Source organism: Hyperoodon ampullatus, assembly GCF_949752795.1.
Source record: "Hyperoodon ampullatus genome assembly, chromosome: 1".
NCBI classification, from domain to species: Eukaryota; Metazoa; Chordata; class Mammalia; order Artiodactyla; family Ziphiidae; genus Hyperoodon; species Hyperoodon ampullatus.
In genome coordinates this window covers 156,433,013-156,577,191 of record NC_136914.1, presented here as the reverse complement: position 1 = coordinate 156,577,191, position 144,179 = coordinate 156,433,013, and the positions used below count along the sequence as shown (strand labels likewise).

The following is a 144,179-nucleotide window of genomic DNA, read 5'->3' as shown; positions in this document are numbered from 1 at the left end:
CCCAACACAGCCAAAAATAAGTAAATAAATAAATTTTTTAAAAAAGAGCAATTTAGCTTTCGGAGTACACAAATGCAATAAACTGTGGTGGTATCATAGATGAAGCTCTACCCCCATTAATTATCAGAAATCTTCAGTTATAGCATGGGAACGAACATTCTTTTGTTACTGAAACTTGCATTAAGGAGGTAGTCAGCAACAAATTCATGAGCTTAAATACGAAGCTTTCTGCTGGCAATTTCGTTTCCCAAGTCTGAACTCCATTTTGGGAATCTGAAGAACGAAGCTCTATATCCCCAGTTATATGCATGAGCCTAAACATTTCATAGGGCTGCACCAGGTCCACTCATGAGCTCTGAACCCCAAATTGGGAGAATCTGCTTAGACATGGTTAAGGACTTAACAATACTTTGGAGAGCGATTCACCCCCCATGTTGCTTGCCAGCAGTAATTGTAATCTGCAGTTATCCAGTTGTAGATAACAAGAGTACCCATTTCTTAAATCTGCTATGGAATTTGTCTGGTGGACTGCAAGAAATTTTTAGACATGGAAAAAAATTTTTCCCTAAAAACACCTTTCAAAAAGAAAATATTTTGGAGAAGATAAAGTTTTAACATATATTTAAGATGAAAATCTTTGCTAAGTAAACTTATACACCCCTTTGTCAAGAACAAAATAAAACATCTATTATTCATTATACTTTTAATAGTACTTAAAGATATCAGGCATGCTGAAACCCCTGTGTTAGGATGAATATTATTTGATCAAGGGAAGAAGAAAACTTTCTAAATTATATTTGTCCCCTTCAGTCCATTAGCATTAAATAAATTTAGGATTCAGGTCTTTCCCACTAAGATTAGAGGTAACATTTAGGCACATCCTTACAATCTTACTTTCTGTGTCCATAGCTTGCAGGGCTGAAAGGGACCAGACAAAAAAGCAACATAGTATCCGGTATGTGTGCATGTGTGTGGCTTTTTTAGAACCACTTTCCCCCTTTGAATATTAAATGCATAGAAATGATTAGAAAGAATGGTGAATCCATAAAATATTAGGGAACTAGTAATAACTGGTGGAAGAAATTACATACAATGCAAACCCAGTGTATTTTATTCTAGATTTTTGGCTTCTAGAGTGACCTAGGCATGCGTGCTGCTTTATGTTTAAAGACAAAGCTCAGCAAGGTGACCTTAGGATGCCAGTGACATTTATTTATTTACTTATTTTTGGCTGCATTGGGTCTTTGTTGCTGCGTGCGGGCTTTCTCTAGTTGCGGTGAGCGGGGGCTACTCTTCATTGCAGTGCACGGGCTTCTCATTGTGGTAGCTTCTCTTATTGAGGAGCACGGGCTCTAGGCGCACAGGCTTCAGTAGTTGTGGCTCGCGGGCTCTAGAGGGTAGGCTCAGTAGTTGTGGCACACAGGCTTAGTTGCTCTGCGGCATGTGGGATCTTCCCAGACCAGGGCTCGAACCTGTGTCCCCTGCATTGGCAGGCGGGTTTTTAACCACTGCACCACCAGGGAAGCCCTGACATTTATTTATATTCACAGTGGTGTTTGAGGGTGAACCCCTTCAATTCTGAAGCTACTTGTATTATGGTATCAATTCTTTCAGATAAAAAGACAGGTATATGTAAAGGTGTAATAGATTTTCTGGCCTGAAATATGGCCCACCAAATGAGTCAACCCTCTGGTTGCCTGAAGAAAATTCCTTCTTTGACTATGAGGTCAGAATTAGTGACTCAGGACTGTTCAGGAATATATAAACTGAATTCATGAGAGAATTAATTATTACAGGGATGGCAAGTAACTTCCATGACAGCATATAATTCCAATTCACTTTTATATGTAAGAATCCTGTAATTGCTTTTTGTGTTAAAGCTCTTCTTCAGAACTCAATAGAAAAAATAATGTAGCCTGTATTTCAGCTACAAGGGATCTGTAGATTCTGTGCACAGCATAGTTGTCTTTGAATTCCCTGACTTGAAAAGAATTGAAGGAGCTCTGCTCCCAGTGACATGGGAAAGAACAGTGTCAAGATTAAGCATGAAATCAACCATCTAGTGCTGGGAGGAGTTTGCACCGAATAAATATCTGTCCTGCGTCTGACTGTACCTGTGCCTGAGTCACTTTCCTCCTGCCAAACAGGTTACTAGGCAACAGGGGTGATTCAGACACTCTAAACATCTCACCACAGCGAAATGTCCATCTGCAAGATTTCCAGGAAATGCCCTTCTTGTAAGTCACTGGAGAGCTAGATAAACATTCACACAGGCACCGAAGGCATCAGATGACCCAGAGCTAGTAGCTGTGTATTAAAATGTAGGGCCAGCTAATATCTGGAAGGAAGTCACCTCTCGGGGCAAACACAGACTGTTAATCTGCATGGTAACTGTGGGAAGGAAACATGGAGGAGAAAAAGGTGAAATCTCTCCCCAGAAGGACTCATGGGGAAGGAAATGCATTGCTCTTTTGGGGGGGGGTGTGCGGGGAGGGAAAGCACATTCCAGATTGTTAAAATAGACCAAGATTTCAGAAAACCTAGCAGAGTGGCTAAGATTGCCTGGGTTCAAATCCCACCTTTGACCACTTGCTGGATTTCTGGGTTTCACTTCCTCATGCCTCACATGGAGGTGATAATGGTACCTACCCTGTAAGGTGGTTGTACATATTAACATGTTGATGCTGGGGAAGCTCCAATGCCTGGTATCATAAGCTCTGGGGAAGTGTAATCACGTCCTGCATCCTCCAGGCATCTCCCTAAGTAAGGGGTGGGGGCAGAATTGTGTGGGAATGAAGGAAAACCCAAAAATAGGTGAGAACTTTTCAGGGATTTATCTATTCTTTTTATCATTTTGAGAACTGCAATTATAGAAATTATAGCATCTTTAAAGAAAAGTCTCCAAGGGTTTTCAGCATTACATACTTTGAAAATTATTTATATATTGATAAAGTACATTAGGATTATGAAGGGGGAGGAGGATATAATCATGAAGATTGCTTGGGGGCTTCCAGGGTATCAGTAATATTCTGAAACTATGTATGGGTTTTTGCTTTACTATTTTTTATACTTGATGTTTTATCCCCCTCTTTATATAAGATGTATTATAATTAAAAATGCAGTCACCTAAAGTAAAGCACTCTAAGTTGGGTGAAATTTTGGGGTCTTGTATCCCATATGGAAATTATAATTATGCAGATCCATTATTGACTCCTTTAGAAAAAGAAAGGTGCTGGGGGTATTTTGGAAAAGGGTGAGATAGAGCTGGAGTCTTTCAGTGTGTGAACTGACACGTTCATTCACAGCCATTCTAGTGCCTCTGAATGCCAGTCCCTTGGCTGGTGGCCACATTGACACAAATCAGACGTGGACTGTCCTTGCACCTTCTAACCCAGCAGAAGAGATACCCTGTGTAGGCTGCAAACTACAAACCGTAGGCTAGACTAAAGAAATGGGAGGAGCATAGGTAAGGGGAGAAAGGCATGGCATTGAATCCCAGTCTGATCTTTTAAGAGTTCTCACTTCCCTTGAATTTATTTTTTGAAGGGAAAGCAGAACGTTAGCAGATTGGATTGAGAATATGTTGCTGCACGTTGGGCTGGGCTAGTGGCACAGCAGTGCCGGGGTGACTTGAGAGAGTTGTGAGATTAGGAACTGTTTTTCTTCCTGAATTTGTAAAGTCTGGTTCTATCAGGTGGGGATGCATCCCAGGGAGGGATCCACTGTAAAGTCGAGTGAAAGAAGGGGATTAGAGGAGTGCCTCTCAGGGTTGTCTCAAGAGCTCAACATACGAGTCCATGGTGCAGCACTAGTACCTGACACCATTTTATTCAATAACCATACAGATTTCTTTATTACCGAATTAGTAGCCAAATGACTTAAGGTTAACTTTTAACTCTCTATAAAAGGTAAGAGACAAATCCATTTAACTCTAAAATTTCTTACTTTCCCTAAAGCCACAATGTATAGTGCTTCATTCGCTGAATATAGCATTGAAGGTAGCATTGTTTTATATTGAGTCTTACACCTTGAATAACTTTCTGAGTGTAGAATATTGATTTTGGGGAAATACTTTTTTTTTCTGGCCACTCTGCACAGCATGTGGGATCTTAGTTCCCCAACCAGGGATTGAATCCGTGCCCCTTGCATTGGAAGCATGGAGTCCTAACCAGTGGAGTGCCAGGGAATTCCCAGGGAATGCTTTTAAGTTTGACTTGTTTTATAAAGAACCTAGAGTTTTCCCATTAATTAATTAATTATTCAGTAATTAATTATTGAAGGATAATTGGTATACAGTAATATTACATAAGTTACAAGTGTGCAATATAGTGATTCACAATTTTTAAAGGTTATACAACATTTATAGTTGTTATAAAACATTGGCTATAGTCCCTTTGTAGTATAGTATATCCTTGTAGCTTATTTTATAGGTAATAGTTTGTACCTCCCATTAATTTAGATTCTCAATCTTTCATCAGGAATCTTTATGTTATTTGATGGAAAACTGTATTAACCATTATTCATAAAAGCTTACTGAACAAACATAACTTATTTTCAAAAACACAAGAAGCCATAAATAATGCCTCAAATGATTCAAATGAACTTTGATGGAGTTCACTTACTTTATTTGTTGCAAAAATGTTTGCAGTAGGAATTTGTTATTTTAATTAATGAAGTTCTAACACATGATCGGCTGCTTTTCTAAAGTTATTTGTTCTTCTGCGTGTGTGTGTATGTGTGTGTGTGAGAGAGAGATGTGTGATGTTAAAACTGGAATAGTCTGCTACCCAGAAAAAAAAAATCAATCTAGGATTGCTAATCCTAATTACCAGACAAATCTAGTCTTATTTGACTCTGTAAATTGTCTGCCTTTAAACATTAATGCTAGTGGAATAGGTAGTTTAACTCTTCAAATCAAGATATACAATTTCCAGTTACTTGGAATATTTTTACTTCTTAATTTTTAGTATTTCATAAAAGACCTTTTAAAATATAGTTTATACTAATTTGTATTATTTCCTAATTTTGAATCTGCATCCACATAGTGGTCAGTTGGTATAATAAAGAATAATACTTGATTCTTTTATATCCTTTGGTGTTGGTCCTGAGCTGACTCAATAACTTTCTATTTACCTTGCAACTAATTAACCACCTCTTATTCTATGGGATAGGACCTTTCACTTCAACCTTATGAAATTATTTTCTTCAGTTTTAATGTCTTATTTCTTCTCTATTTAATTAACATGAGGTCAGAAGCTCTTTGTTAAAATCTTATTTAATTGGCTTCAGTCATGGTAGGAAAGGGGTTCTGCATCAGGCCCCCCGCAAGTCTTCTTACTCCATACAGATGCCCAAATAGTGGATGGAACCTAATGAGTGATTCTTCCATGAATTTATTTCCCTTTTCATGCAGTCTGTTCTGACAGGATGACTTTTGACATTGAGAAATAAAGACATAAGCTAACCATTTTTAAATTGTAATATGCCAATGGCCAATCATTTAACATAGTCCCCTATTTGAGAATGTGAGACAGGTAAGGCAGAAGAAACTGAGGACCAAGGGGATTGCTTTAATTCTCATCAAGTAGTAGAGTCAGGGTTAGAACCCAGATCTTAGGATTCTAAGATGTTACCATACACGGTTGACCTGTATTTATTTTTTTTCTGGTATTAGCAAGGGCATGTTTTAGGGGCCATGGTTATTGAGTGAACTTTTGTTGTTCATTGTTTTAATAAACTCATATGGACCTGTTACCCATAAATTACCTGCATCAAGCTAATTAAAATGCCAAAAAATGTTAAACCTTCGAGAGAATCGATTTCTCACCCACAGGACCAATCTCATGGTGTTCTGAGCGCTAAGAGGAAATACCTAGACCCTCTGATGGTTAGTACACTCTTTATCAGGAAGGTACCTTACCCTACTTCTTTTCTTTCTGTGAGAAATGAGATTTTTGATTGCTTTCTTTAACTGTCTTTGGTGGAATCACCAAAAATACAGTAATCAATTGACTTCACAGTGTGAATTAGATTTGTTAAAGCCCCAGAGAAATCTTCTCGTGTGCCTAGTTATTATGCATGGCCTTATTTTTGTAGATAAGGAAAGCTACCAAAGTGGTCAGCCAACATTTCCAAGAAAACTTTCTGACAGTTGATCTTCAAATATAGGTTTCTGATTGCACTTTGGTGAAAGTCTATGCAGAGAAAGTCAGTTTATTTAGCCAGTTATCTGTTGAAGTACACTAATGTCCTTGATGAGTGCATTTTTGTTTTTAGAGTTGGTGCCACTTTTAGAATAAAATGAAGCAATTATGTGCTCCAGTAACAATAGGATTCTGAGCTTTTTTTAGAGTTAGGGTCTTCTGTGGCCACTAGCTCTTTTGTCCCTGTCACTACCACACCCAGATATTTGCCAAATATCTCATTCACATTTGAAAGCTTCATGATTATTAAATATAATGTTTAAGTAATTCTGTGGATTTTCTTACTACTGAAATCTTTGCACTGATGTCTGATTTGCCCCTCTAGAACACCATTTATAAGAGGTTTGTATAATAATTGTGCATGAATATATAGTCAAAGCGCAAAATAACGAATGGTGACCGTACCATGAAAATGTCAGACACAAAGCACCCCAGAGGGGAAGGTTGGTTTCTATCTAACAAGCTGGAAGTTATAAATTGGCATTTGTCTTTCAACAGGGACACTAGGTTTTGTACCCTCTCTGGGCAGTGAGTGCTGTGTTTGACAATTCATTTCTGAGTCCAGGAGTTGTAGCGAGAAAGGTTTTTTGGAGGAAGTGACATCTAAGCTGGAACCTGAAGCATGAGAGGCAGGTGAGCAAGCAAGAGGGTAGGGGCAAGAGGAGGTTTGGGCTGCTGAAAAATTGTATGGAAAGGCCTGGTAAGAGGAGATACTGCATGTGAAGGGAACAGAAGTTAAGCAGTTATGTCTGGAAACACAGGATTTAGGGAAAGGAAAAAAAAAAAAAACGACTCACAGACAGCCTGAAAAGGAGGGCAGAGGCCAGATTATGAAGGTCCTTGTAAGCAGTGTCACCCGTCAGAAGGACACACCAGCATCTGAGAAGCAGTCTGGGGAAAAAAGATAATTGGGGAAAGGTGATCTGACCAGATATTTGTCATTAAGGAAAGAAAGTTTATTTTGTTTACCTATAATGGCATTAGTGTTTTGTTGTTTTTGCTTTTGTTTTTGTTTCTTTAAAGAGAGCCTTAAAGAGGCATACTGAAATATGTACAAGTGAAATGATGTTTGGGATTGTTTCCAAAAAAACCCAGGGTAGAGGATAGATGAAATAGATTTCCCATGATGATCATTGTAGCTGATGAGGTTTGCTGTACTATTCTCTCTACTTTCAATACAACATTTGAAATTTTCTATTATAAGGTGTTTTGTTTTTGTTTGTTTTTTGTTTTTTTTAAGTCAAAATAAGCAATGGACTTTTGGCCAGAGGGAGCCATTTAAGGGCTTTAAGGAAGCCAGTAAAGCAGGAAATGGACTGGGAACAAAACCAGAGAGGGAGGGAGTGCTGCATTAAGTACTTGCTCAGTCCTTTTCCCACAGTGACTGTGGCGCTTCAGTTTCTCCTTGTGCAAGATTCATAACTTCAGGTCTTCTTAGTGACCTGTTCTCTATTATCCAGTTCTTCTTAATACTTTCACTTTGTATTCAGTAGTCCAAAATACTAGTAGTACCCGATACTCCTAGTACTACATCAGCTTTCTTTTTATTAAAAAAATTTTTTAGTGTATCTTTTTGGTGGATGGATTTAATCCATTAAAAATTTGTTGTAACTATTGATATGTTTGGACTAATTCACGCCCTCTGTAAGGAAGGGTGTTTGTGAGCTGAACTAAGCTAGAGAGAGCAGAGTTAGGTGGATAGATGGAAGATTAAAATGGACAGGACCTGGGCTGACTGGCAGGGCAGCAGAGGAGGGAGTTTGAAGCCCAGATGATAACTAAGGTTTTATTTACCCTACAAACACCCCCCCCAATGGAATTCCTTCATTTCCTTTAAAGATACCCCCCATCAACCCATCATCCTTTCTGACATTCTGAAGAAGTACCTCTAAAGTATATCAACATATTAACCAGAATGTCATTTTGGGGCTTGTTCAGTACAAGCCTTGGAAATGGGCTTGCAATCTTCTAATATCTTTATTGTTGTGGATTAAGCTACAGAAGAAAACAATGAAAACAAAAAACCAGAAAATGAAAAACTTCTAGGCTGCTACTTTGTTTCAATTTATTTTAAATATAGGTTTTTGATAACATTTAAAAAAATTTTCAAGTGAGTATTTATAGTCATACTTTTATTTATGTAGAGTCATCAATGAAAATTACATTTAATGGAAATAAGATTAAATATGGAATTACATCTTTTAACTTCCTGATACTAATTGAACATTGAGTTTATAGCATTTCCTGAGTACCTCTTGGCATGAGGTTCAGGTTTAGAGACAGTGCTTTTAATCATCCTGTGTTTTTCTGAACCTGCTTCACTCTGTAGAAAACAGTCTGACCATAGTTTACTCCCAAGGATAGACCAGTGCTAAACCTAATAGAATGATTTTCTATTCATTACTGATGAGTAGAACTTGGCATTTTAAAAAGCTGTTTAAAAAAAAAAAGACTATTCTAGTTTTTTAAATTTTTGTTTTCAGTTTTCATCTATATACCCTAGACTTTTAAAGTTTCTAAGACATATATATATGTTTCCCTCCCCACCCTCCCCATTTATGTTCATTATTTGAATTTTCTTTTTACTTTTACTTCTATCAGGTACATGGTTTTACTAAACTTCAAATGTTATTTCAGGCTCTTCTCTAATTTGTAAAAGTTGTTTTTGTTGCTCATTGGTCTTTTTAAGTGACTTCTGGGTGGAAGGGGAGAGTGGGAGTTACTTAATCAAAAACCTCCTGAGGATAGGAGCCAGCCTTCTCTTCTGCTACCTTCCTGAGCACTTAGAGCCAAATTCCACACAGAAGGGAAGGCCAGAAATAGTTCTCTCTTCTGGTTGGCTGGCCATTCATTTGCCTCACCTTTCAGGCTTTCAGCAGTGTTGCAACATTTGCTATATATTTAACCTTTGAGTATTGCTTATCTTGAGTTTGGTCGCTCTGTTTCATTAAACAGCTTTTTAAGTTTTCTATATCTGTAGTTTCTATCCTACCTATTTAAGATAAAATAAAATTTCTGCATTGAAAGTCAAATTGAGTTCTGAATCCTTATTAGATATTTGGTAGCTTCAGCTCTTCTGTCCCCACATAATATCTTTGTTTTTATTCTTCCTGTGTTTATATAATAATATTGCATCTTTAACCTTTTCTTAAATCCTCATGTGGGTTAAACATTTCTTAGAAGATGCACTGGGGTGATCAATTTTTTTAACAGTCCATTATGACTTCTAAAAAACAGAATAGAATTAGAATACTGTAAACATTCATACATTATTTCAATCTATTAGAAATGGAAAGGACTCAAAAGCAAAAATCCACAACTGAGTATGGGAGCATTTTTGGTGGAATTCCTTTTTAGTTTAAAAAAGTTATATTTGTGGGACTTCCCTGGTGGTCCAGTGGCTAGACTTCACGCTCCCAATGCAGGGGGCCTGGGTTTGATCCCTGGTCAGGGAACTAGATCCCACATGTCACAACTAAGAGTTCGCATGCTGCAACTAAAAGGTCCCGCATGCCGCAATTAAGACTGGGAGCAGCCAAATAAATGAATAAATATTTTTTAAAAAGTTATATTTGTGCAGGTTTCTAGAAGCTATTTATTGTAATTGGGTCTCAGCAGGTTGGAACATAGATGTTCTTGATGTTCTTTGACTTGATGGTGTACCGATTTTTTTTTCTGATAATGAGTATTCATTTAAAAATTTTAAATTGAGTGTTGCCTCATAAGCCTGGTGATCTAACTTTGAATAACCCTCCTGTTTTATTTTTCTTCATAGCACTATATATATATATTTTTTTAAATAAATTTATTTATTTTTTTTGCTGTCTTGGGTCTTCGTTGCTGTACGTGGGCTTTCTCTAGTGGGCGACTGGTGGGGGCTACTCTTCGTTGCGGTGCACGGGCTTCTCATTGTGGTAGCTTCTTTTGTTGTGGAGTACAGGCTCTAGGTGCTCCGGCTTCAGTAGTTGTGGCACGTGGGCTCCGTAGTTGTGGCTCGCGGGCTCTAGAGCGCAGGCTCAGTAGTTGTGGCTCACAGACCTAGTTGCTCCGTGACATGTGGGATCTTCCCAGCCCGGACCGGGGCTCAAACCCATGTCCCCTGCATTGGCAGGCGGATTCTTAACCACTGTGCCACCAGAGAAGCCCCAAAACGCAACAGTCTTAAGCATATACTTTTTATTGCCGTTAATTGAGGCTGAGTGAAGACATGAAATAAAGAGATTTCAGTAAATACATATTTCTGTGAAAACAGCAGCAACAACTATATGTGGTTTCCAATACTTTTAGCTATAAAATGACACATTGGTAATGAAAATGTTTTTAATGTGGCCTCTACACAAATGTAGGAAGGAAAAAAATCTCATACTCCTGCCATTTGGACAACCATTCTTAATATTTTAGTATACTTGTGCACTGACTGTTCTGTACGTGCATTTTTTACATATTTGAAATTGTATGAACCAAAATTAACTCTGTCAATACTTCTATAGTTAAAATAGTCATTAGCATTTTCCTGATTATAAGACTGATTAATGTGGAAAATTAGAAAATACAATCCAGAATAAAGAAAAAAATTAAAATCACCCATAAATTCATCAAGCAGTATTACTATTCGGTATATTTTCTTCAGACTTTTAAAAATATATATGTAACGTACGTCTGTACATTGCTGAAATCATACTGTAATATCCTCATCATTAAAATCTTAAACATAATTTTAATAAATTATTTGAGAATACAGTTGTATCTAGATATATGGGTGAATACTTTTATCATAGAAAATTTGGAGAAAATAGGAAAGTACCAAATAAAACAAAAATAATTGGTAAATCTCACGACCAGCATTAACACCTTACCTTTATTTTGGTGTATTTATTATTAACTTGTTTTTTAAAATGTCATACATTTACATTTTAAGAAAATAAGAATATGGTACCGTTTTTTTTCCCCCCCCGGTACGCGGGCCTCTCACTGTTGTGGCCTCTCCCGTTGCGGAGCACAGGCTCCGGACACGCAGGCTCAGTGGCCATGGCTCACGGGCCCAGCTGCTCCGTGGCATGTGGGATCTTCCCAGACCAGGGCACGAACCCGTGTCCCCTACATCGGCAGGTGGACTCTCAACCACTGTGCCACCAGGGAAGCCCAGTACTGTTTTTTAAACAGTAAGTTTAATGCAGTTCATGGATCCTTCAAAATGTCTACTGTAGACATTTAGACTGTTTTAATGTTTCACTGAATGTATTTTTGGATAATGTTTTTTCTGTATTTAAAACTTGTTCCAAATAAATTGTTAGTAATAGTTATTATAATATGTCAAGAAGTATAAGCATTTTTTTAAACTCATCATGTGTTTAAAAAGAGAGATTTTCAAAAAAATTGTACCGATTGATGATCCTACCAGTAACTCGTATTTTGTATGCTTCTTTCTGATTACAGCTTAAACCACATTTTAATGGGCTTTGTTTCAAGGTGACTTCCCAGTATTCTCATCCATGGGTTACAATCGGGTAGAAGCTTGTGTATTTAATCTGTCAGTGAGAAGTTCTGTAGGAAGTTTTTGTTTTTAGAAATTGGGAGACATTTAGTCACAGAAATTCTTTTCTTAGGATTTGTCAGAGGAGGTGTAGAAAGTAAGGCAATGAACTCTGGCAATTTTATCCTTTACTTCTGTTTCCTTTCCTGACCATTCTTCACTCACTGCATGGATAAACCAGCAAAAATCATTCTCTGTTCCTGTTGTCTCTTTCCATGTTCTCCCAGTGGCTTTTGAGGGTGGACTTCAGGGCTTGGGTTCATGAAATCACCTGCCCTTACTGCAAAGATTGTGAGAATGAAAAGCTGACTTAATCTGCAAATAGAGAGGCAAGGCCCACGTGAAAGCCTTGATTAAATAAATCATCATACTTCAAGGATTTTACATGTTATTTGTATAGAACCTATCTATATGTTATAGTTATATATTTATTTATTTACATATAATAACCATTTCTGCTAAATAGAATATCTGACTTTTTCATATGCTGAATTAATTTTACTGTGGTTGTATGTACTATTGCTTGGGTAGAAATGTTTCAGTAAAGGTGGTCCCCAGACTTTCAAAACTATGTTGCTGTGTAACAGTGCCAGCCCCCAATCCCTACCAGTTTTTTGGTTTTCTAGCCAAATCCTCTGGACTCTCCTGGTTTTGATGACAAGGATTAATGCTCACCTACAGTGCCCCTCTGGACTCCCCAAGCTGTAAGTGCCCTTTTATGGAACATGTCTTACTAGGAGCCACTTAAGTGCATCTCTAATGTCTATACTTTTCCATATTGTCTTTCTCTTTTAAGGCTTCCTTGTAAAAACTCTGACTCTTGTACTGTTATCCCTTTTCTTTCCAAACTCTCTTCCCTCTTTTTCTAATAATCTCCTGGAGGGACAGCTTGGGTGTATTGGAATTCCTCATATTATGGTATTATGGTATTCCTAAAAGAAATACAAAATAAGAACTGTGTATCCTGTTCTAGATTTTTGCTTAAGAGAAACAGGAAGTTGGCTAAGGGTCACTACGAAACCAGTGGTGTGCAAAAACTCACTCTATGGTCTTTATTATACCAACAGCCGCCTACGCTTTGTGGTGGAGTGCTCAAGCTTCATACAGGGGACATTTCATAGAGTAGGCAACAAAAGACACATTTGTTTATTAAACTTTGCAACTTTGTGAACCAGCGCAGTTGGTCACAAAAGGAAATAAAACTCTTGAGTGAGCTGTTCTCCGTGCTTTGAGAGAGAAATGCCTCAAAACATTTTGACACAGCTGAAGGTTCCTGGATCACTTGCTCTTGCTAAAGACATTGAGATTTAGTTCTGAACAGCCTCATTTTCCCTAGCAGACCATGTCTGTTGACAGTTATTCTGAAAATCCAGATATTCACTAATATTTCACAAAACAATATTTAAATACTATGGTGTATAAACCAAATTTATTTCCTTCAAGTGAAATTTTTTAAATATGCAAACTTTCTGGTGAAAATTATAGAAAGGGACACTTTGTGAGTTTCTTCTTTTCCTTAATTTATTAAGATAAGTTAAAATTTGATAGATAAATATTTTATAGATCTATTTCAAGTCCCAATATAACAGTCACTTGTATTCCTTAAAATTGTTGAAATGGCATTGTTAGACTCAGGATTTTAATCTTTTTAGTTACTCTTTTGCTGCCTCTTCCCCACGTGTGCCATTCTTTATGTTGCAGTTATATGCAGAAACCAAAGCCTAGGTTGGAAGCATTGGTCAAATAAGTGCTTTTGAGAAAGAAATAATTTATTTAAATACAACATAGTAGTTTAAGTTCTGGAAGCCAAATATAGTGACCTTAATGGGTTTGGAGAAGGTATGGCTTTTTATAGCCTCATACCATTTGAAAGCAATGGCTTATTCGGCCAGTCATTGCAAAAAAACCTTTTTGTGGTTGGCATAAGAGAATGAGAAATGAGGGCTTTATACAGACCTTTCTGGGTCTTCCATGCTTGCTTTCTTTTCCTACTTTGTCCTTTCCTTATATGAAACGGTGCTCTGCCTTGAGGATGCCAGATGGGCTGCAGCACAGGACTTTAAAACCCAAAGAGTTGTCTAGCCTTCCTGCTCCCCACTTGCCTTTGCCCTCTACCAAAGCCTGTAGAACACCACACCTAAATTGCAGCAAGCAGATGGGACTAACCTGCTGAAGGTGCAGATTCTAGAAGCTTCCTTTTCCTTAATTTTTCAGCGTTTAATTCTTGCTAACAGGAAGTGTTCCCCTTAATGTCTTAGGATATATTAAGCGATTTTTTGCACTTGTTTCATTGGTACAGAGTACTAAGCAGAAATATAATAACAAGTAACCCATTGTATTTTAAATACATATTGAACTGTCCTAATTCTAGACTTTAGACCTCTATAAGGAAATTGTGTTAAAGTGTACCTAGGTGCAGTTTCTGAAGCAGCACTGGGGATTGAGTAAGCTTCCTGTCCTTAGGCATCTGCCTCTGTTTACAACTACGAAATGTACTAAGTGTACTAACCGCAGGCTCCGGGTTAAATGTTTCTGCTGAAGTCTCGCCTTTGCCTCCACACTAGAGCAGGATTATTTAACTCCTTTCTATGGATTCTTGCTTAAAGGTGATTGCACTCAAATCTCAAAACAAAGTGTTAATATTGTCTTCTAATGTACTAGTGAACAGCAAGCAAAGTTTCAAGATGTCATTTTTTTTGAATACTCATTTAAATAGCCTGTTAATATTATTTTAGGCAAACTTTTGAAATTGTATAAAATATACACAAAGTTTGGTCACCATGTGGTAGAGGGAGAAATCAACAGGTGTATTTTATAATAATCTGAAAGGCATGTAGTAAAGGAGCTTTATTAGAGGAAAGAATTATGAAATTATTTTTAAGGAACTATCCTTTTTTTTTTCTTCTCATGGTTTTCCTATAATATTTAAGATACTATGCTTCCAACAAATCTAGAAAATTTGTTGTTGTTGTTGACAAAGAAATATACTGTTGACTTTGTGATCTATTTATTTATTTAGCATGAGATCTCTAATATAGTTTAGAAAATGTTGTGTGGTTTGGGAGTATAGTGTTAAACTCTCAGACCTAGCTTCCACATTTCTCTCTTTCTCAAACCAGCCACTGTTGTTGGGAGAATATGTAAGCTCCACTGTCATTTAAAAATATTAAATGGAGTAGTTTTTTAATGGTTTTCAGAAACCTCTCACTTCAGTAGGTAATCTGTGCAGACTCCTATTACAGAGTAATAAGTATTAAAACCTACGGGAATCAGTTTCTAGGTATATAAACCTTTGAGGTATATAAACCTTTGGGGTATATAAGGAAAGCTAGGAATGGAGAAACATAATCACCACTGTTGTTCAGTTAGGCTGTTAAATTTAACCTTTGTGATAAAGCCCCCAGAGTGTTTCTACTAAACCAGTGCCAGCAGCTTTTGTTTGACCATTAAACATGGAGCCGGTGGTGCCAGTTAGCGCAGAATGATTCTCTGACCAAACATCTCTCTGGCAGGGTTGCTCAGGAATTAACGGAATCACAGTTCAGGTTGTTAAAAGTACAAATGTCTTTGTTTAAATTATTGGTGACTTCTTTTGCTTACCTGCTAAAGTAGTTATAAGCATTTTACCACAAACACAAACCTTCAACCCACCTTACTTATTCTCCGGGGTCATGGGTTTATCATACTGGCTGTAAATTCATAAAGGGGTGGGAAGTAAAATATGCCTGCCTTGTTCTTTTTTCTCAACACTGAAAACACCCAGGCACAGGAGGAAGAAACCACCTGGAAAGCCCATCCACCCCCATCCTCCAGAAGTTCTCTAAGCTCCTAAATGTATCAGGAATGGAGGTGGGGAAAGGGGTTTGGGGCAAGCATAATCCAGTATTTGGGGAAAATGTGTGATGTTCCCCCACTCTACCCCTTAATTCTCAAAACCTCTGATTTAGGGTATTTCCCAAAGAAATACAAAGGATTATTTAAATATTCCCTAGTCTTTCACCTTGTTTTACAGCCCTCTTCTCTCTTCAGGGTCCTGTCTGTGTGTTTACTTATCTAATCTAATCTGTTCATCTAGCTGCTCATTCCTTTATTTATTCATTTGTTCGTTCATTCTCCTTACCATGTGTTCCACATTATACCAGGGATTGTTAAATTGTCTTTCTCTGGGTCTCCACCTCTCTTTAAGATTCCTCTCCTGGAATCAGATCTGATCTTCGGAATTCTCCAGCCACAAATAAAAAGATGAACAGGAAATAGAAGCCAAAATTTAAAACATCCTATGAAACATTTTGCATGTCAGATTTTAGTGAAGGTACTTTATTCTGTCAGAATTGGTGATGTCACAAACAGTTGCTCTAGGCTGAGTGCTGTACCACCCTCTCAGTCTGCCCTGTGGACTGCAGATTATCCCTTCCTGTGAAATACTCCCAGTCCCACAATTTGTTTTCAAATTTGCACAGCTAATATTTGCTCTGTGTAAATAAGTAGTATGCATTTCAACAAGTATTAAATGGTCTACCTTGCCAGTTAAAGTGATCAATTTTTTTTTTTTTTTTTTTTTTGGTGAGAAAGAAAACAGATCGTCTCTTTTTCCTTGGGATCCAACTCCTAGTAAATTTTGATGAATTTTGTTAGAAAATCCTTCTGTTTTTTATCACTTCATATTATTTAGTTACAAGTTTATTTTTGGAGCAGTTTACACAAATTTTGTGAAACAGTTTGCATTTTATTGGCTTATTCTTGATCCTGTCTGTAGAAAACTTTGAAAAGTGTATATTTCCAAGTCACTGCTAAAGAAGTGCTCAGCTGGTAAGTACAGCACTTTAAAGGGATAAGTGAGCCTGGAATATAATAACAGAACATGGGTTAGTCCCTGGTTTCTAATTCTTTAGAAACCATATATCTCCATGGGCTATAGCTTTATTTATTTATTTATTTTTGGCTGTGTTGGGTCTTTGTTTCTGTGCAAGGGCCCTCTCTAATTGCGGCAAGCGGGGGCCACTCCCCATCGTGGTGCGCGGGCCTCTCACTGTCGTGGCCTCTCCTGTTGCGGAGCACAGGCTCGGGGCGCGCAGGCTCAGCAGTTGTGGCTCACGGGCCCAATTGCTCCGCGGCATGTGGGATCCTCCCAGACAGGGCCCGAACCTGTGTCCCCTGCATTAGCAGGCAGACTCTCAACCACTGCGCCACCAGGGAAGCCCTGGGCTATAGCTTTAAAAAAAACTTAATTGAGTTATAACTTTCATCCTATAAAATTCATGTGTTTTAAGGATACAATTAAATGATTTTTAGTAAATTTACAGAATTGTACAACCATTGTCACGATCTAATTTTAGACCATTTCCATCATTCCCCCAAAGAAACTTCCAGCCTGTTTGCCGTCACTCTCCATTCCCACCAACAACCACTATTGATAGGCTGAGTCTTTCTTTTATAACAACTGGATACAGAACTATAGTTGCCCAGTCTACCTTAGCGTGAGATAGTAAATTAGTACCAAAAATCAAAGTGTCTATTCTCTACCCGAGCATATCTCTTCCAGAGTTCAGAATTACAGTCATGGGTAGCTGTTTTTTCAATTCTATCTTTTAAATTAAAAAAAAAAAAGTTTTCTTTCCCCCAGTCCATTCTCAGAATAGTGTCACAAGCCACCTTACCCACCTGTCCGTTTCCCTAATTTAAATCTATCATACTTGTACAGATGTGGGACCTGTAATGGTATGACAAGGACTCTTTTCCATGTTCCTTTTGTTGGGAAAGTATTTCACAAATATATGCAATAATTTTTGAATAAACAGTGGATCTTCTTTTCAGTTTTCAAGAACTTGTTAGTAAAAATATTTAACAAATTTTATGGGTGTTTCTGAAATTAGAATGCCATGACTCACAAGGCACCCTTGTTTATGTAAGCATATTAATGCCTATCCATTTTAGGCAGGAGGATTTTTACAGGTAAATTTAGCTCTAAGAATGTAAATAAGGAGAAGCTAAGATGTCTTGGTCTCTGCAAAAAGTTTTATAGGCATAAAACTTCTTAGCTAAAGTGAATGCTGTTAACATAGCAATATACCTATATTATAAATGTAATATAGTGGTTTGTTAGTTACAGTAATTATAATTAAATGGCAAGTATGGGTAACAGGGAAATACTTAACAGGCTCCTTCCCTCTCCCCGCCAAGAGAGGTGATTTATATATTAATTTTTTTCTAAGTTTATATTAATTTTTGCAAAATTATGAAGATTTTAAAATGCCTGTAATGTTATCTGGAGACTTTCCTATGTATTTTATGTATCTCTCTGTTTTAAAAAAGCTTGTCATTGATTGTCATTGATTGTCTCAATCTTTTTTTTTTTAATTAATTAATTTATTTATTTATGGCTGTGTTGGGTCTTCGATGTTCCGTGCAGGCTTTCTCTAGTTGCGGCGAGCGGGGGCTACTCTTCCTTGCGGTGCGCGGGCTTCTCATTGCGGTGGCTTCTCTTGTTGCGGAGCACGGGCTCTAGGCGCGCAGGCTTCAGTAGCTGTGGCATGCGGGCTCAGTAGTTGTGGCTCACGGGCTCTAGAGCACAGGCTCAGTAGTTGTGGCACATGGGCTTAGTTGTTTCCTCAGCATGTGGGATCTTCCCAGACCAGGGCTCGAACCCGTGTCCCCTGCGTTGGCAGGTGGATTCTTAACCACTGTGCCACCAGGGAAGTCCTAATCTTTTTCACTGACTATATTGTTGATTGTTGACCTATAATATGTAATGCACTAGAGGTAGTGATGTGGTATTAAGAACAGGGACTCCTGAGGTTGGATTCCTGATTCAAATTTGAGCTCTGCCACTTCCTACCTGTCTGACCTTGAGCATCTCACTTATCTCCATTTCTTTTCTTTAATATATTTCCTAGCATTGTTATGAGGAATAATTAGATATTACACAAAGCACAGTACCTGGCACATAGTAACATTTGCTGAGGACTATTATATTGTGGCCATTTTATTCTACAACTTGACTTTTTAATGGCTTTACACGGTGACCACTGGGTTTTCTGTTTTAAGGGCTGAGAAAGCTTAATGTCTGTTAAGAAACTCATCAGCTCTTTTGTTTCCATTGATCTTCAGCTCTGTTTCAGGACCTTGTTTTTCTTAAGCCTTTAAACAACTCCTAAATCTCTTTCATTCAGAATTGCAGTTTGTAAATGTTAGCACCACATTGTCTTTGGTCAATGTTTAACCTCTATCTTTAACAGATTACATCTTTTTAAACATTGAAACCCACATATAAACTTAGATAAGTTTCCTTAATTTTTAAACTACATTTACATGTTTAATACATCTTATCTTCTTAACCACTGCAAACGCACAAGGAGGCCAACATACAAATTTAACAAATTTGACAAGCAAAGCATTTCTAAGCCCGGCAGCTGGAGCTCATGTCTGCATTTAACCTCTCCTGTGGGATGCTGTTCGTGAGCTTCAGATCAGAACTGGGAGTGAGCCATGATTCTCACACTTGCACCTTTTCTTCGAGCCTTGAACCTCTGTCATGTGGCCCCTTTGCTATTTTTTTTTTGGTAAACCATAACCTCTGATATGAATTACTGAGGTCCTACACCTCCTATTCATATCTAAGTTTGTACTTAATTGGATACTGCATCCTTCTTATAGTATTAATATACTTGTCTCACAATTCTGTAGTTACTATATCAAAATACAGTATTAACATGGCTATAATTTATTTAATCCCCTGTTGTTGGATATTAGTCTGTTTCCAATTTGCTCTTATAAATAACTGTTGAAAGCATATTTGTAGAAACATTTTGTGTACATGCTTATTTCCTTGGGATAAATTCCCAAAATAGAATAACTGGGTACCATTACCTCAATATTGGTTGTATAATATAGTCTAATGTCTACTGGTACAAACCTTCTGCTGCCCCCATTTTCACTCCCTGATGAACCTTAGAATTATTTTTTGTCAAATTACAGGAAAAATACTCTTGGGATTATTAAGAGAAAATGACTAATGTTGTATACTAATATGGTAAGATCAAACCCTTTATGGTATAATAGAGGTGAAATAAAACATAGAAGCAAAATTATGTATTTTCTTGTAATTTGACAGAAAGATCCTGAAGTTCCCTTAGGGGTGAAAAGTGGAGGATTTTTTCCACTAGATATTAGAACACATATTACACAGCTAAAATAGTGGTATTGGCATTGAAAGAGCACAGCTATATACATACTTCTGTTCCTACTATTGAATACTTTCTCTCCCCCAAATCAAGTGGATACTGAATTTTATCAACTGCCTTTTTTAACTTCACTCAAGATGATCATATCTTTTCTGTTTACATTTCTTTTTTGTATTTAATAAAGTACAAATTAGTCATTTCCTAATTTGAAACCTTCCTTGTATTTCTGGAGTAGATCATACTTAGTTCTTAAAAACAAAAACAAAACGTAGTAAAACAGTATCACTGTACTAAAAGTTTCAGAGTTTCACAGTTGCCTTCAAAAGAAAGATTAATCTATAGAGATCTTGAACTTTTAAAATATTATCTAGACTAACTCCCAGTATATTGCAATGTAAGAGAACTTGGAAATCTTTTCATCTGCTTTGTGCTCTGACAGAGGACCCTGAACAAGTGACCTAATGGGATTGCCATTCCTCAAGAGGAACTGTTGCGGCTTTTGTCACTCTCCAGATCCTTTACTGGTAGGAAAGTCTCACCATAGGAATGAGTATGTTGTAATCATCATCTTGATGATAAACATTGCATCTCAAGATTGGCTGACACATGATGAATGTGCTTTGTATACTTAATCCTCTTGATGAAACCCCAAGGAAAATAACAATCTCGCCACTAATATTGATAAATGGGCCTTGTACTCACAGAGTGCTATTGCTCCCAGGAGCACAAAGCTCTTCAGGATTAATTATTTCAGTCATTCTCACAGTTGTCCTAGGAGGTGGATGGCTGAACGCTTCCTCTTTAAAAAAAAAGGTAACTGTTCTCTTCTGTTCTACATTCTGTGTTCTAGAACTAGGTAGCTATCTTTTCAAAGACCATCTGTATGTCCGCTGGTGGACTTGGGTTTCAAAATCAACAAGCTTCTTTCCCCTGTAGACACCAGGCTCGGAGCAGATGTGTAGTAGTAAAGTTGGACGGAATTTGGATAATAGTTTGGCAAAATGCTATGAGTGGTGTAGCCTGAATTCGTAACGAGAGACAGGCAGTGGCTGAGTTAGTGCTTTGGTACCTCCGTTAGAAGTAATTGTCCATGGTGTTGAAGGTTTGTTTTTGAAAATGCCTTACTCAGGCACCTCTTCATTATACTTGTCCTACAACACTGAGCTAGGGCAATATAGAGAATCTCTGTCAGTCTTCTTTTACAGAGAGGGGCCCTGGTCCTTTCTCACCCTGCTCTGATGCATTAGTATCTGGGGGCTTTTCACAGGGGCAGAACAGTAGAAAGGTGAGAGGTCCAAAATTTTTGGTACTACCCCTTAGCCAATCTCCGTCTCTTCTGTTTCCCTGCCAGGCTAACTTTCCTCTTGCTTTCACTTCCTCGGAAATGGACAGTGGCTTTCTGTGGACACTTCTTTAGGGATACAGCTAAGGCTACATTTTGATCTAGTGATCCACCTGAGCTTTCTTCGTCTTAACAATATGCCAGTTAGTCTTCTCCAAAGTTCTGCTATTTTAGTTCCATCTCTTCAGCTAGGCTTCAAGCTCTTTGGGTGAATGTTCAGGTCAGTGTTTTTCTTTTTTTTTTTCAAACTCCTTTTAATTGCACCCACATATTCCTCAGTGCTGGGACATTTAGGTGCACAATAAACATTTGTGGTTGATCATCTATTTGCCATTCACAACTGTCAAGAAATACTGCTTGTCCATACTGACTGTGCCATTTTAACTTTTTTTTTTCCTTTTTCTTTTGTTAAACAAAGGCCTAGCTGTCACCACTTTGAGTTTTTCCTCCTCCCTATTTTTCTCCCCTGAAGTTACCCTGAAGGGGAGGTCTTTAAAATGAAAAGGATTGTGCTTAAGTTGTGCAGTGTACCCTGGGTGGGGACTAATTACAAGGTTTGAAAACTTCTTCAGGCAGCTGGGTTCTGGATCGGGCCGAAAATACTGCTTTCCTAAATTGACAACAGCTGGGGCCGTGTTGCTGGCACATATAAAAGAGGTGGTGCTGGTGCTCTGTGTTGTGGAGAAATCTTCACTCTTTAGAGCCTGTGGAGCTTTAAGCAGAGGGCACCTTTCATCACTGGTGTCGTGGTGGGTAAGTGCCCCGAGCTGGTCCTCTGGGTCCGCATTTCTGTTGTTTGGTAGAAATTGTGGTGACTGTATCGAAATGTTGTCAGTTACTAATTTACCATGTTAGTTGTAGTGAATTATTTTATCCTTCCAGTAAGGAGTAGAATTTCTCCCTAAATGGGCATAGCTAATAAGGCTTTGTGTATCTTTTCACTGTGTTATTTTGAAGGCTGTCAGCTTTCCTTCTGTATGGTGTGCATCTCTGTATATAAAAGGATAAACAGAGGTAGTGCGATTTAAAGTATCTTGAATGTGTAGTTCTTGAATATGTTCTGAAAAAGAGTCACTTAAAAAGATTCCAGTTTTTAATATGAAAGTAGAAAGTTGACCATTTTGACAAATGCAGAGACTAACAATTATTCTATGCATGTAGGCAATTCATCACAGTTTTTTATCCTTTAAGGTTCATAGAAAAGACAGTCTTAGGAAGGAATGATGTAATCTCTGGGTGGGTCTAGCTTATTATGACCTCATGGTTTGCAACAAGTGATAGTGTCTGATGAAGTGTTTGCAATGCTGGGTCCTGACTTTTATTTATAGAAGTTTAAAAGGAATTGTTTATTAAAATTTTCCTATTTATACTGACATCAGCTCAAAAAGAGAAGAATTCCAAGGTGAAACAATTCAGTGTTTTATTTTTATTTATTTATTTTTAAATTTTATTTATTTTTGCCTGTGTTGGGTCTTTGTTGCTGTGTGTGGACTTTCTCTAGTTGCGGCGAGCGGGGGCTACTCTTCATTGTGGTGCGCGGGCTTCTCATTGTGGTGGCTTCTCTCGTTGCGGAGCACGAGCTGTAGGCACACAGGCTTCAGTAGTTGTGGCACATGGGCTCTGTAGTTGTGGCTCACGGGCTCTAGAGCAAAGGCTGAGTAGTTGTGGCACACGGACTTAGTTGCTCCGCGGCATGTGGGATCTTCCCAGACCAGGGCTCGAACCCGTGTCCCCTGCATTGGCAGGTGGATTCTTAACCACTGTACCACAAGGGAAGTCCCTCGATGTTTTATAAATAAACTCCATCTCAGCAGCTTTAACTATGTTCTGATGATACATTTATAAAGCAAATGGCTTTGGTATTTGTTTCCTTATTTTGATAATGTTTTTGTTTTGGATGCTTGACAACTGGACAAGCACAGTTTCTGAACATAGTTCTGTTTTGTTTTTACAGCTGGGATAGCAACATCTTTGGGGGAAAGAAAATTGGCTTCCTTTCCTGAGAGCGGTGAATGTACAGCAGATGGTTGTCCAGGAGGAACCGTAGTCCGATGGAGACCCTCTATGTTTTGTACTAGGAAACAGAATCAGTTGTAAGAGTCCATGTTGATCTTGGCAGTAGAAGGATTAAAAAAAGTTGAGTTTCCACAAAGAACAAGAACTTTACCATCTCCTTTTTGGTCTGAAGACCGGAGGACAATGGATATCATAGAGACAGCAAAACTTGAAGAACATATGGAAAACCAAACCAATGATCCTGCAAACACTTACACAAGACCTGCTGAACCTGTTGAAGAAGAGAACAAAAATGGCAATGGTAAACCTAAGAGTTTATCCAATGGGTTGCAAAAGGGCACCAAAGAATACCCGGACTATATCCAAATTGCTATCCCCGTGGAATCGAGGAACCAGTTTCCCCTAGAGTGGTGGAAAACGGGCATTGCCTTCGTGTACGCTCTTTTCAACCTCGTCCTGACAACCGTCATGATCACGGTTGTGCACGAGAGGGTCCCTCCCAAGGAGCTCAGCCCTCCACTCCCAGACAAGTTTTTTGATTACATAGATCGAGTGAAATGGGCATTTTCTGTATCAGAAATAAATGGAATTATATTAGTTGGATTATGGATCACCCAGTGGCTATTCCTGAGATACAGGTAAGTAAGGTCTAACATGTTTTGGGGATTGGCCATGAGTTTATATTTTAGTGAGCCGGTGTGTAATTGAAATGATCTTTCTCGGTTTTATCTGATAAATCCAGTCTTATCCAGGCACTTAATGAAAATAATCAATAGAAAGATCTACAGCCTTGAGTAAATCCAGTCATTATTCCATAAGCATTTATTGAGCAACTGTATGAAAGTGGCAGCTGTGTGTGAAGGTGCAGAAGTACTGTGGTGGATGATTCAGACTTTGTAAATTTAAGGTGCAGTTCTAATTTCAAGCAACTTGGCACTATGGTATTTGCATGATACGTTAAGAGCCTTGGAAAGGAAAAACATTCACTTCATCATGCTTGTGTTATTCCAGGCTCTTGACAGGTGGGGAAAGTTGTAGGCTGGGAAGCTTTTTTCTCTGTTACTCATAATGTGATGACTGTATTGGTCAATTGCAGGCTTTGAGGTTTGCCTGTCTTCAAGAGCTCGAATTTTACATGTCTTTTCCTTTTGCCTTTTGGCAATCCAGTCACGAGAGTTTGTTTAATAAACTGCATTTAGAAGTGGGTCCATGCGGTTTGGGTTTTAGATTTCTAAAGTAAACGTGCCTTCTGGTTTCCTCAAGCCATCACAAAGGAGCATTTAGTTCATTGGTTTAAGTCTTCCCATTTTAGAATAGCAGGAATCAGGAAGTGTAGTAAGCCAGGTACTTTTGCTTTGAAGATACTTAAAAATAGGACACAGCTCTGAGGTGGTTATTTCTGCTTCCCTGTTGAATTCTGACTGCTAGTCCATTAAGAAAAAAGGCCCCTCAATTTTCCTTTTGTCCTCAGCCATCATTCAGATGTTTTTTCTCTACTAAGATTCTAATAATTAAATCACAAATATAAGTTTAATTAAAACATTGCCCACAAACGGAGGCTTTTGAAAGTGTAATACATGCTAACATAGTCAATACACTTCAGAGTCAAATAGGGTTTCAGTAGTAACGTCACAAGATCATTTTTTGAAGAAGGAATTTATGCTATATTGTTCTTTCAATTGGTTGTTGCTTTGAGATTTGAAGAGTTCAGTCTCTTTGTTAAAGAGTTCCGCACATGCAGGTGTGCAGTTTTGAAAACTTGTTCCACAAACTGAAGTCATTCCTAAGCATTTTCTTTAAAATATTTATCTTAATAATGTATAAGTAAAAGACATAGCTGTCAATTGTCTTTTACTTAGTAGGGGAACTTTACCCTAAAGTTGTTAGTTATAACGTGCTTTATGCTAAAAGCAAACACAGTGTAGCTGTTGAACTTTAGCATTTTCCTTTTTAGTGTCTGGAATTGACACTGAATATAAGAGAGACTGCGCAGGCCAAAGATATTTGCTCTCTCCTTTGTTTCAGAGCAAAGTTTTATTTGTATATGTGTGTGAAAGAGAAATTTCCCAGGGCCGGGTAAGTAGCTAGCTTCCAGCCTGCAGTACAGTCTTGGTGTATTTGCATCTTCACGTAGAGGACAGTTGTTACCTGTCTCTCCAGTGCCAACTTCGGTTTCACCATGTCAAAACTTATTTCCACACAGGCCAGCTGCATGTTTTAATGATAGCCACTGTTTGGGTCACAATCCACTAGCAAAACCTTGGGGAAATCACACTAATTTTCCTTTTTCCTTTTCGTATAGAATTGGATCTTATATTTTAGTAACTGGTAGAGTAATTTTTATAACCCGTTTTGAACATTCCAGCTGAATAAGAAATTCTAGTTGTTCTCTCTCTTTCACTCTCACTCTCTCACTTAAAACACCTTTAAAGCTATGGGGGAAAAAATCACTGGCAGTAGTTCTTTAAATAAGGCTGCGGAGTGCCTGTTTCACCTCTTAAATTAATTTTCTGTTCTGAGTACAGCTGAACTCTGAATACTGGAATGAATATAATTGACCCATAATAATTCCTGCTTATTACTTCACCTTGTCTAACAGCATGGAGCACAGTTCAGCACTCTTTTTGAACCTGGGTTTGAATCAAAGGGAGAATAGTTTTTCACTTAACCAAATGGAAGCACTCAGCAATGTTCATTACCTGTTCCTTTTCAGTACTATAAAAGGCAGGGCTAGAATAGCAAGTCTTTGAAAGAAATGCCTTGCAAGAAATAGATACTTTCATCAACTAGTCAAGGTGTTTCTCTCTATATTTTGACCCCAGAAACCCTGGAATCTCCTTAAAATAGCTCTTGGAGACAGGCAGCTAAAATTATATTTGTACATGATTCTTTAGAAGTCCCAACAGTTACCTGAATTAGACCTTGATCCGTGGCACACCACAGTCTTGGAGAAAACATAAAATATTCCACATGCCTAAAATTCCCTGTTTTTCCAGAGGTTTTTGATCACTGGCTTTGGAAGTTTGAGAGCTCTGAAAATGGGGGACCTGGAGTAACATATTTTATGTACTAGGGAAGTTACAACTAGTAATTCTAGGGGCTTTGTGGATCCCAGCCATCTTTATAGAGCCCAGAGTTTATAGGTCCACCTCTAACTACACAACAGAGTCACCTTCAGAATTCTTGATGCCCATTCAGGTACCCAAGAGACAGTGGTGCAGATGGGCAAAACCCTTCCCTTTGGAGGACAGTGTGCTCAAAGCCAGCTTCTGGGAACCACTGCCTTAGACTGACGACTTAGGGGGCAAAGGACAGGGACTAATGTTAGTCAAGACAACTGTCTTCACCGAAACATATAAGGTGAAAAAGGACTTGTGGGATTCTTTTTTTTTTTTTTTTACGTCTTTTGATCAAGATTGCATAAAATCAGGATAAACTAATCAGTTTACAGCTTCACTCTTAAATGTCCTTAAATGCACGAGGACACTTTGAACATCTTCAAAATATAATTTTCTGAAAACCTCTGTAGTCACAGACAAAATAGTTCATGCCTAAGTTGTCAGAATATTTTTGGATAGTCCCCAAATAAACCTTGCTTATATAACTTAGGTTAAAAGAGTTGTCCCATTTCCCTATGTGCCCAATTATGTCGTATCACCTTAGCTCATTAGTTAATTCCTCTGTGACCATGGCTCGCTTATACCTCTGCTGTGTTCTCAAGAGAGGGTTTATTAATGCAGTGAGTTGACTGACAACGTAGAGAGGTCCACTGAATTCTCTGGCAAAGAGGGCCTTTTTTAGGGGTGGTAGTTGTGTAAAACCCTTAATCTACTTCAACACCCCCTCCCCCCAGAGACTCATTCCGTTGGGGCCCAACCCACCTAGATTAATTGCAGTATGTGAATCTTCAGTTCTGAAAACTGCAATTATTCTTTATTCTGTTAAACATTATTTTATGTTGCCTTAGGAGCAAAAAACCCCAGTAAACCTGTTTTTCCCCATCCCTATTTTTCCTTTAGGTCAATAGTGGGGCGCAGATTCTTTTTTCTCATTGGCACTTTGTACCTGTATCGCTGTATCACAATGTACGTTACTACTCTCCCTGTGCCTGGAATGCATTTCCAGTGTGCTCCAAAGGTAAGCGCCTCTGAATTACCATTTAGAGGACATTAAGCAAACAATGATTGAACACCTGCTCTCTGTTATACATTCTCCTAGACACGTTCATATATGTTAACTGAAATCTAGCATGTTTTGTTTTGCTTTAGATCTTGGGGGGAAACCTTAAAATGTGTTCATAAAACTGATATGTTTTCTGCATAAAAAATTCATTTTCTGCTAACTGGAAGTTACTATTGGGTCTTTGACTCTGCATTTTTGCCTTCTCATTTGCTCATTCATGAATTCATTTTGAAAGTATTAAGTTCCTGTTATATACCAGGCACTGTGTAACAGCAATGACCAAAACAAAGTTCTGCTCCTCCGAGAACGTATATTCTTATTGAAGGATGGTGACAGTTAAATGAAGTCATAACTTGTTACACGGTGGTAAGTCAGGTGGCTATCAGATGGAGAACAGTAAAGCTGAGTAAGGGTGAAAGGGACTGTGAGGGTAGGTACTAATTTATAGACTGGTCAGGAAAAGCTTCTTCAATAAGAAAGCTTTTGGGCAGCCAAGATGAGGGAGTGAGCCATGTGAATGGGGTGAGAACTCCAGGACAAGGAAATAACTTAATCATAGTGCATTCAGGGAAGAGCAGGGAGACACGTGTGGCTGCATAGAGTTATGAAGAGTTGAGATGATGCAGCCACAGATCTCACAGGGCCTCTGTGCCCATTGTAGGAACTTGAACCTTGGTGGTGGCAGTGGAAATGAGGAGAAGCCGTTTGACTCGGGATGTATTTTGAAGGTAGAGCCAACAGGATGTGCTAATAAGTTGGATATGGGTTTAAGAGAAAGAAGTCAAGGATGACCTCAAAGCTTTTAGCAGCTGGAAGGATCGAGTGGCCTTTCACTGAGATAGAGTGTGAGAATGGATACTGAAACTGTTGTAAGCAGGATTTATAGTTTCTCCAGGTAGAGTCATTTCTCAAGAGAGCTGTTAATCATCTTAGACCCCAGTGTGCCCTGGTTTAAAAAGGAAACTTACAAATCATGTGCTTTCTGGGCAAGAGAATGAAGACTATCATATTTAACTGAACACTAAGCAGATGTCCAAGGTGGAAGGAAAAATAGAGTTGTTCTGAAGAAGTCAACAGTCTCCATCACCAAATATAGGTGTGGTTTGGAGAAGCTATAATTTTCCAAAGCCATCAAAGCAGAAAGTGTCTGTAATTAAAAGTGTACATATTGAATTTAAACATTGACTGATTTTTAGTGAAACTAATTTAAGTCATGGGAGAAGTTCAGAAGCATAATAAACACTTCTAAGGGGTTATTGCAATGGGTTAAATGAAGAAATGGCCACAGGAAAGAAGGCAAGCCCATCCTAGTAACGGGTGAGGTTTGCAGGGATGAAGTGCTATGATTACAGAAAGCATGTAAAGATTATCTTCTGTGGAAAAGTTGCAATTTTCAGAAGCCACAAGAGCAAATGTACTGCTGGGTAATCAAGCTACGAATGTTCACAGTGGAAGCTCTGGGAACAGCCCCTGTGTTCAGATGTCAAGACCTAAGACCTTTTCCTGAAGCATCAGCAGGCTATTGGTGCCTGGATTGTGGTTCAGTAAAACAAACACAAATCAATTTGTTTCAGTAGAGGTGATGTGGTCTTATAGAGCAAGAGGCAGAATTGCATTCTATTTGTGGTTCAGCCGCTGGCTTTGAGTGCTCCTTAGATTTTTGTGGTTACAAAACTATTAGATAATCTACCTGTCTCCTTTGTTGCTGACTCTATAGAATGCCCTTAGTGACTGAGAGCAATGACAGAACTGTGTATACTGAAGCCACTTGCTATGGAAGGTTATCTGACTAGTCACTGATGCCTCACATCACTTGTTACTTAGTGGATGTGATCACAGAAGCCATCACAGTGATAGGCCCTTAGTGAAATCCTTGGCTCTCACAGTTTTCCAGTTGCCTTCCCCCTTCTCCATCCTATGGTTTACTTTAAGTCCTTGGCTTAATGATTTGCTTCTTCCCACACACCCAAGTCTTAGTTTGAAGTTGCAAAATTTGAGTTCTGAAAATTGTGTTTAAATAGATATTGACCTAGTTATTGGAACTCACATGAAATGATTTAGCTTCTCAAACCCCTTTTGCCACAGGAATGTTGGGCTGGCACAGCTACATTCCTTTCCCTGAGAAAGCTTCCCTCTCATCCTGGCCATAGAGGTCCAAAGGACTTCTCTTCTAAATTGAAGGGATGGTGTGTGGATGGTAAGGTTTCTGGTTTGGCAGCAGCCAAGTTGGGCTCTCTTGTACCTAATTTATTTTTGTGGGAAATGTTGTGTGGAGGTCATAGTTTGAGGAACCCTTGAGAACACTGAGCTCTGTCTGTTTTGGCTATTATGATCAATGCTTCTCTTCCTGGTTTTCCACATCTTCAGTTTCATATCCAGCAATGGCATAGAATGGGTCTGAAAACGGAGGAAATTACGAGGAACTAGAGTCTTTAGTGGTGTGTGATAGAGGGCCTCAATGAAATAGAACAGAACTAGAAAATAATCTGTTAATCCCAGCTCTCACTATTACCCTCCCCCTTCCCAGTTTTCTTTCAGCCCTCTTTTAAAATTTCCTTTCTTGAAGTTCTGTTTAACATTTATGCTGGGGCTTCCCTGGTGGTGTAGTGGTTGAGAGTCTGCCTGCCGATGCAGGGGACAAGGGTTCGTGCCCTGGTCTGGGACGATCCCACATGCCGCGGAGCGGCTGGGCCCATGAGCCATGGTTGCCGGGCCTGCGCATCCAGAGCCTGTGCTCCGCAAAGGGAGAGGCCACAACAGTGAGAGGCCCGCGTACCGCAAAAAACAAAAAAACAAAAAAACAAAAAAAACATTTATGCTGAGCATGGTCTGACATCTTAAGATAGCAGTGACAGGACTGAGGAATTAAGAACTTAGAAAGTACAGAAAAAGCAAGAAGAGAGTCCTTCCTCTGTTCTGTGAAGGCATTTGGAATCAGATGCTATCGGAAATCTCAATACACCAACACTGCTGAAAGAAAGGGGAGAGAAGAGAAAGTGTGGCAGTATTTTAGCTCCTGGTTTAATTATGCCTTTTGATCCATCTACATATCTTTCTAGTAAAGAAATTTAAGTGTTTCTGCCCTTAGAAAATTCGAGTATTGAGTTGGGGTGGGTCAGTGGATAAAAAAATATTATTATAGTTTTGAAATGAATAATGTGTTCTTTAAACTGGGAACACAATGGTCAGGCGGAGTGTACGTACCTTTCTATTTGATCTCATTGTTGACAGTTGTTTGTACCAACCGCACCACCAGAAATTCCTGAAGGTCTGTGGCTGATCTGATAAAGCGCATGCTAGATTCTATCCTCCACATCAAGGGCTTTCACGTCATTTTATGTGGTTTGCAGTACGCCTTTCCTGAGGGGCACCTGAAGTGAGTCCTGCAACTCTGTCAACAGTCCTTATCTTCTCCGGGTATGGATCCTTTACTGCCTTCTAGACCCTATCTTTTCAAGGCAGGGTCACCTGTTACTTGGCCTGTTTGGTTTAAGGACTGTCAATTCTTGATAAAATGCACATGTTCTCTTGGTTTTGCCAGCTGGGCTCGGCCTAAGCAAACTCTTGAAGAAAGTTGAGTTTCTTTGAAACCTCCAGTTTCGCACGCTGCACTCTAATCCTGTTTCATGTCATTTTCTGCTGCAGAGCCTTATTCTCAACTATCACCCGATCACGGTGTGTTTGCCTTTTTACAAGGGTCACCTGAATACCAGAAAGCTTTCCAGATCCATAAGATTTTTTTTTTTTTTTTGCGGTACGTGGGCCTCTCACTGTTGTGGCCTCTCCTGCTGTGGAGCACAGGCTCCGGACGCGCAGGCTCAGCGGCCATGGCTCACAGGCCCAGCCGCTCTGCGGCATGTGGGATCTTCCCGGACCGGGGCACGAACCCGTGTCCCCTGCATCGGGAGGCGGACTCTCAACCACTGTGCCACCAGGGAAGCCCCATAAGATATTCTTAATCAGGAAAGTTTTAGGCAAGGAATCCTGCCCTAATTCCCATTTTACCATATAGGATGGTTTCCCACCTGCTTTGGAGACTCAATTTCTCTACTCCTAGACTGTCTTCTCCTCCATCTGTACACATCTTACCCTCCTTCACCACTACACGTCTACTTGGACTAGACACTACCTGTCTACACCACCAAACAGTTTGCCACCATCATGACTGGCCTGGCCATGCTTCAGGGGCCAGTTGCCCAGAAGGATCATCACTGAGTATGAAAAGCACCTCATCTTACAACTGTGCCCCCGGTCCCAAGTGAAAATAGTCATTAATGGTCTTTCTATATTTCTCTTCTTGTGTATACTCTGACTCCATTTTATTTCTGAGTGTCATTCTTTGATTTTCTAAACCTATTCACTTGCTATTAGACTGATCGGAAACCCTCCATCCGGCCCTACAGTGTTTCAGTATTCCATTTTCCCGTGCATTCCATCTCAGTCCACTACTCCTTCCTGTATGCTTAAGGTTTGGGTTGGGGGGGGCGGTTTTTTTGGGGGGGGTTTAATACAATTTTTAAAGGTTACACTCCATTTACAGTTATTGCCAAATTATTGGCTCTATTCCCCGTGTTGTGCAATGCATCCTTGAGCCGATCTTAGACACAGTAGTTTGTATCTCCCACTCCCTCACCCCTATATTACCCCTCTCCCTTCCCTCCCCACTGGTAACCACTAGTTTGTTCCCTATATCTGTGAGTCTGCTTCCTTTTTTGTTATTTTACTAGTTTGTTGTAGTTTTCAGATTCCACATGTAAGTGATACCTGTATGCTTACGTTTTAACGGGATATGAACTTTTGACTGTTGCCTCAAACTCCTGCCCTAACCCATGATTGTTCCCCATGTCATCACGACAGCTTCTCGGGGCTTCTCCACCCTTGCCCAGGGAGCTCTCCCCTGACCTCCTGCCACAGCACACAGGTTATTGCTTTGGAGGATGTTTTTCCTGATCGAGCTACTCATTTTAAAGCTGCCAGTACATCCCTCATCCGTCATTTTCAAGCCTATTTAAATTAGTTAATGTATTGCAGTGCTTTTTAACTGTAAATGTTTTGATCAGATGTTAATACAGCTATATGCACACTTTAGGTTGCCCACCTAACACAAGGTATGAATACACTGTAGAGTATAAGTGATGTGGAGTGCAGCCCAATCAAGTATTAGCCATCTGAAACCCCAACCTCCCCCTGCAAAGAGGAAAGAAAGGAGCTTTGATCTTTTTAGTCCATAACTGTGGTGAAGTCATTGGTTATTAGTATTTTTAAAAGCTTTGCCTAAGGACACACCACCACTAAAATGTATTATTAGTAACATATTGAATAATTTAAAACGTATCACTAAAACTGGCCAGTACAATGAATAAAATTCAGTTTGAGTAGCTTCCCCCTTGGATTCTTTTTGACTGAAGTTAAAAAGAAAAAAAATCACAACCGGGTGGCCTTTCTAAATATCACATTAATTAGGCTAAAACATGATTTTATCAGCTTATAAATTTTTTTCCTGATCTTCTTGTGTCATTCAGCTCAACGGAGACTCTCAGGCAAAAGTACAGCGGATTCTACGGTTGATTTCTGGTGGCGGATTGTCCATAACTGGGTCGCATATCTTGTGTGGAGACTTCCTCTTCAGCGGTCACACAGTTGTGCTGACACTTACTTATTTGTTCATCAAAGAATGTAAGTAAAAACTCATTCCTGCTTTATTGATTGTTGTAGTGGGCGGGATCCCTAAGCCCTGAAACTGATGAGTCCTTATTCTATTGGAATTGATAGCTATGGAAAGAGGGATATGTGTGTGTGTGTGACGTGTGTGTGTGTGTGTGTGTGTGTTTAAATCATTTCAACCAGTCGTATGTGATTTGAACACTGAAGGAAGGCTTAAAGCTTGGCCCTGTTTTGTTTTGTTTTTTTGCTGTATGTGGGCCTCTCACTGCTGTGGCCTCTCCCGTTGCGGAGCACAGGCTCTGGACGCGCAGGCTCAACGGCCATGGCTCACAGGCCCAGCTGCTCCGCGGCATGTGGGATCCTCCCGGACCGGGGCACGAACCCGTGTCCCCTGCATCGGCAGGCGGACACTCAACCACTGCGCCACCAGGGAAGCCCGGCCCTGGCTTCTTGCTAACATTTAGCATGCCTCCAAAATGTCTCCCTCCTTGGTTAGTAGTTCTTAAGGTATGAAAAGCTATTTTAATGTTGAAACAAAGAAGAATTATTGTTAAGGTTACTGCAAAAAAGAATCAGTATGTTCCAGAGCCAAATGGAAAGGACTTTTGAATGAAATTTCCATTGTATGGAACATCCATTCCATCATCCCAAATACTTTGGTTAATATTTTCCCCCTTTTAAACCTTTTTTAACGTTTCCTTATCCCACTTTATTCTAGTTTCGTCACTTCCAGTAGCTTTCTGTGCTTTAATATGCATCTTCATGAAACAGTTTGCCAATACTAACCATTTTCTTCTTAGAAAGCAACATGGAGATGAGAATGTGAAATATCTCCCCATATTTATATACTTAATTCCCATTATACAAAATTCTTGTGTATTCCAGTGGCTTTTTTTTTGGCTGGAATAACGTCTTGTTCATTGTGAAGGAGGTTGTATTTGGTTTTAGCTGCCTAGCAGATTTCTGAGGCTTTGTATATTTGGACCCATTCTCTCAAAATCCTTTTGAAGTAGTGATGCTTCTCCCTCCATTTTTTACAAGCTGGTCGGTATTAACCTTCATCTTCAGTTCCAAGATACCCTATCCCCATGCCATTGTTCTTTTAGAGGCTTATCTCAATTGTCTTCACTTGCAGAGCATATCATGGAGGTCTTTGGGCAGAGACCAGGGGAAGGAGGCTCCTTGGTTAGTCCCCTTCTCTCCCTTCTTCTCTTAGTCTGTCATGAATCCAAACAGGTTTAGACCCATCAAAGTTTATCTTCCAGTGGTGCAGAAGTGAATTCTTGCCCCATAGACTGCCCAGGGTTATAGGTTTTAATTCTGCTTTGAGGGCAATATGACAAAGAGAGGAGAGTCTCTGTAGTAGATGAAGTCTTTTTTTTTTTTTTTTTTTTTTTTTGGTGACAATTGTATATCTTCTGAATTGTTTTCTTTCTGAATGCTACACACAAGCTTTGAGTTAGAAGAGCAGCATGTTAAGTGTTCGGCCTTTGTCATACTGTCTGACTGGAAGGCAGAGGGCCTTCTGCACCTTGTCCCATAGTTCTGTTCTTACACGGTTGGAGAGGGGTGGTGGAGGGGAGGAACCTAGCTCTGTCTGTGCGCCAATAACTCCCCCTTAAATTTCAATCTTCTGAAATTTCTAATTTCTAATACCTAGTTACAGGTTCTGGGTGGTGGGCAGAGCGATTTATGTTGTTTATAGGGCTCAGTCTTTTGCTGTGGAAAGTTCAGCAAAAACTGATCTGTGTAAGATCAGTCACTTTCCAGTCCAGAGGTTCATTTGGGTTTTAGGATCTTCTCTCTAATCTGCAGATCATAAAAGCTTATAGAAGAAGAGGAGGAGGATGGGCTTCCCTGGTGGCGCAGTGGTTGAGAGTCCGCCTGCCGATGCAGGGGACATGGGTTCGTGCCCCGGTCCGGGAAGATCCCACAAGCCGCGGAGTGGCTAGGCCTGTGAGCCATGGCCGCTGAGCCTGCGCGTCCGGAGCCTGTGCTCCTCAACGGGAGAGGCCACAACAGTGAGAGGCCCGCGTACCGCAAAAGAAAAGAAAAAAAAAAAAAAGGAGGAGGATGAGGGCCGGGAGGAGTTACATGTTAGAGTGTTAGAGTGAAGCTACTGTGGGTAGAAAACATAAGGTAATGAAGAGAAAACATCCCAGGAAACTGAGAGTCAGTTTTATAAAATAATTGAAGACCAAGTGATATTACCAATAACAGCAAATAGACATAGTACTATTTTTCTGTGCCAGGCACTATTCCAAGGCCTTGATGCAAATTAACTCGTTTAATTCTTGTAGCTACCTCATGAGGGAAACACTGTTTTTCCCCATTTTTCAGAGGAAACTTAAGCATAAAGAAAGTGAATGAATTAAGCCACAGTCCACAGTTAGTAATTGGAGGATGGGGTATTCAGCCTCAAGCAGGCTGACTCCAGAGGGTACACTACCAATTTCTTGGCTCTGTTTAGAATTTTTGGAAACCCAAGCTGTCTGATCTTATAGAATTGCTAAGAAATAGCCTGGATGTATTGCTCATTGTTGTACTTTCACCTCAGAGCAATAGCAGGGCAACTTTGTGTTTATTTCTATGCTTTAATAAAGGCTGATGCAGTATGTAGAGACATTTTCTTCCCCACATATGATTTGAGCTTGAGCTTGTTTAAATTGTATAAGTCTACATACAGCAAGGAAAGAATTACATTCTGCTTTTTCCTTTCTATTTCTTTTAAAATAGATCTTTATTGGAGTATAATTGCTTTACAATGGTGTGTTAGTTTCTGCTTTATAACAAAGTGAATCAGTTATACATATACATATGTTCCCATATCTCCTCCCTCTTGCGTCTCCCTCCCACCCTCCCTATCCCACTCCTCTAGGTGGTCACAAAGCACTGAGCTGATCTCCCTGTGCTATGCAGCTGCTTCCCACTAGCTAGCTATTTTACATTTGGTAGTGTATATATGTCGATGCTACTCTCGCTTTCTCCAAGTTTTGGTGAGAAACCAAAGGGCAAATCTGTAATGCTTGATACAAACCCAACTTTAGAATCAGTTCTGTACATAAACTGGGCATTCCCTGTTTACGCCCGTTTCCTATGCAATTAGGAAAAACAGTTACCTTCTAAATTATACCATGTGTTGTTGTTCTGAGTAAGCATCGGTTCCAGTGGTTTCTTTGAACATTCTGCTTCTAGAATTAGATGCATCATTTGTATATTTTTTGCTTTCCTGCCTTTTGATCATTTTGGACTCTCCCTGTTTACTCCGTTGTTACGAGCAGATTTGAATTTAGTCATGAGAGTAGTTGAAAACGTGGGACCAGCATCATTTTGTGGATTAGCGAGAGAGGGTCTTACCCAGGTGTGCAAATATTATCTTTGGGACTTAGGTTCCCTATAAATTAGCCTGGAGAAATCAGTGTAGCTCTTAGAACCAAATGTCTTGCTAGTCGAGAAAACTACTTTTTTTTTTCTTTTTTTTTTTTTTACCTTGCTACTACACAAAGTCTATTGTCTCTATTATTCATTGACAACTAGGGCTAGGATCCCACACAGACAGTGGAGTTCATTAATAATTTTATCATCACCTCTCAACTCAAGGTTATCCCTGTGGGTAGAATGAGAGAACAGAGAGGATTACCATTTTGCCATTTCTATTTCAAAATAGTTCATATTAAATCTTTTCTTTGGGCCAGCCAGTGTGCTCAGTTAATGAGCAGTGATCCCAGTGTGGTAGCTCATAGAGAATACATTTTTATGTGCCAGGAGAGCAGTGCTAGGGCATCTAGCCATTCCTGAAACCTCATTTTCAATTCCACGAGTAGTAAAGTGGGCCACCTCTTTACTCCCTACCTACTTCAGCTTTGCTTCTTGTGGATAAACAAATACAACATAGTTCTGCTTTGCTCAGACATTTTGGACATTTAAGGTAAATACCAGATGACCTGTTAGGAAGGGAAGTAGGGCTGATGGGAGGCTTCAGGGAGGGGTGAGGTCTGTGGTGCTGGAGAATGCATATTTAGTGAAATCTCCAGATTTCTGAATGTTACTTCAATTTTTAACATTCAGATCCCAACAGAACAGTTATGGGGACTGGATCTGGCCCCCCAGGCTACAGAAGTAAGGCCTCTCCTAGCTATAGAATTCTCAGATTTCCTGAGTTATCTGCTAGAACCTCATGGCAGAATGAATCAAGCAAGAGTTGGAAATAATGAGCTGCATGTTCAGAAATAGAAAATCAGACTTTCAAATGCAAATACAGGTTTATCATCTTACTGTTCCACGTAGGACTAAAAGAGCAACAGCTGTTTAATTTTTATTTGAACCATGTTTGATTTGATGTGTCATGTAAAGTTCTGGAAATGGATCTTTTTGCTCTTCAACCATTCTTCCACACTTGAAAGTAAATATCACTATAAATATAAACACAGTTAAATATGAAATAAATTTTAGTTTATTCGATTATTATCTTTGTGAGCTAATAAAGCTTTAAAATAGAAAAAAGGAAACAGTTATTCAAAGAAAAGAAAAGTTATTAGAGATGAGCACTGGTTCCAGTTACACCTGTGTCATTACCACCTGTGTGGGAAGGCTGGGGGGCGTGTGATCATATTTAACCTCCCCAGCGCTTTAGTTCTCTCTTATAGCTGATCAGTGTCATGAACTTAGTGCCCTCTCTAGGTAAGGCTCAAACCCATAAGTGAATAGGCAAGAATCCCAAGCTTTGCATAGGGAGTGTCTTATAGTTGCTATTGGCAATAACAGTATAAAATTGCTGAGAAACAGGCTTCCCTGGTGGCACAGTGGTTGAGAGTCCGCCTGCCAATGCAGGGGACATGGGTTTGTGCCCCGGTCCGGGAAGATCCCACATGCCGTGGAGCGGCTGGGCCCGTGAGCCATGGCCGCTGGACCTGTGCGTCTGGAGCCTGTGCTCCACAACGGGAGAGGCCACAACAGTGAGAGGCCTGCGTACCGCAAAAAAATATACATATATATTGCCGAGAATCAAAATATTGCTAGCCACAAATACCATTTTTCTCTCCCTGCAGAAATCAAAGTAAGTTTATATATAAGACCTAAAATTACTCTTGCTTTCTCATTCCCTCCTCCACCCCACCGCCCCATTTTCATAGACAACGACCCTTTCGTTTTCTTTGTTTGGCCACACAGCATGGCTCATGGGATCTGAGTTCCCTGACCAGGGATTAAACCCAGCCACAGCAGTGCAAGTGCTGAGTCCTAACCACTGGACCATCAGGGATTTCCTGACAACTATCCTTTCTTTTCACTCTACTGTTTCTCTTTCCAGTGGGGTCCCTACAGGAGCCAGCATGAGCCAATTCCAACCTAATGTGAAATATTTCTGTTCTCTTCCTAATTATTAAACACTGTGGGTAAGACCTAGAGTACCTAGTGTTACCAACCGCCCCAGGGAATTACTATTAGACCTGTTAACCAACAGCACCCCGTCTCCCCCCGGCAACCGGAGCAAATCCCAGCCAGTTCACAGGGACTCATTTTGGGTTATCCATTCTCTCCTTCAGTGACTTCCTGGCCTTAGACTTTTCTCAGGTCATTAGGATAGACTGTCATCATTCAGTCCACCTCTGGGAATCCTATTAACTATTACTTTTTCTGCTGTCCAGATTCACCTCGTCACTTCTGGTGGTATCATTTATTCTGCTGGCTGCTGAGCGCTGCTGGGATCATCTGCATTCTTGTAGCACACGAACACTATACTGTCGATGTGATCGTTGCTTATTATATCACAACACGGCTCTTTTGGTGGTACCATTCCATGGCCAATGAAAAGGTGAGAGCAGTGACATTATCCTTGGATAATTTCTTTTCTTTAAATGCAGTGGACCCCTTTTCACACAGCGGCATTTCCAGTAGCTTAATGGGAATAACTGCTGTCGCTGCCTAAACGTGTGGTTTAGGTCAATTCACTTAAACTTATAGTAATGACTGCCTCTTAAAATAAAGAATGTCACAACTATAAATGATGTTCGAGGGTAAAAATGCTGTATAATTATAAAGCACGGTGTTTTACTAATTTCAGCTAATTTATAGGAGAATTAAAATTGAATAAAAGTTTAGGAACCTTCTCTGTGGAAGCATTGTTGTGCAGCTAGGTGAAACATGCCCTGCCCTTTTGAGGAAAAGACAGCAACTATTTTAAAAGTCAGGCAAGATGAGTAACTAATGAAGAGCTGGACTTTGTACATCTCTTGGTGATACTGTGCTCTCTGGCTTCCCTTCTTTTTTTTTTGCGTTACACAGGCCTCTCACTGTTGTGGCCTCTCTCGTTGCGGAGCACAGGCTCCGGACGCGCAGGCTCAGCGGCCATGGCTCACAGGCCCAGCCGCTCTGCAGCATGTGGGATCTTCCCGGACTGGGGCACGAACCCATGTCCCCTGCACCGGCAGGCGGACTCTCAACCACTGCACCACCAGGGAAGCCCTGGCTTCCCTTCTTATCCTTCCGTATTTGTTTCTGCAGCCTCCTGTTCCTAGATGACTTTTTTTTCTTCTCCCATTCATTCTGAAAGAGCTGGTTCAGATGCCATCTCTTCTGAGAAGCCTTTCCTAACTCCTGCTCTCTGCCTCTAGTCCCAAGATGGAATGATCCCTTCTCTGTGTCTTCCTAGCCTTAGTGTATGTCCTTGGTGTTAATAGAGTTAGTCTGCGGGCCATGACTCACTTATCTTGGGATAGTCCTGCCATATTGTCTGATGCATATAATGTTGGGAGAATTTGTGAGCAACTGAAGTATGTAGTTCCCCAAGGATCTAAATCCAGTTCTCAGTTAGTGGTGTCCACTAATAAATGCCCCTCCTATGGATTACTTTACTTGTCTCCGTGGCTCTGTTTCCTATTTTGTCATCTCCTATTTCCATCTTCCTTCTTCCATTTCCATCTAGATGTCTGCTGACACCAATGAACCAAAATCTTCATTTTTCCCGTTAAATATGCTCAACCTTATGAGCTCTCCTTTCACTCTTCCATCTTCCTTGACCCACAGATCTGATCACTGACATATCCTGAAAATTTTTCCTCCTGAAGAGCTAGCTCTCCCACCCATTCTTGAGTCTCCAGTCTTACTGGAATTGCAGGCAGAAGATTTGCCTGAGAACTTCTCTGGTGGTCCAGTGGTTAAGACTCCGTGCTTCCAACACAGGGGGTGCAGGCTCGATCTCTGGTTGGGGAACTAAGATCACACATGCCACAGGGCACGGCCAAAAAGTAAAAAAAAAAAAAAAAAAAAAAAAAGAAAAAAGATTTGCCTGAGCCACAGAGAGGGAAAGAGTGGAGGGGGTTGGAAGTGTGGCCAGAGTCCTGTCAGAGTTAGGGGAAAGGAGCAAAGACAAGCATTGCCTTGCGATCCGGATTCTGCTGCTTTCCCTGTTCAGTTACAGCAAATGAAAGTTTAATTAAGAAACAAATTAGGATGCAAATTGTGAAAAATATGTCTCATTTTACTTTTTTTCTACCTTTTACAGAACTTGAAGGTCTCTTCACAGACTAATTTCTTGTCTCGAGCATGGTGGTTCCCCATCTTTTATTTTTTTGAGAAAAACGTACAAGGCTCAATTCCTTGCTGCTTCTCCTGGCCACTGTCCTGCCCTCCAGGCTGCTTTAAATGGTCTTGCAAGAAGTATTCACGGGTTCAGAAGATTGGTGAAGATAATGAAAAATCTACCTGAGGAGCAAAACAAAGGCATCAGCTCTTAGACCAAAAGAGTTATCGCTGTAACCAAAGGTATAGTTTTTTTTTTTTGTTTGTTTGTTTTGTGCTGTACGCGGGCCTCTCACTGTTGTGGCCTCTCCCGTTGCGAAGCACAGGCTCCGGACGCGCAGGCTCAGCAGCCATGGCTCATGGGCCCAGCCGCTCCGCGGCATGTGGGATCTTCCCAGACCGGGGCACGAACCCGTGTCCCCTGCATCAGCAGGCGGACCGTCAACCACTGCGCCACCAGGGAAGCCCTGTTTTTGTTTTTATTTTAGGAGAACTGATTGCTAAATGAAGCAGACCAAATTTTGTGCAAATAATTAGGAAGATGAACGAAGTATTACCCTTTGACTGGTTTTTTATTCATCCTGAGAAAGTTATATTCTCCTGCAGCTATTCATTCATTGGTCACAAGTCCTCAAACTGGGATTTTACTAATGAGCTTGTTTAAAGAGGTGCCAGAGAACATACTACTCCTTCCCTCATTCTTTCTCCACTAAAGCTCTCTACTTCAGAATTTTTTCAGGAATTTTTTTCCCTCCAAGGTCAAAAGAATTTGTTAATGTTTTAAATAAAAATCTGATATATACGGCCACTGTGTAAATAGAATCACCTAATGTTGAGAGTGATTTTTTTTTTTTTTTTTTTTTGCGGTACGTGGGCCTCGCACTGTTGTGGCCTCTCTCGTGGCGGAGCACAGGCTCCGGACGTGCAGGCTCAGCGGCCATGGCTCATGGGCCCAGCCGCTCCGCGGCATGTGGTCTTCCCCAGATCGGGGCACGAACCCGTATCCTCTGCATCGGCAGGCAGACTGTCAACCACTGCACCACCAGGGAAGCCCGGGAGTGATTTTTAGCATTAGGCTTATCAGTGAGGGGGAGATCCATGGGTTGTGAGTGAACTTCAGGTAAACTTTGTTTCTGCTCTGTCAAGGGGAAGGTCAGGGTCAGGTCTGGGAATATGCGCTGCTGCTACCACCCAATGTACTATATCACTTTCACTTTATTTTTTTTAACTGATAATTTTATAACTTAAAAAAATGAACTAAGTAAATATAGTATTTGACACACCCACAGATTTTACATGTGTGTAAATATTTCATTTTAAGATCTCTGTGACAGATATACAGGAGACATGGGGCTATTTATGCTAATGAGGAGTCCTTCTGCTGTCCACCTGGTAACTTTGCACCTGTGCCCCCAGAGCAGTCAACAGTGTAGCACAGGCTGAACACACATAGCTGCATGAACTGATGCTCATGCCCTTGTGGGGAACAAGCCTGTGTTTCTCTCCCAGGTCACGCCCTGTGTGAGGTCTGTTTTAGAGCTGCAAATTGGAACTCAGAAATACAGTTGGTCACATTTCACTGAAAACCATTTCTTCCTAGTGACATTGTGCTTTATGGAAAAACCAAGATGGAATCCAAAAGTTTAATGCATCCTTGCCTTTTAGCAAGAGACTCCGTTTCTTATGTACTGGTCCTAAGGACACATACCACAATTGAGTAATTTTACTTTGACCCTAAAATTATACCACGGTGCTGCACTATAATCTATGGTTGGAATTGGTGTGTTAGTCGGTTACAGCTACTCAATAAAGGGGAATAATAGTTTCTAAAGTTCCTTCAGGTGATGCAAAAAAAAAGAAAAGATGGATTTTTAAAAATCTGACCAGATGTAGTGCATTATTTAATGCTGTTGAATCTTTTGGATAATTCTTGGCTTAATTTCTTTAGACTTCTAGTAACCGTAGGAAAAAATTTAAGGTCACAAAGTCATCAACACTAGTCAGAGAGTGGAGAGGCCAGGGGGGCTGGTAGGAGGCAGTTACATTTATACTGAAGGTGAAAATTTCTCCCCACTTAGAATGAAAAACATCCCTAAATTTGTCATTGTAAACAAGTCGGCCTTGATTCGGTACACAAAATTGACCTTTAAATTGTTGGAGAGAAGCACAATACAGATCTGTTCAGAAGGGTCATCATCCTTTGGTGCTAAAATTCTGTATATGTTTTCAGTATGGCTCTTTCTCTATGTAAAAAAGAAACACTAAAGGTTGAATTCAAAGGCAGAAAGACAGACTAATCTGGTTATTTACAACAAGAATTGAAACCCTAAACATCCTTGGCAGGCTTTGGAATGCAAGAAGTTTTTCTGGTATTTATTATTAAGTAAGTCAGTAAGAAACATGTGTAGCTTACCTGCTGTGTTTAGCTATAATTCTGCATAATTTTCACTTATTTTCATTTGTTAAATATTGACATCTGCGATAAGACAATGTGTTCTACTTGAAAACACTGATTTTAAATTTCTTTTGTCTAATTGTGAGGAAAAGTATCTGATACGGAAGCCTGGGTTTTGCTCTCCTAACATTGGTGTATTCCTTGAGCCTCGAATTCAAATAAAACAACCTGCTATACCTTAGAGCCTTATTCAGCTGCATCTTAGATAACCCAGTCTTCTTCAAATTAAGTAAGGAAAGGTGTTTAACCTTTAAAAATCATGGAGATCCTTGATTGTTGGAGATCCTTGAAAACAGTATAAACCTTACATTTTAGTCAAATAATCCTGTTTTTTTTTTTTTTTTTCACATAATACCATCACCTTTTAAAGAACTTTAAAAACATCTATGACCCCATTTGTGGACACTACTGCTCCCGTGTTCTTTACATGTATATGTCATAGCTCTCTAATAAATGCTGTGGAAGCATGTGCTATGAAAATAAGGGGGGTGGGGAATATCAAAGTTTCAAGATGGGAAAATAAAAAACCCACTGACATTTAGAAAAGCAAACTTCAGTTTCAACCCAACATGCCACTTTGGGATATAAAACATAAACAATTACTAGACTTACTGTGGTGATCATTTCACAATATATACAAGTAAATCATTATGTTGTATACCTAAAATTAATATAATGTTATATGTCAATTATACCTTGATTAAAAAATCATAATTATGAGCTTGCCTTTTGAAACAATAAATTTTTGGAACTCCTTTTCCTTGCTAATCAATCTATAAGATCTTATTCGTTATCCTTGTTTTTGTAAGCCAGTGCTCCTGTTTGAAGCTTTTTCTGTGATTAAGTCCTCGGTGCAGTATTTCTATAATAATTTCTGTAAATGATGCCACATTTTTTTCTAAATTCTTTCAAATGAAAATAAATTCCTTTCAGATTCTATTTTTTTTGATCTCCTCCACTAGCTCTGAAAATAAAGCCTTCTTACCTACTCGGTTCCACCCAAAGTAATTTAGAATTTGTTATTTAATTTACTGGCATCTTGGGAAACAAGTTTTGCTGTGGAAGGAAAGTGGTAGTGAACTAGCCCGAGTTTCTAGTCTTGGTTGATGGATGACATCGCGAAGGTTCTTTGCTGTATAGCAGTGCCCCCTTGTGGAAATACCTTATATGACTTGGAACACAAACGCCACTTTTTAAAGTGTATTTTCGAGTTTTGAAAGGCATTTTAAAAATTATTTTTGTCAATAATCTGAAAGCATCATGCAAAAGGATAATTATTTTAAAGGCATTTTAAACCTTTCCCAAAGGGAAAATGTGCTTAGGTCACAGGGGGTTGCGATTCTAATCTTTTATAAGTTTGATCAAAGAAAACTTGCGGACCGTTTTTACCTCTCACCATCACAATCATTAATGTCTCCCTTTATAACTGCCTATACTTTGTTTACTTTGAAACACCAGGTTGGCTGTCTTTCTTATGTGTGTGTGTTTTTTTTTTTTACGTGCTAGAACTCATGCAGTTTCTTTTTCAGTCGAGAGTTCACATCTTGTTCCTTGAATATTTTGAACATTTCTTTTAAAATTCTTTTATAAAATTTTTTGTTTTGCACTGTAAAACTGATTAAAAGTTTAAGCTGGTCTTAACACACTCACTTCTGTAGTGTAAGGAAGTATGAGAAGGAATTTCTTAATAACTGAGTTTACATGGTTAAATCAAGCATATTATAGTTAATATGCCCTGTGTTAAAGGCTTTTCTATTTGTATGTATAGAGTCCTTTTTATTAATGTCATTGTGTTGCAATAATTTAACTCCTTTGACTTACTTGCTAAAAATATTTCTTCTATTAAGAAGTGCTCTTGACTTCAATACCTAAACACTGAAAATCATGTCAAAAGGTACCCAAAGATAAGTTTTTATATAGATACACATCTTATAAGTTGTGATTTATTTTATGATTCATTTATCTAAATATGTTGTGTTCTGAATGAATCATGAATGAGAATAGTTCTTTATTGTGGAATTATTTAAAAGAAAAAGAAGAAACTATAAACATATAAGTTAATCTAGTTGCCAAGTTGGAATTCATTATTTAATTTACCTCCTATGCAATGATTAATGCTGCAAAATGTATGGTTATGTTAGAGTATATTCACAAAAGAAATATTATTACAAGGTTTGAGAGGTAGCCAATTGCATCTTTTGGAAATTTACTGTACTGTTTCAATGTGTTAAGTGCCTTGTTGTAAAGTAAAATTTTAAGTCTAGAATTCATTATTTTCCTGACATATATTTTTCATTATCATATATACTGTATATTATTGTAATAGTTTTATTAAATGCTTAAGTTTTAATTAAATATGTAAATTTCAGGAGCTCTTTTCCCCTACCCACCAGTACCTTAATCATTGGTCTATCATATGGGATTTGAATTCAGGTTCTTTTTTTAAAAAGGGGAAATTATCTTAGTTTAGAAATATGTTTTCCATGCTTGTGCATTTGTGTTTATAAAAACATTTCAGGAGGAATTTAAGAGTGTAACTATAGTTTGTACTTCAAAATGCCATTTTACATTTACATTTTAAGTGCCTAATTGTTAGTTAAAACTAATTTATGTTTCTATTCTAAAGAGAATATGTCTACTTGGTTTCTAATCTCTTTGGCTTTGCTTAAAAAAATAAAAGAGCAAGGGCCTATACTTTGTATTTACCCAATAAACCACCATGACATCGACAGTCTTTTCAAAATCAGTATTGCTGTTTTTTTAATTAATAAAATTGTTTTCTTTAAAGATTTGTAAAAAACATTTAGTTTTAAGTAGTTATTAAAACCACAAGAGGGTTATTTTCTTCAAGCACTGTTTTTTGGGGGTTTTTTTTTGTGGGGGTTTTTTGCCATACGTGGGCCTCTCACTGTTGTGGCCTCTCCCGTTGCGGAGCACAGGCTCCAGACGTGCAGACTCAGCGGCCATGGCTCACGGGCCCAGCCGCTCCGTGACATGTGGGATCCTCCCGGACCGGGGCACGAACCCGTGTCCCCTGCATCGGCAGGCGGACTCCCAACCACTGCGCCACCAGGGAAGCCCCAAGCACAGTTTTTTAAATAAGCTGATAACCTTCAATTAATGGCACACTAAATAAACTGGAGTGTGTTATTTTACCCACCCTTGGATTTAAGGTGAGAAATAATTCACAGCAATATAAGGTCATTCATGGAGAAAGATAAAGTCAGTTACCAGTTCCATGATTCTCATTCTCTTTGTTCACAGAGGGGCAAATATCATTAATTCTTCAAGGAAAGCATTCTCTGTGTCACTCAGTTGTGAAAGAAATGTCATCTTCTTCCTTCACAAAGGGGCACCAGGGTATGGCCTCAACCAGACTTTAGTAGTCATTGCAGCAGTAGATCACTGTAAGTTGTTTTTGGACCCCCTGAGTAAAAATGAAAGCATGACCCTCAAAGACAAATTTACTAAAAGAAACTCAGTGGGATGAGGGGACAAGGATAAGATAATATGGTTCAAAGATCAAGTTGTTGGATAATCCAGGTTTATTTGGATTATCTGGAAACGATAGAGGATAAATCACAATAGTCTTTCTGCCACCTCCACCCAGGTCTTGGATGAAAAGGTTGTCCCATCCTCCTGTTTGAAACAATGGCTTGCTGATTTTTCTGGCCAGAGCCTCAAAGACTGCCCTTATTATCTCCAATGTATTATACAAGGAACTAATGTGATGCCTCACAAACCTTGACACCTAACATTTCATTTCTTCTAATAAAATTTGTAAGAATATCAGGAGCATAAACTAGATTACTCATCGACACGTTAGAACAATAGTGGATTATGTACTACTGTGTGTCTATACAATGCATATTCAATTCATACGTGGCAGGTTGTAATGAGACATCACATTTTACTGTTTTTATGCTTGACATACATTCTTGAATCTTCACAAAACCCCACGAGGTAGGCAAGGAAAGAGTTGGTGACCCCATTTTGTGAGATGAAGGAACTCGGAAGTATTAGGGCTGGAACCTGAATTTTGTTTTCTCTGTTTTGCTACCTTCCTGTGATAATTACTGTGGTCACCATCACTGTTCAGAGGTTTTGTTGTTGTCACTGTTGTTGCTTGTTTTGGGGGGGAGTTTATTCCCTTATCAGACAGTTAGTTTGTTGAGAGGGCAGCTGGTCGTTGGAACAGGTTCTTTGTCAAATGCTACCGATTTTTCCTGTAGTTGGAATTTACTACATTTCAGAGGGGAGAAAAGTCAATTCTTCTAGTGCAAAATGGCCTTGAAAGCAAAAGAATCCCCAAGTGTTTGAGCTTTCAACTTTGTTAGAATAAAGCTAACTCGTTGCAAGTATCACTTATAGGATAGTAGGTAATCATGTACCTTAGCCTTACACAAGTTGGGGTGGGGGGAGAACCAAAGTGCATAAGGTTTTATCTCTAAATGTGACTCTCAGGGATTATTCCCAAGGGAATGTCAAAAGGCAGGAGAGATACAATGATCTGTTTTCAAAGGATAGCAAAGTTCTGAGGAAATGGAACGGAGTCTTGGGACACACTGTAGTCTGGATTGATGCTGGGCTCCCCAAGGGACCAAAGTGAAGCTATAGGATTGTTTGGTCCTGGTGTGAACTGGTGAGTTCTCTGTGCTAAAAATCTGTCCAACCTGTGCCCTTGCTTCTGATCAAGTTTCTGGGCATGCTTTACTTCAGTTCTTGTATCCAAGAAGTTATCTCTTTTTCTTCCTAAGTTCCTTAAATCATGTGTTTATTTGGATAAAGAAAAAAGAAGCCACTACTCTTGAGAAGCTGCCATGGATCAGGCACTGTTCCTTGGTTTCCTCTTGTTTAAAGCCAGGTGAATCTCATTATGCTCTTTTTTGCACTTGAGGGAACTCCAGACTCAGAGAGCTAAATATAGTACAAGGAGTCCCACTGGCTGATTGGCACACAATTGCCCAAAGCCCATAATTTTCCCACCATATTAATGGGATGGAAGAATCACCTGCCATGGGAGGAATGCAGGAGAGGAAGAATTGCCTCTTCCAGAAATCTTTTGACAACCAAGTTTTGTGCTGTTGAGAGCAAAGTTATGGAGGGCTTGAGCTTGAGCCCTGTAAGATTCTTTGACCCACATTCAGAAGATTTCCTGTCTCCACCTTAACTCTAGTCCTTTCATCTATAAATATGCTCTTTCCTCTTTATATCCTCATGCCCTATTACTGACGTGTGATGAAGGGGGAAAAACCCAGTTGCCCCGTCATTCCTCTCCTGTCATCACACACCTGCCTCTGGCCAATGGCAGGGGCTCTGGGTCTGTGAGGAGACTGAGCCCCCAGAGCACACATCCCAGGTCCCCAAGCACACAGGGTTTTGCAGGGAGGAAGTGATACTTTTGAACATATTTTGTATTACATCTGGTCAGTTTCCCAGTCCATGGGTTGAAGGGAATGTTTACATTTGACACCAGGGGAAAGACATTTCCCTGCTGTCTGCGTGGGTTTGAGCCGTTTTAACAAAATACCATAAACTGGGTGGCTTAAACGAAAACGTTTAATTTCTCACAGTTCTGTAGGTCGGGAAGTCCGAGGCCAGGGTGCCAGCATGGTCGGGTTCTGGTGAGGGCCCTCTTCCTGGTTTCCTCCCCTGTGGGACTCATGGAGGAGTGAGAGCTCTAGTGTCTTTCTCTTCTTCCAAGGACACTAATCTCATCACCCTCCTGACCTCCTCTAAACCCAATTACCTCCCAAAGACAACTTCGCATACAATCCCCTATGGGTTAGGGTTTCAACGTAATGGATTTTCACAGGGACACAAACATCATGTAGTCCACAACACCTGGGTTTCTTGATTTTATACAAATACATCTTTTAAAAGCAAAGTGCACTTTTTTGTGCAAGATCTTAAGCTCTTTGGGTCCCGTGGCTTTTGGCAATCTGTGAGCCTGTCTCTGCAAGGCACTTTCCCATTGCTTCGGTGAACAGTGCCCTCTGTCCTGGTCAGGCTGCTCTCATCCCGGTCCTCTGTGCTGCAGCTCCCAGTCCAACCATGTGAGGTGCTTCCCCCAACCAGACTGTCACCTGTGTACCCAGGAAGGCAGTGTGACATGGTGTCCCTGTGCTCTCTGGGTCTGAATCTCGGTTCTTCCAGTGCTGGCTGGATGTGGAAGACGTCAAACAAGTTGCCTAACCTCTGTGCCTTGGTTTCTTTATCAGTGGGATGGAAATAATAATAGTCCATGTCTCACAGAATTGTTGGGAAGACTAAAGATGTTGTTATAAGATACACATTCGGTTAAGTGTTAGCCAAATTCAGTTAAATATTTTAGGTACCATAGTTCTAGCTCTGAAATTATTCACGTATCAATATATCCAGATCTTGCTTGTCCTGAAAGTTCAGCTGAAGTCTCATCTCCTGAAAACTTTACCTTGCTTCTCTGAATCTGAGTTCCTCCCTAAAAGATACATACAAACTAATTGTCAAAATGTGAGATACACTCACTGATATAAGATTTTAAAAAATATGTCCTGTTAACATACCAAATTTCCTTAAGAGAAGGAATTGTCTTAGTATTCATTCCAGTGTCTAATAAAGTTCTTATCACATACAGCAAATATTTGTTGAATGAGTTTTTTAAAATATCATCATTTGTGTTTGGAATATTAACAGAATTTATGAGGCTTTGATGAAAAGGAAATTGTCCGTCATGCCTCTAAATAATTTGCTTTAAAATAATTGAAGCACTTATCAAATCATCAGATGTTTATAACTTAAATGTTTCAGTAGCCATCATATTATATGTATTTTGTGAGATTTTAGCCAAAAATATGGATTGAAAAATAAAGGATGAAGTGGAAAATCCAAAGACTTTGGACTCAGCCCCTAGGTTTAATTCCTAAGCAAGTTACTTTACCTTTCTGAATCATCATGTCCATCCCTTCTGTAAAATGAGAGTGAAGAAACCTACCTCCCAATGTCATGGTGAGGATTGGAGATAATGTTTAGTAAAGCACTTGATACTACCTGACTCATTAATATATATTCAAGTCTAATCAGAAAATAAATTCATGGGATTTTAAAACTTTTAAATTTTATTGGAAGGAATTTTAGAATTTTTAAATTGCAAGGATTTAGAATTTTCTACTTAATACAAGACATATGTTTGTCACTATACAAGCTTTTGGATTTCAGTTGGGAACAATGTCAGGTGTTCAAGCTTATGTTTCCAAAGCCTCCACTCTGCCTCTTCCCCACATTTTGTACACTAATCAGATGCATGAATTGTTTTGCTGTATCTCTCCAGAAACATCCAGAAAAATGAGTGATGAACTGCTAGTATGGAAACAGTTTTTTCTAATGCAAAAGGACAGTGCATTCAAAGAGGTAAACTGTGGCTTGCCCTTGACCATTGAATTAAGGGTGATTATCCCGGTCATAAGTAGCTACAGCTGGTCCATCACAGTGGGGTTATATGTCTGGTACAATGTTGAACTACCAACAAAGTTACTAGATTTCACCAGAAACTCACCTAGTGACCTGACTTTTGAATGACCTGCCTATATATTGGGGGAACACCAGAGTTTGGGCAAGTGCCAAAAGGTCTTAAGATTAAAGAGAGTTAAGCTCAAAAGCAGAAAAAGTTGTTAAAGGCTCTTTTGCTATACGACAGCCTTTCCAAGAGGAGTGTTGAGAAATCTGCTTCTGGAGCTATTTAAAATGAATTGTCCAAACAGAAAAATTCACAAAAATATGAGAATTAGGCAATATACTCTTTTAAAATTTTTTTATTTAATTAATTTATTTTTGGCTGCATTGGGTCTTTGTTGCTGTGCGGGCTTTCTCTAGTTGCGGCGAACGGGGGCTACTCTTTGTTGCAGTACGCGGGCTTCTCATCACGGTGGCTTCTCTTGTTGTGGAGCACGGCCTCTAGTCGCTTGGGCTTCAGTAGCTGTGGCACGCAGGCTCTAGAGCGGAGGCTCAGTAGTTGTGGTGTACAGGCTCCAGAGTGCAGGCTCAGTAGTTGTGGTGCACAGGCTTAGTTGCTCCGCGGCATGTGGGATCTTCCCAGACCAGGGCTCGAACCTGTGTCCCCTGCATTGGCAGGCAGATTCTTTTTTTTTTTTTTTTTTGCGTTGCGCGGGCCTCTCACTGTTGTGGCCTCTCCCGCTGCGGAGCACAGGCTCCGGACATGCAGGCCCAGCGGCCATGGCCCACGGGCCCAGCCGCTCCGCGGCATGTGGGATCCTCCCGGACCGGGGCACGAACCCGTGTCCCCAGCATCGGCAGGCGGACTGTCAACCACTGCGCCACCAGGGAAGCCCGGCAGGCAGATTCTTAACCACTGCACCGCCAGGGAAGCCCAACCAATACACTCTTAACTAACGGGTCAAGGAAGAAGTCACAAGGGAGATTTGAAAATACTTTGAGACAAATGACAATGAAAAAAAAAAAAACACCACCAAAATGTATGGGATGCAGTGAAAGTGGTGCTAAGAGGGAAATTTATAATTACAAATACATACATTACAAAGAAAGATTTCAAATCAATAACCTACCTGTAGTTCTTAAGGAACTGGAGAAAGAGAAGCAAACCTACACCCAAAGTTAGCAGATGGAAAGAAATAAAAGTTAAAGTAGATATAGGGAATAGAAAAACAACAGAGAAATCAACGAAGCCAAAAGTTGCTTCTTTGAAAAGACCAACAGAATTGACAAATATTTAGCTAGACTGACTAAGGAAAAAGAGAAAGAAGGCTCAAATGACTGAAGTCAAAATGGAAGTGGGGACATTACTACTTGATTTTATAGAAATAAAACATTTGTAAAAGACTATGAATAATTGTAAGCAGACAGATTGGATAACTTAGATGAAATGGACAAATTTCTAGAAGCATGAAGCCAGCCAATACTGAATCATGAAGAAACAAAATCTAAATAAACCTTTAATAATGAGAATTGAATTAGCAATCAAAAATCTCCCAACAAAGAATAGCCCTGGACCAGATGGCTACACTGGTGAATTCTACCAAATATTTAAAGAATCAACACCAGTCTTTCTCAGTCTCTTCCAGAAAATTGAAGAGAATACTTCCTAACTCATTCTGTGAGGCCAGAATTACCCTGACACCAAAGCCAAACAAAGGCACTGTGAGAAAAGAAAACTTCACACCAATATACCTTATGAATATTGACATAAAAATAAACAAAATATTAGCAAAACGAAATTCAGCAGAATATTAAAAGATTATACACCATGACCAAGTGGGCTTAATTCCTAGAATGCAAGGATGATTCAATACACGAAAATCAATCAATATAATACACTACTTTAACAGAATGAAGGGGGAAAATAACATGATCATTTCAATTGATAACAGAAAAAGCATTTGGCAAAATTTAACACCCTTTCATGATAAAAAAAAAAGAAAACCTCAATAAACTAGGAATAAAAGGAAACGACTTCAACATAATAAATGGTATATATGAAAAACCCACTGCTAACATCACACAGTGCTTTTCCTCTAAGATCAGGTAAAAGACAAGGATGTGTGCTTTCATCACTTCAGCATAGTATTGGAAGTTCTAGCCAGAATAATAAGGCAAGAAAAAGAAAGAAAGAGCATCCAAATTGAAAGGGAAGAAGTAAAATTAACTCTGTTCAAAGATGATACAATCTTATATGTAGAAAACCCCCACACATAAACTATATTTAGCTCAAATAAATGACTTCAGCGAAGTTGCAGGATATAAAGTCAAAAGACAAAAATCAGTCACACTTCTGTATACTAACAATGAACAATCTAAAAAGGAAATTTAGAAAACAATAGCATTTGATTTACAATAGCATCATTTGATTTACAATAGCATCAAAAAGAAAAAATAGGAATAAATTTATCCAAGGAGGTGAAAGATTTGTATACTAAAAAGTATAAAACATTACTGAAAGAAATTAAAGAATACCTAAATAAATGGGAAGACATTCCATGCTCATGGATTGGAAGACTTAATATTAAGATGATAATACTACACAAAGCAGTCTACAGATTCAATGTAATCTATATTAAAATTTCAATGGTGTTTTTTACAGAAAAAGAATAGCCCACCCATAGGTTTATATGAAGTCCCGAAGGACCAAAACAATAGCAAAACTGTAGCCAAATGGTTCGTCCATATAGCCAAATTTGCCAGAATGGCCAAAACAATCTTGAAAGGAGAAATAGTTGGAAACCTCAAACTTTCTAATTTTGAAACTTACTATAAAGTACAATAGTCAAAACACTGGTACTGGCAAAAGGATGAACATACAGACCAATGGAACAGAATGGAGACCCCCAAAAATAAACCCATGCATTTCTGGTCAATTTTTGGCAGAGGTTCCAAGAGCATTCAGTGGGGGAAAAGACAAGTGTTAATAGTCCTAGAAAAACTGGATATCCACATGCAGAAGAATGAAGCTGGACCTTTAGCATATACCACACACAAAAATTAACTTGAAAAGTGAATCAAGACCTAAATTTAAGAGCTAAAACTATAAAACTCTTAGAACAAAACAGTTCTAAGTGAAAATCTTCAGGACCTTGGATTAGACTGTTTTCTTAAGTATGACACCAAAAGCACAGGCAATGAAAGAAAAAAATTACATAAATTGGACTTAATCAAAATTAAAAACCTTTGTGAATCGAAGAACAATGTCAAGAGAGTGAAAAGACAATCACAAAATGGGAGAAAGTATTTGCAAATCATATATCTGATAAGGGATAAGCATCCAGAATGTATAAAGAACTCCTACAACTCAAAAATGACAAAACACCCCAATTCAAAAATAGGCAAAGGATTTGAATAGACATTTCTTTAAAGAATATATACAAATGGCACATAAATATATACAATGAAAGCACATGAAAGGAATCTCAGCGTCATTAGTCATTAGAAAAATGTAAATCAAAGCCACAATGGGATACCACTTCATACTCATTAGGATGGCTATTATGAAAAAATAAAAAGAACAGCAAAATAACAAGTGTTGGTAAGGATATAGAGAAATTGGAGCCCTCATCATTGCTGGTAGAAAAGTTAAAACTGGTACAGCTACTGTAGAAAAAGCTTGGTGATTCCTCAAAAAGTTGAATATGGGGTTACTATATGATTCAGCAATTCCATCCCTAGATATATACCTGAAAGAACTGAAAGCAGGGGCTCAATCAGATATTCATATACCAATGTTCATCACAGCATTATTCACACGAGCCAAAAGTGGAAACAACCCAAATGTCCATCGATGGATGAATGGATAAACAAAAGGTAGTATGTGCATACAGATGGCCCCTAACTTATGATGGTTCAATTTAAGATTTTTTGACTTTACAATGGTGCGAAAGTGATATGCCTTCAGCAGAAACCATACACTGAATTTTGGATTTTGATCTTTTCCTGGGCTAGCGACATGTTGTAGTACTCTCTGGGGACACTGGGCAGCAGCAAGCAGCTGCAGCTCTCAGGCAGCCACGCAATCGCAGGGGTAAGCAACCGATAAATGTACAACCATTCAGTATCAGACACCCTTTCTGCTTTTCACTTTCAGTACAGTAGTCCAAAAATTACATGATTTTGCCCAATTGTAGGCTAATGTAAGTGTTCTGAGCATGTTCAATGTAGGTTAGGCTAAGCTATGATGTTTGGTAGGTTAGGTGTATTAAATGCACTTTCGACTTAGTGTTTTCAACTTAGGATGGGTTTATGGTTTATCAAGATGTAACCCCATCATAAGGAGAGGAAGATCTGTACAATGGAATATTATTCAGCCATAAAAAGGAATGTAATTCTGAGATGTGCTACAACATGGATGAATCTTTAAAACATTATGCTAAGCAAAATAAGCCAGACACAAAAGAACAAATATTGTATGATTCCACATATATGAGGTATCTAGAATAGGCACTTCAGAGAGACAGAAAGTAGAATAGAAGTTACCAGGGGCTGGGGGAGATAGGGAGTTATTGTTTAATGGGTACAGAGTTTCTGTTTGGGATTATGAAAAAGTTCTGGAAATAGATAGTGATGGTAGTTATACATCACTGTGAATGTCCTTAATGCCACCGAATTGTAAACTAAAAATGGTTAAAATGGTAAATTTTGTTATGTAAATTTTACCACAATAAATAAAAACAAGCCCCTCCATATTTATTCCAGCATAATTTTAATAGAAATTAGAAATAACCTAGATATTTGTTAACAGAGGATTGGGCTAACATTGTGACATACCTGTATGGGTTTCTTGATAGTCTTGCTTTCACCTCTGCCCCTTTACAGAGCAGCCAAAATGATTCTATTAAAACATCAGCGTTAAATGAGAAGAGCAGGTTAGTGAACTAAATGCATAGTATGATGCCATTTATGGGGCGGCGGGGGAAATCTATATAAGCATAAAAGAAATCTGAGAGGAGATATATCATACTTTTTTTGTTGTTTTTTTTTGCCGTATGTGGGCCTCTCACTGTTGTGGCCTCTCCCGTTGTGGAGCACAGGCTCCGGATGCACAGGCTCAGCGGCCATGGCTCGCGGGCCCAGACGCTCTGCGGCATGTGGGATCCTCCTGGACCAGGGCACGAACCCGCGTCCCCTGCATCGGCAGGCAGACTCGCAACCACTGCGCCACCTGGGAAGCCCCATATCATACTTTTAACAGAGGTTATCTCCAGGTGGTAGAAAGGCAAAGTGCATGCATGTGTGTGTGTGTGTGTGTGTGTGTGTGTGTGTGTACTTTGTTCTATGTAGCAACAGCTTTAGTACCAGTTCTGCTTCTTGGTATTTATCTTACTGAAATAATCCAAAATGTATATATCACATTATTGTTCATAATAGCATAAAAACTGAAAATAGCCTGTGTTGACAATAGGATATCTGTCAGATAAATTTTGAAATATTCCTAAACACTGAACTAGACTTTTAAAAGTCCAGAAGTCAACAAATAATGGCCTGCAGAATAAGTCCAGCTGTTGTCTTTTTTTTTTATAAATAAAGTTTTACTGAAATATGGCCATGACCATTTATTTACATATTGTCTATGACTACTTTCCTGCTTCCATGGCTCAACGGTACTGTTGTGACAGACCAAATTGCTGGCAAACCTAAAATATTTACTATTTGGCCCTTTTTGGAAAAAGTTGCTGAATCCTTGGACTAGAATATAGTAATTAAAAATGATCTGTGGGAGAAAAACATGGAAAATGTTATTGATACATATACATAATATACATATCCATGGTTATAAATTAAACTATTTATAAAGATTAAAGATACCATAGATATATGTGTAAAAAGGCTGGAAGGACACATACAGAAATGTTATAAATTACTTCTGGGTGGAAAAAAATAAAAAGGTGATTATTATTTCCTCTTTTACAGTTTCTTGCATTTTCAAATTTTCTACAAAAACTATGTATTGCTATTTTTTGAATCAGAATAAAAAATCAACTTTCAAATATCTGGTTTGCTTTCCTAAAGGAAAGAGTAGGTCATCTTTCACAGTCTTTCCTAAAACGTGATTCTTTGTGAGACTTGGAAATGAGACTTCATTATTAGGCAAAGGGCCAAGCATGCTTACCGCCACCAGGAAGTAAAAACCCTATGCTTTGCTGAGGCAAACAGGTTATACTTTACCTTGTAAATGCACTTTATTTTTTCAGATTGTATTGACTAAGTATGTTATTAATCCAAGGGTCCAAGTTCAAGGTCCTGACAATCTACTTAAGAAGGTGAATCTTAGGGACTGGAGGTATTTTAGAATCCTTGTGTTAAGCTCCCTCATTTTACTATGAAGAAAAAGTCAAGTTGGAAAGGTTAACAACCTGTCCCTGTTAGATCTGGGCAGACTCCTGTTTGGTTTCCACGCTGAGTTCTGCAAAATAAATGGAAGTAAATGAGGGAGAAGAAAGGAACATGGATTCCAGCAATGCTTCGGCTTACATAAAAATCAAAGTCAGGAGTCCGTAACCATTATGGCCAGGCTAATTAAAGTAACTGTATGTTTATTTTTTTAGAGGAATGTTACTCTAACCATTTCCCCTTCTATCCCTCTTTATTCACATACTAAACTACTAGTCACTGTTGTTATAATAACAGTATATCACATAACTGTTACTGTGGGCATACATTTCACAATAGGTAGCTAAGTCTTCTTACTTCACCATGTCTTTTCCTTCTAAGATATTGGATTTTATTTTTTTAATTTGTTCTACTGAGATAAAATTTACCTTGAGTGAAATGCACAGTTCAGTTTTGACAAATGCCTATGCTCAAGTAACTAACACCCCAATCAAGACATAAAACATTCCCACCACCTGGGAAAAATGTCTCATGTCCCTTCCCAGTCAATCCTGCCCTCTGTCCTGATATATATCACTATGAGTTAGTTGTGCCTTTCTAGAACTTCTTATAAATGCAATTCTTCAGTATGTAGTCTTTTGGGTCTGGCTTTTTTACTCAGCATAATGTTTTTTTTTGAGAATCATCATGCTGTGGGGTGTATGATAACATTCCTTTTCATTGCTGACCAGTCGTCTAGTTTACAAATATATCACAGTTTCCTCCCTCCTCCTCTTTTGTTGAAGGACACCTGGATAGTTTCCAGTTTGGTCATTAAACAAAAAATTTCTTCTCATCCTAGAACCTCTTTGTCCAAATAAAAAGTTTTGAAAATTGGATTTTGTTACTTTGGAGATTCTGCCTTCCACCGATACATTTCAGGGTCCTTCCTCCCTTCATCTCCTCTCCAGGAAAATCATAATACATTCAACGAGAGAAGAATGATATGGGTAATATTGAAGACAGGCAAGTTTATTTGTTCATCATACAAGTCCTAAAGGCTGAATATAGAAAACAAATTAATATCCTGGCCAGTCTCACAATCTAATTTTGGAAAGGGCAGGTAAAGCTGCAAGGGGTGAAAAAGTGAGACAATACTGCCAACCTATAGAGTTAAAAGCATTGTCAGGGCCCAAAAGTAATTATTACAATTACAGCTTGTACTTAGCGAGCCTGAGCTAAATGCTAGACATTGTGCTAATTACTCCATCCAATCTTTACGCTTGGTGTAGGCACATTTGTTATCCCAATTTCATGTAGGGTACATGGACGCTCAGAGCGTACATGAGGAAGTACCTAACACTATATGTAGAAGACACTCAAAGGAGTATATATGGAGCAAATCATAGGAATTTAAAGGAAATGAAGGGATTAATTTTAAATGGCTAGTGGAGTTGTGCCACTAAATAAATAATTAGCATTTCAACTTTCTCTTCTCATTAGCATTTTGCAAACTCTTCTTAAGCCATAAGCCCTCTCTGTTCATGCTCACTGACTCTGGATGGGTATACTGTGTAGCATTCACCTCCCAGGGAATTACCAGACGGCTGGACAATTGTAGTTTTACAGAGTAATTTAACACCTCTCTCTTTTAACACCACTCTTTTTTTTTTTTTTTAATTTTTTATGTATTTTTTCTTGGCTGCATTGGGTCTTCATTGCTGCACACAGGCTTTCTCTAGTTGCGGCAAGTGAGGGCTACTCTTTGTTGCGGTGCGCGGGCTTCTCATTGTGGTGGCTTCTCTTGTTGCGGAGCACGGGCTCTAGCCGTGCGGGCTTTTGTAGTTGTGGCATGCGGGTTCAGTAGTTATGGCTCACAGGCTTAGTTGCTCTGTGGCATGTGGGATCTTCCTGGACCAGGGCTGGAACCCACGTTCCCTGCATTGGCAGGCGGATTCTTAACCACTGCGCCACCAGGGAAGCCCAACACCACTCTTGATAACAAAATAATAGTACAGATATTTTGGATATCTGTACTATCTGTACTGTTACCAACAATTCTGGCTGAAATCCATGTACAGCAAGAAGGATTCCAGTGAGAAAGCAAGTGGTTTAAAATTATCTTTGGGGATTCAATTTTAAAATGTTTTCCTTAATGCCCTTGTCTTCCTTTCCCTCTCTCCCCAGCCCAAAGATCTTTTAGTATTCTCTTCCTTTACTGCTACTGATTATTATATTATTCATCTATTTAAAATAGGAAGGATGGAGCAGAAAGTATTCCTTTTTCTGGCAAGAAAGCCCTGAATAGCATTTGGGGAAATTCATCCCTAAGAAGCACTGGATGAGCTATGTGGTTTCATGTTTAAAATAGTTTATCCATAGTATGTATTATGAACAATGTAGCTTCCTCTATTAGTTTGCAAGGGCTGCCATTACAAAGTACTACAGACTTATTTCCTCACAGTTCTGGAGGCTAGAACTCTTAAGATCAAGGTGCTGGTGGGGCTGATCTTTTCTGAGGACTCTCTCCCTGTCTTGTAGATGGCCATCTCCTCCCTGTGTTTTCATGTTGGCTTCCCTCTGTGTCTGTCCATGTCCTAATCTCTTCTTCTTAAAAAGACACCAGTGATATTGGATTACAGTCCACTTATATGACCTCATTTTACTTTACCTTACTTGACCCTATCTCCAAACAGTCTCATTCTGAGGTACTGGGGGTTAGGACTTCAACATATGAATTTTGGAGGAACACAACTCAGCCTATAATACTTCCTATCTGCATCACAGAGCTGTTAGCCTAAATAAGAGAATTACTTAGGAAAACAATGTGAATGTAATTATATTCTGTATAAGAGGGTGTCTGTTAAGGTCGTTAAATTAGTCACATGGTCAACTATTTTAAAATCATTTTTGAATTTAAGTTGCTTGTAAGGAAAGATGTTAGTGTCTACTATTTTGGAGAACAGGCTATGAAGAGAATCAGATGACATATTGAAGATCATCTGTGCAAACAAGTGGTAAGATTTTTTTAATTCTCTAAATTGAAAAAATGAGAAAACTAATCTAACAATGGTTACTTATAGAAGATGAGAGGTGTGTTTTTGGGGGAAGCTTAAAATAATTTATGAAGAGCATGGCAAAAATAGTATTAGAACAGAGTAGATGTGAAATAAAGAATAAAAAGGATCAGAAAATGGGAAACATTTGTTCATTATCACCAGTTGATTTATATGAGACTGGCCTTTTAGCAGACAGAAAACGGTCTAGTATTGACAATTCTTGTGTCAACCTAACATAAGAGAAACCAGAGGATTTAGCCTGTAGAAGACAGAAAAGGGAAGTGCCTACGAGCCATAATTACGGAAAATTAAAGGACTTTGTATTGAAAGCATTACACAATCCTCACTTAAAATCTCAACCTCAGCATAGTTATAATGATATTGTGACCCACTCCTCACCCGATTGATTTTCTTTTTATATTATTAGCTACTTAAATCCTCCAAGCAAATTTCTGGATTAGGTCTTCGGCTTTACCCAGGCCACACGCTGAAACGGACGCTTAACTTTCACTCTCCACATAAAAGGGATATTCCCGTGTATGGCAAGTTTTAAGAGCTTTACTCCATCACCCCACCCACCCCACTATTCCCCACCCATCCTTTCTCCGGAGCGTTGGCCACCTACATCTGCAAATTCTACACATTGCATTTCCATCATCCTGCTGTCAGTGGGTGGAGGAAAGGGTCATTTCTTCCTCCGAATCCCGATTTGGATAAAGCAGTAACCCTGTCTTTTTGCTACCGGGAGATAGGGCGGGGACCTCCCTCGCCCAGCTCAGGGTAGAAGCGCTGGTGTTGAGGCTGAGTCATACGAGGGGCCTGTTGACCCGGCACGTTTGAAGCACTCAACTGACAAATAACACAGGAAATCCGGTAACCAATGAGAGCGTAAGGATGTGGTGCGAGCATCTTTTTTTTCAGGGGCGGTCACAGCCAAGTCCGACGCAGCGGAGGGGCGCGACCCGGATTGGGCGGCCAACTTCCAGACAGCTTGCCCAGCCTGGTCCGGGGCCCTCCACAGCCTGGTTGCGAGCGCGGCCCCGTTTCTTCTCGGGCGTCGCTGATTGGAGGGGTTGGGGAGGAAGCGGTGGGCGCAGCCAATCCGGAGCGGCCTCCGCCGCTCTCCTCCCCGCCCCCGGGCTTCCAGGGGAGTTGGCCTTGGGGCCAAGCACCGGTGTCTGCGTGTGCTCTTCTGGTGTTAGTGGCAGGAGCCCGGGGCTGAGGACTCCGGCTCACAGGCCATGGCCTCCGCCGGGCCGCCCCAGGCCCCCGCCGAGGACTCCCCCTGGCCTCTGCGCCTCCTGCACGCGCCCCCGGGGCTGCTGCGGCTGGACCCCACGGGCGGCGCGCTGTTGCTTCTCGTTGTCGCCGTGCTGCTGGGCTGGAGCTGGCTGTGGCGGCGCCCGAAGCGGGGCATACCCCCCGGGCCCACGCCCTGGCCCGTGGTGGGCAACTTCGGCTTCGTGCTGCTGCCGCCTTTCCTCCGACGGAAGAGCTGGCCGTACCGGCGGGCAAGGACCGAAGAATTGAATACCTCGGGCCTGGGCGTGCAGTTGCTCCTGGCAGACCTGGCCCGTGTGTACGGCAACATCTACAGCTTCTTCATCGGCCACTATCTGGTGGTGGTCCTCAACGACTTCCACAGCGTGCGCGAGGCGCTGGTGCAGCAGGCCGAGGTCTTCAGCGACCGCCCACGGATGCCGCTCAACTACATCCTGACCAAGGGGAAGGGTGAGCTGGGCCGCGGCCACGGGGGCCTTGGGAGTCACGGGCCGTGTGAGCGCGCGGATGGGGCTGCAGGTGCGCCGGGGCTGGGGGTTCTGTGCCCCCTGCGGCCGCGCGCACCCAACCTGCCTCACACCTGCACCCAGCGCCGGAGGGGGAGGGCGGCGCTGCCTCCCACTCCCGGTGCCTTTGAGATCCCCTGCAGCTGTGATAGGTTCCATCTTTCCAGGAGTATTCGCTCCTTCCCAGAATAAGGCCTCACTCTTCAGGCTGTGTTCCCGACGAGAAACTTGGGCCGTATTAGAAAGAGAGAGGGATATTTACACCTTTTGCGTTTTGGGTGCAAGAGTTGAAGAAGATTATTTCCCCATAAGATAGGAAGTCCAGAAAACACGATGGGAGCCAATTGGCAAACCTAATATACAATAGGTTTATAGTTTCTGTGATTCCTACTTTTGGAAGTCTAAGTTGGGCAGTTTTGAGCGTTGGTAAACATGTTATCCGCTGCAATAGAATATCACATTTGCCCTTTTTGTTTATCAGTGTTCCCCTTTGTCTCATTGGCCGGCACGGGTCCCAGACTGTGTTTCCGTCTGTGTCAATCCTACCCTTTGGTCAGGTGTTAATTTTTTTTTTTACATCTTTATTGGAGTATAATTGCTTTACAATGGTGTGTTATAGTTTCTGCTTTATAACAAAGTAAATCAGTTATACATATACATATGTTCCCAGTTCCCATATCTCTTCCCTCTTGCGTCTCCCTCCCTCCCACCCTCCCTATCCCATCCCTCTAGGTGGTCACAAAGCACCGAGCTGATCTCCCTGTGCTGTGCGGCTGCTTCCCACTAGCTATCTATTTTATGTTTGGTAGTGTATATATGTCCATGCCTCTCTCTCGCTTCGTCACAGCTTACCCTTTCCCCGTCCCCATATCCTCAAGTCCATTCTCTAGTAGGTCTGTGTCTTTATTCCTGTCTTACCCCTAGGTTCTTCATGACCTTTTTTTTTCTTAAATTCCATATATATGTGTTAGTATACGGTGTTTGTCTTTCTCTTTCTGACTTACTTCACTCTGTATGACAGACTCTAAATGTCTTTCCCTCAGGGAGTTTTTTTCCTCACTTCCGTTCCAGGTAAGTTAGTCTCCCTTGTTAGAACCAGTTTCATGGCACAAGTACTTTTCCTTCACTGCACTTATCAATACTGAGGCTTCATAATTCTGTAACCTTGGCCTGAATGTGAGTCTTCACCACTCGACTGACATCTGGGAAGACAGAGTTATTCCTTGTTCTGCCTGGCACATATAAGAGTCAATAACTATTTATTAAGTAAATGAACTACGACTTCCTCTTCCTGGCATGTAGTATAAAGAGATCCAGACTGTTCAGAATCTGATTAAGCCAGAATATTGCACCAGGATTTTAAATGAATAGTAATGATGATCTTAATATTCTAAATGTCCCACTGAAAAACAAATCATAAATGTCACAGTTCATACCTCACCCTCTCCATGTCTTCACACATGCTGCTTCTTCTACCTGGAATTCTCTTCCGTTCTCATGGCTGCCTGGAGAACTCCCACCTGCTTTTCTTTTCCTCTCTCTGTTTAAAAAAATTGTGGTGAAATACAGATAGCATAAAATTTACCATCTTAATCATTTTTAAGTGTACAGTTTAGTGGCATTAAGTCATTCACATTGTTGTGAAACCATCACCACTGTCTCCAGAACTCTTTTCATCTTGCAGAACTGAAAGTTTATACCCATTAAACGAACACTAAAAACCCATTAAACATTTAAAAACTCTCTAACCCCTGGCAACCACCATTCTGTTTTCCGTCTCTGTGAATTTGACTATCCTAGGTACTTTATACAAGTGGAATCATACAATATTTATCCTTTTGTGACTGACGTATTTCACTTAGTATAATGTTTTAAGGTTCATCCATATTGTAGCATGTGTGAGAATTGCTTTCCTTTTTAAGACTGAATACTATTCCATGGAATGTATGTACCACATTTTGTTTATCCATTCGTCCCCTGATGGATACTTGCCTGCTTCCATCTTTAGACTATTGTGAAAAATGCTGCTGTGAACATGGTATGTCTACAAATATCTGTTTAAGTCCTTGCTTTCAGTTCTTTTGGGTGTAAATCCAGACGTGGAATTGCTTAATCATCTGATAATTATATGTTTAATATTTTTGAGTAACTACCATACCATTTTCCCTAGCAGCTGCACCATTTTACATTCCTGCCAGCAACAACCAATGTTTCAGCTTCTCAACATCCTCACCAACACTTGTGTTGTATTTTTTCATACCTGCTTAAATGTCACCTCTCTGAGAATGTGTTCTGTGACATATTTCTCTATCCTCCCAGGTACAGGTGAGCTACTCTTTTCTCTGTGATACCACTGTTTTTGTTTAAACCCTCATCCCATTCCCTACCAATCAGTAAGTCTTGTCAACCTGCTGCAGATATATCCATGTTCTGTATCCATTCACTTCTCTCCATCTCCATCTCATTCAAGCTACCATCATTTTTCATTTCTTACTCCAGAAGCCTCTTAACTAGCCTGCTTGCTTCTGCTCTGATCTTTTATCCATACAGCAGCCAAAGGGATTTCTTTTAAAAAAAAAAAAATGTGAATCAGAGCAAATCATGTCGCTTCCCACACTGAAACCAGTTGTTTCCGACTCCATACTAGACTTACTGTGCCCCAAAGGATCTGGCCTCTGCCTGCCTTTCTCACGTTATCTCTTTCCACTCTCCCTTTATTGTACGTTTCAAGTACAGTGTCTGCTCTGGACACACTAAGCTGATTCCTGGAAAGTTGGTAACTGCCTCAGGCTACTGGGTTTTGTCATCCTTAGGCCTGGGATAACTTAAAAAAAATTTTTTTAATATTTATTTATTTATTTGGTTGCACTGGGTCTTAGTTGCGGCAGGCAGGCTCCTTAGTTGTGGCACGCGTGTAGGATCTAGTTCCCTGACCAGGGATCGAACCCGGGCCCCCTGCATTGGGAGCTCAGAGTCCTATCCACTGCGCCACCAGGGAAGTCCCCTGGGATAACTTTTTACTTGGTTTATTCCTTATCATCTCTCAGGCCAATTGTCACCTTTCACTACTACTTTAGACACTGCCCAATATCACAACTTATTTTATCTCATTTATATTTCACTAACCTCATTCATTAAAAACTTTGAAAGCATTTAGCCTATTACCAACCCCACCTACCATTGGAATGTGAACTCTGTGAGGGCAAAGATCTGGCTCATCTTGTTAACCACTGTATGCCTTCTAATCGGCACAGAGCAGGTAATCAAGAAATGAATGGATGCATGCATACATCTGTTGATACATACATACATCTAACATCTGTTGATGCACTTACCACATTATATTGTCACTTTTGTTGCTCATCTGTCTTTTCCTCCTGATTTTTAAAGGTAGGAATTAGATTTTCTTCTTTGAGGTCCTTCATGGTGGGTGTATAGTTTGGTTAAGAATCTATAAGGCAGTTTCTAAGTATTAGTTGGATCCCAGTTTATTATTCGTCCCTCCTTATTTTGTAAAGTCCTGGAAGCCTGGGGTAATTTGGTGCTTCAGCATCTCAACTAAAGCATTAATTCCTTCAAGAGAGAGTTAGGACTTTTTAGGTGATGCTGCTCTTGTATTCTGGTGGATATGTGTTGGGCAAATGTGCTGTAAGAAATTTATGTTGCTGGTGAAAGTGATTGACAGGAGAAAGTAAAGCAAGAACCATATGTCACAAGGAAAATGAAGTCAGTCAGGAAGAAAGAAGTGAAAAATAGGTGCAGAGAGGAGTTCTGTGGCATTTAGTCTTCTCCAAGGTGGTGACACCCAGCTCTTCCTGCTTTTTGGTTCCATCCACAGCCTAACTGGCCTTTTTGCCAGACTAGCTTGAGGGTATGTTTTTGTCATTCCCAAACAATAGTCCTGGTTTTTGCTTTGGAGCCATGTTTATTTTTCAGTGTTATTATCCTCCTTGAGATGAAGTCTTTGCATACATCCATTGTATACATTCAGGGCTAAGAATGGCGATGTCAGCAACTACAGGGTATGCCTGAACCTCTTCCTAACACTCTAAGACTCTAAGCCAGCGGTCCCCAACCTTTTTCGCACCAGGGACCAGTTTTGTGGAAGACAATTTTTCCACAGATGGGGGTGGTGGTATGGTTTCGGGATGATTCAAGCGCATTACATTTATTGTGCACTTTATTTCTATTATTATTACATTGTAATATATAATGAAATAATTATACAACTCACCAGGAGGCAGAGCTCAGGTGGTAATGCGAGCGATGGGGAGCGGCTGTAAATACAGGTGAAGCTTTGCTCACTCACCCACCACTCATCTCCTGCTGTGCAGCCCGCTTCCTAACAGGCCACAGACCGGTATCGGTCTGTGGCCCAGGGGTTGGGGACCCCTGCTTTAAGCCATTCTGGCTTCATGACATGGGTATTTTGTAACGTTTGAAACCCTGAGGCCATTAATTCTGTCCCTGCCTCTCGTCCCTGGCATTCTCTCAGGCAGTGTCTCCTTGGTCACCTCTTATCTTGCACTTCATACCTGTCAGATTGTTGTCAAATACCTAATGCCCAGATATTAGTCTCTTTTGAGAAGCTTCCCTCCATTTCCTTGCCTTATCTAAACCTGAATTTTTCCCTGAAGATAATTCAGCTCTCTTAAAATACTGTACCCTCTTTAACTTCCCCCAAGTTCTTTATTTTTCTAAAATGTGCCTTCATACACATCCTTATTTACAAATGAAGTATCGCTCAGATGTCCTCTCTGAGAAGTACTGCTTTCCGTCAGCTGACATGGTGCTTTTTCCTTTGTCTACATTGCAACTTCAATACACCTCCAACATACAACATTTAATACAATGCATTCCAACAATGCAACATTCAATATAGTCCAACATAACAACATTTGATACTGTACATCCCAACAGTGCAACTTCAGTACAATCCAACATACAACATTCAATACCGTACAGTCCAACAATGCAGCATTCAATACCATACATTCCAACTGTGCAACTTTAGTGCAATCCACCATACAACATTCAATACAATATGCAACTTCAATACATTCTAACATACAACAGCGTATTAGAGTTGTTGGTTTATCCAGTTCCTCACAAAACTGGAAGCATCTTGAGAACAAAGACTGTCTTTTAACTCTATGCCCTTAGTATCTGGCATGTAGGGGACTGTAAATAAATATTGGAAAAACTAATAGAAAGAGGGCATTTATTTCTAAATTTGAGTGTACCTAACAATGTTGTCTAGCATACATATGTACCTAACAATGTAGATATATACAATTTTTTAATACATTTTAATTTTATATATTTATATATCTTAATTTTAAAATATTTTATATATTATATATAAATATCTATATAGCCATGATATGTGTCTACAAGTAACAAAAACTTACAGAACTGAAAAAAGGAATTGACAAACGTACCATTAGTGCAAATTATTTTAACTTAAGTATTTGAATAGTTGATAGATCAGGCAGATAAAACTTTGGCAGGGATAAAGAAGATTTGATCCTGACAGTTATGTAGCTTTCTCTGTTGGAAAGAGGACCCTATACCCAACAATTGCTTGTATAAAAATTCTTCTCAATTTTATTTGGAAATTTATTAAAATTGATCACAGACTAAAAAGCTAGCCTCTTTAATATCAAAAATCATCATAAGCCAAATTAATCTAGGTGGTAAAAGAGAATCATAATCGAAAAAAATGTTTATACTTTTTAAAAAAAGATTTATTTTATTATTTACTTATTTTATTTGTTTTTAGCCGTGTCGGTTCTTAGTTGCGGCATTCAGGCTCTGTTGCGGCGTGTGGGCTCTTTGTTGTGACGTGTGGGCTTCCCTCTAGTCGTGGCGTGCAGGTTTTCTCTCTCTATTTGTGGTGCACAGGCTCCAGGGCACATGGGCTCTGTAGTTGTGGCGCGAGGGTTCCAGAGCGCGTGGGCTCTGTGGTTTGCAGCACGCAGGCTCTCTGAAGCGCGCGAGCTCAGTAGTCGTGGCGCGCGTGCTGCGTGCTTGGTTGCCCCGCGGCATGTGGGAGCTTAGTTCCCTAACCAGGAATCAAACCAGCATCCCCTGCATTGTAAGGCGGATTCTTTACCACTGGACCACCAGGGAAGTCCCCAAATTTTTATACTTAAAATGCATTGAAAAGACATGCACACAATACTGGTGGACTGCAGCTAAAGTGGTACCCAAAGGCAATTGTACAGCTTTAACTATCCTTTATTAGGATAAAGGTCTGAAAATTAGTTAGATAGCTAATTTTATATATCTGAAAAAGAACAAAAGAATAAACGTAAGGAAAAAAGAAGAACATGCCATTATAATTATAGACAAGTTCTTCCAGAGAGAAAGAATACACCATGGCTCATTTTAGGAGGTGAGTATATCCAGACAAATACATTATGAGAAAGGAAATTTATAGTCCATTTTCATGTATGAATATGAATTTTTAAAAACTTAACATATTAGGAAACCAAATCCAACAATATCTTTAAAAAAGCCTAAAAATATCATAACCAAAGTTGGATTTATTCTTGGATTGCAGGTAAGTCCAATTATCATAAAGAAGGCAATTTTCAAATTAATCTGTAAGTTAAATGCAATTCCCATCAAACTCTCAAAGGTGTTTTTTTAAAAATAGAACTTGACAATCTGATTAAAGTTTGATAAATATGAGTAGAGAGCCAAGAGTAATCAAAAAACAATTTTGAAAAAGAACAAGGTGGTGGTGGTGGGGACTTCCCTATTAAATATTAAGACTTATTATAAAGTCTATTTAGATCTTATTATAGAGTAACAATAGTTAAGACAGTGTGCTTTAAGCACAATCATAAATAAATAGACCAGTATGCAATATAGCAGACTAGAAAACCTATAAACTGAGTTGCCTGTGTACAGCAAATGTTGTACATCAGTCGGGAAAAGGAGAGGCTGTTTCATAAGTGGTGCTTGAACAATAGGTTATCAAAATAGGGGGAAAAGTGGATTCCTTCTTCACAATAAGTAGGAATACCTAACATAAATATAAATTCCAGGTAGGTTATAGAGACTTAAATGTGAAAAAGCAAAATTTTAAAATTTTACAAGAAAGTAGAGAATGTATTTATAAACCTGTGGTAGGAAAAGATTTCTAAAATAAGACATGCAGCACAAATCACTAAGAAAAAGATTGAGAAATGGAACTACCTTTAAAACATGTTTATCAAGTAATAGCATTAAAACATGAAAAAGCAATTCACATGATGGGAGACAATGTCTGCTATGCATGCAGAATATATAAGAAGAAAATTGCACAGTTATTAAGTACAAATCACAGAATAGGAAACCTGGCCAATAACCATATGAGAAGCTGCTCCAACCCACTGTAACAATCAGGGAAATGCAAATAAAAATCAGATGAGATGCATTTCAGCCCTCTGATTGGCAAAAATAAAATGTTGATGACTACAAAGTGATGGTAACTATTTGACAAGAGATCATTTATTTACTTCTGGTGTTCTCTCCACTTTGGAGAAGAATTTGATAATGTCTAGTCACATTGAAGGTGTACATATTTTATGACGCATCAATGCACTCTTAGCAATGTCTTCAAAATTCTGATGGAAGGGGAAAGGTACAATAAATACATTTTCTAAAAATGTTTAGAAATTTGCCTCTGATGCGTCCTTTCCCAGGAAGCTATTAGAGGATGGGCTTCAGCAAAATACAGGAGTGAAATAAGGTAAAGACATAGAATCCAGGAGATGGGTTCAATACAGGAGGGTCAAAAAAATTTTCTAAATGATGTCAAATGGAAGTCACAAAACACCTGAACAAAAGGCCTAGAAAGCAACATCATATTTGAGCAGATGTGTGGAATATTCCAGGCAGGAAAATGGAAGTGACAAGTCATCCAATACATTTGACCATGTGGCTGTTTCTATTGAGAGTCATTTTATATAGGTATCAAAGATTGTGAGAAGACATAACCACTGAGAGAGGTCTTTATTTCATTCTCAGCTGTATTCACAGCATCCCAGTGTCTAGCACATAGTAGGCATTCAGAAATATTTGTTAAATGAATGAAGCATGTCCTTGAAGGTAGCAGGAATGAAGTGGATGAAAAATGGAAGGAGGAGAGCTGGCTGAAACAATAAAGCACACCATGGAAAAGAGAATGAAGTAAGTGACAGGAAACAAGGAAAATTTGAGAACAAACTGATACAACATCTGGGAGCAATTCTTTTGGGTTTGACGGTGGAAGATGTATAACATAAGTGAGAATCAAATAAGATGTAGTTGTGAATGCCCTTGAGTTCAGATGTTTTTAAATTAGGGCTGTTTGCAACTACAGACATTTTGGATTACCTGCCAGTTATTTGATCCAAACTTTGATGGCCGATGGGCTGTTGATTTATTCAGCTCATATTCAACAATCTACTCCTTTGTACACAGCACTATGCCAGAAGTTTGGATTTTAATGATGAGCAAAATCAGATATTGTCCCTGCCCTCATGTGCAATCTGTTAACCATGCTTATCCTTCTGTTCACATTTATCTAGCCTGAAATATTTTCTTAGTCTGTATTCACTCTTACGAAAATAAGATTTTGAAATTTACACTAACTCTAGAAATTGAAACTCGTTTCATTTCACCAGGAGTTAGTATATATAATAATAAGCTTTACAGAAAATTTTCCTAATCAAATTGGATATGACTTTTGTTATTATAAACATACACTATCTTGATAACTCAGTTTTGCTAGTCATTCTTCTTGGCGGGTGATCTTTATCTGTTCGTATATGAACTTTGCACAAGTGACTTGAGAAGTACAAATACCCTTCGTGGTTGGTCCTGTTCAGTATTAATTATCAAGCATTGCTCTTTCTTACCTTCTTTCCTTGGTGTCCTTTTTGCAGGGATTGTATTCGCACACTATGGTCCAGTCTGGAGACAACAGAGGAAGTTCTCTCATTCAACTCTTCGTCATTTTGGCTTGGGAAAGCTTAGCTTGGAGCCCAAGATTATTGAGGAGTTCAAATATGTGAAAGAGGAAATGCAAAAGAACGGAGAAGTCCTCTTCAATCCTTTCCCCATTGTCAACAACGCTGTCTCTAACATAATTTGCTCTTTGTGCTTTGGCCAGCGCTTTGATTACACCAATAGTGAGTTTAAGAAAATGCTTAATTTTATGTCACGAGCGTTAGAAATCTGTCTGAACACCCAGCTCCTCTTGGTCAACATATGCTCCTGGCTTTATTACCTTCCCTTTGGACCATTTAAGGAATTAAGACAGATTGAAAAGGATTTAACTATTTTCCTTAAAAAAATCATCGAAGACCATCGAGAGTCTCTGGATGTAGAGAACCCTCAGGACTTCATAGACATGTATCTTCTCCATGTGGAGGAGGAGAGGAAAAATAATAGCAATAGTAGTTTTGATGAAGATTACTTATTTTATATCATTGGCGATCTCTTCATTGCTGGCACTGATACCACAACTAACTCTTTGCTTTGGTGCCTCCTATATATGTCACTGAACCCCGACATACAAGGTAATAAACAGATGTTTCCTTTATTCATGGCAAAACCAGGATATATTTTTTTTCATTTCCATTTAAATCAGCAACCTTTGTGATCCTGTGGCTCCTGTCAGTAAGCAATGTCTTCAGGCTGGAAAACAAAATGGAAATACTTGCATCTCATAGGGAATTGGTAAGGTGTTAACAACAAAACTCCAAGTTTCTAGACAGTGGCACTAAGGTCACAGCTTGCTTGAACCTGCTTTAAATCTCTACAGGTCTGATTCTGTGTGAAATCTATGGTGAAGACAGAACTTTAGAGAAGACTATTTTAGAGTTGAAGAGAATCATAGTGATCATCTGAACCCATTCATCTTTTTTGAAGATGAGACCAGAGGCCCAGAGAAGTTCTGTGATTTTCACAAGGTCACAGAGCTAGTTCCACCACATCAATACCAATAGGTAGTGAATTTCAGTGGAAGTTCATAGTGGAAGGATACAGGGGAGAATAGTGTATTCATTTTCCATTGCTCCTACAACAAATAACCACACAGTTAGTGACAACACAGATGTGTTATATTACAGTTCTATACATTAGACGTCTGACACATGTCTCAGTGAACCAAAATCAAGATGTTGGCAGGGCTGCGTTCTTTTCTGGAGGCTCTGGAGGAGAATCCATCTCCTTGCCATTTGCAGCTTCCTTGGCTCATGGCCCCCTTGCTCCATCTTTGAAACCAGCAATGTTGCATATCTCTGACCATTCTTTCATAGTCATATCTCCCTCTGACTCTAAACTCAACTGGGAAAAGTTTCCAATTTTTTTTTTTTTTGGCTGCATCAGGTCTTCGTTGCTGCGCGCAGGCTTTCTCTAGGTGCGGTGAGTGGGGGCTACCCTTCGTTGCGGTGCGCGGGCTTCTCATTGCGGTGGCTTCTCTTGTTGCGGAGCACGGGCTCTAGGTGCGTGGGCTTCAGTAGTTGCAGCACGCGGGCTCGGCAGTTGCTGCGCACAGGCTCTAAGGCGCGTGGGCTTCAGTAGTTGTGGCTCGTGGCTGTAGAGCACAGGCTCAGTAGTTGTGGTGCACAGGCTTAGTTGCTCTGCAGCATATGGAATCTTCCCGGACCAGTGCTCGAACCCATGTCCCCTGCATTGGCAGGTGGATTCTTAACCACTGTGCCACCAGGGAAGTCCCAGTCCTCCAATTTTAAAACCCATGTAATTAGGCTGGACACACCCAGAAAATCCAGCATAATCTCCCCATCACAAGGTCCTTAATTTAATCACATCTGCAAAGTCCCTTTTTACCATATACGGTAGCATATTCACAGGTTCCAGGGGATTATGGCATGGACATCTTTGAGGGACCATTTCCTGCCTACTATAGATGGGATTGTGCCTACCTGTATTCATTAACTATTGATGAGTAACAAATTATCCCAAAATTTAGCATCTTAAAACAACCACCATTTATTATTTCACACAGTTTCTGAGGATCAGGAATCTAGGAGCAGCTTAGCCTGGACGGTCTGGCTTAGGATGATTTCTCGTGAAGTTGTAATCAAGATGTTAGCCTGGGGCTACAAACATCTATAGACTTGACCGGGACTGAAGGATCCACTTGCAAGATGACTCATCCACATGGCAGCTGGCTGCAGGCCTTGCCACTTGGAACTTTCCATAGGGCTGCTTTACTGGCAGCTGCCTTCCCCCAGAATGAATGACCCTAGAGAGTAAGTGGCCGAGACAAAAGCCATAGTGTCTTTTTTTTTTTTTTTTTTTTTTTTTTTTTTTTTATTTTTATTTTTTGCTTTATCACAAATTTAATCAGTTATATGTATACATATGTTCCCATATCCCCTCCCTTTTGCGTCTCCCTCCCACCCTCCCTATCCCACCCCTCCAGGCGGTCACAAAGCACCGAGCTGATCTCCCTGTGCTATGCGGCTGCTTCCCACTAGCTATCTACCTTACGTTTGGTAGTGTATATATGTCCATGCCGCTCTTTCACTTTGTCACAGCTTACCCTTCCCCCTCCCCATATCCTCAAGTCCATTCTCTAGTAGGTCTGTGTCTTTATTCCTGTCTTACCCCTATGTTCTTCATGACCTTTTTTTTTTTCTTAAATTCCATATATATGTGTCAGCATACAGTATTTGTCTTTCTCTTTCTGACTTACTTCACTCTGTATGACAGACTCTAGGTCCATCCACCTCATTACAAATAGTTCAATTTCATTTCTTTTTATGGCTGAGTAATATTCCATTGTATGTATGTGCCACATCTTCTTTACCCATTCATCCGATGATGGACACTTAGGTTGTTTCCATCTCCGGGCTATTGTAAATAGGGCTGCTATGAACATTTTGGTACATGTCTCTTTTTGAATTATGGTTTTCTCAGGGTATATGCCCAGTAGTGGGATTGCAGGGTCATATGGTAGTTCTATTTGTAGTTTTTTAAGGAACCTCCATACCGTTCTCCATAGTGGCTGTACCAATTCACATTCCCACCAGCAGTGCAAGAGTGTTCCCTTTTTTCCACACCCTCTCCAGCATTTATTGTTTCTAGATTTTTTGATGATGGCCATTCTGACTGGCGTGAGATGATATCTCATTGTAGTTTTGATTTGCATTTCTCTAATTAGTAGAGATGTTGAGCATCCTTTCATGTGTTTGTTGGCAGTCTGTATATCTTCTGTGGAGAAATGTCTATTTAGGTCTTCTGCCCATTTTTGGATTGGGTTGTTTGTTTTTTTGTTATTGAGCTGCATGAGCTGCTTATAAATTTTGGAGATTAATCCTTTGTCAGTTGCTTCATTTGCAAATATTTTCTCCCATTCTGAGGGTTGTCTTTTGGTCTTGTTTATGGTTTCCTTTGCTGTGCAAAAGCTTTTAAGTTTCATTAGGTCCCATGTGTTTATTTTTGTCTTTATTTCCATTTCTCTAGGAGGTGGGTCAAAAAGGATCTTGCTGTGATTTATGTCATAGAGTGTTCTGCCTATGTTTTCCTCTAAGAGTTTGATAGTGTCTGGCCTTACATTTAGGTCTTTAATCCATTTTGAGCTTATTTTTGTGTATGGTGTTAGGGAGTGATCGAATCTCATACTTTTACATGTCCCTGTCCAGTTTTCCCAACACCACTTATTGAAGAGACTGTCCTTTCTCCACTGTACATTCCTGCCTCCTTTATCAAAGATAAGGTGACCATATGTCCGTGGGTTTATCTCTGGGCTTTCTATCCTGTTCCATTGATCTATCTTTCTGTTTCTGTGCCAGTACCATACTGTCTTGATTACTGCAGCTTTGTAGTATAGTCTGAAGTCAGGGAGCCTGATTCCTCCAGCTCCATTTTTCGTTCTCAAGATTGCTTTGGCTATTCGGGGTCTTTTGTGTTTCCATACAAATTGTGAAATTTTTTGTTCTAGTTCTGTGAAAAATGCCAGTGGTATTTTGATAGGGATTGCATTGAATCTGTAGATTGCTTTGGGTAGTAGAGTCATTTTCACAATGTTGATTCTTCCAATCCAAGAACATGGTACATCTCTCCATCTATTTGTATCATCTTTAATTTCTTTCATCAGTGTCTTATAATTTTCTGCATACAGGTCTTTTGTCTCCTTAGGTAGGTTTATTCCTAGATATTTTATTCTTTTTGTTGCAATGGTAAATGGGAGTGTTTCCTTGATTTCACTTTCAGATTTTTCATCATTAGTATATAGGAATGCCAGAGATTTCTGTGCATTAATTTTGTATCCTGCAACTTTACCAAATTCATTGATTAGCTCTAGTAGTTTTCTGGTAGCATCTTTAGGATTCTCTATGTATAGTATCATGTCATCTGCAAACAGTGACAGCTTTACTTCTTCTTTTCCAATTTGGATTCCTTTTATTTGCTTTTCTTCTCTGATTGCTGTGGCTAAAACTTCCAAAACTATGTTGAATAAGAGTGGTGAGAGTGGGCAACCTTGTCTTGTTCCTGATCTTAGTGGAAATGGTTTCAGTTTTTCACCATTGAGGACGATGCTGGCTGTGGGTTTGTCATATATGGCCTTTATTATGTTGAGGAAAGTTCCCTCTATGCCTACTTTCTGCAGGGTTTTTATCATGAATGGGTGTTGAATTTTGTCGAAAGCTTTCTCTGCATCTATTGAGATGATCATATGGTTTTTCTCCTTCAATTTGTTAATATGGTGTATCACGTTGATTGATTTGCGTATATTGAAGAATCCTTGCATTCCTGGGATAAACCCCACTTGATCATGGTGTATGATCCTTTTAATGTGCTGTTGGATTCTGTTTGCTAGTATTTTGTTGAGGATTTTTGCATCTATGTTCATCAGTGATATTGGCCTGTAGTTTTCTTTCTTTGTGACATCCTTGTCTGGTTTTGGTATCAAGGTGATGGTGGCCTCGTAGAATGAGTTTGGGAGTGTTCCTCCCTCTGCTATATTTTGGAAGAGTTTGAGAAGGATAGGCGTTAGCTCTTCTCTAAATGCTTGATAGAATTCGCCTGTGAAGCCATCTGGTCCTGGGCTTTTGTTTGTTGGAAGATTTTTTATCACAGTTTCAATTTCAGTGCTTGTGATTGGTCTGTTCATATGTTCTATTTCTTCCTGATTCAGTCTTGGCAGGTTGTGCATTTCTAAGAATTTGTCCATTTCTTCCAGGTTGTCCATTTTATTGGCATAGAGTTGCTTATAGTAATCTCTCACGATCTTTTGTATTTCTGCAGTGTCAGTTGTTACTTCTTTTTCATTTCTAATTCTATTGATTTGAGTCTTCTCCCTTTTTTTCTTGATGAGTCTGGCTAATGGTTTATCAATTTTGTTTATCTTCTCAAAGAACCAGCTTTTAGTTTTATTGATCTTTGCTATTGTTTCCTTCATTTCTTTTTCATTTATTTCTGATCTGATTTTTATGATTTCTTTCCTTCTGCTAACTTTGGGATGTTTTTGTTCTTCTTTCTCTAATTGCTTTAGGTGCAAGGTTAGGTTGTTTAGTCGAGATATTTCCTGTTTCTTAAGGTGGGATTGTATTGCTATAAACTTCCCTCTTAGAACTGCTTTTGCTGCATCCCATAGGTTTTGGGTCGTCGTGTCTCCATTGTCATTTGTTTCTAGGTATTTTTTTATTTCCTCTTTGATTTCTTCAGTGATCACTTCGTTATTAAGTAATGTATTGTTTAGCCTCCATGTGTTTGTATTTTTTATAGCTCTTTTCCTGTAATTGATATCTAGTCTCATAGCATTGTGGTCAGAAAAGATACTTGATACAATTTCAATTTTCTTAAATTTACCAAGGCTTGATTTGTGACCCAAGATATGATCTATCCTGGAGAATGTTCCATGAGCACTTGAGAAAAATGTGTATTCTGTTGTTTTTGGATGGAATGTCCTATAAATATCAATTAAGTCCATCTTGTTTAATGTATCATTTAAAGCTTGTGTTTCCTTATTTATTTTCATTTTGGATGATCTGTCCATTGGTGAAAGTGGGGTGTTAAAGTCCCCTACTATGATTGTGTTACTGTCGATTTCTCCTTTTATGGCTGTTAGCGTTTGCCTTATGTATTGAGGTGCTCCTATGTTGGGTGCATAAATATTTACAATTGTTATATCTTCTTCTTGGATCGATCCCTTGATCATTATGTAGTGTCCTTCTTTGTCTCTTCTAGTAGTCTTTATTTTAAAGTCTATTTTGTCTGATATGAGAATTGCTACTCCAGCTTTCTTTTGGTTTCCATTTGCATGGAATATCTTTTTCCATCCCCTTACTTTCAGTCTGTATGTGTCTCTAGGTCTGAAGTGGGTCTCTTGTAGACAGCATATATATGGGTCTTGTTTTTGTATCCATTCAGCCAATCTGTGTCTTTTGGTGGGAGCGTTTAGTCCATTTACATTTAAGGTAATTATCGATATGTATGTTCCTATTCCCATTTTCTTAATTGTTTTGGGTTCGTTATTGTAGGTCTTTTCCTTCTGTTGTGTTTCTTGCCTAGAGAAGTTCCTTTAGCATTTGTTGTAAAGCTGGTTTGGTGGTGCTGAACTCTCTCAGCTTTTGCTTGTCTGTAAACGTTTTAATTTCTCCATCAAATCTGAATGAGATCCTTGCTGGGTAGAGTAATCTTGGTTGCAGGTTTCTCTCCTTCATCACTTTAATTATGTCCTGCCACTCCCTTCTGGCTTGTAGAGTTTCTGCTGAGAGATCAGCTGTTATCCTGATGGGGATTCCCTTGTGTGTTATTTGTTGTTTTTGCCTTGCTGCTTTTAATATGATTTCTTTGTGTTTAATTTTTGACAGTTTGATTAATATGTGTCTTGGCGTATTTCTCCTTGGATTTATTCTGTATGGGACTCTCTGTGCTTCTTGGACTTGATTAACTATTTCCTTTCCCATATTAGGGAAGTTTTCAACTATAATCTCTTCAAATATTTTCTCAGTCCCTTTCTTTTTCTCTTCTTCTTCTGGAACCCCTATAATTCGAATGTTGGTGCGTTTAATGTTGTCCCAGAGGTCTCTGAGACTGTCCTCTGTTCTTTTCATTCTTTTCTCTTTATTTTGCTCTGCATTAGTTATTTCCACTATTTTATCTTCCACCTCACTTATCCGTTCTTCTGCCTCAGTTATTCTGCTATTGATCCCATCTAGAGTATTTTTCATTTCATTTATTGTGTTTTTAATCGATGCTTGATTCATCTTTAGTTCTACTAGGTCCTTGTTAACTGTTTCTTGCATTTTGTCTATTCTATTTCCAAGATTTTGGATCATCTTTACTATCATTATTCTGAATTCTTTTTCAGATAGACTGCCTATTACCTCTTCATTTGTTAGGTCTGGTGGGTTTTTATCTTGCTCCTTCTCCTGCTGTGTGTTTTTCTGTCTTCTCATTTTGCTTATGTTACTGTGTTTGGGGTCTCCTTTTTGCCGGCTGCAGGTTCGTAGTTCCTGTTGTTTTTGGTGTCTGTCTCCAGTGGCTAAGGTTGGTTTAGTGGGTTGTGTAGGTTTCCTGGTCGAGGGGACTAGTGCCTGTGTTCTGGTGGATGAGGCTGGATCTTGTCTTTCTGGTGGGCAGGTCCACGTCTGGTGGTGTGTTTTGGGGTGTCTGCAGACTTTTTATGATTTTAGGCCACCTCTCTGCTAATGGGTGGCGTTGTGTTCCTGTCTTGCTAGTTGTTTGGCATAGGGTGTCCAGCACTGTAGCTTGCTGGTCGTTGAGTGAAGCTGGGTGCTGGTGTTGAGATGGAGATCTCTGGAAGATTTTCGCCGTTTGATATTATGTGGAGCTGGGAGGTCTCTTGTGGACCAGTGTCCTGAAGTTGGCTCTCCCACCTCAGAGGCACAGTACTGACTCCTGGCTCCTCAATTTGGGATGTTTTGTTGTCTATTCATGTATTCCACAGATGCAGGGTACATCAAGTTGATTGTGGAGCTTTAATCCGCTGCTTCTGAGGCTGCTGGGAGAGGTTTCCCTTTCTCTTCTTTGTTCTCACAGCTCCCGGGTCTCAGCTTTGGATTTGGCCCCGCCTCTGCGTGTAGGTCGCCGGAGGGCGTCTGTTCTTCGCTCAGACAGGAAAGGGTTAAAGGAGCAGCCTCTTCGGGAACTCTGGCTCACTCAGGCCGGGCGGGAGGGAGGGGCACGGAGTGCGGGGCGAGCCTGCAGCGGCAGAGGTCGGCGTGACGTTGCACCAGCCCGAGGCGCGCCGTGCGTTCTCCCAGGGAAGCCGCCCCTGGATCCCGGGACCCCGGCAGTGGCGGGCTGCTCAGGCTCCCGGAAGGGCGGTGTGGACAGTGACCTGCGCTCGCACACGGGCTTCTTGGCGGCGGCAGCAGCAGCCCCAGCGTCCCACGCCCGTCACTGGGCTCCGCGCTTTCAGTCGCGACTCGCGCCCGTCTGTGGAGCCCCTTTAAGCAGCGCTCTTAATCCCCTCTCCTCGCGCAGCAGGAAACCAAGAGGGAAGAACAAGTCTCTTGCCTCTTCGGCAGCTCCAGAGTTTTCCCGGACTCCCTCCCGGCTAGCTGTGGCACATTAGCCCCCTTCAGGCTGAGTTCTCGCCGCCAGCCCCAGTCCTCTCCCTGCGCTCTGACCGAAGCCCGAGCCTCAGCTTCCAGCGCCGCCCGCCCCGGCGGGCGAGCAGACAAGCCTCTAGGGCTGGTGAGTGCCGCTCGGCACCGATCCTCTGTGCGGGAATCTCTCCGCTTTGCCCTACCCAGGTATGTGGGGAGTTTCTTGCCTTTTGGGAGGTCTGGGGTCTTCTGCCAGCGTTCAGTAGGTGTTCTGTAGGAGTTGTTCCACGTGTAGCTGTATTTCTGGTGTATCCGTGAGGAGGAAGGTGATCTCCGCGTCTTACTCTTCCGCCATCTTACCCGGAAGTCTCTCTTTTTTCCATAGTGTCTTTTATAATCTAAGCTCAGAATGGTCATGCCATTGCTTCTCCTTTATTCTGTTGGTCACATAGACCAATTTGGAACAAAGTGGGAGGGGGTGGCACGAAGTTGTGAACACCAAGAAATGGGGGTCACTGGGGGGGGTCATGTTGGGCTACCACACGTTGTCACAGGTAAAAGCTTAGAGTCAATCAGATGTTGATACGAGAGAATAATTCAGAGTGCTCCTGAATCCAGGGTGCTTTCCCCTTTGCCACTCTGTCCTGCCATTCTCCTTCAGAGTCCCAGGCTGGTACAGGGCCCCTGGGACCAGCTGCCTCCACTGGAGTATCTGACCAGTGCTTCACTTCACTGAGGCCAAGTCAGGCCTGTGCTGCCGACTTATCAGCTGTGTGGATATGGTGATGGGAAGGGTGTATGGGAGGGCAGTCTCTCCTGGCTTATCCTTTGGATTATGCTTTCTTTTTTTTTTTTTCTGTATAGAAAAGGTTCATGAAGAAATTGAAAGGGTCATTGGTGGTGACCGTGCCCCTTCCCTCACTGACAAGGCCCAGATGCCCTACACAGAAGCCACCATCATGGAGGTGCAGAGGCTGAGCGTGGTGGTGCCACTCTCCATCCCTCACATGACCTCAGAGAAAACAGGCAAGTCCAGGGCCTTCCTCCTTGGAACGCCCTCGAGGGAAGCCCGTCCCCTTCATCCAGAGGACTTGAGGTGAGGCTGTGGCAAAGGTTTATTGTCATGGATAATCAAATGACCAGAGGATGCTTCCGCCTCAGCTGTCCCTTATTTGCTCTACCGGCTGTACCGGCTGGCGTTCCAGCCCCGCCTGTTTGGTAAATAGCTCTCTAGCCTTCAGAGCGTGCACACTTACACTGGTCGAATCATGCTGCCGTTTAAGGTGGCTGTACTGGCAGAAAAGAACTCCAGAATTAACAAAGGCCCCTCTCTGTCCTCCTGTTCTTGGAGGTCCGAAGAGCTAGCCTAATTATGAAATTAAGGAGTTTAACTGGGAATTATTCTACTTCATTTTTTACGGTTCTGCAACTGAAGCACAAGTGTTAAAGAATTAGAAGAGCCCATCTGATTCTGAAGGCACATGTTTCAGCCTTTCACCTACAGTGTCCTTGACATTTAGGCACTCAGACTCACTGTAAGCATCCCTCATAACAAGGAGTTTTCGTCCTCTGGAGATAGCCCATGATGAAATGGGCTTAAATCTAGTTATAAGACAGTTGTAGGAAGCAATCACTTATAAATGACATTGGATCACTTAACAGTTTCTTTGGTGTAAATTAGATATAAGGTGTGTGCAGTATCCTTGGGACATTGTTTAAAGTGCATATGAACTTGTCAGCTGGTATGAACCAGCATTGACTTCCCTGTACATCCCTTTACCTTAGTTTACCTTCTTCATTGTATTGTGTGACATAAAAGACTGGGAACTGTAAAATTGTATACAAGTATTAGGAATTTGTAATTCTTTGGGAAAGTTCACCTGAAATGCCCTATGATCTCCATTTTAATGTTTTCTCTTAATTGTAATGTTTTTATCATTTGATTTAATTGATTAACTCAGCATCCATCAGAGCAACTCCTGCGCCCTGTCTCAGGCTGGGCCCTGGGAGGGTGTGGAGAGGATGCCAGTTGATAAGGTTTTGCGTCTGCCCTCAAGTACCTCACAGTTTACTCTCAGCAAATTAAGAAGCTAGATATGTAACTAGTTTTTGTTTGTTTGTTTTTTTAGAGAGTGATGTTTACTAAGAGTTATTAGTAAAAGCATGTTGAATGATACTGTGGTTTCGTTTTGTTTTGTTTTAGTGCTCCAAGGGTATACCATTCCTAAAGGCACGATAATATTACCCAACTTGTGGTCAATACACAGAGACCCAGCCATTTGGGAGAAACCAAATGATTTCTACCCTAATCGATTTCTGGATGATCAAGGACAACTTATTAAAAAGGAAACATTTATTCCTTTTGGGATAGGTCAGTTAAATTTTTATTTTCTTAATGGCATAATTTAAAAAAGAAATAGAACCAAAAGAATCTTTTATTATTTCATGATACTCTTTTAACAATGTTTCTTTCTTGGCAAGCTGATATAAGAGAGAAATAATTTAGATAATGCATCTCCACTATGTTTATTTCAGATTTTAAAAACAAAGTGAAAGCAATTGGTTTTAAATCTTTAAATATGACTAGAAATCTTCCTTTTTGAGTTGTCCAGGTGATTGTTTGAGTCCCAGGGAACTGTTGGAGTTAAGAGCAGCTTTGACCTGCCTGAATGGTGGGTGAGAGGGTGGGCTCTCTAATCTCACCAGTCCCTCTTTTACGTTCCTAGATTAGGGCATGTAGGCTTCTTTCTATAGAAAAGGAATGCTCCAGAGATTCTTATTTGATGTCTTTTCTCCTTAATCGTCCAGGTAAGATCAAGGAAAGAGATAAGTAAGTATGGAGGAGACAAGGTAGCCCGCCTCATTGGCTCCGTCTCTAGTTCCTATCTAGGATGTGGATAGATTTTTATGAGTAGGAGTTAAAATGTGAACTTGGTATGCAAAAATTCTGATCAGCATAGACTGTGGGAAGCCATGGGGTATATGTGGCAATTTTATTTCAAAACTCTCTGTGTCTGCCTTTAAAACACTCAATTTAGAAATTTCATAAATTTATCCCTTTTGAGGTAGGAAAAGGGCTGGTATGATAATCCTTACCTTTTTTCCTGGTCTCATTTTTAGGGAAGCGGGTATGTATGGGAGAGCAGCTGGCAAAGATGGAATTATTCCTGATGTTCGTGAGCCTAATGCAGAGTTTCACATTTGCTTTGCCTAAGGACTCAAAGCCGATCCTGACTGGGAAATATGGTCTAACTTTAGCCCCACATCCGTTTAATATAATCATTTCAAAGAGATAAAGAACATCTCCAGGAAGAGATGGTGCAGAGAATGTAAACACATGTCCTTCTAAATAGATTCTTCCTTCTGTAATTGACAGCGGATCCAGCAACTCTGCAGGTCTAGGTTAGGCTTGGATCAGAGAGAGATTGGAAAGAGGGTAGAGCACGTGGGACCTTTCATCTTGGAGGGTTCCTCAGAAGGAAACTTCAGCCATTTTAGTAATGCACGTGACTTGGGGGATAGCAACGAAAGTACTGGATTCGGAAGTGGGGATCCGGATTTTATTCCCAGCAGCCTCCACCAATGAGCATTTCTTCTCATCCCTCAGTGCCTCAGTCATTCCACGTGGAAAATGACGGTAACAAAATTTGACTTCTCTCTCTATCTTGGCATGAATGCTGGTCAAATGCTCCATCTTTTCTGACATCACCAAAGCACTGTTAAGCTCTGGAGAACAAATTGAGGAGGAGAAGGAAGACCTACCTGTTTAAGACCCATGACAACATGACAGTGGTGTTCAGACTTGAATACTTCATCAGAGAAGGACGTGGGTTTAGGGGACAATGAATTAGAGCTTTTCTTATTTATTTATTTATTTTTACTTAATTTCTTTTTGGCTGCGTTACGTCTTCGTCGCTGCATGGGCTTTCTCTAGTTGCGGTGAGCAGGGGCTACTCTTTATTGCCGTGCGTGGGTTCTCATTGCGGTGACTTCTCTTGTTGCGGGGCACAGGCTCTAGGGCACATGCAGGCTCAGTAGTTGTGGCGCACGGGCTTAGTTGCTCCACAACATGTGGGATCTTCCTGGACCAGGGCTCAAACCCGTGTCCCCCGCATTGGCAGGCAGATTCTTTTTTTTTTTTTTTTTAATTTATTCATTTATTTTTGGCTGTGTTGGGTACTCGTTGCTGCACGCAGGCTCTCTCTAGTTGCGGCGACTGGGGGCTACTCTTTGTTGAGGTGCACAGGCTTCTTGCTGCGGTGGCTTCTCGTTGCGGAGCATGGGCTTTAAGCGCGCAGGCTTCAGTAGTTGTGGCACGTGGGCTCAGTAGTTGTGGCTCACGGGCTCTAGAGTTCAGGCTCAGTAGTTGTGGCGCACAGGCTTAGTTGCTCCGCGGCATGTGAGATCTTCCCAGACCAGGGCTTGAACCCGTGTCCCCTGCATTGGCAGGCAGATTCTTAACCACTGCGCCGCCACCAGGGAAGCCCTAGAGCTTTTCTTGACACAGATCTTATGTCGGTTTTGGAGGCCTTGTTTTGTTATTATCTTTTTGTTTATGATTTTAGTTTTTACTTTTTGTAGACATGCGATGAAGTGGACCCTTGTTTAGTATGTTGAGGAAAGGTTATTGTCTGAATGTATACGTCTGCCTTCTATTTCACCTACATGAACAGTGGGCCTAGCTGAAGAAGTGGCTTCATGGCAGAATTCCTTTCTGCTGTGTTTACTCACAAAGTTGTAGCTCTAGCTTTTGACTTGAGCCCTGAATAGTGAGCTCTGGAATTTTAATACTGGGATTTATGAGAAAAGGATTCAAACTGTACTGAACATTCCTTAACTGTTCTTCCTGCCACCAGGCCTAATGTATCTCATCCTTGAAGACTTGCAAAGACAGGAAGGCATTCCTATTCTTTTTAAGATAACTAAATTGTTTCTTAATAAATAAACTCCCTCTAAAAGAACAGTTCTCAAAAAAGGTAATGACTTCTTTCAGGGGATATTTGGAAATGTGTGGGTGTGTTTTCAGTTATCACAGTGATGGGGGTGCTAATGGCTTTTTTGTTGCCATGAGGCCAGGATGCTAAATGTCTGAGCAGTCCTAGACAATGAAGAACTGACCTGCCCAAAGAGAACATGCTCCAAAAGCCCTTTTCTTTATTCTCCCATTATACTCCTTGTATAGAAAGAATCGTGATAATAATATAAGCAGCTGTACTTTTGAGCCTTTCCTCATGCTGGCACCATACTTTATGCTTTACTTGTATGCTTACATAATTCTTAAAGAATGTTTAGTAAGAGGATGCCGTTCTGTAGCTGATGAAGCTCAGGCTTAGAGAAGTTACGGCCTACATGTAGTTAAAAAGTACTGCTGTGCATTTCAAACCTACCAGTCTTTGTAACTGGAGAGTTCTTCCTGTACCACTTCTCTATACTGCTCCTCTGCATTGATCTCATACCAGTCTGCCCCTCTGCATTTTCAATACGGATAAATGAAATACAGACCAATCTTTAGGTGCCTTGAGGATTTTTGTTAATTAAAAAAGAAAAACTAGGAAACGAAATGCATAGGCACTGTGAGTGAACGGAGAGGTTGTTATAGAGACTTTATTTTTTATTAATTAATTAATTATTTTTTATTTTTGGCTGCATTGGGTCTTCGTTGCTGCGCGCAGGCTTACTCTAGTTGCAGTGAGTGGGGGCTACTCCTCATTGCAGTGCACGGGCTTCTCATTGCGGTGGCTTCTCTTGTTGTGGAGCATGGGCTTCAGTAGTTGTGGCACGTGGGCTCAGTAGTTGTGGCCCATGGGCTGTAGAGCGCAGGCTCAGTAGTTGTGGCACACAGGCTTAGTTGCTCCTTGGCATGTGGGATCTTCCTGGACCAGGGCTTGAACCCATGTCCCCTGCATTGGCAGGCGGATTCTTAACCACTATGCCACCATGGAAGCCCCTAGAGACTTTAGATGGGTGATGCATGTGTGGATTACCCTGTACCATGAGCAGGGCAGTTTGTTTTGATCTGGAATTTCATATGCTGCGGAATTGCACTAATAACTTTGCATTAGCAAGTTTATTACTCTTCGATTTATACATGCATTTTCAGTACCCCTTAACCAAACAGTTTGTAGCTAACTTGAGAAAAAAACTCTTCTGTGAGATTATGTTGAAATCAGATGTTTATTGAACTTTAAAATATAATGCCTTAAACTGTAACACTTTTAAAACATCTGTTTATGGCAAATCACTGAAAGGACTGTTAATGCTTCCCTTGCACATGTTGATATTTTACAATTTTTTACTTTATGATTTATTTGAAGTGTAAAAATAATAGTACTTTGTTTTATAAGTTTGCCTAATACCTACTTTTTAGTCCTCATCATTAGCATGCTTTTTGATGCCTATATTAAACTTTTAATTTTAACTGAGATAGTGTCATGTCTAGTTTTGGGGGTTTTGTTTTCTTTAAATTGCTAAACAAAATTCTCTTTTACCAGATGTCAAGTTAAGAAAAGGAAGAGGGAATAGACTTCCAAAAAGAGGGAGATGGCCACATATAATAGAAGCATGATCTCTAGACAGGAGGATAATTCTTTTAAAATATCCTCTCAGGGGGGCTTCCCTGGTGGCGCAGTGGTTGAGAGTCCGCCTGTGGATGCAGGGGACACAGGTTCGTGCCCATGTCTGGGAAGACCCCACATGCCGCGGAGCGGCTGGGCCCGTGAGCCATGGCCGCTGAGCCTGCGCATCCAGAGCCTGTGCTCCACAACGGGAGAGGCCACAACAGTGAGAGGCCCGCGTACTGCAAAAAAAAAAAAATAAATAAAATATCCTCTCAGAGCACAGTTACTCTCAGGACTGTAGCACAGCCCAAGCTTCTTACTTCCCATGTCAAAGTCCAGCATTATTTGAGAGAGGGATGAATCTACATAAGCCCATTGTGGCAAAATATTGAGTGCTTGTCTCTATTACACTCCTTAGCTCAGGAAGAAGAGTTTTCTAAAATACCCGAACCTATGGATTTTTCCTATAGATGAGCCCACTGCCGGCTTTTTCCACGGCCCAGTCTTCCTCCTGAGGTCACAGTGCAGAGGTCACCTCCTGACGGACGGCTTCCGCTAAAGCCCTATCTAAAGTGGCCTTTCCTGAGAACACCCTGCTATAGACTGAAAGTTTGTGTGCCCCAAGAATTCATTAACTGAAACCCGATCCCAATGTGATAGTATTTGGAGGTGGGACCTTTGGGAAGTGATTGTGTCATGAGAGTGGAGCCCTCATGCATGGGATTAGGATCCTTATAAGAACCCAGAGAGCTCCCTGTCCCCTTCTGCCATATGAGACTGCAGTGCAGAGACAGCCATCCATGAACCAGGAAGCAGGCTCTCACCAGACACTGAATCTGCAGATGCCTTGATTTTGGACTTCTGGTCTCCAGACCTGTGAGAAGTAAGCTTCTGTTATTTGTAAGATACTCAGTCTATGGTATTTTTGTTATAACAGCCTAAATGGACTAAAATATGCCCTGATTCATCACCCAGCTTATTTCCTTCAGAGCCCTCCTCACTATCTACAGTTACCCTGTTTATTTAAATCCTCAGTTTCCACCATTTCTTCCACCTCTGGCCAGAGGTGCCCTTTGTTGCACAAGTTTTCAATTTTGATGAAGTCCAATTTGTTTATTTTTTCTTTTGTTGCCTGTGTCTTTGGTGTCACATCCAAGAAATCATTGCCAAATCCAATGTCGTGAAGCTTTTTGCCTGTTTTCTTCTAAGAGTTTTATAGTCTTAGCTTTTACATGTAGGTCTCTGATCCATTTTGAATTAATTTTTGTATATGGTGTAAGGTAAGGGTCTAACTTTACTTCTGTGCATATGGATAACAATTTTCCCAACACTATTTGTTGAAAAGACTGTCTTTTTCCCATTGAATGGTCTGTACTCTTGTCGAAAATTGTTTGACCATGTATATGAGGATTTACTTCTGGGTGGATACTATCTTTTTTTTTTTTTTTTTTTTTTTTTGTGGTATGCGGGCCTCTCACTGTTGTGGCCTCTCCTGCCACGGAGCACAGGCTCCAGACGCGCAGGCCCAGTGGCCATGGCTCACGGGCCCAGCCGCTCCGTGACATGTGGAATCCTCCCGGCCCGGGGCACGAACCCGTGTCCCCTGCATCGGCAGGCAGACTCCCAACCACCGCGCCACCAGGGAAGCCCTGGATACTATATTTTAAAGTAATGTATCACTAAACAGTTTTGTAGTAACACTGGGATATTCAGATGAATCAATGAAACAAAATAGAGAGTGTATCCGGTAGTGTATAAAAGTGGCATCACATTATGAAAGAACAGGAATAATATATTTTTAAAAGTTCTAGGACAGTTGGTTAATTACTTAGAAAACTAAAGCAACATCTTTTCTCCAATTAACTTCTTTTTCCTAGTTAATCCCAAAAGGATGAATTTCCCAAATTAATCCAAGTTAATCCCAAAAGGTCTAAAAAGTAAAAATAATACATCTGTACGTGTCTCTGAAACATTTGATATTTTCTAAGCATAAAAATGTTATGGACATTTTGAAACACATACAGAAGTTATGGGCAAATCTTGTTTCATCTACATTATCCCACTTCCCTCTAGCCCCATTCTGCACTGATTTATTGTGAAGCAAATATTAGACATATCACATGAATGTATTCATAACGTAGAATATGACTTGCAAGGATGGCTAATCTCTAGTCATAGTTACATTTCAAAGAAATATTGACAAAGGGTACAAATATATTGACAAAATAGCCTAAGAAAATACTTCAGAATGTCAAATCAAACAGACCAGAAGAACATGGTTAAGCTATTTTTCTCAAACATGTTTACAATTAAATTACTAATGGAACAACTGATAAGAATGCTACTAAATGACCTATATCTTATAGTTCCTTCTTAGGTTTACGACTCACAGTTTTCTTTCTTTAGGTTGTGTCTCATTTAAAAGAAAATTTTCCACAAGGAATCTACCAATTTGGCATTTCTAATTCTAATACATGACACTAAAGAGGGAAATTCCACCAGTGAAAACTCTTTTCTCCCATCATACTCTGCTCGGCAGCATTTGTCCTCATTGTATTATTTTTTCAATCTGAGCTTGTTTAGCAACCCTCTTCCCACCTGGTATGCAAAGGCATGTAGTGAATTGTCAATTATTGTAGTTTTGAAAGATATCTTCCAAGGATATTTAAGTCCTTTATATGGTTTTCTTGTACACAAACTAATGTTCATGAAAAAGCTGGTGCCTAAAGATAAAAATAAAAACAAATTAACTAAAACCTCAGTAAAGCTGTTGTTTTAAAAAAGGGAGGGGGCTTCCCTGGTGGCGCAGTGGTTGAGAATCTGCCTGCCAATGCAGGGAACACGGGTTCGAGCCCTGGTCTGGGAAGATCCCACATGCCACGGAGCAACTAGGCCCGTGAGCCACAACTACTGAGCCTGCGCGTCTGGAGCTTGTGCTCCGCAACAAGAGAGGCCGCGATAGTGAGAGGCCCGCGCACCGCGATGAAGAGTGGTCCTCGCTTGCCACAACTAGGGGAAGCCCTCGCACAGAAACGAAGACCCAACACAGCAAAAATAAAATAAAATTAAAAAAGGGAGGGAGAGAGAGAGAGAGAGAGATGGCAACTAAATGCCATACCTGACTCTAGAGTGGATTTAGTACTAGAAGGAGAAAAAAAACTATAAAGGACATTATTAGGTCAGTTAACTAAATTGGAATACAGTCGATCAGTTAGATAGAAATGTATCAATGTTAAATTTACTAAAGTTGATTACTATCGTTATGTCAGAGAATCACCCTATTCCTAGGAAATATGCATCGAAATATTATAAAGGACCGTGATGTGTGTAATCTTTTTTATCTGTGTAACTTACTCTCAGATGGTTCAGAGATTATTCATAATGTATATAATATCTGTCTTATCTATTATAGATAAATAGATCTAGACAATTGATAAGATAAAGCAAATGTGATAAAATGTTAGCAATAGGTAAATATGGGTAAGAGATATATGGGTTCCTTTGTACTATTTTTACAATTTTTCTATGTGCAGTTCTAAATAAATTGAAAAAAATTAAATATGATTGAGATCATGATTCTCATAAAAAGGTCCACCCTCATCTGGCCCCTGCCTACCTTTGCAGTCTCATCTTCATTCACCCAAAAGTACCCTGTGCTTTTGTTATCCTATGTTAATGTATTTCCAGACCACTCTCTAATCTCGGTTCCTTCACAGACTACATATACATTTTTCTCTCTGTCTGGAATGTCCTCAAAACATTTTCTCTGCCCCAAAACCTTCTAATCATCCTCACTACTCTGCTGTAATATATCCATCATGATGAAGTAGGTTAGGACACTGGTTATGAGCAACAACTTTGCACTCAGGTAGACTGGGGCTCAAGACCTGCCTCTTATTCTTCCCACCTATCACACCTCAGGCAAGTTATTTTCCTCTCTAAGCTTCCAGTTTTCCCATATGCAAAAAGAGAATGAAAATAGTGACATCAGACTGATGGGAGTGGATGAGAAGTTATGTATTATATGCTTAGCACAGAGCCTGGCAAATTAAGCATTCATTAAATGCTAGTCTTCCCCTTGCTTCCCCTGTCCCCCTCACTACCCACCTCCCACAGCCCCTTGCATTCCCTTCTGGAAAGCACAACATTTTGTTCCATCTTTATTTCTCCTACTACTTTATGAGCCCTTGAATGGCAAAGACTACATTCTAGTCACCCCTGATTTTTCCAGCATCTAGAGTGATGTTTCTTGCTCACATAGAGCAGTGAAGAACTTGCTATTTCCAAAATCAATGATTTTACTTTGAAAACTAAAACAAGGAATCACTATCAGCTTTTTTAAAATACCTGGCTCTGTAAGACATGGAGACAACCTAAATGTCCATCAACAGATGAATGGATAAAGAAGATGTGTTACATATATACAGTGGAATACTACTCAGCCATAAAAAGAACGAAATAATTCATTTGCAGCAACATGGATGCAACTAGAGATTATCATACTAAGGGAAGTAAGTCAGAAAGAGAAAGACAAATACCATATGATATCACTTATATGTGGAATCTAAAATATGGCACAAGTGAACCTATCTATGAAACAGAATCACGGACATAGACAACAGACTGGTGGTTGTCAAGGGGGAGGGGGTTGGAGGAGGGATGGAGTGGGAGGTTGGGGTTAGCAGATGTCAGCTATTATATATGGAATACATAAACAACAAGGTCCTACTGTATAGCCCAGAGAACTATATGTAATATTCTATGATAAACCATCATAGAAGAGAATATTTTAAAAATGTGTGTATATATATATATATATATATATATATGTATGTATGTATAACTGAATCACTTCACTGTATAGCAGTAATTAACACAACATTGTAAATCAACTATACTTCAATAAAAAAATAATAAATAGATAAATACCTGGCTCTGAAAATGTCTGAGAATTACAGTTAGTCAAAATATATTTTAGCCTTCAACTAATTTATAAATACTAGGATCTTCACAAAAGATGATTTCTAATTTATAAGTTAGGAAATCAACTTGGTTCTTTGTGGCTAGGATTTAAGGTACTTGAGAAGGAGTAGAAGGAAATAGGTGAGTTTAAAGTGTTGGCACCAGGACTCAGAAGTTTGGTCTTCATCCTGTGAATAAATATTTAAAAGGAGAGTGCAGTGACCCAGTTTATAACTTGAGAAATCAGTCTGAGAAGAATGTGAGGTATGAACTGGGTCAAAGAGAAATTAGTTACAGTAAGGCATTTCAGGAATGGGCTCATTCTCTACACAGGAGACAAGGGCTTGGATAAAATGCCGATAAATAGAGATAGAGATAAGAGGGGGAAACGAGGGAGGAAGCCTGTATGCTCCTAAGGTGGCATCAATGACATCTGACCAACTGAATGGGGATATGGTGGTGAGGGGGAAGGAAAATGCCCTTGGTCATGTGTCATCGTGAACTGACAATGAATGCAAGAGGAGGTGAAAGGTATTGTGGGAAGTGAGAAATAATAGGTTCAAATAATAAGTTACATTTGAAGTAGCTGAGGGATTTCCAAATAGCGGTGATCAGTAGACAATTATAAATGGATGTTTGTGTTTGAGAAGCATGAGTCCACATGCTAGAAATCAGGAAGGAATAAAACACATGTTTCTATAAAGTCTTCAGGTGTAAGTATTGGGACTCACTCTGAAACTTAGCAGTTCTGGGGCTTATTGGTAGGAATGTCTAAATACATTAATCTGCTTAACCTTAATGATAACCTTAGTAGGACAGTTAAAGCTCCAAATCTAGACATGTATGTTTACTGGAGACCACTCCCCAATTTTTTTTTTCCCTCTAGCAACAGCAGCACTTTCTAAAGAGTATGAAATTATGAAAGGAATGGGAGCCTTGAGGTCAGAATGGATTCAAATCTGAGCTTGGTCAGTTATTGGGTGAGTTACATTTAATAAATGACTTAATCACTCAGCCTCAGTTTCTTCACCTTTAGAGGAAGATAGCAGTGGTAACCTTAGGGTTGCTTTAAGAGAGGCAAAACAGCATAGTGGCCAAGAACATGAGCCCTGAAAACAGACTGTCCTGAGTTTGAATTCTGCCTGTGCTATTCATTAGCTGTGTGATCTTGGCTAAGTTTCTGAACTTCTCTGGGCCTCAGTTTCCTTACCTGTGAAAAAGGGGTACCCTTTCCTTTGCTGTTTTTGAGTTGGTCAGTGACCAGTGTCATGCTTCCCAGTGCACCACTCCTTCTGCAGAGAGAAACGAAGCACCTCCCCAAGAACAGGGTGAAGGTGCAAGTCGGGGACCACAGAAATTGTTACTGGGTGCCTGAAAGTTCAAGGCCACACTTGGGAAAAGACTTGCAGTTCTGGCAAAAGAAGAATGATTCAATTGTAACTGTCATCTGATCAGGACTGGGCAGGAATAGAGGCCAGGGTGGCCTTCCTGGTTCAGAAGAGTGTAAATGAGGGTTAGACTCTCAGTATGAAACAGCTGGAAAGGTACCTGTCCAGCCCTTTTTTTTTTTTAACATCTTTATTGGAGTATAATTGCTTTACAGTGGTGTGTTAGTTTCTGCTGTATAAAAAAGTGAATCAGCTATACATATACATGTATCCCCATATCTCCTCCTTCTTGCGTCTCCCTCCCTCCCACCCTCCCTATCCCACCCCTCTAGGTGGATACAAAGCACGGAGCTGATCTCCCTGTGCTATGCGGCTGCTTGCCACTAGCTATCTGTTTTACATTTGGTAATGTATATATGTCCATGCCACTCTCTCACTTCGTCCCAGCTTACCCTTCCCAGCCCTTTCTTTTGAAAGACAAGGACCCTGGAGCCCAGGGAGGTTGTCTGCAGACCATCATACTGCACACCAGTGACTGAGACAGGACTCCTGACTCTCACTTCAGTGCTCCTTTCTTCACATCACACCTTTACATAATACAGATGACCTCAGATCTGAGAACTGCTAAAAAATACTGCAGTGGTTATTCTTTCTGTTCTGAGGAAAACAAATCAGAGATCTGAAAACATACCAAATACTCAGGCATTATGTTTTACATTATACACATTAAAAAAATACATATTGTGACGACACTATAATCAGAATGTTTGGCCTTGCATTAAACACAACTTTTAAATGATAATGAAAAGTTAAAATCCACCGAAAGAATCATCTGTGCATCTTCCTAATCTACTTTCCTAGCTTCACCTCTAACAATACCTAATTCCTCACCCTTTTCCTGTGGCAATATTTTTTTATGTTTCTACCTTTGCATGTGCTGCTTCCTGTGCCTAGAAGCCTATTTTCTTCATAAACTGACTCATTTGTTCAAGTTACTAGGTTCTCCATGTAATCTTCCTATTCCAATTCTAGTCCTATTGGTTTTTGCATTTGGTACATTCTAGCACTTAATGGACTTTAATTATTTGTATGTGACAGTGTCTTCAGCCAGTAACGATCTCCTTAGAAACGTCCCAAGCCTTAAGGAGTGCTCAACACCAGCACTTCTCCCACACTTTTACAGAATTAGAAATAAAAATGAGATCTAAGCAAAGCAACGGTGAACACGGGATTCACTATGCAAGTTACTTGCAATAGGAGGAGGCGGACTTTGGATGGTGAGTCTGTGGGTCCTTATTACATATTTAAAAATAAATAAATAAAAATTCTGTTTAAGGTACAGTAACTAGGAATTATTTACACGAGGGAGAAGATTGGCCTTTCTATTATTACCGGTTACTCCACAAAGGTTCCTCTTTGACTTTAAACTGTCCACATGTTCCCTGCATTAATAAACATGTAAAGTCTAAATGGGCAATTAAAGGTTAAATCTCTCTTTCCCTTAGTGGGCCTGATTTTTGCATTAGAACTCACGGGTCACTAGACATTTGCTTTGGGTGTGAGCAGTTTGTTTCCTTCCGTTTTTAGCAGGAACAATATGCACCGGGTTAAAATAATCCCTAGACTTGGTTTTTGGTGACACGAACGGAAGGTGCTCATTTTGGGCTCCCTCATCACCACAGCCAAATAACACGTATTTATCCGGCGCCGAGTTATTCACAAGGATCAAAAGCGAGGAGTTAACAAGGCAACACCACGGACTTCCCCTTACAAGGGGCCCGTGGCTTTTGCGAGGAAAGGCTTGCACTGGGTGCGGTACGGGAACGCTAACCTCTCGAGCACACAACCAGCTGCGTCGACAGCCTGGGTAAACCTGCTCTGCAGAGGAGGGCTGCGGCCCGCCCCAGTCCACGTGGGCTTGGACGCCGCGCTCGGACGTTCGAACGCCGTCCCTGCGGCCTCCGCCAATGGGGAAAGCGGGCCTCGAGGCTCCGCCCCCGCCGTCGAAGACGTCACGGCGTCGCCCAGGGCGCGCGGGCCGCGGGGCTCCTGGGCTTCCGCCCCCAGAGGTCTGCTCGCTGTTCGGTGTTCCGTGAGGGTGTCTTCTCCGCCAGGTGTTGTCGCTGTCGCCGCCTTCGCCGTCTGCACCATGGCTTTCGTAACCAGGCAGTTCGTGCGCTCCATGTCCTCCTCGTCCACCGCCGCGGCCTCAGCGAAGAAAATCCTCGTCAAGCACGTGACGGTCATCGGCGGCGGGCTGATGGGCGCCGGCATCGCCCAGGTGGGCAGTCCCCAGGCAGCGCTCCCCGCTCGCTTTCCCGCCCCCCCCCCCCCGACAGGAAAGCGCTGGCGGGCCGCGACCCGGCGGGGGTTGTCAGGCCCGGAGGCCAGCGTTCACGCGAGCCCCGGGGAATTTCCCCCCCGACCCTCCCCCGTGTAGTTGAAATGTCTGGGCCTCTTAGTCTGCAGTCCCCCAAAGATCTAGTGTTCTTGCACCGAGCCTCAGTTTACGGGGGTTGGCTTCCAGAGACCCGCACTGCGATCAGTTTTAATTTTATTAGTTTTTTATAATTCTGCAGCCGTTGTCAGAGCAGTTTTCTGCTCTCTAGATGGTCTTTTCTCCTTTCCCAGTGTTTGCTTGCTGAGTTACAAAGGACAATAGTAGTCAGCACTTTTGTAGCATTTGGTAACGTTACCTAATCGGCGCTTGTGAGGCCCTGGGACTCCACCAAGTGCTGCGCAAGAAGTCTTTGACCTAGTGCCCTCTGGCGCTGGGTGGAGTGGGAGGGGAAGGCAGAGCGGTTGAAGGCTCTGAAGGAGTCGCTAATCTCAGTGTGCATCTTCAGGACTCTGCCCGGTTCCAACTAAGCTGTTGATTTAGGGTCAGTTGTGCAGCTGTTACATAGGTACTGTGATCCTTGTGTTTTTACTGATTGAGTTTTAGCGGTTATATTCCAGCTCGTATTGGGGAACCGTGATTTTCATAGCCTAGCTGATTATATGCTTAGCATGTCGGCCGGCCCTTTGTTACTTGTACTGTTGGACTGGGGGAGGCATTTATCTAATTTTTCTTAGGGGAGAACTCAAGTTCAGTGGCTATGATCATGAAGGAGTTTAATTCTTGTAGTGTCTGTTTCCAGCCAAGTCCATGCTTCTATGCTTGCTTTGTAGAAGAATCTTTGCTTATTATTATATATCTTAAAACTTCCCAGACTGCAAGTTTTTTGCAACATATTAATTGGATTGCATTTTCTTCTAAAATCTGTATTTCATTAATGTTTTATACTTCTGACTCCCATTTCTTCTCAGATCATGTTTTTGGACATACATTGCCCTTTTTATTGTGTACATGCCCTGGCTGCTGGGTTATGGTGTCCCCTTAATCTTTATTATACGTGAGATGGGAGGAGTAGGTCCCTTTAACATGAAAGTTTATTATACTACGTGATACTTAAAAGAAAGTTTAGGTTGAGTGCATTTGTATCTCCCTGCTCCACCCAAATCTCCCTACGCTGTGAGAGTGAGATTTGTTGTGGGCAGGTATAAAGTAATGTATTTGTTTAAAAACATCTAAACAACATCTTAGTGACAAGATATTAGGCCTTAAGCCCCCAATAACAATATAGGAAATGGGTCCAGAAACTATTGTTGATGGTCCCTTGAAGACATCAGTGGAAGAGGATTAGAGACTAAGTAGAAAGCATCACTTCACCTTTTGTACAAATTCAGGTTGCTCAGTTCTTGGAGTACTGTATCCACTACTGGCCAAAAAAATGTTATGTTGCACAAAAAGGCACACACGTAACACCTAAAATTATGGGTGTGGTGTTGGAGCTTTCATCTGAGAAAGGAGGGAGGAGACTGACAATGATGGGCATTCAGACTTGTGGATCAAATCCTTGAGTAGTTGGACCAGGGTGGCATGCCTTTTGAAACCTAAGGGGTAAAAAGGAAAGCTATTTACCCCACACATTGGAAATATAATGGAATTGTCATTCAAGAAGTTGATAAGGACCAAAGATTTAAATAGTGGACAGTCCTAGGGAACAGTAGTTCTGTCCTTACATAACAAGGTTTAAAAGAGCCTCAGCCACTGTAGGTGACAGCTTTAACCCTGTGGAGGGGAACCGCACTTCCCTGCATTATATCTCTGTGTGCCACTTTCAGCCAATTGGTTGGTTTCGGCCGTTTAGCTGATCCATTTTTGCACTCTATCCTGCAGCATGCTGTTCGAGGCAGTTTTGCCTCATTCTTCATGCCCCTTGACCTACAGCTTTTGTCACAGGGTAAATCTGTTTTGCTTATTTAGTGCCACAGCTATTAGTTGGTGTGGTTTGACTGTAGATTGGATCCAGTTCACTGTGGGGAATTGGGATGGCCTATGCTGGCTCTGTGCTAACATGGAAAAGTTACTTCTGTGCCTTGCCTTACTAATCTCTGAGGTAGGAGTAGCCTCCTAGGAGTATGGAGAGGATTGAATGAAGCAGCACACGTCAAGCACTTAGCACAGTGGCATCTAGTAAGAGCTCACAGAATGTTAGCTGCCTTCAGGGTTATTACCATCATGGTGTTATCCTTGTCCTTTTGTCATTGTCCCCTCATGCCACGCCCATCTCTGAACCTTGCTGCTGTGGTAGGCCTGTAATGTTAAGATGGAGAACACTGGTTGTGATTCTGTTCCATCTTGCTTAATCTTGAAGGCAAATGCCAGTTGTTGACTGCAGTTTGTTCAGGGACCTCTGAAAAGAGGGAAGGCACTTTTTATACTCCTCAGTAAAGCCTTAAAAACACAAGCACAAACTAACGTCTAAGTTTATGCTACTAATTCACACTTAGCTTCACTCTCCAGAACTCTTTCTGAAGTAGTTTTTTTTTTAATTAAAAAAAAATTTTTTTTTGGTGGCACCAGGTCTTAGTTGCGGCAGGCGGGCTCCTTAGTTGCAGCTCGCGGGCTCCTTAGTTGTGGCATGCATGTGGGATCTAGTTCCCTGACCAGGGATCAAACCCGCGTCCCCTGCATTGGAAGGCGGATTCTTAACCACTGCACCACCAGGGAAGTCCTGTGAAGTAGTTTTAATTTTAATCAAGGTGTAGTTCTGTTTACATTTTTAATTTTTAAAAAAATTTATCATTTTTTACCATATGTTCCAGTTCATGCTGAGTAGGTTAAAAAAAAAACTGAGTAGATTTTGTGGGAGCCTGACACATTTCTCAAGCAATTAAGCAATTTAAGACGAGTGAGGTCTGTGTTTAATTATACGTAGTTGATCAGAGCACAGGCCATTTGTATATTTGTATTCTCTAAGAGTATCTACTTTGCCTGTCATTACTTTTGCTTGTTTTAATTAAAAAAAAAACAAAACAAAAGCTGTGGGTTAATATTTAAGTAAGGTTAACTTGTTTTGTGTGTTTGCCCATTATTCTGACTTGGGTCTGATTGCCAGTTTATCTTCAGCTGGATACTTAGGCCAGCAAAGAAGCTTCCAGCAGTAATTGACCCTTGAGTGGGGGACAGGTTGATTTTTGCTTTGTAAAGAAGGGAAAAAAAAGGAAAAAAGTTATTAGCTGTGCATCTCTTCAATTTATAGAATGAGTCAAAGCTTTGCTTCTTGCATTGCCTTTTTTTCATATGAGGAGCCCAGAGAGCTTATAGCTTTTGTTAATTTACTAGTGAGAAGCCAGTGGGCTTTCTGGGAATGGCATTTTAGGGGCTGGATTTCTTGGCTCTCTGGTACAACCTTCCTATCAGTGCACTACACTTCTTTGAGGAAGTGAGAGTTTGCATCTTGAAGGAGGCTGGAGCTGAGTTCACACCGAAAGCTTTTTTATTTGTTCCTCTTAAAGAGCAAAAAGTGCACATTTTTTCTGGGGAGAGCTCCTTAGGCTATTAAAACAAGGGGAGGGGTATTCTAAGCTACAAGTACACGTTTCCCTGACATTTGTAGTACTCTGCGATGCTTGATGAGGACTCAAGTGGATAGGAAGTCTTCTCCCCAGCCTCTGCATTTGTTTGCCCATCTCCTTTTTCCTGCCCCCAACTTTGAATTTTCTGATGCTGAGTAGAAGAATGATCAGAGTTGCTTTGTGTTGTTTAGCTTTATTCTTTTCTGTCGCTACAGTGAGTATGCCTCTGTTGAGGTTTGTTTGAAAACAGTGCAGTGGCCTAGGAGAAGTTTTAGGAGCACAGGAGGCTGGCACAGTCACCTGGCTGTAAGCTCTCATTTTGACTCAAAGTCCTTTATGGAGGGAATAGTTGTTTTTGGTTTTGTTTTGTTTTGTTTCTTTTATTTTTGGCTGCGTTGGGTCTTCATTGCTGTGCGCAGGCTTTCTCTAGTTGCGGCGAGCGGGGGCTTCTCTTGTTGACAAGCACAGGCTCTAGGCATGTGGGCTTCAGTAGTGTGGCACGCGGGCTCTAGAGTGCAGGCTCAGTAGTTATTGTGCACGGGCTTAGCTGCTCCACAGCATGTGGGATCTTCACGGACCAGGGCTTGAACCCATGTCCCCTGCATTGGCAGGCGGATTTTTAACCACTGTGCCACCAGGGAAGTCCCATGGAGGGAATAGTTTTATTCCCAGGTGTTAACTTTGTCCTCAAGGGTATGGGCTGTGTGTTTGTCATGAAGTTCTTCCCTCATTTACTGTGTTGTTGCCCATTTCTTTATTGGGCTGTTCTCTGATACCCATGATGTACTAGGACAGTAAAATCAGCTTCTGTCAGCATATTAGTCTTTGGACTTGGGGTGTGGCTGGAGATACTGTAGAAGAGGTAGGGCTGACAGGCAGAAAAATGAATGCCATAGAATATGTTTGGGTATTGTAGAGCAGAAATGGTACCTCAGTCAGGTTTTGGGTTTTCTCTGCCGTGTCCTAGATCCACCTCACTGTTACCTGCCCCTTTCTTGAGTTTCTCATTTCCTTTCCTCCTCCTTCTCTCTTCTCCCCATATCTGCCTTAGGCACATACATCACTGCCTAGCTCTCCTGGGACCACAGGAAGATAATGCTGCTGCTTTCTGTTCTATATCTCCCTCTAGGTTATGCTGACTATGTGATAGTTTCCGCTCAGCGGTGGTCTAATGCCTGGAAGTGAGCAGGCTGTAAGGTGCCTGCTGGAGTTTGGATCCCAGCCCTTCCTCTCCTGGCTGTGGGAATCTTGGGCGAGTCTCTTAACCCCTCTCTGCTTCTTCCCTTATCTACGAATAATGATACTTGTCTCAGTGTTGTGAGAGTTCTATGAGCTAAGTGCTTAGACTGTACTAGTGTTTTCAATGGTAACTGTTCAGTAAATGTTAGCTGCCTTTATGTAGATCCATCAGCTGTAATCTGGTGATGACTTCTCTTATTTTAGATTCTCTTAACTGTCTTTGAAGATATGATAGGGAGCTAGGGAGAGTTTAAACAATTCTAAAGATTTTAAGACTAATTGTGTGGGCTGTTGAGAGAATCTTAGTGCTTTGTTCACTTGTATTTGGGTATTACAGTAAGTTCATAGTCATAAAGCATTTGCAACAGAGCCTGACACTTAAAAAACACTACAGATGTGACATTTTTTTCTGTTCCAAGCACTTTAATGTCTCTGTCATTTCGTGTGACTATTATGATATTCATCCCTGCAGAGATGGCACTTGGGGTCAAGGCTCAGAGGCAGGGCAGGGCCTGGAACTCAGGTCTCTCAACTACTCTTCTGCTTGCTGGAGATCCCTGTGGCTGCAGTGACCACAGTTCTACCTGCACCTTTGGCCTCTGCTGTCTTGTGGGGAGAAGTATGGCTTCCATGGGCAAGAGGATTTTTTGTGGGTATCTGGAATCAGCAGTTATCAGCTTGACCTCTCTTCAGCTCTAGATTCAAAGTTAGAGTCACCTGCTGGTCATCTCCATCCTCTGCTACTATCTTTCTGCCCATAATAGACTCAAATTCACCTGGCAAGACTTCTTGGTTCTCTCCAGCTTTCCCAAAGAGTTTCCTCCCTCTGTGATTGCCGTTGTTGATCTTCTAGCCACTTCATGCACTCCAAAGACAGGATTGCTGTCAGAGTGTCCACCATACAGCAGAAGGCTCTGAGGCTTTCCTCCGAGGAGAGCTGTTTCCCCTGTTCTTTCCTTTGTAATTCCTAGACCAGGCATTGATACCTGAATTGTTGAGGAAACATCTTAATTGGTTCATTTCAGCAGAATCTAATAGGAAAGAAACACTCATCCTAATAACTATTGCCATATTAATCTTCTGAGAGAGCAGTTTGGAATTGCAGCTCTCTCCTCTACTCAGAAAGTGTGCATCCTGGCAACATCCTTCAGAGATTCTTAAATATAACTAAGAGTTGGTTGATGCCACTGACATGCCCAGCTATCCCATCTCCTTTCCAGAATTTGTGGGAGATGGGAGTGGAGGGTCCAGGGAGAGAATTTATTTTCTCTACATTACCAAACCCAGATGCTTACTGAATTTTTTAAAAAATTGTGTATTTAACAGGCTCACTTAAAAATTGAGGCACATTTCCTTGGCTTTTTAGAAATGCTATTTAAAATATAAAAATCTCAGTTTAAAAAAGAGCCCAGCCAATGAACTTAACTGTTTTAAGTACAAACCAGCTATCTGTGGTGGTGGTCGAAAGCCTCAATGGAATGCCTTTTTCTGATTGTTGAAGTTTGTGAAGACAGCTTGTGTTGATGGCAGAGTTCACGGCATTGCACAGAGACAATCATACACCCCGACTTGCCAGCTCTGAGAGATGCAACTGATTTATGACTTTTTTCCTCCCTGGATCAAATCACGAGAACCCAAGGGCAGGCCTAGATGCAAAGGCACAGCAGCCTCTGGGGCGCAGCAGCCTCATGGGGAGCAGCGACTCTGTGTACTTATTCTGGGCCAGACACTTACTCTGGGGATCGAGAAGTCAGAATTTGCATTTGGCAGATGGTACATAACAACTTTGCCGTTTTTCAGAGAGAATGTAATGTTGATGAAATGCAGCCCTCCTGTAGTGTAGGGACACATGGAACATCTCACCGGACCAGTTGATGTAATTCTCACAAATTCTCCACTCAAATTATACTTCAGAGAAGGGGCTTCAGATCTGGTGGTATGTTTGCAAAAATAGAGAAATCCAGCAAACTTCTGCTTGGCATGTTTCCTTGGTCCTGTGGCTGGAGTACTCGGGCTTTGACAAGTGTGCTGTTCACTGGGCCTATTTTTACAACTCTGAGCACCCTTGTCCAAAAATATTTCTCTCTGGCTAAGCCTGCTTTCCACCAAGGCTAGAGAAGTCATAGAGCTGAGGACATAGCCTTCAAATAAATTTTTTTCCATTGCAGACTGCTTGTCCTCGAGGTCTTACAGTGTAGGTCACTATCACATAAAACAGGAGTTCTCAGTGGGTTGATTCAGATTATTGGCACTCAGATTAAAGTGCCAGGGAGAGCCCTCCTTATTTATTGAAAAAATAACATGTCTATGGGAGGAGGGAAAAAGACCTCTTTATTTTTGTGATCCCCTCTTCCGCTACCATCTCCTCAGAAAGCTGGGGATAATTTATCACTGAATAATTTGAGAAGAGTGAGTGTGATTGATTTCCTTGTATCCAAGACACATGAAATTCTTTTCTAAGTAAGAGAAAATTCAGTAATGTAATTTAAAAAATCAAATCAGGTGTGAATCATCAATATCACTCTTATCAACAAACAATGCTGATAAGCTGGTACAAACCACCCCAAAACTTTAGACTTAAGTTTACAAAGCAACACTATAAATCAGTAGGTTTCATGCCTTGAGCAGGGGTCATTGTGGTGCAGGAACTTTAGCAAAACAACTCAGGCTAATTCTAGACCTGCTGGAATTAACCGTCACAGCACTGTTGCTGTGAAGAGTCATGGTCCTGTCTTCTGACATACATGTGTGCACATATCTCTTGGGTGAAATTACAATTTCAATTTCAATTACAGTCTTGCTGGATTACGAGATATGAATATATTTGACTTCAGTAGATAATGCCAAACATTTTTCCAAAGTGGTTATACCAGTTTACAGTTCTGCCTTCAGGGTATGAAGATTCTCTTTGCTCTATAGGATTATATTGTTGCTTTAAAGTTTAGTCATTCTGGTGGGTGTAGTGACATTTCATTGTATTTTTATTAGAATTTCCCTGCTTACAATACTAGTGAGGTGAACCCCTTTTCACATGTTTATTGGCCATATAGATATATTCTTGTGTAATATGCTATTAAATTTCATTCCTGTTTAGCTCTCATGTTGTCCTTTTTTTCCCTAATGGATTTTTAGGAAATGTTTATAGATTCTGATTATGAATTCTTATATTCATATTTCAGATATCTTCAGTTCCCTGCATTGACTTTTAATTTTCTTTGTGGTTACCATGAGGCTTACATACAGCAACTTGTATAGTCTATTTTAATTTAATAACGACTTGAGTTTGATCCCATTCTAAAGCTCAACATTAGTACCCTCCCTGCCATTTAATGTTTTGTTTTTTTGTTTTTTTTTTTAATGTTGAGCCTTCTTTTAGTTTATTTATTTTTATTTTTGGCTGTGTTGGGTCTTCGTTTCTGTGCAAGGGCTTTCTCTAGTTGTGGCAAGCGGGGGCCACTCTTCATCATGGTGCGTGGGCCTCTCACTGTCGTGGCCTCTCTTGTTGTGGAGCACAGGCTCCAGATATGCAGGCTCAGTAGTTGTGGCTCACGGGCCTAGTTGCTTCGCGGCATGCGGGATCTTCCCAGACCAGGGCTCGAACCCGTGTCCCCTGCATTAGCAGGCAGATTCTCAACCATTGCGCCACGAGGGAAGCCCATTTAATGTTTTTGATGTCACATTTTACACCTTTTTATCTTGTATATCCCTTAACTAATTATTATAATCATAGTTATTTTTACGACTTTTGTGTTTTAATATTCATGCTAGCTTTATAAATGATTAATCTACCTTTACTATATATTTACCTTTCCAGTGAGATTTATTCTTTCATATGTGTTCTTGTTACTAATTAGCGCCCTTTCTTTTCAGCTTAAAGTCCCTTTAACATTTCTTGTAAGGCTGGTTTAGTAGTGATGAACTCTTTCACTCTGAGCAATAACTTTGCCAGGTAGAGTATTCTTGGTTGGAAGTTTTTTCTTTCAGCACTCGGAATGTATTGTGCCACTCCCTTCTGACCTACAGAGTTTCTGCTGTTGGTCTTACTGGGGGTTCCCTTGTGTGTAGCAAGTTGTTTTTCTCTTGATGCTTTTAATATTTTCTCCTTGTCTTTTTTTTTTTAATTCAACACCCATTTATTCTCTAATTCTGCCCACATGGAGACACCCTCCTTGAAAAGGTGTTAAATCTTTCGTTCACTTTAGCACCTTATGCTGAAAACACGTGTTCCAAGGTTTTAACTATGAGATCCACATTCTTAAAGCATTAATTCTTAAACCTCATCTAGATTTCTCCCCCTTGGTTGGGGGGAGATGACCCAAACACAGCGAAGAACAGCTCAGGACTGTGGGCTCTGCTTGCCCAGAAGACCTAGCAGCTCCCCTGACCACCCAGCTGGAGCCAGGATTAGGACCCTGAGACGAGGGGTGCCTGCCGGGCTGCCGCCACCACCACTGGCCCCAGCTCCTGTCCTCTTCACTGGCTTGCCGTCACCTTTAGTTTCCCTGGAGTTTGGGGATTCCAGACCGTCTCTGCTCACACTTCTGTATCACGCCTGCTGCCTCAGCACTGCTGATCCGCACCAAGGGGGAAAAGCACACAGAACTGCTTTTCAACACACCAACGTTCCACACAAAAGTTATTTGATAAGCCTGCAAGTTCTTTTTCATCAGAGGACATTCCCAAGTCCATGACTTCCCCGGCTCTCCACTGCCCTTGCCCGCAGACTGGACGTGCGTGGCCTCCGTGCTGTGAGTCAGGCACACGCCCCCGGCTCCACTCCGGTGCACTGTCCTGCAGAACTGAGGATGGTGCCCTGGGCTCATCAGCAGGATCTGTCCTGAAGCCAGTCCTAGAGTGACAAGAGCCACACCTGCAGGTCTATTCCACTGACCAGCCGCACAGGACCGAGCTGGGCCCACGGACCTGAGAAATGGAATCCAATCCATGAATCCCCCCCAAACCATATTTTCTGTAGCAGGGTCTGTCAGCCTTGGCCCTATCAGAATTTGGGACCCTGTAGCTTTACTGTGGAGCCGTCCTGGGCACCACAGGACATGTAGCCACAGCCCTGGCCCCCACCAACTAGATGCCAGCAGCACCGCTACCCCTTTCCTGCCCTGCGCATTGCCACGTGCCCTGGGAGGGGGACAAACTGCACCTAGTCGAGAGCCACTGACCTACAGCTTTTGTTCAGCCCTCCAACTTAAACATTTCAGGAAATAGCAAAATGCACTCTCCACCTGCAAGGAGACCAGGACGCCCCTGGTTTGGGTGATCATTTTTTAGGGTTACATTTGGCCCATCGAGGGGCTCCACACAGGGGCCCGACTTCTGCCTCATCAACAGGACAAATGCCAGGAGCGAACCTCTGGCCTTCCTTCCAGAGTGACATGTCTCAAGGTCCTCAGGGCACGAGTGCTTGTGGACCAGGTGGCTCTGGGCCCCCCTCGTCCCCACCTAGGACCCTGCTCTGAACAGGGCCTGGAGGCCCTACAGGGCCTTGATACCAGCTCAGCGGCCCTCAGCCAGGGATGCGTGTCACACTTGCCCCAGGATTCCTAAAAAGTCCTCGCCAGACCAACAGAGCAATCATTTCCAGTAAGGAGACCCTCTCCTGGTCAATCCCCTTGTGCCCAAAGCTTGCCATGTGGTTGTACACATATCTCATTTAATTCTCGCAGTGAGCCTTATTTTATAAAGAAAAAGAATATCAAAGTGTTCAAGGGCCTGCGCACAGCTCCCATTGCAAGTGCACGTGGAAACAAGGTGCTTCCTCACGCAGCTTTTGGTGATGTCCAGCTACAAACCATCCTAAGCGCCCACTGTTCTGAGCACTGAGCGTAGAAGTAGCCGCTTCCTCTCTGCCCCATCGTCTCAGGTGCAGCAGGGCAGCCGCACCCGTGGTGCCGGCAAGTCCAGCATCTGCAGGGCAGCTCTCCTTCTCTTTCACTTTTGACATTTTAATTATAATATGTCTTGGTGTGGGTCTCTTGGGTTCTTCTTATTTGAAACTCTTTGGGCTTACTGGATCTGGATGTCTGTTTCTTTCCCCAGGTTAGGGAATTTTTCTGCCATTATTTCTTCGAATAAGTTTTCTCCTTTCTCCCTCTCTTCTCCTTCTAGGACACAGTAACGTGAATGTTAGTATACTTGATGTTGTACAATAAGTCTCTTAAGCTATCTTCACTTTTTTTCATTCTTTTTCCTTTGTGCTGCTCTGATTGGTTGAGTTTTATGCTTTGTCTTCTAGTTGACGTGATTCTTCTGCTTTATCTAGTCTGCTGTTTAACCTCTATGGCTTTTTTTTTTTTTTTTCAGTTCAGTTATTGTATTCTTTAGCTCTGTGACTTCTGTTTGGTACTTTCTTTATTTTCCATGTCTTTGTTGAATTTCTCCCTGTGTTCATCTATTCTCCTACCCAATTTGGTGAACATCTTTATGACCACTACTTTGAATTCTTATCAGGTACATTACTTATCTCTGCTTTGTTACGGTTTTTTCCTGAGGTTTTATCTTGTTCTTTCATTTGGAACATATTCCTCTGTTTCTTCAGTTTGCTTGACTCTAAACGGTAGATGGAACAATCACCTCTCCCAGCCCTGAAGGAGTGACCTCGTGTAGAAGGTGAACCCTGTTGTTCATCCCTGCCGCAGCTCCTGGTTTTCTCCAACTTGTGTGCTTATCCAAGTACCCTGTTATGTTTTTAACAGCTCTTAGTAGTTGAGGATGTGCCAAGTCCTGTTAATGTCCCAAAGGGAAGAATCTCAGCATCTAGATTCAGGGGACCTGGAAGCCAGGCCCTCAGGCATCAGCTTTTAAAAGTAATTAGATACATACAGTCCTGTGGAACCTTAGGCATTAAGCGCCTCTGGCCACCAGAGCCAGGTGATCTGGAAGTGTTCCCTGAGTGGCAGCCACAGAAATTAGGGCACCAGATGAGTGTATAAGCTCTTTTCTGGTAGCCCTTTAAGAACCCTTTCTCTGTTGGTTACAGTCCTGTGGGAACCACGAACATAAACCCCACTGACCACCAGAGCCAGGCGATGTAGAGGTGTCCCCTGTCAGCAGTAGCAAAAATCGGGGTGCCAGACGGGTATGAGCTCCTTTCTGGGTGACAACAATTATTACAGTCCTATGGGGCCAGGAATGCAAACTCACCTAGCCTCCAGAGGCAGGCAATCAAGAGACACTGCTTAGCAGCAGCTGCAAAAATTGGGGCACCAGACACGTGCAGAAGCTTCCCACCAGAAGACACTGGTGCTCTGGAGAATGGCACAGGGAGAGCGCAGAGGTGGTGCCTACCGCTCTCCATACCTGGAGAGTGTTACAGCCGGCTTCTAGATGTGTGTGTGAAATTATATGCCTGCCCTTCAGGCTGACACTTGAATATAAGCAGGTCAGCTTCCTTTATTTTAAGTCTGGTGTGATCAGCTGCCTCTGAGCTGGGCCCTGGGGTGTGTGAACCTGAGCATGTGAGCCCTTTAAGAGTGGCTTCTCAGATTGCTAGAGTCTTGTGGGTCTTGGGACATGAGCCTTGTTGGTTTTCAAAGCCAGAAGTTTTGGAGGGTCATCTCAAGTGTGTGACCCAAAAGTTGGGATGCCTGATGTGGGTGCAAGCCCCTTGCTCTTCAGGGAGAAGCTCCAGGTTCCAAGGTCCCTCCCTGCATGGGGTTTATGAAGAGATTATATCCCAGCCTCTCCTACCCACCTTGTGGTTTTCTTCTCTTTTGCCTGACGTATAGTTGTCACTCAGCCCCTCTTTAGGTTTTTTTAAAGAGGAAATTTTTCCATGTGTAGCTGTAGACTCAGTGTGTCTATGAGAGGACGTGAGTTCAGGATCCTCCTACTGTACTGTCTTGAACTGGAACTCCAATATAGTTACTTTCACATTATGAGGGGAGGCCCTAAGCAACCCTATGAAGAGAGCCTTGGACCTTCAGGAGACCTAATCTCATCTTGGCTTTTCCCACCAGATGTATTTGTTCAGTCAACATTTCCTGAGGGCCCACCCCAGCCAGGCAGGGTCTATTCAGCCGACAAAGAATGACGTTTAGTCAGAATCCAGGAGTAGGGGAGACAGCATGTAAACGGATGATCATCACACAATGTGGTGGGTGGCGTGGTAAGGGTATGCAGGTACCCCTGTACTGGAACACAGATGCCGTGCCTGGGACGAAGAGGATCTTGGGGTGGGGATGCTTAGTATCTGGAAGTGATACTCAGGCTTAGTTAATGAGGGGAAGTTGGGGAGAAGGCATGGGCAGTACGAAGTCCTGGAGGTGAGAGGCAGTAGTAGCAGATGTGGGCAACTACGAGCCTTGTGGTGGTATTAAAGTCTCAGGCGATGGAGAACAGCCTGTCTGGAGAGGAGGTGCGTCCCTTTCCCGGAGAGCCTTGCATGCCACGTGTAAGAACTTTTATTCTGTGGTCATGGGAGCCACTGAAAAGTTTAATGGAGTTATTAATGTAGACAGAAGTGCCTTTTACAGAATTATGTTTTGGATAGAACACTTTAGTTCCTGTATGTAATCTTAGGTGAATAATTTTTTTGCTTTAGTTAGTGTTTCTTTTCTCAGTAAAATGAAGGTGTTGTTTTGGATTAAAGGTTTTGTGTGTGTGTGGTAAAAAATACATAAAGTAATATATCATTTTGACCATTTAAAAATGTACAGTTCAGGGCTTCCCTGGTGGCGCAGTGGTTGAGAGTCCGCCTGCCGATGCAGGGGACACGGGTTCGTGCCCTGGTCCAGGAAGATCCCACATGCTGCAGAGCGTATAGGCCCATGAGCCATGGCTGCTAGGCCTGCGCGTCCGGAGCCTGTGCTCCTCAACGGGAGAGGCCACATCAGGGAGAGGCCCGCATACCGCAAAAAAAAAAAAAAAAAAAAAAGTACAGTTCAGTGGCATTTAAGTGCATGCCTGTTAAGTAATAACTCCCCATCTCCCCTTCCCCCAGCCCCCGGTAGCCATTGCTTTACTTTGGGTCTCTGAATTTGCCTGTGTTCTAGATACTACCTATAGGAGGAATCCTACAGTATTTGTCCTTTTGTGACTGCCTTATTTCACCTAAAAATCTTTTTTTTGCGGTACGCGGGCCTCTCACTGTTGTGGCCTCTCCCGTTGTGGAGCACAGGCTCTGGACGTGCAGGCTCAGTGGCCATGGCTCACGGGCCCAGCCGCTCTGCGGCATGTGGGATCTTCCCGGACCGGGGCACGAACCCGTGTCCTCTGCATCGGCAGGCGGACTGTCAACCACTGCGCCACCAGGGAAGCCCTCACCTAAAAATCTTAAAGGTTCATTTGTGTTGTAGCATGTGTCAGAATTTCTTTCCTTTTTAAGGAATAATATTGGATTGGAATGATTTTTAATGGCATCATATTCCATTGCATGTCCACACTACCTTTTGCTTTTCCATTCATCCATTGGTGGACACTTGGGCTGCTTCCACCTTTTGGTTATTGTGAATAATGCTGCTGTGAACATGGTCTACAACTGTGTTACTGTTGTAACTGTGTTACAGTCTTGCTTCAGTTCTTTTGGGTATATACCCAGAAGTGGAATTGCTGGATAATATGGTAATCATTTTTAATTTTTTGAGGAACTGCCATACCATATTCTACAGTGGCTGCACTGTTTTACCCGTCAGCAGTGTGCAAGGGTTCCAATTTCTCCATATCCTTACTAACACTTATTTTATGGTTTTGTTTTTGTTTTTTTAATAATAGCCATCCTAACAGATGTGAATAGATCAGAGGTTTTTACACTGTGCTCTGATAGACTTTAGGGTTAGGAGTTCAGTGAATCTCCTTGGTGGTTCCCAAACCCCTCTTCCCTGACCCATGCTTTATGTATTGTTCTTCTGTATACATTCTTATGAGGAAGGATTTCATGGCTAAAAAGTGTGAAAGCCACCACACTGATCTTCCTGCTCTAAAAATAGATGATCTTGATCATCTGTAGCTAATAAAGCTGAACAGTAAATACTTTTGCCAATCTCTGACCTTGCAGTAGTTGAGAAATTAAGGTGCCTCACTTTCTCCCTACTATGATAGAGAAGAAACATACGTTGAAGAGAAACCTGAAGAGGAACCTATGCCACATGTCTGTGGTCATCCTTGACCTGGCTCACACACGTGTCCCTCACAGGATGGACGGACACATCCTGTCCGTCAAAGGGGCTGTGTGTGTCTTTGCCCACAGCCCCTTTGAAAAAAGGTACAGGACACGTTGACATGCTGGAGGAAATTAAGCATAAATCTAGTTTTGAAATTACAGAGGTGGTCATATTACACAGTGGTTGCCCTCCAGTTCCCCTTTTGCCTGGCATCTCCACCAGTGGCAGAAAACAGTTGGACTGCTCACAAAATAACAGGCATTTTTGTGACATTTTTTTCACTTGGTAATTGACTAAAGGCTCCAGTTATTAACTCTTTTTTTTTCTTCCTATCCTTTTCAAACTAAGAGTGTGATTTTTCATAATTCTAAAATAACTTGGTTTGTAAAATTTGTTATAAAGAGTTTCTAGTAGCAAAACCAGTCATGATTTCTTGAGAGCTTATTCCTAAGATAATTTACAAATTGACGCTTTTAAAAAATAGAGCTATTATTCATGCCTTCTTTTCATGAATATTGTGTCCCTTTGTGCTAGGCATTGGGGCAGTTGAAGGTAACATGTGGTTGCTGCTCTTGAATTGCTCACTGTCCAGAGGAAGAAGTACAAGTATGAACAATTAATTGTCATAAAGGCACAGATCACCTGCTTATCATATCTGGGATGTCACCTGATACAGATGAAAGTTTTAGTGGTTTAAATACCTTAAGATATGGCTTTTAGACACTTAAGATATGACATTACATATAAGATATATCTTAGGGTGAGGGAAAAGGAACATTAAGAAAGTACATGTTAGGCTTCCCTGGTGGCGCGGTGGTTGAGAGTCCGCCTGCCGATGCAGGGGACACGGGTTCGTGCCCCGGTCTGGGAAGATCCCACATGCCGCAGAGCGGCTGGGCCCGTGAGCCATGGCTACTGAGCCTGCGCGTCCGGAGCCTGTGCTCCGCAACGGGAGAGGCCACAACAGTGAGAGGCCCGCATACCACAAAAAAAAAAAAAAAAAAAAAAAGTACATGTTAAAAAAAGACATATGTATACATTGCACCACATATATGTATATGAAATTTATATTTACTGGAAATTTTGGTTGGATTGTAGTTAGGAGTGTGCCAGAACTACCCTGTGTTGGGATCTGTGGCAACAGCTACTTCAGACTCTGAAGAAGTGGATGATACGGCAGCTCTTTTGAAAAGGTCTCTAGGTATTATTTTGAGTCATCATCAAGAGTTGGTGTTGGTCAGCTTTTTCATGTCTGATTTATCTTTTACATCTGGAATTTCTCCTACATACTTATTGGTTTATGACCTTTATTCTGAAATTTGTGAGATTTTTACAACATGAAATCGTTTATGACCATTTGTTTTTGATTTCTCTGTTGTATTCACATCCTGGGGTTCTGGCTACCGTTACATAACTGAGTGGCCATTGGTAGCTGGTGGCTCTCACCAGCTCCGCACTCTATTTTCTTTCTGTATTTGGAGTCCTGCAGGAAAGACCTGCTGTATCTGTAAATCAGTAGAGGCACAAAGGAGTGACCACCTCTGCTAGAGGTTGGGAGAGCTTTCATTAAAGGAGAGAGGGCCTCTCTTGGATCATGAAGGACGAGTTGGAGCCCCCCAGGCAACAGTGAGGGAGAGGTGCTTTCTGGTGGAGGGAACCTAAGGGCAGGGTCGTGGAGCCATGAAGCAGCGTGAGGGAGAAGTGTGTGGCTGGAGGAGAGCATGGGCTCAGGTCACTGTGCTCTAGGCACCTGGTATTGAGCAGTTATTTATTGGACAACCACCGTGTGCAAGTGATGAGTGCTAAGGGACACAGGGACCAGATCAATGTCTGCTATCAAGGGATTCAGATCTAAGAGCAGAGATCGTTAGACAAAGATCCACATGACACAGCTGAGTTTGGTGTGAAGCAGCATAACAACAGCAGTAAAAGTCTAGGTCTAAGGTTTCAAAACAGAGGAAAGAAGACATTCATTTGGAAAAAGGCTTCATGGAGAGGGTAGCTTTTGAAATGGGCCTTGAATAGTGGATATAATTTCTTTGGACGTAATTAAGGGTTGAGGTTAAGAAAAAAGTGTTGTCCAGCAAATTGTGACCCTCAGGATAGTGGTAGTATTAATGAAGGTCAAGGAGAATTGGTTTTTAGGGTCAAGGTGTTGACTGTAGCTTAGGACAGAATATGCTGGTTTCATACATAGCTGGAAGTATGCGAATGATTAAGATGCCAGAAAGAAAGGATATAAAGACAGAGAAAAAGAATACTGACAGCAGAACCTTGAAGGATACCTTTGTTTAAAGGCTGAGAAGATGGAGAGAATTAATATGGCTAAAAGGAACAGATAAGAAATTGGAGAGTTTCAAAAAGGATGGTTTAGTTGGCAGTGTGTAGGGCTGTGGAAAAGTAGAATATGGAGCCAAAGAGCAGGCATTGGCTTTAGCACTTAGAAGACCATTGATAAGTTATTTCTACATTCATACCACAGTAGTGGTGGAAGAAGCCTCATCGCTAAGGTTTAGGAATTGCATGGCTCAGGGGGAAAGTGAGAGTGCAAAGTGTAGTGACGAGAGTGACATCTAACAAGCATTGTGCACCTTCTTTGTGCTTGGCATTGGTCTATACACTTTAAACGCTTTAACTTCTTTAATTTTCACAACAATCTTATGAAATGGGCACTGTTGTTTTCCTTATCACAGATCAGGAAATCATAAAGAGGCTGTATAACTTGTCCAAAGTTATGCAGTAAGTGGCTAAGCCAGGGTTTAAACCTAGGAAGTCCAGTTCTAGAACTTGCGCTCCACATACCACCGTGCCCCCCCAGTAATTGAAAGACTTCTGTGGTGAAGCGAAGGCCAGCTTCAGGTGGCTAAGGAAGCTTGTGGGTATCCCCCCTGCTTTTTAAACATTCTTTTTATTTTTTTTAATTAATTAATTAATTAATTGGTTTGTGTTGGGTCTTCATTGCTGCACACGGACTTTCTCTAGTTGCATTGAGCGGGGGCTACTCTTCGTTGCGGTGCTCAGGTTTCTCATTGCAGTGGTTTCTCTTGTTGCGGAGCTCGGGCTTTATGCACGCGGGCTTCAGTAGTTGTGGCTCGCGGGCTTTAGAGCACAGGCTCAGTAGTTGTGGCACACGGGCTTAGTTGCTCTGCAGCATGTGGGATCTTCCCGGACTAGGGATCGAACCCGTGTCCCCTGCATTGGCAGGCGGATTCCTGACTACTGCGCCACCAGGGAAGTCCCTAAACATTCTTTTTAAATGGAGAGAGATCCTAGCCTGTTTGTAAAAATGGAAGGACACAGAAGAGAAAACCTGAAAATGAAAACCAAAAAGGGAACAAGTCGTGAGATCAGAAGATGTAATTTTAAAAGCAAAATAAAGTAATTTACCTTTGGAGTCTGTACCTGGATCCAGCATTAGGCCTTGGACCCTTGCAGAAGGAGGAAGGGGCCTGCCTAGAGTAAAATTGTTAAGCTGTTGTGATATGCTAGGCACAGTCCCTAGTGTATATTAACTCTTTTAATCCTCTCAACAGCTCTGCTGCCCATTTTTATGGGTGAGGAGACAGCCTCTGGGGGTTAAGGAATTTTTCTGTCTCACAGTTGGCAGACGGGCTCCGGAGTCTGGCCCTTGCCCAGCTCAGAGCTGCCTCAGACTGTTCCCCTCAGACCCAGCCATGCCTTTCGGGGTCAGGAACAGCCAGCACGTGAGCTCTGGATACAGGCGGCCCTAGCGTCAAAGCCCCATCACATCCAGACTTTGCTTACTGTTACAGTGCCTCCCCCAAAGGCTGTTGTGCAGACCAAACGGGGTAATTTATGAGCAGTGAAAGTTCTCTGAGAGCAGGGGATTTGTTTTGTTCCTCACCTTGTCTCAGGGCCTGGAGCAGCCGCGACACGGTGTTGAGCCACGAGGAGGCAATAGTAGTAAAGGGAACGCACGTAGAGCCCTGCTCAGCATGGGACTCTAAATGGTGCTTGCCCTCCACCCCAGGGGAGCGTGGGTGTTGGCGCAGGGGAGCAAAAGTGCTCACCTCTGAGAGGCCGAAGTTCTTGTCTGTGACCTCTGGTCGTTTGGTGGAAAGCATTTCCTAATAATCTGCATTTTTTCATCCAAACTATTTGACAGCTTCCCCACTGTCCAGATTGTTTGTATACCCCAGTACAGTTACTTGGCTTCCAAGAAAAACAGCACTTCTTGTTCTATTTTTTCTGGTTTTTGCCTTCAGACCCGCGTGTAGCTCAAGCCATGAATGAAGATCTGACTGCTGGCCATGCTTAAGGTTGCATCAGCTTATTGAGCCAGTCTGGGATGAGAGTCATGCAGCTTTCAGGTTGGACATGGATTGCAGGGGGGCAAGGGACAGGCTGCCTGCATCCTAACTCTATCCCGGTGGTAGCCTGTTTAGACACACAGCAGTAGGAGAGGAATGTCAACCCCACTTGGAGTAGATGAATAGAATCAAAGAACATTAGACTCATCCTGTGGAAATGTTATCAGGCATCTAATACATACCAGGCAGTGGGCTAGATGTAGTTTGATCATTTACTTATTCAACAAATATACATTGAGTGCCCACCATGGACCAGGCACTGGGGTTTGCAAAGATGAATAGGACAGTAAGTTGCCCTCAAGATACTGCCAACCTTGTGTCTCTTGGGTATGTCTGCAAGAATGATTGCAAGGTACTTGAGCATTAGGTTGGGTTACTCTCTGCAAGTGGGTAGGATGAAAATAACTGCTTTCTTTGAAATCAGTTGAAGCTGTGCTGTAACGGTAGTTTACTGCTATGCAACCAAGAGCTTCACCATGAGGTGGAAAATATTTCAAGGATATAAATTTCTCTTTTTCACTCGTATTTTCTCTACTCAGTCCTAACCGAATCCACTTTGGGTTTTTTTTGTTTTTTGTTTTTTTGGCTGTGCCACACAGCTTGCAGAATCTTAGTTTCCTGACCAGGGATTGAACCCAGGCTACGGCAGTGAAAGTGTCAAGTCCTAACCACTGGACCGCCAGGGAACTCCCCACTAACCATATCCACTTTGGGTTTAAACCAGAATGTCCTTCTCTAACTATATTTGTGGAATGACTCTACCATAATATTTCCTTTGTATTTTCTTGAAGCTTTATGAGTTAACCAAGGTAAGAAAAGCTGAAGTAGAAATTATTTAAAGGGATAACCATTTAGAGTATACAATTGTTGCTTTCTTACTACACCAGAAATACCAGTTTAGGCATTTTGGAGAGCCCAAAACTGTAGAAAATTCTCCAGTCAGTTGAGGTAGGGGAAAAAATTGAGCTAAGTTTCTACAAGAGCAGCCTCTTTCAGACCACTGAGGCCCTGTGGGGCTGAAGGAAATTTTGCAGAGTGAGGATGTCATCAGTGACACTGGGAAGATCTGTCTGTCTTCTTTCTCTCTGAGGCTCGGCCCCTCCTTGCACATCCTGTATCTTCTGGTTGAGACGAGAAAGTAAACAGAGGTTTTACACCCTCAGTAACTTTGACATGGGTCATTTGACACGTGCACTTTGCTCTTCTGGAGCATTGCCTAGAGAGCCTTGATTTAATAGCTGGTTTTGGCTCGTGTCTACATACTGTATCATCTCTAGTGTGCTCATTTAGACGCCAGGATGAGCAAGGCAGTGACTGAATTGCCCAGTGTCTCCTTATGGCCGGGGCGGGGGACTGGGAGGGGGAGTGTGGGTGGGCAGCTGGCGGTGTTTATCAGAGGACTTTGGATAGGAGTGGAAAGTCAGCATTTAGGCTGAAAATGCTTTTTGGCCAGGGTTTTTCCCAGTTGAATTTTAGTGTTTTTGTAAGTCTCTCTTGGTTCACTTGAATTTTTGAGGGTTGCTTCCTCTCTAGGTTTGGTTCTGCTTGCAATTTAAAAAAAGTAATCATAAGGATAGCGTTATGGCTTATCTTCCACATAACCAAAAATGCCCTGTGACTGTCACAAACACGATTATAATAACTCTGAAAGAGGCTTTCTAGAGAGATGGCATGATACCACCTCCTTCACTTATTCTGCTCCACCTCTTTAAGGTTAATACCTTGTTCCTTGGGAAGATGGCTCATTCCAGGTGTACTCTTCTTACCCAGCTTTCTGAGATCTGTTGCCTGACAGAATTCTTCACCATGTGGTTTTTATTTTCTTTGACATCCTACATATGGAACTTTGTATTGTTGAGTGGTTTTTTTTCCTTCATGTTTTCTCAGTGGGATTATAAAGTTTTGAAGCAGAAAGACACTGCCTTTGCTGTCTTCTTTTTTTTTTTTTTTTTTTTTTGGTCACCAATTGCAGCTTCCGGGATGTTAGTTCCCCGACCAGGGATCAAACCAGTGTCCCCTGCAGTGGAAGCGTGGAGTCCTAACCACTGAACCACTAGGGAAGCCCCTTGCTGTCTTTCTTTGTCTCTGTTCCCTTCAGCTTTGGCACTGTCTTCTTCCAAATGTACTTGAATTTTCCTCCCCAACCCCTTGAGGAGCAGAAAAGCCCGAGTGATGCTGGAGGTGAAGTGCGGGAGAGTGGATTGGGACCTGGGCAAAAGGGGGAACCTGAGGAATCCTGTCTGGCCTATTGAAAGGATGACCTAGGTCAGAGGTTAAGAGGAACAAGGTGAAAACCACTTGTGTTATTCCAGAGGGACTGTCAGACAGAGGAACCAGGACAAAAAGGGAAGGTCCCCAAGCCAGCACCTCTGCTTGCCCCACCTTGCAGACGAGGTGCCCGACCAGTGGCCATCACAACTCCCTTCAGCTGTTGCTCCCCAGTGCTGCCTGCCTCAAAGCAGTTCAGTTTCATCACCAGCTGCATCTGGAATTTGAGATTTATTTTCTTAGTTTTCTGTGTCAGGGTTCCTCACCAAATTCCCCCCACTTCTCCAGGTTTGGTGATTTACTTACAGGACCAGCATAGAGTCATCACCGTGGCTATAACTTATTACAGGAAAAGGATATAGAACAGAATCAGCAAAAGGAAAAGGCGTGTGGGGCAAAGTCTAGAGGAAATCAGGTGCCAGCTTCTCAAGTCCTCTCCCAGTGAAGTCACACAGGACACACTTAATTCCTCTAGCAGCAAGTTGTGACAGCACATGTGAAATGTTGTCTACTAGGGATGCTCATTAGAGACCCAGAGCCCAGGATTTTTATTGGGGCTGGTCACATAGGCACCCTCTGCCTGGCAAGCACCAGAATTTCAGACTCTCAGAAGGAAAGCAGTTGTGAGTGTAAACCATATTGCACAGTTTAGATACTACGAGCAGGAACCCTCTCCAAATGTACGTTTCCAGACACCAGCCAAGAGCCTTTCTAAAGATAACAGTCTCACAGTGTGGTCTTTCCTGCACAGTTTCTAAATTTGCTCTTGCTTTTTTAGTTTGAATTTATTGAATTGGAGGATCAGATTTGTGTCCAGTGATTTGAGGTGTTGGCAAGATGGGCCTTGGTCTGTTGTTACTTAGGGAGAAACCTGGTCTGGACCGATGGGTGTTTAGCTTTCGGGGTGTTATTTTACTTTGACCTGCGGCTGCCTGCAGCCTGTGTTTGTGCCGACAGAGCAAGTTTGCTTCTTTCCTCTGTTTTTTTATCAAGATAACTCATTCCGTTACCCCCATTGCCCTGCTGTGGTTGTCAGACCTTCCGGTCCTGGCAGTGTTTCCTTTTCTCGGTTCCAGTCTCTGGGGCGTTGGCGGTGCTTATGCGGCCTACAGGCCCCACAGGCTCAGACTCGCAGTCCTAAGTGCAGCGTTCTCAGGGAGACGCTGTTTTTAATTAACGTCCATCTAAAACCTGTCCTATCGTTTTTAGAAGTGTTCCTTGGAAATCTTTCTTTGGGATATGAACCTTTTTTTCTTTGTGTTTTGCTCCTCTGTTTCTGCTTCTTTTGCTCTTTGGTTTTCAACTTTGAGTTTTTAGTTGCCTGGTTTCCAGAATCACATCATGACGGTGGTTTAGAACTACTCTTTACTGTCATCTCTGGGCAGGTTTGTTTCTGCTAACCTGCCCCTCTTTCACGTACCACTGGTCCACAGACGTTCCAAAGCCAGTGGTTCTGTGGGGTCTCTCCAGACCCTGAGAGGCATCTCAGTTGTGCTGTTATCTTGCATCACTGATGTTTGTTTGAGGCCATGTGTGTCCTATTACTTATGGCTTGAACTGAGTATAACACCTACCTGTAATATGAAATAAAAAATGTATCTACCTTTTCCACAGTTTTTGCCAGAGCTATTGGCAAACTGTGATGAAGTAGGTAGAGCTTGACTTGTCATTGATTGTGGCTAAACTAGGCTGGCTCCATGCGAACTTGGGGCAGCTTCACTAAACGTACCCTCAGGATTTAACCAAGATGGGCAAGGGGACGGGAGGGGAATTTTCCTTTTAAATTGGTTGATGACAAGACCTAGTTTCCTAGGAGTCTTGTCACTAATTAGCCCTTGGGGACATGAGTCTTTTTGCCACCATTGTTAAAATCTTACCCATTGTTGACTTAAGGACTGCAGTGGAGATGAGCCACGGGTCAATCTGCACAAGCTGGGCCAGCTCTAAGGAAGCAAGGTGGTTGGGGAGGGAGTAGGTGCTCTGTGAATGGGCTGTTGAACACTTGGGATAGGACTGATGCAACTGAGGAGCTGAGTTTTTAATTTTACTTAATTTCAGTTAATTTAAATAGTCCTGTGTGGCTAGTGGCTTCTGTGTTGGACAGCGCAGCCCGGGGTAGTGGTTACAGTGTGGCCTTCAGAACCTTGATTCAGATCCCAGCTCTGCGGCCTACCTATTGTGTGACTGTGGGCATATTTTTTTAACCGTGTAAGGTTGTTTGGAGAATTGTCATCGTGTTAAGGGTTTAGAGCAGTGCCTGGGAAGAAGTAAGAAGTGTGTGTTTAATTACTGTTGGCTTATGTTTATTCGATATTTTGAGTAGAATGGTGTTAGAGTTCATGTAGAATATGAAACTTTACTGTTTCTTTTTTTTTGTTTTGAGCCACACCACACGGCTTGCAGGATCTTAGTTCCCCAACCAGGGATTGAACTTGCACCCCAGTGGTGAAAGCGCCAAGTCCTAACCACTGGACCGCCAGGGAATTCCCATCTACTGTTTTTTTGTTTTTTTTTTTAACTTTTATGTTTTCTTGCTTTTTTTTTTTTTTTGCTCCAGGTTGCTGCAGCAACTGGCCACACAGTAGTGTTGGTGGACCAAACAGAGGACATCCTGGCAAAATCTAGAAAGGGAATTGAGGAAAGCCTTCGGAAAGTGGCCAAGAAGAAGTTTGCAGAAAACCCCAAGGTAATTTCTTGTCATCAACGTCCTCAAGACCAGTCCTCTGACCACTTCACATTTGTGAGGGGGTTCTGGCCTTTGCTTGCTTTTTCAATTTGTTGGAATTGAAACTTTAGGCCAGTATAATAACATAATCACTAAATATTCCATGAGAAGTATTGGGGTTAAATAAAATTAATTTTACCTGTTTCCTTTTGCTTGTTAAAATGCAACCAGTAGAAATTTTAAATCACCTATCATCTTGCATTATATTTCTGTTGAACAGCTCTGATAGTTGTTTATTTCTTGATGACTTTGGATGCCTTTAGCTGATTGTGACCATTTTGAATCATCATGGGCAAATTACATTTTGAAGTAAAATGGCAGCTGATAGGGGCACTGTCTGTTTCTGCCCTAACTGAGGTCTCTTTGTGGAAACCTGGAGGCACAAATGAGGAAAAGACAGGACTGTGAGCTCTTTCAGAGCAGAGACTGTGTCTGGCGTGCTTTTGAACCACCCGTTGCCGGCACGTGATGGGCGATCATTATTTGACGAGCGACTGCTGAGTTCAGCTTTCTTACTCCTTGCTCCTGCCCTTACTCAGCTCTTCCCTGCCTCCTACTAGAGGGATACAGTCAGCACCACCTCTCAGACTCATGGATGGGGCTGAGCTCAGCCTTTACGCTTTTCTGGAAGACAAATTACAGGCTTCCAAGAAGCCCGTCATGGAACAGTACATGGCTGGCTGGCTTTTCTCTCGGAACAAATAGAACAGGTCAACACAGGTGCTGTGAACAAACAGTTTAGTAACTGGAGCAGAGCTGACTAAGAGCTTGAAAGATCATGACTGACACATGACAGTGTGCTGACCCGCAGTTGGGATTGTTCACAGGCTGATTCTTGCCCTGGTGTCCAGAAGTATATTGAGATGCTGTCTGCCCTAAGAAGAAACGTAGGGAGTTTTATTTCTCAGAATTTCAGGACACATTCAAGTTGTGTCTGGGGTATCCTCGCCCTCCTCTCTCCTCTCGCCTTAGCAGCAAGTCACACACCATTTTCCAGTGAGCCCAGTGACTGTTCTCTTCTTACTCCACTGCATTAGGCTGGCGATGAGTTCATGGAGAAGACCCTGAGCAGCATATTGACCAGCATGGACGCAGCATCCGTGGTCCACAGCACAGACCTGGTGGTGGAGGCCATCGTAGAGAATCTGAAGGTGAAGAGTGAGCTCTTCAAGAGGCTGGACAAGTTTGCTGCCGAGTACGTGATCTCTGGGAGATGTTGTAGGGTCTGGGGGCTTCCTCCTGGGCGCTTGGGCTTTTCTCCTGGGAAGGAGTCTTCTGGCACTAAGACTTTTTATTACCCTACAGCTGTTTCCAGAAGAGCTGACACTGTTTCCTTTGTTCTCCATCCTCCACCCCCAATTTGCTTCCCGAGGCTTGGGCTGCCCTGATCTGATCCTTGTCCCCAAATTAGGGTGGAATTTCCCATGTGAAATGGAGGGTCCATCCAGGGACAGGCCTTCATCTCTTGCAGCATCTTTGTCATGGGCCCTCCTCCAGGCCAGAGGATGGAGGCACTCGGACATGTCCTTAAATGTCTGCTGAGCAACCTCAGAGCAATTTGGTGTGTCCCCTCTTTTGGGTGGAACCAACAGAATGATGTAATTGAAGGGGATGCTTCTCTGTCTACACAGTTTTCTAGGACCCTTCTGCTTTGAGCTTTCTGTGGGTTAAATCACAACACTCTTGGGAGCCTTTAAGGAGCACTGAGTTCTTACCCAGCTTGCTGGCAAAGGGTGGGAGAGGAGAGCCAGCCTCATGCAGGTCAGGCACAGGGCCGCTGGGCTCAGGACTGTCTGTGCAGTGTCAGCAAGCTGTGCACATGTGCAGCTCTAGTTCTGCATGTGGCTCTTGGTGATAGTGACACCTGATGTATTCATTCATGCTCTTCTTGTGGTTTGCCTGGGCACGCTTCACCCTTCTTGGTTGGGACTCAAAGTCAAATAAGATTATATGACAACAGTAATTCTTAGGCAGCTACCATTGAGCACTGGCTAAAGAGAAACACTTGCATACCAGCCTGCTGGGTTGTCAGCCCTTAGAGCTCTATGGTCTGGTGGCCAGAGAGGCCCTGCCCTGACAAAGAGAAGAGGCCTTTCTGTCACCTGTGTGTCACTCTGCTGACCAGCATGCTCATGTGCTTTACACGGGCATTTAGGGGCTGCAGCACCATCTACAGAAGCAGAAGGCTGTCTTGGTAGGGGTGTTGACTCGCAGGTCAGCGGGGAGCCCTCTGAGTCAGTAAAACACCCACCCCCAGAAAAGGGAGTATTGTCAAGCAGTTTGGTCTTTATTGGAATGTTGGTCATTCCCTCGTGACAGTGACGGGTCTGACTGCCCTCTTTTGTCAGCGTCGAGTAAGGGAAGGACTGTTAGGGGAAAGTCAGGTGGCCTGGGGCCTCGTGCCAGGCCCGCCCCCACTTCCCTCTCTGACCTTGGACAGTCATGAACCCCCTCTGGCCCTCAGTTTTATCATCTGTAATTTGAGTTCAGGAGTTAGGGGTAAATAATTTCCAAGACCTTCCCAGTTCTAACTCTAAGACTAGTTGCCGTGTCCGTGAAATAGGGGTAGTGGTACCTATTGCACAGGGTTGTTTGGGAAACTCGTGTAACTCAGCTCACATTTCCGGAGAGCTGCCGTATGTCAGGCACTATACTAGCCTCTTTCACCTAAGTTTATGTCATAAAACAGATGTGACACGTGACAGGACCCGTAGTAGGCACACCATAGATGTGACTTTGCTTCTGACCCCAGCCATCCTTCTCCACACTCTCATTTTCATTTTAAATCACCGCCTTTATTGAATGTTTGCTGAATTGTTGTTGTTGTGTTTTTTTTATTGATAAAACAGCTTGATTGAGATACTTTACTGCTTAGTTTTGCAGTTAGATATTTAAAATGGGAGACGAAAATATATTCTAGTGATAAAGTTCCACTTGGAAGCCCTGATAAAACAGTTGCATCCTGGAAGAGAGCACAAATTCCCTAGCTGCAGTATAAGACGTGCAGATGAAAAGCTTCCCTAAGGCCCATGGCCCACCCCAGCTGAGTCCTGGCTCCCCCCTTTTGACAAAGCATGGGCTCTCCTCCACCACATTCCACCACCCCCTCTAGGCTTCTTCACACCTGGCGGTGTTTCCAGTGACCATCATGCTTGTGCTGTTGATTTTCTGTTAGTGCATTTAAGAGGAAAGGTTTTTGGTACGTGAATATCAGAAAGGGAAAAACAAAAGATGGTCCTAGAGAGTCAAGTGTTTCAAGGAAAATGTGAGAGTGCGCTTTTTTGTGGAAGATAATATGTACATACATCGTGTTTGTGTTGAATGAAGGCAGTGTGAGACACTGTTAGTAGCAGAGCCAGCCTGGCCGATTGGGAGAGGTGGCGGTGGAGGTCTGTGGGCAGGAGACATCTTTCTCCTTCTGGTAATGTGTCTGCTGGGAGTGTCCTGGGTTGGAGACACTCGGCACTGGGCCCTGATGTACAGTCTTCCTTCTGTATCTGTCGGGGTTGGTTCCAGGACCCCCTGTGAATACCAAAATCTGAGGATGCTCGAGTCCCTTACATAAAGTGGTGTAGTATTTGCATGTAATCTACGCAATCCCTCATATACTTTAAATCATCTCTAGATTACTTATAATATCTGATACAATGTAAATGCTATGTAGACTTCCCTGGCAGTCCAGTGGTTAAGACTTTGCCTTCCAGTACAGGGGGTGCAGGTTCGATCCCTGGTCGGGGAGCTAAGATCCCACATGCCTCGCGGACCAAAAAAAACATGAACAGCAGAAGCAATATTGTAATAAATTCAGTAAAGACTTTTTAAAAAATGGTCCACATCAATGTAAATGCTATGTAAATCACATAGCAAGTCCAAGTTTTGCTTTTTGGAATTTTTTTTTTTGGAATATTTTTGATCCGGGTTGGTGGAACCTGTGGATCCTGAGGGACGAATGTAACTTCATTGTTTGACGAAACGTGCTCTCCAGTCAGTGTGCCTTTGTTTCCCCTTTTTGCAGATGAGTTGCCCTTCATATGTCCTATAAAAAGATGCCACACTCATCAAAGATGAGTGTGTAACCCTCACCTTTGAGATAGCCCTTTCTTTTCTTAAGGGGGGTGTGGAACCCCTGCTAGCACAGCCTTGGGTTGTGGAGACCCTGCTGCTGTGCTTCAGGGCATGTCAGCCACTCCTTGTTACTGCAGAGGGTCTCTTTGCCTTCTGTGATGGGGGATGGTTTATATTATGTGACAGGATAATTTATATTATTTTCCCCAGACCAAAAAGCAAGAAACTTTGAAAACTAGAATTTTAAACCTTAAAAAAAGTCTTTTTTTTTTTTTAAAGGACAAGCCCCTCTAGCTGGCCTTTAAGTTGGCCAACTTAGAAGTTGTTTGAGAAAGGTCAGTGTTCTTGTGCCGTAAAAGTGAAATGCTGTTTATGTCAGAGAGTGTTCTGCCTATGCTTTCCTCTAAGAGTTTTATAGTGTCTGGCCTTACATTTAGGTCTTTAATCCATTTTGAGTTTATTTTTGTGTATGGTGTTAGGGTGTATTCTAATTTCATTGAGTTTTTTTGGCAGTCATTTTTGTGTGCTTTTATTTATTTTTTTTAATGGAATAGATTGAGAATCTGCTTTTTTTGTGGTTTTTTTAATATACAGCAGGTTCTTATTATCTATTTTTTAATAGCATCTTGCTTTATATTGATTTCTTTATAATTTTCTTTTTTTTAATTTTATTTATTTTTTTACAGCAGGTTCTTATTAGTCATCCATTTTATACACATCAGTGTATACATGTCAATCCCAATCTCCCAATTCATCACACCACCACCACCACCACCCCGCCACTTTCCCCCCTTGGTGTCCTTACGTTTGTTCTCTACATCTGTGTCTCTATTTCTGCCTTGCAAACCGGTTCATCTGTACCATTTTTCTAGATTCCACATATACGTGTTAATATACGATATTTGTTTTTCTCTTTCTGACTCACTTCACTCTGTATGACAGTCTCTAGGTCCATCCACGTCTCTACAGATGACCCAGTTTCATTCCTTTTTACGGCTGAGTAATATTCCATTGTATGTACCACATCATCTTTATCCATTTGTCTGTCGATGGGCATTTAGGTTGCTTCCATGACTTGGCTATTGTAAATAGTGCTGCAGTGAACATTGGGGTGCATGTGTCTTTTTGAATTATGGTTTTCTCTGGGTATATATATGCCCAGTAGTGGGATTGCTGGGGTGTGGTCTAATTTCATTCTTTTACATGTAGCTGTCCAGTTTTCCCAGCACCACTTACTAAAGAGACTGTCTTTTCTCCATTGTATATTCTTGCATCCTTTGTCATAGATTACGTGACCACAGATACATGAGTTTACCTTTGGACTTTCTGTCCTGTTCCGTTGGTCTGTAAATCACAGCAAGATCTTTTTCAATCCACCTACTAGAGTAATGAAAATAAAAATGAAAATAAACAAATGGGACCCGATTAAACTTAAAAAGCTTTTACACAGCAAAGGAAACCGTAAACAAAATGAAAAGACAACCCTCAGAATGGGAAAAGATATTTGCAAATGAAGCAACCGACAAGGGATTAATCTCCAAAATATACAAACAGCTCATGCAGCTCAATATCAAAAAAAAGCCAACCCAGTCAAAAAATGGGTGGAAGATCTAAGTAGACATTTCTCCAAAGAAGACATAGATGGTTAAAAAGCACATGAAAAGGTGCTCAGCATCACTAATTATTAGAGAATTGCAAATCAAAACTACAATGAGGTATCACCTCACACAGGTCAGAAGGACCATCATCAAAAAAATCCACAAACAATAAATGCTCGAGAGGGTGTGGGGAAAAGGGAACCCTCCTACATTGTTGGTGGGAATGTACACTGGTACAGCCACTATGGAGAACAGTATGGAGGTTCCTTAAAAAACTAAAAATAGAACTACCATATGATCCAGCAATCCCACTCCTGGCCATATATCCAGAGAAAACCTTAATTCAAAAAGATACATGCACCCCAGTGTTCTTTGCAGCACTATTTACAATAGCCAGCACATGGAAGCAACCTGAATGCCCATCAACAGAGGAATGGATAAAGAAGATGTGGTACACATATACAATGGAATATTACTGCCATAAAAAAGGATGAAATAATGCCATTTGCAACAACATGGATGGACCTAGAAATTGTCATACTGAGTGAAGTCAGACGGAGAAAGACAAATATGATACCACTTATATGTGGAATCTAAAAAAAGGCTACAAATGAACTTATCTACAAAACAGAAATAGAGTTACAGATGTAGAAAATACACTTATGGTTATGGGGTGGGGGAGTAAGGGGTGGGGAGGGATAAATTGGAAGATTGGGACTGACACATACACACTGCTATATATAAAATAGATAACTAATAAGGACCTACTGTGTAGCACTGGGAACTCTACTCAGTACTCTGTAATGGCCTATATGGGAAAAGAATCTAAAAGAGTGGGTATACATATATGTATGACTGATTTACTTTGCTGTGCACCTGAAACTAGCACAACATTGTAAACTAACTATACCCCAACAAAAATTAAAAAAAAAAAAGTGAAGTGCTTTCCTGGGCTGAGCACACGAAGGGTCTTCCTTCAGCCTCTGGTAGCCACCACCTAGCACACCAGCTGCTTTCACCTCACTCTTCTCTCCTCTTCCCAAATTACTAGTTTCTTCTCCCTTCTCCTTCCCACTTGCCCCTAATTTCAGGCAGATTGTAGTATTGCCTTTTGAGCAAGCAGGAACCCCCCAATCTGGTCGTAAGGAACCACTCCCCTTCCTGCGCTGTGACCAGGCCCTGTGGTTGTAGTTAGCATTAGGCCATTTTGTGTACATTTATCCACGAGGTGGTGCTGTAGGAAAGCTGGTAAGTCTTGCCCGTCTCTTTAAATATTTGCCTGTCATGCCTTTGGCACCCCACTTCACTGAGGTCTTAAAAATTAAATTGGGTTTGTCAGTATGGATTTTTTAAATTAATAATTTAATATTTTATATACTCAAAAGAAGATGGTACTGCTTTTTTAAGGAGATTTTATAATAATAAAAATGCCTTGAACTACATTTATCATGTGTATACGTGTATCCTTCCTTCCCCAAGTCTACTAGTGTAACCTTAAAACTTCTTCTGGACCATGTTGGTTTTTTTCTGTTTTCATTTTAATTCCCAGTCAATGGAAAAGTAAAGCTTTTCACTTGAGGGGAAAAGATTGTAGTTCATATTTATGTCAGATGTTTCTTGTTAAGGATTCAGGTGTTTCTTCACAGTTTTTTTGCTTATTTTGAGTGTGATGCATCCTGTTTTTCCTTAGTCTTTTTGTTCACTTGGAGTTTCATCTTGTGACTGACGTTGTTGCCTCCTTTTGTTTCTCACGTGCTGTGTGAATTAAATAATGCAAGTAGCCAGGAGAAATTTTGCTCCCTAAAATTAAGGAAGGATTGGTAAAGACTAAGTAGGCTTTTGAAACAGGTAACTTTTGAATTTAAAATGTCAAAATTTAAATGAAACAGGTCACTTGATTTCAGCCTCTTGTGTGAAGCTGTGTCTTTTCCCTGACTTCCTCTAGGGTCAGGAAAGGACAGGACCTGGGCAGTAAGCAGTCACCTTGTGTGTTGCACCTGAGAGGAGTCCTGACTGTTTCCAAAGATGGGACTCATTCCAATACTCCACTGTCTTTCTCTCCACAGACACACAATCTTTGCCAGCAACACTTCCTCTTTGCAGATCACAAGCATAGCCAATGCCACCACCAGACAGGACCGATTTGCCGGGCTCCATTTCTTCAACCCAGTGCCCCTGATGAAACTTGTGGAGGTCAGTGGGTGTCTACTTGTGCGTGCGTGCTTTTGCTCTGCCAGCCCTCAGCCCTGCTTCTGTGAGTCGCACCCTCCCTGCCACTGGGGATTGCACTGGATAGATTTTAGTGGCAGGGTGGAGGGTTGTCCTTGTGCTTGGATTTCTCTGGCCAGACTCTCCTTTCAGAGCCAAAGGAAGAAACGGCACCTAATATCTAGGAAGGCCCCTGTGCTTTGTTTCTTTGCAGCCCTGTGTTCTGACCAGTGATGTCCAGGAGGGCTGTTAACTTTGTGGAATGTCACTTACTTGTTTGTGCCATAGCTGATGGGAGGTGTAGAGAGAGGCATCAGCCTGGGAAGGCAGCACTAAAGACCACTAGCTTGATGAGACCACGGAGGGGAGAGCCACCCATGTTCATATTGTCTTGTCCAGGTCAGTTTGTCTAGGCTGGATGTGGAATTCTGTTAGAAGCCTGGTTTCCCACAGGAGCCGCTGTAATATGCCCTGACCACTGTTCCCGGGGTGAATTCAGCTCCAGGTAACAGGGCCTTGATATTGTCACCAGGGGAGGCACAGCTCCCGTGTGTTGTGATCAGAGCTATTAAAGCAGCTAGTGGGAAGCAGCCGCATTGCACAGGGAGATCAGCTCGGTGCTCTGTGACCTCCTAGAGGGGTGGAATAGGGAGGGTGGGAGGGAGGGGCTATGGGGATATATGTATATGTATAGCTGATTCACTTTGTTATAAAGCAGAAACTAGCATACCATTGTAAAGCAATTACACTCCAATAAAAGTATTGAAAAAAAATTAAAAAACAGCTTCCAGTAGCCTTGAACCTCCCGACCTCAAACCTGGGAGGTGGAGGAAAGTGGCCAGGGAGGGCTGCCAGCGATCCTGTTTGGGCTGCTTCTCCTTGCTTGCTTGGAGTCTTAGGTACCAGGGAGGTGGAGTCACTGTAGATAATTTGCACCTGAAATGTGGCAACTTGCCATTAGTAGGGGGCTCATTACAGGGTCTGAGGAGCAGCTGCTATTAAAGTAGCATTTTTGCTGAGGCTGCGGAGTTACTGCCATGCGCGAAACGTGGGGCTGTGGATCCAGGCAGGCCTCCGGAGACCGGCCGGGGCTCCCTGGGCACGCGGCTGAGTCTTTTTCTCCACTGCTGCCTTCTCCTCCAGGCCCCTTCGCCTCCCGTGTCCCCTCCCCCCACAATATAAGCATTAGCATGTAGTTTAAGGGTGACTACGTTTTGTTACAGTTCTCTTTCTTCTTTCAAGGACAACTCTGACCCATCTTTTGATAGGAATTATCTGTTCCACTAACATTGCTTCTTAGCTTCTTCCAGTTTACTGCCAACCCCTAAGGCTGTTTTTGAAGAAGTTAAGGAATGAAAGGGAGGGGCACAGGGAATAGAAGAAACAGCATTTCTCCTTATGCAGAAAAGAGCAAGGAAGTGGAATGGAATTTTCAGCATTTCAGTACTTAGGGACTAATTACTTTTTTGGTTACCATATCATGCACATAATGTGTTTCAAAGATACAGATAAATTTTGTAGATTTACTTCAAACTCTAATACTGTTTTCAACTGCATTTACCTGATAATGTCCATCTGTGTCTTTGGAAATATGCCACCTTGATTGTTAACAGTTAATGCTTGGCAAGTGTTAACATTTTCTAGAAAGTGTTTTCCAAAAGTGCTCTTCTTTATGCAACTTTTATTCTTTAACTTGAGCATTCATGTATGTGTTGCTGGTGGTAAGCACCACAATGGACCATAAGTTGAGTGGCTCTTCTTTATTTGGGGCTGGGCTCAATTTATGTGTGTTTATGTGTATTTTTTTTTTTTTTTTTTTGCGGTACGCGGGCCTCTCACTGTTGTGGCCTCTCCCGTTGCGGAGCACAGGCTCCGGACGCGCAGGCTCAGCGGCCATGGCTCACGGGCCTAGCCGCTCCGCGGCATGTGGGATCTTCCCAGACCGGGGCACGAACCCATGTCCCCTGCATCGGCAGGCGGATTCTCAACCACTGCGCCACCAGGGAAGCCCTGTTTATGTGTATTTTTTCAGACCCTGTGTTGGAACAGAATATATGTAGCATATTGCTATTTGTTGAATGAATGAGTAAATATGCATCCCTCCTGTTAAAAAAAAAACCTATAGTATTGACTCCTCTAAGCCAACAAATTATTTTTTAAAACTCCATAATTAGCAGCCCATGTCCCAGCTCAGTCTATATGGTTCTGATGGAGGTGGTTTTATACCTCCTCTTGAATAATTCTCTTATTGCTGTTTGATTTGTGATGGCTGCAGAGCAGTTTCTGGCCCATCTCATCCCATTCCTCAACCCCATCTTCGTGGTGCTTTTTTCTGTTTCCACTCATTTACTTCCCTTAGTGCCATAACGTAGCCCCACACCCCAAGCTGTGATCACGTTAAAACATGAATGATAATGATTCTCTTCATTTATATAGAGCTTTTCATCCTGCACAGACACTAGCTCATTACACCATATAGCCCTCTTAGAAGAGGGAGGATGTGTCAGATATCATCATCCCAATTTCATATAAGAAAGGTGAGGCACAGAGGGTTGATTTGACTTGCCTAGGCTCATATAAAGGGTCTGATGTAGAAGCCACGCCTGTTTGCTTTGACTCTGGTTGAAGGCCCTTAACTGGCATTTAAATTGTATATTTAATTTATATATTTTTTTAAGTTTAAATTCATCTGGGTCTCTCTCCATTTGCTGAAATCTAATTGCTGACAACGCCCGAGAGTTGACTGCCAGGTGTGGCCCTTGGTGCTGACTTCTGTAGAGCCCAGCAGCCACTGTGAGCAGGGTAGCAGTCAAACTCTGGCAGCGCACCTCATAGAGAAGGTCAGGAGGACGGCCAGGAGCCTTCCTGAGGCGCCTGGCAGGTGGCAGGCCCCAGCCATTGGCTGGTGTTTGCTGGTTATGAAAGCCTTCCTCTGGGATGTGCCTGTTCTGAGGCAAAGGGAGCTGTTGGGCTTGGGGCATCTGTGTGGGAGAGGGTGCAGTAATGGGGGGATTACTCCTCTCAGAGTCCACGGGACCTGGGTGGCCTGAGTGCACCTCTCTTTTCCTGAGGCTCCTTCTCATCTGTATGCTACGAGAAGGTGTGACTTCATGCAGAGTACTTTAAGGGCAGTTGTTACACTCTAGTAGACTTCCAGTTACCTCCCTGAAATAATTAACAGTAGCAAGTAAAACCCTAATAAAAGCCAGCATTTACTGAGCACTTCAGCCCTTGTAGGAGCTGCCCTTAATGCTTTACTTCCTAATCTAATTCCATTCTCACCTTAATTCCTTGAGGCAGGTAGAGTGATTTCAATGTCATTTCAATTTCAAGAAACATTCCCAGGGTTACAGAGCCAGTAAGTGGTGTGATTGGTATTTGAACCCAGGTCTGTCTCATTGACAAAGCCTGTAGAACTCTCCTGCGTGTGCATGCACACACACACACACCTATATATATATTTTAATTAATTAATTTTGTTTATTTATTTATTATTTTTGGCTGCGTTGGGTCTTCATTGCTGCGCGCAGGCTTTCTCTAGTTCGGAGAGCAGGGGCTACTCTTTGTTGTGGTGCGCAGGCTTCTCATTGCGGTGGCTTCTCTTGTTGCGGAGCACGGGCTCTAGGCCTGTGGGCTTCAGCAGTTGCAGCACGCGGGCTCAGTCGTTGTGGCTCACGGGCTCTAGAGTGCAGGCTCAGTAGTTGTGGTGCACGGGCTTAATTGCTCTGCGGCATGTGGGATCTTCCCAGACCAGGGCTCGAACCCGTGTCCCCTATATTGGCAGGCGATTCTTAACCACTGCACCACCAGGGAAGTCCCCACATTTATGTTTTAAGCCTTGATTTTGTGTGTTCTGCAGTAGTCCGCTATCTTAAAGTGGACGTTTTGTTTCTGGCTTGAAATCCTTCTAATCTGAAACTAAAATTATTTTTGCCACCTGTGTGGCAATATTTGATCAGTGTTTCCTTGAACTGTTCTATTGAGATTGTTTGCTGACTTTCTGGTTATAACTCTTCTCTGCTTTACATTTCCAGGTCATTAAAACACCAATGACCAGCCAGAAGACCTTTGAATCTCTGGTAGACTTCAGCAAAACGCTGGGAAAGCATCCTGTTGCTTGCAAGGTAAGAGTATGGATAGCTTGGTAAGGGGGGGTGATTTTTCTCAGAACCTGACTTATTCCAGGTAGTATTCTTCCATAGTAGGATGATGTGGGACATGGGCCACTTTTGCTGCAGGCCTGTCCGCAGGCTGTAAAGAGCAAGTTGTATCTAGCAGGGAAACCGGACTCCTAAGCTGTGCTCAAGGCCATCAGGTGGATAGTCTGCGATCCAAATGGAGCCACGGCTTCAGCTAAATTGAAAACTCGGATTTCTCTCTGGGTCTTGACTTTTGTCTCTTGATGAGTGGTTGTGTTTCCATCAGTGGTTTTTGTTACCCCATCAGCTTCTGGGCCCTGAGGAACCAGAACCCTGTGTGTCAGGCACAGCCTGGTGGCACATGAATCCCGAACAGAAATCTAGGGCTTCCCTTTTGGAAAGAACACTGCAGGTGATTAGGGAAATGGTGTGAGAGAGGTAGAGCCCACCTCAACCAAGGTAGCAAAAAACGAAGCTGTTTCTCAGTGGAATGTTGCTTATGATTTTGTTTGTGTTGTTTTGTTTTTCAGTAAGAAGTGTGGTGGGTGGAAAGCTTGCCTCAGGCCTTTTTCCCCTTTCTTGAGATACCTGGTATTATATGTAAAATTATCCCCAGGTGCTGTCACCTACTTTGGTTTGATTACCTTCAGTCTCTCCATTTGCTGTAGTTCCTCTTTAGTTCCCCCCAGATTTAGGGACTGCACTTCTTCATGACTTGGCTGTTTTTCTGAAAGGACAATTGTGTCACAGAATTTCCATTACAAATTTTTATAAATATGTTATCTACTTTTTTGACCATAATCTTTTTTATTAAAAAAATTTTTTTAAACAATTTTAAAAGGTTACTTTCCATTTACAGTTACTACAAAATATTGGCTATATTCCCCGTATTGTACAGTACATCCTTGAGCCTACCTGATACCCAGTAGTTTGTTTCTCCCATTCTCCCACCCCTGTATTTCCCTGTCCCTACCCCATGGTAACTACTAGTTTGTTCTCTATTACTGTGAGTCTGCTTCTTTTTTGTTCTATTTACTAGTTTGTTGTGTTTTTTAGATTCCACATATAAGTGATATCATACAGTATTTGTCTTTCTCTGTCTGACTTCACGTAGCATAATGCCCTCCAAGTCCATCCATGTTGCTGCAAATGGCAAAATTTCATTCTTTTTTATGGCTGAGCAGTATTGCATTGTATATATATCATGTCTGCTTAAGCCATTTGTCGTTGATGGGCACTTGGGTTGTTTCCATGTCATGGTTATTGTAAATAGTGCTGCTCTGAATATTGGGGTGCATGTATCTTTTCGAATTAGTGTTTTTGTTTTTTCGGATATATATCCAGGAGTGGAATTGCTGGTTGACCGTAATCTTTTAAATACCATTGTGGTTCTTCTCATACCATAGTTTTGCTTTCTAAAATAGTCTCAAGTTTGAACTCAAACTTCAAATATTGTATTAACCCATGAAAACTCAAATTGTTCATGAATCATCTGAATCAGTCATCTGTCGTTGTGGACCCCAATAGTCTTCCACATGCCAGTCCCCCCAGTGGAGGTCTGTAGTGTTCGATTAGGGAATCTCATTTTTTTTTTTTTTTTTTTTTTTTGTGGTATGCGGGCCTCTCACTGTTGTGGCCTCTCCCGTTGCGGAGCACAGGCTCCGGATGCGCAGGCTCAGCAGCCATGGCTCACGGGCCCAGCCGCTCCGCGGCATATGGGATCCTCCCAGACCGGGGCACGAACCCGTATCCCCTGCATCGGCAGGCGGACTCTCAACCACTGCGCCACCAGGGAGGCCCGGGAATCTCATTTTTTAACACTCATTTTTTTGGTTTAGTTTTATGGTTTTAAATATTTTGGATTAAAAAAAAAATCACATTAATAACCAGAGGGTATGGTTGCACTTTTTCGTACCAGTTGATGCTTTGTTTGTGGCAGAAAGTAGTCATTGTGTTAGAAAGGGCATCAGCCTGCAGCAGATCAAAAGCCAGGTATGAAAATGGAGGTGTGGGAACAAGCCAGGGATGGTCTTCAGCAGCACAGTCATTAATTCATGGAGAGTGATGATTCGTTCTTCGATCAGACTGGCCATGGCAGATGCAGGCCTGGGAACTCTGGTCTCATAAAATTGCCCTTGTTACATCTCTTTTTAGGTGATACCTTAGGGCTTTTGGAGAGTCTTTCAGGGTCAGTTATTCAAGCTCTTGCTGAGGCACCCAGACGACAGAAGGCAATCACATAGAACAAGGGTCAGCAAACTTTTCCGTCAAGGGCCAGATAGTAATATTTTAGGGCTTATGGTCTCTGTTGCAACTACTCGATTCTGCTGCATGGACCATACCAGCAGAGAAGTGTGGCTGTGTTCCACTAAAACTTTATTTACAACTGGATTTGGCCTGCAGGATTGTAGCTTACCAACACCCGACACAGAAGAATGGCATGAACGTGCCTGAAATGTGTCTTTCTTCCTAGTAAGACTTCACAGGGGAAGTGTGGTGTGAAAAGGTTAAGGCCATGGACTCTGGAGCCAGCCTGCCTGGGTTCACATCCTGGCTTTGGCACCTATTAGATGTGTAACCTTGGGCAAGTCACTTAACCTCTCTGTGCCTCAGTATCCTCTGCCTCACGTAGAGGTAATAATAGTACTTGTCTCACAGGGTTATTATGAGGAATAAATGAATTAATATTTGTAAAGTACTTAGAACAAACAATACCTGGTATATAATAAGTACAGTAAAGTATATTTAATAAATATATGTGTATGAAAAATGTAAGGTGTATGATTATATAAAATTAAATTGCTTAATTAAAGGACTGTGTCTCTTTACATTCTACCAATATTATGAGAGTATCACTGCATCCTCAACAGCATTGTATATTATAATGGGGAAAAAACCTCTTGCCAGTAATCTTACTGGCAACATGCTATTTTGTTCTAATGAATATTTCTTTAAATATTTTGTGAGTTTTAGCATGTTTTCCTTATTGAGTTCTGTGAGCTCTTTATGTAAATGATTTTAAAACTCCATATATTATATATGGAGAAAATATTTTTCCCAGGCTGCTTTCTGATTTCTAACCTTGTATATGGTGTGCTTCATGTATTCAGGTACCCCGCCCCATCCTGAATTTCTACAATAAACTTTTTGAAATTGAAAACATTTTTGCCGTAGTTTTTTTTTTTTTTTTTGCGCTGCAGTACGCAGGCCTCTCACTGTTGTGGCCTCTCCCGTTGCGGAGCACAGGCTCCGGACGCGCAGGCTTAGCGGCCATGGCTCACGGGCCTAGCCTCTCCGCGGCCTGTGGGATCTTCCCGAACCGGGGCACGAACCGGTGTCCCCTGCATCGGCATGCGGACTCTCAACCACTGTGCCACCAGGGAAGCTCCCTAGTTATTTAAAAAAAAATTTTTTATTAGAGTATAGTTGATTTACAACGTTGCATTAGTTTCCACTGTACAGCAAAGTGTGTCAGTTATACCTATATCCACTTTTTTAGATTTTTTTCCAATATAGGTCATTACAGAGTATTGAGAAGAGTTCCCTGTGCTATACAGTAGGCCCTTATTAATTACCTATTTTATATATAGTAGTGTGTATTTGTCAGTCCCAGTCTCCCAATTTATCCCCCCCCCCAATTTTCCCCTGGTAACCACAAGTTTGTTTTCTACACTTGTGACTATTTCTGTTTTGTAAATAAGTTCATTTGTACCACTTTTTTAGATTTCACATATAAGCGATATCATGATATTTGTCTTTCTCTGTCTGACTTATTTCACTTGGTATGAGATTCTCTAGGTCCATCCATGGTGCTGCAAATGGCATTATTCTTTTCTTTTTTTCTAGCTGAGTAATATCCCATTGTATTTATGTACCACATCTTCTTTATCCATTCATCCGTCGATGGGCATTTAAGTGCTTCCATGCCCTAGTTATTAAATCAACATGGTTATATTAATATAGTCTTGGTTAAACTGATAAAGCTCTTTTGTGCATCTCTGTATTCCTGGGAGATGGGGTAGGTGTGGTTTCAGCTTGTCCAGAGTGAAAGGAGCTACAAATCCTGTGGCTACGGTGTGCAGTCAGGTGAGTTGGAAGAGTAATGCAGGAGGCTGGGCGTCTTTAATTCAGATGTTTTTGGAGTGTCCAGTGTGTGCTTGAAACGGGACACAAGGCCTGGGGCCAGGGTGCAGATTTCTTCCTGCAGGAGGATCACAGCCTTTTGTTAAAAGAGCGGGCTCCATTTACTTAGTGGAAATCAACTTCACATAAATACCACCAAAAAGTTAACCAACCCAGCCTGCCCCACAAGCTTCCCAAAGAGATCAGTAGGTAGAATCCAGACCCCATACTAGGCCTCCAGGAGAGATGGTTAAGCATTTTAATGAGGAGGAAATGAAGAAAGGGTGTGCAGTACAAGGAGTCATCAGGGTAGAGGGTCTTGGGTAGTGAGCTGTGAAAGGCTATCGGTCTGTTAGCATCTGCTTGTTTGCCCCGGCACCTGTCCCCAGCTCCACCTTCCTGTGCTGTGCGCTGGAGCCTGAGAAAATCCTGAGCAGCTGGGAGGTCATGCTCCTGCGAGGAGTGTTCAGGATGGACTGTTACTTTTTCTAGACTCCTGAAAGGGATGTGGGAGAGAAGAGGAGTAAAAGGACTACCATTTGAGGGGAGGGCTATATGCACAGCATTTTATGTGTTCTGATTTATCTTTACAACCTGTGAGGTGGAAGTTACTGTTCCCATTTCACAGATGATGAAACTGAGATTCAGAATGATGCAAGGTCAGAGAATATTAGAATTCGAGCCCAGATCTGCCTGCCCCCAAAGCCATGCTCTTTCTAGTGAACCCTCTGCCTTATCTTCCTTTATTTCAGGGTCCGTGCAGTAGGGGCTTCTGGGGTACTATAATTGTTGGATAAATTGTCATGTGAGATAGAAGTGAGACTGTCTTGGTACCTTAAAACATTTTGAAAATGTATAGCTTGATAAATGTGGGTAACAGTCCAGGGTGAGAAGGAGTGATCTGGTGACTTTACAAAAGATAAAATTGATGGAAAATTCATTTGTCTACTCTTTTTCTCTCTCCTCTGACAGGATACTCCTGGGTTTATTGTGAACCGTCTCCTGGTGCCATACCTCATGGAAGCAGTCAGGCTGTATGAACGAGGTAGCTGTCCCGACCCAGGCTGGGTGCAGCGAGTCTGGGAGTTCTCCCGCAGGGTCTGTGGGAAGGGATGGGCCATGAGGAGTAGGGGAGGCGCTTATGTTTTCTGGCTCTGTGGATCAGCCTGCCCCTGGGCCCCCGTGCCTCTGTCACTGTGTTCCCAGGCCCCCCTGGATTCCCTCTGAGGTGGCCCTGGGACAGACCCCCCCTCTACAGTCCCAGCCAGAGCAATCATAGGCCAACACGGATTTATATCCTGGATCTCTGGTTAAAGGGTTTAGTGCTTAAAATAATAATCATGATGATGATGATGATGTAGATGTAAAAATCACAGGGCCAGGAAACCTTTAAAATTCCCTAAGGTTCTAAAATTGTGACAGAAGGGAGATGAGTAACAAGGCTGTTGTGTGATAAGGAATGTTTGTAACAGCCTTGTCCATCCTTACTGAGTGATGTTATGATGCATTTTTTTTTAACCTTAAGAATGGTCTGAAATGTTTTTTTCTCAATACTTTGTTGATTGACAAAGAATGATTTTCCCTGTTGCAGAAGTAGACTTGGGACATGGTCCAAGGTTATAAAATGTCATGTATCCTCCTGCCTACCTTACCTACCGCATTTCTGGAAAGGTAACTATCATGTCTGCTTCAAAGGCAAACAGGCCTTAATAGGACTGGATGAAAAGCAAGTGTAATTGTTTTCAATTACTTCATTTACAAATGCTTGCTCCTGAGAATGTCATTTTTGAAACAAAACATTTATACTAGCTCTTCCAGAGAGATGAAAGCATATTTTCTTCCTCAAAATCTGCTTTAAATATTAAAACTTTTCTCTGTGTTTTATGGAGGCATTTGCCTCACTTTTGCTCCAAGATCAAACCAACACTTCTGTGTTTATCTATCAACAAATATGCCTAATTACACCTCAAAGACAGCATGAAGCATTTTGCCCTACTTTGAAAGGCAGAGGTTTTTTTTGTAATGTGATGTTTTAGCATATAGCATGTGGGTGATCCACCTCGTAATGGTGTCTTTCTCACTGAATCATGCTGTCACTTTGATATATTTTCAACTGAACCATGTATCTGGTTGTAAGTTGAAAGTCATTTTCTTATCTTCTACTTTCCTCTTACCAGCAGTGGTCCTTTTCTAAATAGATAGAGCCCCTTTAACCTTCACCGTCACTAGCCACCTGGGAGGTGAAATTTGGAGGGGAATCTGACCCCACAGGGGAAGTACTCTTACTTTGCCCTTGGCAGCGCCCTCAGTACCCTGGAGGTGCTGGGGGTCGTGTCTGGGTGCTGTTTCCCAGGAAGCCACACTGTGGTCTGGACTCCTCACACCTCAGGCTTCTTACCATGTCCCTTCTGCCACCTCAAGGTTCTGCCCTCATTCAGCCAGCGCAGGGGGTGCTCACATGCACGCCTGCCAACCCGCCTCTGTTAGCCTGCTCTGAGTGGCTGGCGGGACTGCTTCCGTTCTTCTTTGAAACCTGAAGGCATTCTGGATTATCCTCTCTCGCTGCCATGTCTTTTCATTTGTCACTTTGTATTCCTCCCTGTCATCCCAGTCTCCCTGTGCCAGTCAGCCTGCCTTTAGTGAGGCTCCCCCAGGCAGCAAAGGGTTTCCCGTTACCTCGGGTCTTTTCCAAACTGGTCTCAAGTATTGTGTCATCCAAGAGGGTGAGGAGACAGTGCATGCAGTGCTGGCCCCCGGGCAGCAGAGTCAAGCCACGAAGGCAGTTCAGCCCAGCCTTTTCCGAACTCATTGTGGAGAATTTCTCTGGATGACACTGTCTTGGTCAGCTTGGGCTGCTATAAAAAATACAGCAATATAGATTGGGTGGCATATAAACGACAGAAATTTAATTCTCACAGTTCTGGAGGCTAAAGTCCAAATTCAGGGTGCCAGCATGATTGGGTATCTGGTGCGAGCCCTCTTCTGGTTGTAGACTGCCTCCCATGGCAGAGAGCAGAGAGAGGAAACAGGCTCTCTTACGACTCTGAGAAGAGCTCTGATCCCATTCATGGGAGCTCTACCCTTGTGACTCTTCTAATCCTAATTCCTACAAGACCCCACCTCCTTATACCGTCGCATTGGGGGGTAGTATTTCAACATGAATTTTGGGTCCATTACAAACACTTTTGGTATTCCCGAGGTAAGTGTGCCACTCAGACAGGTTGGCAGAATGCTGCTTTGAGCGGTAGAGGGTCATCAGAAGGATGCGTGGGGCGTTAGAACAGAGAATCAGCCCCGTCGTTGTCCACTCGGGCCTCCTGGGCAGCTGAGCGTCTTTCAGTGCACAGGCCCCCAGCAGCGCTTCCGTCAACTGCCTGTGGAGTCTAGCTGCGCTTCACCGCCCCCATCCCTGCTCTCTGGTGCTGTGAGCCTCCTTGCTTCTGTGTCGTGCCTTCCTCCCCAGTGCCCTGCAGCTTCTGTCCTCTCTCCTTCTGTTGCTCTCATCATTCCCACTGTAACTGAGGCCTGACTGGTGAGTTCGGTCACCCTCACCCCTGGGGGTCCGGGCTCTCTCTGCAGACCTTTGAGCAGGCTGGTGCTTCTAGCAGACAGCTGCCCCCGTCAGATGCCACTGTGACAGGTCGGGGTCCGCTCTGGCAGCGCGGTGGGGCTGCATGGTTAGCTCTTCTCGGGTGATGCCCTGGGAGTGTCCTGAGCCTGTTCCCCAGGCACTTTGTGACATCCTGCTCACACTGTCCCTCCCCCGCCCAAGACGTGTTCAGCGGTTCCATTGTAGCCTACCAAATACGGTGCCCTCGCCAGGGGGTCTTCTTTCTCCTCACCCTCTGCCTTCCTGTCATCACCCCACACCTTACTCCCACCTTCTCACAAGGCCCCACTGGACTGTCCCCAGCGCTCCAGGCTGGATGTGATCTGTGTTGTCGTAACTCTCTGTACACTTTGCTTCTCCTTCGAGGCATGTGCTAGTCTCTTCCCTGCCGCACGGCATGTGTCTCTCTTCTCCTACTGTACTCTTGTTTTCTGCGGCAGTATTTGGGTCCCCATCTTCATACCCCGCGAAGTGCTTGTGTAGGACAGGCTTTAGGTAGCTGCTGCTGAATAAAGGAATGGTGGCTGCACTGCGGTTCTGATCTCTTTGCTGTGACTCTGGTTTGTTGTTAATGCCAAGAATGGTCGGTAGGTGGTGCTGATGAGTCGGCAGAAGAAGCCTGTTGGGGCAGGTCCCAGGTTCTCAGGCCTGCAGAAGAGCTGGGAGTTCACTGAGGACGCCCTTCTTTGTTGTTCAGAGTTGGGGGCTCTTAGCTGGGGGTGGGGGTGGGTCCCATGAGCCTCCTAAGGTTGATGCAGAATTTTGTGTATATGTGCATTTTCTTTGGAGAAGGTGTCAGGTTCCGAGTGAAGTGCTTGATTCTAAAGAGTAGGAATTATTGGTCTAAAATTACTATTGGTAAAAATTATTATTGGTTAAAATTATTGGTCTGTACCACGTGTTGTTAACTCCCACTTGGCACACCGGTCTGTATTTTATTTCTCTCTCTTTTCTTTTTGCCTCTTTCACCCTGTGTTACTCAGAACAGAATTTTTAGAATTATACTGACTTTGTAAAGCTTTTTAGATTTTTTTTTCCATGATGGGCTGTGTCTTCATATTATTTTAGTCAAGTGAGTTTCTGAATCTGGAATTACAGTTTTGACTCTAGGGTTTATTGTCTGTCTTGAATACTGATTTAATTAAATGGCTTTAGGTAAGTTGGAACCATTATGCTATGAGATTTCTGTCCCCAGGGAGCCTATATTCTAATAAGGGGAGACAGCCTGTAGCGAATGAACCAATAGATAACATGTTAGGTTGTGACCAGTAATCCCCGAGAAAGATAAAGTCTAGGGGATGGCCGGAGTCCTAGCCTGGAGTCCTTACAGTTGCTAATTTATATGCAGGGAGGAGGGGGAGGCTCTGATGCGGTGACACCTGAGCAGAGGTTCTGCGGATGGTGAGGACAGGATACAAGTACAGGGAGCATCCTGGGCTGTCCTTCCAGCATTCTGGCCCTGACACCACGGAAACCTCGAAGTCTAATGAAATCCTCTCAGCATAATCCACTTATCAGCTGCCGGGTTCTTTCTCACGCCTGCCTTTGCACATGCTGTTCCTGCTCCCTGGAATGCCCTTCCCTGCCCCTCCCTGGGATTCTCTTCAGGACCGCCAGGACCCGGGCCTGGGTGGCAATTGTGGTGAAGTCGTGGCAGTATGAGTAAATCTTTCCGTGTTTGCCCATGCAGCCGTGTGAGTCTTCATGAATCCTCAGCACTTGTTATGATGAAATTTGTGCTTTACACATCTGAATCCTCCCTATACTGTGAACACTGGAGTGCTTGTCTTGTTTTTCTTTGTCTCATTCCAAGTCTCTGGTGCCTGATACATAACAGATATAGACAAAAGTTGAATGAATGAATGAGGCTGCCTGATAAAGCTAATGTGTATGTGATCATTTTTGCTCTCTTATGGCCTGAATCTCAAATCATGGTTCTCAGGATCCTCTGGTTGACTAATCAGTGGAGTACTGATAATGTCTCCCGTAAGAAATAATTGGTTGGTATTTTAATCATCTTGAACTGCCTTGAAATCCTTTGGCATTACCTTAGTACTTCATATGCTTTTAAAAATAGAGTCTTTATGCATGTTAAGTAGTTCTTGTTCCTCATGCCTAAAAATCTGAAATATTCAGGTTGTGAAATCTCTCAAGTCTTTTATAACTTTTTAATTTTATTTAGCTTTGGTATAATTGACCATTTCTTTATGCTTTGGAACAAAATTCTAGATAGACACTTGTTACAGGCTAGTCCTGATTTTGGAGAAAGGGACCAGGTTGTTCTCTGTAAAGACCTCTGTGACCCAAGGACATTATTTGAAGGATAAAAATTCCAAGAAAAAAGCACTTGGCCCTTGACTCCTCAGCACACTTGCACACTTGCATGGCAGTGCTCAATCGGGTTTGGGCTTTCCTTTAAACATTATCGTGACTAAAGAGTTTGTGTGCATGTGATTCCAGAGGGATACTCATTACTTATAAAACCAGGAAAGCTGGAAAAGAAAAATATACATACAATACATAGAAAAACAAAAAAAAAAGCCCATTTATCAATCAAAAACATGTCCTCGCTTTAACGGATATTTTAGTAAGTTATTCCAGAGAAGGTGATTCCCAATCCATTAGAAAATAACTAATGTTTCCAGGCCACTGGGGCCTTCTCTCTCCATGAACACGGTTGCAGTGCTCTAGAATTCACCTCACAGAGTAACTTTGTGGAGTAGCTTTGAAAATCTTGTGACCTATTTGGCATTTACCTCTAAGAAAAATCTTACCTAAGCCAGAGTTCCTGATTCCAGATGTTTTTTGAATGTGCAAATATGTAAAATGCTAGTAATTCAGGGACTCAGCACGTGACCAGGAGGATTGTGGGAAGGATGGTGGTGACTCAGCACTGCCCTCTTCTGCGTAGGTGATGCGTCCAAGGAAGACATCGATACTGCTATGAAGCTGGGCGCTGGGTACCCCATGGGCCCATTCGAGCTTCTCGATTATGTTGGGCTGGATACTACGAAGTTCATCATGGACGGTAAGAATTGGAATTCTCTGTTGTCTGTCTTTAATTGAGTTGAGGTAGTCTCTCTCAACTATGAATTAAAGTATAATGCCTATTTAAACAGATAGGGAGTCTTAGTAGACCTTCCAGAGTCCTGCCCCACCAGCTTAAAGATTAAAGTGAAATGGCAGAAGGAAAAATGTGATTGCCTCTTCTCCTCATAAGGCAACTTTTTTTTTTAACTTTTCATTTTGAAATAATTATAGATTCACAAGAAGTCTCAAATACAGCACAGACAGGGCCTGTGTACCCCTTTGTATAGTTTCCCCCTGTGGTTCCATCTTATATCGTAACCACAGTACAGTATCAAAGCCAGGAAATTGACATTGGTACACAGTCATTCTATCACATATGCTGATATGTGAACCACTGCATTCAAGATGCACAACCATTTAAAAAAGTGTATTCATTTTACTGTAGTGGCTCTGAAGACAGGTTTAAAATAGTAACCAAAATTGGGCTACCGAAGTTGAATGTATCTCGTAGTACCAAGTTGCACAAAGAATACTTATGGGAGGAGCAGGGAGGGCTCTGGTTTAAGCATGAACTTTTGAATTTTATGAGGGTACAAAATACCAGTGGCAGCAAATTCAGATTTGCTGAAAAGTCATTTCACTGTGTCACTGAGGGGTCCAGCCACCAGGTGCATGGGTTCTGTTTGTGACCCTGGACCTTTGGCATTAGCGATTCCCAGGAAGGGGTCGGATGGACAGGACGGCCATTGGTAGAGCTGGGCCTCGAGCGGCGCGGCCTGGTGGCAGCACACCCGCTTTAGGGCTCATGCTCAGCCTTCCTTCTGCCTCTGCCGTTTTGGCCCGAGTGACACCGGGCCCGTGGGGCTCTCCCACATCAGAGTAGGGACCCTTCTCCCCACGCTCTGCCTCCAGACTTGCCCTGGAACGCCGAGACTTAAACCCAGCACTTCATCCGAAGCTTTTTTCCCTTCTCTCAATAGGATGGCATGAAATGGATACAAAGAACCCCTTGTTTCAGTCCAGCCCATCCATGAATAAACTGGTAGCAGAGAATAAGCTTGGCAAGAAGACTGGAGAAGGATATTACAAATACAAGTGATGCGCAGCTTCTCTGGCTCTGGGAAGAAGCCCCGTAAGCACACACCAACAGCTCCCCAAGTGCCCAGGGGAATGCTCTTTGGTCAGACGTTCCCTCACACAGCACAGTCTGTTCGATGTGCATTTTGATTGTAATCTATCTGAACTAAAATTATTTACAGTAGTTACAGTAATAGCCGATTCCTCCATTGAGAACTAATTCCTTTTTTTAGTCTGTTTGTTCATTTCTGTGTATTTTCTAAAAAGCTTTACACCTTAGGTGCCTTGGAGTAAACATTTATTTCGAACCTTGTCGTTTTTGTAAAGAGTGTCCTGAACCTGAACTCATTCACTTGTAACGAGAGCACCCTGTGTCCGTCATTGCCACACGGGAGAGCCGCGAGCCGTTGACTCATCGTGGTGTGTCTGTGGAGGGCTGCGTGAGCAGCACCTGCATCTCGCCTTTACCAGAACATTTGCTGCCTGCAGCCTCAAGCCTTACCCTACTTTGGCCATGACATCAGGTGTCATGCCTTGATTCAACACATCATCGAGATGATGCTTCTGGATTGGTGGGAATACCTCCATGTGTTTTGTTTTTGCAGGAAGAGGTTTCATTCACCTCTGAAATCTGAGTGATTATTGTTTTTTTTTTCATGAGAAATAATTGCTGCAGATTGACTCTAATGAAATGCAGTCTTTTATTCTGTGAAAATTTGAATTGAAATAAACATGTAAAATTTAAAATCATAATATGCTTAAATGGTTATAAAAGTAAAGGTTGGTAATTTAGGCGGAAGCTGTGCCATCTTCTTTGGCCTGTAGTCACTTTTTTGAGTGGTAATGGAGGGAAAGGAGTGGCAGGAGAGGGTGTTCATGTACAACCTGCCTGCAGCTGTCACTCCAGATTTCTTACCTGCAGAGCAAGAATAAGGGCACAGAAAACACTTTTTAAGGAACATCTGTTTCTTCTTTGCCAACAAAAAGAAACAGTGTAACATAAGCTTCTTTTAATCATTGGCTTGAGAAAGTGTCTTCCAAGATAGAATTTTGAAGCTGGAAAGAAATCAGAAACCCTGAGGTCCAGTGGCCTCATTAACAGAGAGCTGAAGTGATGTGCCCAAGGTCACCAGAAATTTTGTGGCGGAGCCAGGATTAGAACTACGTTTCAATGATAAAAAAACATATATACAAAATAGCAAATTTGAAAATTTCAAACAGGACTGTCCCCAAAATGGGCATCCTTCTTTGGTATCCTGGGTCACAGTGCCAGTCAGTGGTTGAGAGATTTCCACCCCCCTCCATTTCATGGTGGATAAAGGAGAGCTTATTCATTTTTTTTTACTTGAATCTAACTATAGCATAATGGAAAAATTAATATGTACTTACATTTCTACCACACATAGATTAGAACCTGGTTTAGGAAACTTGTAGGTTATTCTTATAAAACATTTCCTAACGATAAAAGGAAGCACCTGTGACACCATCACCATTTCCATTACTTAAGGTTACCCTGTGGTCAGACAGCCCCCTGCTCATTCTCAGGCTGGCTCCTGACCTTTGTTTGA

At 41.7% G+C, this 144,179-nt stretch overlaps 3 protein-coding genes across 4 annotated transcripts; all 3 read left to right on the top strand.

Moving 5' to 3' along the window:
* Nucleotides 1–23,457: 23,457 nt before the first annotated feature.
* Nucleotides 23,458–40,825, top strand: SGMS2 (sphingomyelin synthase 2; the record flags this gene model as incomplete). Its single annotated transcript, XM_079715846.1, has 5 exons — nucleotides 23,458–23,912; nucleotides 27,294–27,411; nucleotides 32,979–33,132; nucleotides 38,766–38,932; nucleotides 40,622–40,825. The coding sequence occupies 5 exons, from the start codon at nucleotides 23,458–23,460 to the stop codon at nucleotides 40,823–40,825; spliced, it is 1,098 nt and encodes a 365-aa protein (XP_079571972.1).
* Nucleotides 40,826–61,202: 20,377 nt separating this feature from the next.
* CYP2U1 (cytochrome P450 family 2 subfamily U member 1) lies at nucleotides 61,203–82,569 on the top strand (the record flags this gene model as incomplete). The annotated part of the gene is made up of 5 exons (XM_079709871.1): nucleotides 61,203–61,692; nucleotides 70,667–71,302; nucleotides 80,138–80,299; nucleotides 81,477–81,644; nucleotides 82,394–82,569. The coding sequence occupies 5 exons, from the start codon at nucleotides 61,203–61,205 to the stop codon at nucleotides 82,567–82,569; spliced, it is 1,632 nt and encodes a 543-aa protein (XP_079565997.1).
* An 11,760-nt stretch (nucleotides 82,570–94,329) lies between these two features.
* On the top strand, nucleotides 94,330–143,364 carry HADH (hydroxyacyl-CoA dehydrogenase; the record flags this gene model as incomplete). 2 transcript variants are annotated; one of them, XM_079718152.1, is made up of 9 exons in its annotated part: nucleotides 94,330–94,461; nucleotides 118,595–118,723; nucleotides 119,800–119,957; nucleotides 126,492–126,618; nucleotides 130,668–130,757; nucleotides 135,867–135,939; nucleotides 141,416–141,532; nucleotides 142,515–142,666; nucleotides 142,939–143,364. In XM_079718152.1, the coding sequence occupies 8 exons, from the start codon at nucleotides 94,330–94,332 to the stop codon at nucleotides 142,631–142,633; spliced, it is 945 nt and encodes a 314-aa protein (XP_079574278.1). In that variant the 3' UTR covers nucleotides 142,634–142,666; nucleotides 142,939–143,364. The 2 variants fall into 2 exon arrangements, with proteins under 2 accessions (XP_079574278.1, XP_079574277.1); XM_079718151.1 differs by having other exon boundaries at nucleotides 142,515–143,364.
* Between the last annotated feature and the right edge of the window lie 815 nt (nucleotides 143,365–144,179).